The 144,179-nt window shown below is 41.2% G+C and overlaps 3 protein-coding genes, 1 non-coding gene and 1 pseudogene across 14 annotated transcripts; 1 reads left to right on the plus strand and 4 right to left on the minus strand.

The window, feature by feature from the left end:
• Window positions 1–32,777: 32,777 nt before the first annotated feature.
• On the minus strand, window positions 32,778–56,281 carry SNX5 (sorting nexin 5). Of its 6 annotated transcripts, XM_016146104.2 has the most exons (14): window positions 56,141–56,281; window positions 55,822–55,904; window positions 46,433–46,537; window positions 45,187–45,297; window positions 44,202–44,323; window positions 42,978–43,101; window positions 41,925–42,020; window positions 40,584–40,689; window positions 40,427–40,502; window positions 39,481–39,520; window positions 39,301–39,387; window positions 37,820–37,979; window positions 35,155–35,240; window positions 32,778–33,585 (listed from the first exon to the last, which is right to left on the minus strand). In XM_016146104.2, exons 2-14 carry the CDS (start codon window positions 55,870–55,872, stop codon window positions 33,535–33,537), a joined length of 1,215 nt encoding a protein of 404 aa, XP_016001590.1. In that variant the 5' UTR covers window positions 55,873–55,904; window positions 56,141–56,281; the 3' UTR covers window positions 32,778–33,534. The 6 variants fall into 6 exon arrangements, with proteins under 6 accessions (XP_016001590.1, XP_016001588.1, XP_016001594.1 ...); XM_016146102.2 differs by having other exon boundaries at window positions 40,427–40,689; XM_016146108.2 differs by lacking the exon at window positions 55,822–55,904 and having other exon boundaries at window positions 56,141–56,252.
• On the minus strand, window positions 50,712–50,948 carry LOC118610184. Its single transcript, XR_004953837.1, has one exon. It is a non-coding gene; the product is annotated as a small nucleolar RNA SNORD17 (small nucleolar RNA).
• Window positions 56,276–71,263, plus strand: MGME1 (mitochondrial genome maintenance exonuclease 1). Of its 6 annotated transcripts, none has more exons than XM_036229699.1 (5): window positions 56,276–56,399; window positions 57,181–57,216; window positions 60,068–60,284; window positions 69,586–69,718; window positions 70,093–71,263. In XM_036229699.1, exons 2-5 carry the CDS (start codon window positions 57,183–57,185, stop codon window positions 70,252–70,254), a joined length of 546 nt encoding a protein of 181 aa, XP_036085592.1. In that variant the 5' UTR covers window positions 56,276–56,399; window positions 57,181–57,182; the 3' UTR covers window positions 70,255–71,263. The 6 variants fall into 6 exon arrangements, with proteins under 6 accessions (XP_036085592.1, XP_016001599.1, XP_036085591.1 ...); XM_016146113.2 differs by having other exon boundaries at window positions 56,318–56,399; window positions 57,181–57,754; window positions 70,093–70,600; XM_036229698.1 differs by lacking the exon at window positions 56,276–56,399 and adding an exon at window positions 56,429–56,564.
• Window positions 71,264–86,198: 14,935 nt separating this feature from the next.
• On the minus strand, window positions 86,199–112,016 carry OVOL2 (ovo like zinc finger 2). The gene is made up of 4 exons (XM_016146117.2): window positions 111,869–112,016; window positions 110,994–111,214; window positions 100,120–100,309; window positions 86,199–88,382 (listed from the first exon to the last, which is right to left on the minus strand). Exons 1-4 carry the CDS (start codon window positions 111,966–111,968, stop codon window positions 88,069–88,071), a joined length of 825 nt encoding a protein of 274 aa, XP_016001603.1. The 5' UTR covers window positions 111,969–112,016; the 3' UTR covers window positions 86,199–88,068.
• Window positions 112,017–128,850: 16,834 nt separating this feature from the next.
• Window positions 128,851–128,969, minus strand: LOC118610342 (annotated as a pseudogene).
• Window positions 128,970–144,179: the final 15,210 nt, after the last annotated feature.

A 144,179-nucleotide genomic window follows, 5' to 3' on the forward strand; every position in this document is an offset into this window, starting at 1 on the left:
GACACAGCAGCCAGGCTTCTAGATGACTCCTGACTAATTTATTTGCTTGATGTTCTTGACCTGGGACAGTGCTCCTCACCCTGATTTAGCCCCTGTAGAGAGAGAGCTTTAGAAGGAGACCAGCTCAGAGCTGGGTGGTCTGTCACTGCAACAGCAGCATCACCTAGAGGGGCAGCAGGGCCATTTGTTGAGCACTTAGTGTGTGCTGGCACTGCCCTGAGGGCTGTATTTAACTCATTCCTCACCACAGTCTTGAGGTTGATGTCACTGTCCCTAATTTACAGATAAGGAAACTGAGGCTCAGAGAGATCAACTCACATGTCAAGGCCACAGCAGCTATTAAGTGGCAAGGCCAGAATGAACTCTCATATCTCTCTGCTCCACGGTCTTGTGCTAAACCAGCCTGAAGTGAAATTGTCATCAGAGACTTCGGTGAGGAGGGGACTTACTGGCTTCTGCTCTGTTCTTACATTGCTTCTCTTGCTTTTTCTTTGCTGAAATGATCAAAACAAGAATGATTCTAAAGCTGTGCCACCTGATACAGTGACCACTGGGCACTTGTAGCTATTTTAAGTTAACTAAAATTAAATAAAATTTAAAATTCCATTTCTCAGTCACAGTAGCCACATGTGAAGTACTCTGTAGTGACATGTAGCTTTTGCTAACACTGGACATCTCAGATGGTAGAACAGATTGCCAAAATTTCCTTTTTTAAAAATTTATTTTTATTATGGTGACATTGGTTAACAAAATCCAGTAAGTTTCAGGTATACAATTTAACAGTAAGACATATATATACATTGTGTGTTCACCACCCGTAGTTAGATTTCTTTCTGTCACCACATACTTGACCCCTTTTACCCCATCTACCTCCCCCCTCCCCGCAAAAGTTCTGTTGGATAGCACTATTCCAAAAATATTTACATATCCTTTACTACCCAAGGTCACTCTTCATTCATAGTTAATATTTTTTAAAAAGTAAAACTTCAAATCCACAAAATTTACTTTCACACTGTTCTCATTTGTCACATGGAAACCAAAATTTTCATCCATGGGAACCTCAGGTGTTAAAAGGGAGGCACCTACTGGCAGCGCATGAAATTACAACCTAGCACAATCAGACACTGGAAACTGGCCAGCCGCTGAGGTTCAAGAGCCAACAATGAGGGGTCAGGCAATCCACAAGTGCAGGAGAAATCTCACACCAGGAGAGGATCAGGGATGAAGAACCACGAGGAGAAACTGAGTCAGTAAATAGATCCACCACCAGACTGAAATCTCCAGTATCATATCCCTCGTGTTTAGCCCAATGCCTGGCACCAAGGAGTTACATAATAAATGTTAGTTACTTGATTGACTGATTAATGATTGATTGAGTCTGAAGATTGCAGAACTGCACCGCTGAGCATTTTATTCTTTTAACATTTCTTTTTACCAGTTGGACACATCTCTTATATTATGAAGTCAATATAGAAAAGGGGATTCCACATTTCAAACAATTTAGCAGACACAAAAGTGTTCAATAATCAAGGGATGTTAAGACTTTATGAAGTTACCAAGAACAATAAGACATCAAATTCTTTGAGTCTCTGGAAAAACATGAAAAGACATCTCTCTTTTCTCCTTTGGCTCTAGGTGGCAGGAATGAAAGATGGGTTGCCTGATCAGGAAATGAGTCAGACACTAAATCATTCGTTTCTTCATTTAGTTCACGAATATCGATTGGGCCTCTTGTATGCCACGTGGCAAAGAAGATGATCTGGAGGCTACTTATCTGAGTCCTACACACAAAAGAATGCAATGCCTCCCAAGTTAGTCCCCAATCTGGAAATTATCATGGCCAGAGCAAATGGTTAACAAAGGACTGAGAGGGCAGGCTGTGGTCTCCAAGGAATTCTTTTAGTGACCTAGGGATCCAGATCCTGGGAGACCTGAACTATTGAATGCAAATATTGACTTTGAATAAATCAGAGTAGAGAGAGATAGGGTTATGATCTCAGGGGTTTGTAGTGGACCCCAGTTACCAGGGATGGTTTTCATGAGATCCAAAGAGGCTGATCAACAAGCCTGAGTCAGGGCCATATTTGCCATCTGGTGGCCTAAGGCTGCTTATGGGCCACTAGTCCAGAAGTGGAAAGGATTCAGGGTCTGGCCTAGCCCACCCTCCCCACCAAAAAAAAAAAGAACAGTCCTCATAGCTGATGATTTACTAAGTTCCAGAACTTGTGCCTGGCCCTCTTCTAAGTGCTGAGGAGACCGAGATCAAAAAGCTTCAGGAGGCTGGGGAGCAGATTCATGAAGAAAGGCCCTCATCTCTCTCATCCTCCTCTTCACAAGCCCACTTGAGCCCCTCTCAATTCCTGACATAAGTAAAGCACTACTTCACAACACTTTTACCTTAATTAAAAAGTCTCAGATACTCAACAGAATAAACATGGGCAAAGGACTTAGGCAGGCACTTAACACAAAGGGATGTTCAAATGGCCCGGAAACATGAAAAGCTGCTCATCATCAACGAGTAAGGGAAATGCACATCAAAACAACAATGTGCTGTGACGACATACTCTCTAGAATGGCTAAAATCAAACCTCTGAAAATATCAATGGTGGGCGAGGCTGTGGAGTAACCAGAACTTTCGTATACAAATTGATACAAGCACTTCAGAGAACTGTTTGGCCATTTCTTCTAAAAGCAAGCATAAACATATGACTGAGCTTTTCCACTCCTACTATATACTCCAAAGAAATGAGTGTTTATAGACAACAAAGGACATGTACAAAAATGTATATTGCAGTTGAACTATTACTAGTCAAGATCTAAATACAACCCAAATGTCCATCAGTAGAAGAATAGGTAAATATATTGTGTACAGCATAGAAGGAAAATGAATGAATTGCTTTGATACACAATAATATGGATAATCTCAAAAACAATGTTCAGAAAAAGAAACCAGACACAAAAGAACACTTTCCATGTGACTAAATTTATATGAAGTTCAAAAACAGGCAAAATCCATCTGTGGCAACAGAGGTCAACGGTTGTAGCAGTGCGAGGTGAAGATTGACTAGAAAAGAGCTCAAGGGAACTTTCTGGAATGATGAAAATGTTCTCTATGCTGATCTGGGTGGTGGTGACATGGGTGTATACATAGATAAAAATGCACTGAACTGTCTACTTAAGGTTTGTGCAATATAGATTATTTGTACATTGTAGATTATTTGTACTGCATGTGTATTATGCCTCGATAAAAGTTAAAACATTTGAAAGTCTTAGGTGACCACATTTAATAGAAACATGACTGAATATCAAAGGCTTGCATTAATGCAATGAACACAGTGACCTAGAAAGTTAATAGAACAGCTTCCAATACAATCACAGTCCCAGGCCCTTTGCAACAGTTTCAGTCCTTACCTCTCTCCAGCACCAGAAGGAATGTGTCCTTTTCCAGCCAAAGAGGCTTGTGGCCCTCCCTGCTCAAAGCTCTCGAAGGACTCACTCCCGGAGTTGTCCTCTTACAGCTCCAACAGTACCTGGGGCCTAGCACTAATAGCTAGGCCCAGCACCAGCCCTGCTCAGAGACTCCTCCGAGGATTTGTAAATCCTTAGAGGAAACTGATGGAGCCCTGAGGGCACCGGAGGTGCAGACCTGACATGGAAGAAAAGACTAAACAAAGGAAAAACACTTTAGGAAGGTTTTGTATTTAAAATACCTTTTATTTCACTGAAATTGTACGGCCCCAGCCATGTTGTACCCCAACCCATGGACCAGGAGTTCTCAACTTCAGCTGCTGATAAGAATCATTTTGAAACGTGAATGCCCAGGCCCACCTGACCCCAGACCAAATGAATCAGAACCGCTACTACAGTGGTTCGCAAACGGTATTCCTGGAGTGGGAACTAGAAATGCAAATTCTCAGCCTCACTCCAGACCTGCTGGATTCTGGAGCCAGCCTCAGCAATCTCTGTTCTGTTCCAACAAATCTCCCAGAGATTTTGATGCACACTCAAGTGTGAGACCCACTGTTTTAGTTGGAAATTTGCATTTCTAAAAGGCACTCACGTGATGCAGATGCCCTTGTTCTGGGGACCACACCTTGAGAAGCGCCACTGTCTATTTAATGGGTAGAGTCCAACTCTGGCACAGGAGGAGAAGAGGAGAATTATAAAACTACTCAGGTGAGTGATCTGATGCAGGTAAAGGGTTAATACGTGCTTCCAAAGATTTTCTTTATCTTATCTGGCAGGAGGCCCCACACCTGGACAGGAATCCCACACAGGTGAGAATGTTCCAGAAGAAATACAATTTGTTCCTCAACATGACCTGTATGGGGCCCCTTTTCATTCAATAAAACTGACATTTCAGATTCCTTGTGTCAAAAGATTTACTTTCTAGTTACCTCTTCCTGAGATTTTTTTTTCTGGCACTGTTGGACCTGGGAAAGTTTCTGGTATAACGCTTTGCATAAAAGCTTCTATTTGGGAAAAGGTCTGATTTTACTCTCAAAGGTTAATCTTTGGTCCAACATAGATAGGAAACAAGGGCCAGGGAAATTAAAGAGGAGTAAAGGGAATGAAAAAAGTTATGTACGGGGAATGAAGAAATTATGTGCAGGAAATAGGAAAGGAAGAGCTCGTAGAGGGGCAGAAAGATGTCTTTGCAAAAAGGGTTGTCTGTCTGTCTGTCCATCTCTCTCGCTCTCTCTCTCTCTCTCTCTCTCTCTTTCTCTTTCAAAAAACCTGAGAAGGGTTTTATACAAAATTGGAGAGATGAGCAGGACAAACTGATCTGCAAAGCAGGGGGAAAAAAAGATTGAAGTGAGTCAAGGGAGACCCAAGAGGAGTGAGGGGCTGTGGAGGCCAGCACAGCACCAGAAAGAGATTTTGCCAGGATGAAAACCTCCTGCTTTGAAAAGGCAAACCACAGCCTGAGAGAAAGTATTCACAATACATATCTCTGAAAGAAGACTTGCACTCAGAACATATAAAGAACTTGAACAACTCACTAATAGGAAGGCAAACAACTCAATGAAAAAGAAATGAGCAAAAGACATAAATAGACACTTCACAATTCTAAACAAAGGGTCAACAGGTACATGAAAAGATGCTCTGCAGGGAAATGCAAAATAAAACCACAGCAAGATACTACGTAACACTTGCAATACCAAGTGTTGGCTAGGATGGAAAGAAATTAGAACTCTTATATCTTGTTGGCAGGAACTGAAAATAATACAACCACCTGGGGACCTACTGGAGTTTTTTGGTTTTGTTTTTTTTTTTAGTTTAAGAATGCACTGACCCCAGGGGTGCACTCACACAGGGAAAAGGCCATGTAAGAACACAGTGAGAAAGCAGCTGTCTGCAAGCCAAGGAGAGAGCTCTCAGGAGAAACCAACCTGCTGACACTCTGATCTTGGACTTCTATCCTCTTGAACTGTGAGAAAATAAATTTCTGCTATCACAAATAAAACTTAAAACAAAAATAAAAAATTTCAGAGTACACCTGCCACATTACCCAGCAATTCATTGCCTCGTGGTCTGTTACACCGTTTGATCAGAAACAACCCAAATGATCCTCAATAACAACATTAAATAAACATGAATATTTATTTAATTATTTATATTGACTTTATTATGCTTATATTTATTACTTAATATTTATTTTTAAAAGTGTGGCATGTACAAACAAAAGATACTATTCAGGTACAAAAAGTACAATGAGGATGCTCTCTATGTACATTGAAAGTCTTCCAAGTGAATAAAAGCAAAATGCATAACAGTTCTTTAATGAAAATCATTTGTGCTTAAATAAATAAACAGATAGATAAATAAAAGGTGTATGTATGAGTAGAATGTAGAATATATTTGTTTATATGTATTTTTAAAAGTCTTTGCCAGTGTCAAGGAGGAAAAACTTTCTTCTATCCTCTTAGGTTCTGAAGGTGGGAACTTACAGATTAAACTGATAAAAGACAGATTAGCAAGAGAAAAGACAGAGCTTATTTATGCATACATGTATGAGTGCTTAGTGATGAGTAACTTCTAGTGATTGTTGGAATTTGGGCCTTTTATACTTACATACCTAATGTAGTAGGGGAACAGCAAGTGGAGAAAAAGCCTTCTACAGGAAAAACAAAAAGATTTTTTTTAGGAAAGACAAATGAGTTTTTAGGAGAACAAAGAAAGATAAGAAAGTTTGTGATAATGTTTATTTATGCAGATGCTAGTATTCTTTCCATCTTCTTCATGGGATTTATGTTTATTCCTGATCTTTTTATGGGTAGTAGAAACTGCCTGAAAGATGGAATTTATAGCAGTCTTCATTTCTCAGAAGTTTCTGCTTTTAGTCAGGTAAGGGAAACACTAAAAAGGCTTCTTTCTGCATCTGTTGAATCTCAAACGTCTTCAGTTTAAAGTAATCTTTATACTAACTCTGGGATAGCGAGGGGATCCTCACACAAACACAAGGGCACATGAGAAACTGATGATAGTGGTTATGTGTTTGTATGGCAGGGGGTGGAGGTGGGTGATAGCTGGGAGGTTAGGGACAGGGGTGAGGGGAAAACATTTTGTGGTAGTTTTTAAAATGTTTTTTTTTAATTTTATAAAGTTATAAATATATTGCCTATTCAAAAAAAAATTAAGTTCTAAGTATGTTTCTAATTTATTTACGGACTGGTTTCATACCTCTATTTAGAAAAAGAAGGACGTTCGCCTCATTAGCAAAGGCCTAAAGGGATTCAGCCTGAGGGAGATATGATTTTATCATCACTGACTACAACTTCTACCCAGGAAAGGTTATAAAACAGAATCAGGTCACCTTTTCCACTTTGCCAGGAGGGTTGCTTACAGCAATGGGTCAGCTGTAAGTCCCAGGATTCTCTCTCATAGCTCTCCTCCAGTCTCCAGGAACACAATGGCAGATGCAGAGGGTAGGAGGTACACTGGGGGTAGAACCAAGCCCTAGTGGAGGATGGAAACCTTTCCCCTTCAAGCAGATGTCAGGATTACTGTTTGGGCTTTGCAGATGGTGGAAGGTAAAAGGACTGGTGAAACTCTGATAAATGCCTGCCTCTTGTCCTAATTCCAGCCCCTTGCCCATACAGAAATCAAAGTGCTTTCCAGCCCAGAGAGGGGGTAGGCAGTTCCTAATCTGGAGAAGATTCCAAAATAGGCATTCAGGGTCAAGTGAAAGTTTTTCAGATAGAGTTGATAAGCAGGTCTTAAGTGCCCTGGAATTTATAAATACAAATCAGAGAGAGAAAAGATCAAGGTTCTGAGTTCTGGGGATACATCTCAGGTCTGGAACACTCCAAACACATTCTCACCCAAGGGCATCTAAACCAGCTGCCCCCTCTACTAAATCTTCTCATGCTGGCCCCCACTTCTCATCCTGAGCTTCATTTCAGTGTACCCATCTCAGAGAGGCCTTCTCTGATCATCCAAAGGTATAGGTCCACCCAATGCACCCCCTCTTTTCATTTATTCTCTTCATAGCCCTTACTACCATCAAACTCCTTCTTATTTGCTTTCTCACCCAGCTGGAACGTCCTCTAATAGCACAGCCATAATTGGCTTGTTCTCTGCATCCCCAGTGTTTAGGACAGTTGCCTAGTCCATAGTGGGTACTCAATATTTGTTCAATTAATGAAGAAATAAGTAAAAGTTAAATTTGGCATGTCTGTGAAATATCCAAGGACAGATGCCAAGTAAGAGAATTTTCAAGTGGTCAAGTGTGGGAAACATTCTGGCTAGAGGTATACATTTGAACATCATTAGGAGAAATTAAGTTTTTAAATTTATAGGAATAGATGAACTCACCTGAGGAAGGATTTAAAGAAGGAAGAGTCTGAGCACTGAGGAACCCAATGTAGAAGTTACACGGAGAAAAGGGAATAAGCAAAGAAGAGTGAGAAGAAGAGACCACTGAGGTAGAAGAGAAACCAGGTGTCCCTGAGGCTGAGAGACAAGAGTGCCTGGGAACAGGGGAGCAGCCACCGGTGTGGAGTGCTGCCCTTAGAGCTGCCAGCATGCAGGCTGTCAAGACCTAGACAAAAGCAGTTTCAGTGCGGTGGTGGGGCAGAAGGCTGCCAGGAATGGACCAAACGATGAATGAGAAGTGAGGAACTGGAAGCATCAAATGTCAATGACTCTATCCAGAAGTTCAGCTGAGAAGGGTGACAGATAAACTGGGTATAGCTATAGGCAAATATAGATCAAGGTAAGATTCCTCTTCTTTTCTACTCAACTTTTTCTTTTGAAAATTTTCAAACCCGCTAAAAGCTGAAACATAAGTACGGTACACATTTCTTCACTGTTTACCTTAATTCATCATTTGTTAACACTGCCATATTTACTTTTCACACAAGCCTGTGTATATTCATCTGAGAGTAAATCATTGGAAATAAAGTTGCAGATTCTCTTAAATATTTCAGAATGATTTTACAAGGCCATTCTCTTATGTGACCTTAATGCCATATCCCACCTGAAGAAACAATATTGAATTAATAAAATTTTCTCATAAACAGACCATATTTGCATTTTCCCCAACAGTCTGAAAACGTCTTCTCTAGCTGCTTTCTTTTTTGCTGTTGCTGGATTCAGTCGAGATTTACACATTCCTTTGGTTGTCATGTCTTTGTACTCTCCTTAATCCGAAACAGTCCTCTGTCTTTTTTTTTCTTCCTTTCTTTCTTTCATGGTACTGACATGCTGAAAGAGTTCAAACCAGTTGTCACGTAGCATGTCCCACATCCTGGGTTTATCTGATTGTTTCCTCGTGATTGAATTCAAGTTAAACATTTTTAGCAAGAATACCACAGAGATGATGCAGACTTCTCAAGGGAGAGTTTTCTGAAGATAGAAAATACTCGGCCTACTTAAATGCCAACATAATGATATAGTAGATAAAGAATGGGTGATGGGAAAGGAAATTAGAAAAATGAATGAAGTGAAGAATCCTTGAATTTGTCCTGGGAGGAGGGGGCAGAGGGCAGGGAATGCTGGGGTGTGAAATCAGATGAAGGGATTAACCCTGACTGGCAGTGGCTATGTCTCCTTGGTTGTAACAAACTAGAAGGAAAATGGGAAGATGGTGAAAATGAAGGAATGTAGTCTGATGCAGGGAGGGCAAGTGTGTTTGGATCTGATGGCTTCTACTTTCTCCGTGAAATGAGGCAAAGTCAGCAGCTGACCCTAAAAGTTAAAGTGGAAGAGGGAAGGAGGGAGTTCTGAGAAAGAAAGATACAGTATAACAACATGGTCATTAGTGCAAGTGGCAAAGTAGGCTTGCCAGAGAAATATAAAAAGTTAGGCTGCCCTGTTGCTGAGAATGTTAGATTGTAGAAAATACTGAAAATACTATGAAAAACAGTTTAAATGTTCCTCAAAAAATTAAGGAGAATTACCATGTGATACAGCAATTCCACTTCTGAGTATATACCCCCAAAATGAAAGCAGTGTCTCGAAGAGTTATTTACACATCCATATTCATAACAGTATTATTCACAATAGACAAAAAGGTATAAATAACCCAAGTGTCCATCAAAGGATGAGTGGAAAAACAAAATGTGGTATATACATAAAATAAAATATTATCTAATCTTAAAAAGAAAGGGAATTCTGACATATGCTCCATCATGGATGAACCTCAAGGACATTATGCTAAGTGAAATAAGCCAATCACGAAAGGACAAATACTATAATATTCATTTATATAAATAGTCAGATTCATAGAAACAGAAAGTAGACTGGTATTTGCCAGAAGCTTGGGGAAGTGGGGAATGGGGAGTTATTGTTTAAAGGGAACAGAGTTTCAATTTTGCAAGGTGAAAAATTCTGGAGATTGGTTGCACAACATTTGAATATACTTAACACTACTGAACTGTATACTTAGAAAAGGTTAAGATGATAAATTTTACATTATACATTTTTTTACCACAATAAAATATTAAATACATAGGAAAATAGTTAAGCAGGGCATGGTAAGTGTCCAACTGAGGCTTGAAATAATGCATTTATAGAGAAATCAGTTGCTCGGTTGCACAATTTTCTTCCAACCAATGTTCTGCTGCTCAGGTATATGTAGAAAGAAGGCAAATGCTCGGATTGATCCTACAAAGGGAGAGGGGCCAGGGACTTGATTGAAGGAAGTGTTATAGATTGCATCAGTCAAGCAAATATTTTCATCCCAGGAAAAAGAAAAAAGTTCCCTTCCTATCGACTTTGGGCTCAACCATGTGACTTAGTCTGACCAATTGAAAGGCAGAAGTGACAGTGTGCCAGCATCAAGCCTAGGCTTTGAAAAATATTACATGTTTCCATTCCCTCTCTTAGGCTGCTGCGTCTGCCATGACAAGGGCATTCCCCAGACAGCCATTGCTCCTTTACCCGGTCTTAGCATAAGACACACTGGAGCCTAAAACCTAGCTGTGTCAAAGCAAATCAGCAGAATTATTGGTAAGTAGTAAACTTTGTTGTATAAGCCACTGATATTTGGGAGCTGTTTGTTACTGCAGCAAAGCTTGACTAATACAGGAATTATAATGATAGACCTATGGAAGGAAGGAAGAAAAGTAATGACAGATAGCAAAAAGCTGAGGGGTTATTAGAGGTTTTGATGAGGTAAAAATATTCTGATAATAGGAGAATTTTCAGCAAGTGAGCCAGAAGGATAAATAGTTGTCAGAGAGGGGAAAGGTTTGAAAACAAGATTTCAGCACTGATATGATTTCTAATAACACAATCCAGGGTGTGATCATAATAGTGGGTAGCTAGGGTAGACAAAAGAAAATATGACAGAGTTGGAAAGATTTATCTCTTTAGGGTAGAGTTTAAATTGAAACCAGCGAATCATCAGGAATGAGTTTGCTTTAATAGGTAGGGAGAAAACAGCAGCACTAACTTCCCTGTAAGAGCAGTAACATGTCCGAGGTTAAGACAGAGCAGCAAATGGTGTTTTTAGAGTCACTGAAAGCTATACCACCATCTAATAGCTGGAGATCCTTTGCTGAAAACTTCCTTATTTTCTAGGACCCAGGATGCAGTAACATAACTGAGAAACGGAAAAGTGAGAGAAGGAAGAAGACATCTCTCCCATAGTAGACAAGAGCCTTCATTTTAAATAGAGAATAACTCAGGTACTACCCAAAAGGACTATCTCAAAACAATTCCCACAGGCTACAGCTGCTTTTAAACATGACAGAAGAATTTGGAGGCTGATAGCAAAGAGATTCTTACTAACTATGTATTCCTGAACAAATTACTCAAGTATTCTAGGCTTCCTTGATTTTCACATCATAAAATTGGAATAATAATGTCTAGTTTACAGGATTGGAGATAAATTATAGAGCACCAGGTACATGGTAAAAGGTGGAAAGGAAACAATTATTATTATTGTTGTCATTGTATCCCTAAGTATGAAGGAATAAATGTCCCTTCAATGAAAGTACCTAGAACATTATCAATTATAGGAGTAGAAATGAAGTCAACTAGCTACATAGAGCGGAGGGCCTAAAAAAGATTAGTAAGCAACTACAAAAAGAGCAATTACCCCCCCAAAAAAAAATTACTTAAAGACACACACTCAAAAATACTATAAATAAGTCAAAATATAATTCTAATATATGTTCAAGTAACCCACAGAAAGGGAGGAAAAAGAAAACAGAAACGAAAAACAGAGACAGCAACAGAAAATAAAAAATAAAATGGCAGGTTTAAGCCCTAATATATTAATAATTATGTTAAATGTAAATGGTCTAAATACAACAATTAAAAGCCAGAAATTGGTAGAGTGGATTAAGAAACATGACACAACTATGTGCTGGGCATGGGAAACTCACTTCGAATAAAATGATATAGGCAGATTGTGAAAGCAAGGAAACAGATATATATCCTGCATACATCAATCAAAGAAAAGCAAGAGTGGCTATATTACTATCAGATAATGTAGACTCCAGGGAAAAGAATGTTACCAGAGACAGAGAGGGACTTTACATGATAGGAGAGTCAATTCACCAGGAAGACAGCAATTCTAAATGTGTGCACCCAACAATAGAGCTATCGAAAAAAAAAAAAAGTGAATCAAAACTGACAACTGAAAGGATAAATCTACAATTAAAACTGGAACATTCAACATCCTTCTCACAACGATTTATCATAGAACAACTAAATAGAAATTGCAAGGATATGAAATAACTCACCACTACCACCAAACAACAAAACCTAATCAACAGGTATAGAACATTTACCTGACAACACAGAATACACATTCTTCTCAAGTAACTACAGAACATATGCCAAGACAGACTATATGCTGAGCTATAAAACAAAACAACAAAGTAGCGGAATTGAACTTACTCAAAGTGTGTTCTCTGACCACAGTAGAGTCAAGAAGTCAAAAACAGAAAGATAACAGGAAAATCTTCAAACACTTAGAAACTAAACAACACACTTCTAAATAATCCATGAATTAAAGAGGAAGTCCCAAAGGAAATTTAAAATATATTAAATTGAATGAAAATAACAAATAATAAACAAAACAAAAAACTACAGGCCAATATCCTTCATGAATATAGATGCAACAACCTTTAACAAAATATTAGCAAGAAAATCCAGCAATTACTAAATACGGTTTATTTCAAATAAAAATTACTTCAATGCAAGGCTGGTTCAATGTCTTAAAAATCTATCAGTGTAAGCCAGCAGAGCAACAGTCTTAAGAAGAAAATCACATGGTCATATCAATAAATGCAGAAAAGGCATTTAACAAAAGTCAACATCCATGATTTAAAAAAGGAAAACTTCTTCAACTTGATAAATTATATGGTATCTACCAAAAATTTGCCATTAATGTAACACTTAATGGCAAAAGGCTGAATCCTTCCCCCATAAGATCGGGAAAAAGGCAAGTCAAGGCTCTCACAGCTCTTATTCAACACCATGCTAGTTCTAGCCAGCGGAGGAGGAGGAGGAGGAGGAGGAGGAGGAGGAGGAGGAAGAAGAAAAGGAAGAAGAAGAAGAAGAGGAATAAGGAGAAGAAGAAGAAGGAGGAGGAGGAGGAGGAGGAAGAGGAGGAGGAGAAGAAGAAGGAGAGGAGGGAGCGGAGAGGAAAGAAGAGTCTTTCATTCTTGAGAGAGGGAAGCCTAGTCTCCCCGAGGAGGGAGAAGGAGAAGGAGAAGGAGAAGGTTAAGCAGGTTTAAAAGGCATCTGAGTGGAAAGGAATGAATAAAACTCTCCTTATTCACAGATGACATAATTGTCTATATATAAAATTCCAAGGAATCTGGGAAAAAAATCCAAAAACTGATAAGTGAATTTGACAAGGTCTCAGAATACAAGTTAAACATATAAAAATCAACTGTATTTCTACATACTAGTGATTAACAGTGTAAACCAAAATTAAAAATCAATATTTATAATTGTACACAAAAAATAAAATAGGGAAGTGTATAGCTAACAAAACTATACAAGATCTGTATGCTGAAACTACTAAACGCCTGTGAAAGAAATCAAAGCAGAGCTAAACAAATGGAGAGATAGAGTATATTCATGGACTAGAAGATCCAACATAGTAAAGATGTCAATTCTTCACAAATTGGTATACAGGTTTAAAGCAATTTCTATCAAAATCCCAGCAAGATATTTTTTAGATTTACTTATAATAAGAAATTATTTTAAAATTTATATTGTAAGGCACAGGAACTAGAATAGCTAAAGCAATTTTGAGGAAGATAAATAAAGAGGAAAGAATCAGCCTATCAAATTTCAAGACATATTAAATGCTACAGTAATCAAGGCTGGATGGCATCAGTGGAGGGATATACACATTGGTCTATGGAACAGAATAGAGAAATCAAAAATAGATGCACACCAACATGCCCAACTGATTTTTGACAAAGGTGCCAAAGCAAGTCAATGAAGGAAAGAAAGCCTCTTCAACTAGTGGTCTTGGAATTAAAAAAAAAAATAAGAACCTCAACCTAAACTTCATGCCTAGTACAAAAGTTAACTCTAAATGGATCATGAGCTTAAACATAAAATGTAAAACTATAAAACTTTTAGAAATAAGCATAGGAGAAAATCTCTGATGTCTAGGGTTTACCAAATGCTTTTTGATACTAAAAACATCATCCATTAAAAAAAAAAGTCAGTAAATTGTACTTCATAAAAATTAAAAACTTTTGCTTTATGGACAAAACTTTTGCTCTAAGGGAATGAAAAGACAAGGTATAGACCAGGAGAAAATATTTGCAAACCACTTATCCAACAAAGGAGTAGTATCTAGAACTCTCAGAACTCAACAGTAAGAAAACAAATAATCTAATTGAAAAATGGGCAAAAGACATAAAGAGGCATTTCTGAAGAAAACATACCGATAACAGATAAGCATATGAAAAGATGCTCAACATTATCAGCCATCAGGGAAATGCAAATTGATACCACTATTGGATATTTATTGGAATGACTAAAATACAAAACAGTGACAACTCCAAATGCTGGGAAGAATATGGAGAAAATGAATCCATCATACATTGCTAGTGGGCCTGTAAAATAGAATAACCACCCTGGAGAACAGTTTGCAAGGGTCTTAAAAGATCTAAATATGTAACTCCCATATGACCCAGCAATTGTACTCCTGGGCAATTATCTCAAAGAAAATGAGGACTTATGTTCAGACATAAACTTGTACATGAATGTTTATAGCAGTCTTATTCTTAATAGCCCCAAACTGGAAACAAATCAAATTCCTTTAAGGGGTAAATAAAGAAATGGCAGTACATCAATAACATAAAATATTACTCAGTAATAAATAGGAACAAGTGATTGATACAAGCAATAACTTGGATAAATCTGCGAAGAATTATGCCGAGTGTAAGAAAGCTAATTGCAGAAGGTTCTGTGCTGTATGACTTCATTGTTAAAATGACAAAATTACAGAAAAGAGTTAAAGAAGGCAAGGCCAAAGGAAGCAAGTGGGTGAGGTTATAGTAAAACAATATGAAAGATCCTTGTGCTGACAGAAGTGTTCTGTATCTTAACAGCATCAATGTCAATATCCTGATTGTGATATTGTTCTAGTTTTGCAAGATACTACCAATACGGGAGGAGTAAAGGATACACAGTTTCTCTCTGTATTATTTCTTACAACTACATATTCATCTACAATTTTTTTTTAAGTTTAATTGAAAAAAAATCAATTAGAAGTATTCAGAAGGTAAAGTCAATAACATTTTCCAAAAGCAGAACAGAAATGCAAAATGATAACATGGAAACTAGGGTAGAAAAAGTAAGAAATACAGTATAAATCCAGGTGGTCTGACATCCAGCTAGGAATAGTTCCAGAAAAAGAACAGAGAAAATAGTAGGAGAGCAGATTATCGAGGCAATTATACAATAAAACTACCAAAATGAATGGAAATGATTTTCTATACTGAAAGAGTCATATAAAGGTAAATCAATATGAATGTGAGAAATCTACAGTCTATGAACCCAGAGAGGAGAAAATAAAAGGGCCTTTTAGGGTTCTGGGGTGTAAGTCATGTAACTTCCCACTGCCCCACTGCCCGCTGAGGATTCCGCTGTCCTGCTTCTGCTAAGTCCATTAACAACTCCGCCATCTGCCTTCCAGCCCTATTCCCATCTCTGTAGGGTTGCCTTCCTTTACTGTCTTTGAGCCAGGATTCGGGAGGGAGCCAAGACTAAAAACCTGTGCTCAATCTACCTTCAACTCAAAACTCAGGTGCTGGAATTTGACTCTACATTTGAATCTAAAATCTATATTCTTCCTTTTGCCTCTGGCCACCTTGCAGGGGGCTTGTATGCTCATCCGACCAGACAGTCCTCCTCCCAACCTCTCAGGCTGCAGCTGAGGCCAGGGCATCTTCTCTTTCCTATGAGTTTGCCCTTAATACTGATTGTTCATTTAATCTATATTTTACCTGCATAGCAGTGTATGGTATGTCCCTCTGTTGGGAGGCAGGGAGAAGTATAGAAAGTTCATTTTTCATTGTAACATGGAGGGTAGGAAGAGGCATTTGCCTGCTTTAAGTCAACCTTGCTTAGATGTTAGATTTTTTAAATTTATACAAGTAATATTTAAATGTCTTCTTTTCATAGAAATGAAACCATTACAAAAGATTCCCCTTTTACTTCCCAGTAGCACTTCCAGTACCTTTTCTATATATTTTTATACGTATTTATACACCCATAGGAAATTCAAAGTGTTGTTTTATTGTGGATTTTTTCACCTTTAACACATGAGAAAACTATTATTTTGCAGCTTGTTTCGTTTTTGTTTTTTGTTTTCTTCTCAGTAATGTGTCTTGGCCACCCTTCTATATCAGGACTTATAAATCTCCCATCCTGATTCTTGACTAGACAAAGTTTACAGTATGGGCATGATACGTTTATGTACTCATTCTTCTACTGATAAATATTTAGGTTCCTTCCAGTTTTTTGTTTTGTTTTGCTTTTCTTCGTTGTTTTTGTTTTTGTTTTGTTTTTGCAAACAACACAGTAGTTACTTAAAGTGTGAGCCATAAGCTGTTTGTTAGCAGTCGGTGAGATAAGAATAGAGACTAACAGGGGCTAAGCGCTGGGGTAACTTTACAGCAATTTGGCAGAGTAATGTTATGTCGAATCTCACAATAATAATCAGAAGGCTGAAAAAAATTCAAGGGGCTGTATTTCATGAGTCTTCAGTTTTTAAATTTTTATTTCTCTAGTAATTCGTTTTTACTATAAAAGTAAAAATAGACAAGTTTGCAACAGATCGGAAATAAAGACTGGAGCTTGCCCATGAAGCTTTGAGAAGTACTGCTTTTATGAATGACTTGACGCATACCTCAGTCCTTATGCATCTGTGCAAGGGACTTTCTGCTGCAGATTGAAAGTAGTGATTCTCTGGGTTATAGGATATGGACTTTTTTATTGTGATACAGGGTCTGTTTGCACTACCCCCACATCATTAGTGTCTTGTTTTAATTTACATGTTCCTGAATACCACTGAGGTGGAGCTTCTTTTTATATGCTTACGGTCCATTTTGATGTTTCTCAAAGCCTAGGAAGTCAGCCAGGCCCTGGGATGTGATAATCCTTTTGTAACTTGATCTGCTTTGAAGTACTGGGGCATTCTAGGAAGTGGACTAGGCAAGGGTAATTTCCTCTTTAAACATTCCATTCTTCCTGTGGGAAATTGAGGCAGGGGCTGCATCCCACACACCCATTTGTTGGCAGAGCCCAGATCTCTTGGCTCAGAATTCTCTCTCTAGATTCCTAAGGCTAGCCCAGGTTCAAAAGTTCACTAGGAAAACAGGCTGGGAATGTATGAGGGGCAGAGGGGAAGGCATAGTCAGTAAAAGAACCAAGAACTAGACCTGGGAATTCAGGAGGGGACAGGGGAAGAGTGAGAAACTGGAACACACCGCAATGCAGCTAGCTCAGTGTGGGGAAGTTCTATCTTCCAAAGGTGTCAGAGGGACCTGGGACCAGAGAGATAAACAGTCTATCAGCGTTGACAGTCTAAGCAAACAAGAAGCCAGGAGTTTCTTCCATCTGTTTGTCTAATTTTTAACACTACTTATTGGTGGGGTTGACATAACCCAAACCTCCTGAAATAGTATAGGGGCGTGTCCCCATCCAATTCAAACAATGAACTTGCAACTACCAAGACATTAGGCTATGCCATCACTCATTTTGCAGGGATGTGCCCTTGTGCAAATATGTACCCTGCCAAGCAGAGGAGGCCATTTCCAGGCCAGCAAGAAGGCAGCAGAGGGAGAATCTGCCATAAGATGCAGAGGCAAAGGGAGATTACAGAGTTGGGTGAAGGCTTAAAATCATCTAACACAAAACTTACCCAAATTCCTAGCTTCACGTACCAGCTCTCAGTAATATGTTCAGACCCCCAGTGAGTAACTTCGCTTCTCTGCACCTCAGTTCCTTCATCTGTAAAATGGGGATATCCCTGTAATGGGTGCTGTTGGTGCTCCATCTATATCCTATCCAGGGGTACCCAACCCCCAGGCTGTGGACCAGAACCAGTCTGTGGCCTGTTAGGAACTGGGCTGCACAGCAGGAGGTGAGCAGTAGGGGAGCAAGCAATGCTTCATCTGTATTTGCAGCCCCTCCCCAGTGCTCCCCATCACTAGCATCTCCACCTTGGCTTCACCTCAGATCATCAGGCATTAGATTCTCATAGGAGCATCAGTCTCTGGTGCCAAAAAGGTTGGGTTGCTAGACTTTCACCATTTCTGAGCACAACCTAGCCTGAAAACGTTTTCTAGCAGCAAGAGCCCACTCTGTGCTTTGAAGTCCCAGAGAATTAACAGGCTCAGAAGCGACAGTCAAACAAAAACTAATAGGAGTTGATATATTAATAACCCAGCACCTGAGGGATGGGAGAACTCTCAAGTACACATTCTAGACCGTTTCCCAGGATTCTGCAGCAGGACTGAGCTCCAACTGTACATAGTGATGATGTGCTTGATAATTCAATAATATAATAAGGGCTGTCCTCCATTCCCTGTTTCACTTCTCCACTCCCCACTGAGATCACCTTCTACAGAAAGTACTAACACTTCAGTCCTTATAACAAGGTCAGCTTCTGGGGGGACCCAAACTAAGAAACTTCCCAACTGTCTCAGTTGATGGTAAGATCGAGGAAGTTCAGACAAAGGTCAAGTTTCTCAGCATGAAATCTCAGCACCTTTCTGTATGCCAGGCAAAGGGAGCTACAGGTCTTTGTGAGCTGGGTATTCTGGGCCTTTTGAACTCTTAAGTACTCACTGTGGAGACTTTCAGATAGAAGGAATATAAGCTGTAAAAGACAGTAGAATTGGAGCCTCCTTGGGTCCTGCCTAGTTTCCCCAGCTCCCAGCACAAAAATCACAACTTCCAACCTCCAAAGAGTGGCAATTTCTTCCAAAGAACCAGCTCTGCCAACACACCAATCAACTAAGGAAGATGTTTTGAGCATAATCTGGCCCACAATTAATGTCAAACAGAAGATGTGATTGGTAGCCTTAGTAGCTCGCAATCTATACAGAAATCAGAGGATATCTAACAATTAGCTGAGCGAGACCAGCAGCAAATCCTGACACTTTGTGTGAAACCAGAAAAATACAGGGGGGTTGTTGAAAGAACACAGGAGCCCTGAAGGAGCTCCCATGGCCAGGGTTGAAATAATTTGAACAATATTGATACCAATAATAGCTGATTAAGTAAATCAATGAAGCTGAAGTGACAGCTCTTTCTTGCAGTGGAAACCCAATCAATAAATGTGGAAGGAGGAAGGAAGGGAAAATAGCAGTAGGCAAATAGCACAGAGGTGACTGCTCCAAACGAGATTTGCTGACAGAGATGAGATTCCATGGAAGGTATGAAGAGAAAAGGGATTTGCATAACCTCAAGGTATCTCTCTTGAGGTGTTTATTGACTAGGCAGGGAGTGTGGAAGGTGGATATAACCTTATACAAGAAAAGCCACTCAGAGATCACTTGACCAGAAATACAGGCCATCATTGCAAAATAAGACATATCAACACCATGGCCCCGTGGCATGATGCACTGAGCTCCACATTTGTGGTATCCTTGTCAGGGATACACAACTTCACCCAATCCCAGGGAGACCCAGACAGGCCTGAACTGAGGGATTTCATCAAAGTAATTGATCAACACTCCTCTGGGTATCCAGGTTCTGAAGGGCAAGGAATGACCCAGGAACTATTGCGGACAGCAGGATACCAGACTGAATAAAACAACTAAATGTAAATGTGAGATCCTGAGTGTGTTCCTTGAGTAAAAGAAGGATGTTGGTGAAAAAGCAGGTGAGGTTCTCCCAGGGTCTTTAGTTGGGTTAATGGTGTTGTCTCAAGGTTAATGTCCCATCTTTGATCATTGTGCAATGGTTTTGTAATGTTGGGGAGGTCAAGGGAGGGAGATAAGGAAAATCTGTTTTTTGCAACTTTCCTACTATGCTTACTACTTCTTTTTACTACTTTGTAGTTCAAAATAAAAAATTAAAGAAACAGCAGCAAATATTCATTTTATTAGCAGTGTTTTTATTAAAAAGGAAGCAATCACCACACTTGTGTTGATTTGTGCAATGTTCAAAACTGAGGCAATAGATCTCAAAATATTTTGAAATGTGGGAGTGTGGAAGCATTCTTTGTCTGAAACAAGACCCTGAGGTTTGAAGGAGGCAAATATTGCAAGACCCCCTGAACAGATTTGGCAGAAAAGCTGTTCAGTGACCTGAGGCTGGCCACACATTTATCAATAGCATTAACAGCTCTGTGTTCCCAGTTCGGGTCTCCTAGGCTCATGCTGTGGCATCAGCCAACACCAGGATCTGATTTCATAGAAGGTAATGTACACATCTGTTTCAAACTACATGACCTTTCATCACAACCTCTTTGTGGCTTATTCGAATTTTGACCAGGAGCCTGTTGCAGCCAAGAGTGTTTCTGGGACATCTAGAATGTTCTGAGTACCTTAGTTCTAGGCCTCTAGGCCAGATATGAGGCATGTGGAGCCAGGGGTTAGGTTTAAGGTGTCTCTGAGAGGTAGTGGAGTCAAGAGCAACATGAAAAAGCTCTCATCAGGCCTTGGGCCATGTGCTGGAGCCAGGAGCACAGGCAGGGCTGCCTGGTGAGCCCACTTGCAGAGAACAACGCAGCCTGCACACAGACATGCCAGGAAGCAGAGCGCAAGGCAGGGAGGCAAGGTCTGCCACGTCTGTTCCTGCCCTTTAAGCAAATTCCAGGCTGTTTGAGGCCAGGGAAGAAATAAATATTGACAGAGGTGAGGAATAGCACAAGGCCAGATGGCAGAGGCCTAAGAGGGAGCATGGACTAGAAAGGGTACCGAGGAATCCCCAGGCCACTGATCCCTTTCTCAGGAGTCTTGGAGAGGCCTCTCTTACAGATGTCCTCAATGTCCCAGAACCCTGGAGGACTTTTGAGTCAAGCCACCAGGATAGTGAGCTGCATCAGTGGCTCAGTGGCCCATGTTTGGCAAAGGTGTGGCCCAGAGGGGCTACATGGAACCTAATGGCCAGTGCCATGTTGGTAGGTCCTGGGTAAACTGCTTCAACAGACACTTGGGTCCCCTGGTGCAAAGGGCCTGCTGGCAGTCTCAGAGAGAGCTTCTCAAAGTGTGGACACAGAGCTCTCATCAGAGGTCCCTGGAGTGCTGGGTTAAAACGCACATTCCTGAGCCCCACCCACCCCACATCCCACTAGAGACACTCAGGAATGAAACCCAGAAGTGTGTATTTTTGGCACCTTCCCTGGTGATTCTTATACATGTTCAGGGATGAGGCTCCTTCAATCCATTTAACAGAAGAGTTAGCCCAGAGATGGGGTACAGCTTTCCTTGGCTACATAGGGAGTGAGGACAGTGCTGGTGTCCTGGTTTCTGCTATACCTCTCCACAGCCTTGCAGAGTGGAACAGCCTGCTTCCGTCGCTTTGGCTGGGAACACTCATCCCTCCTTCCCACCCAAACTGTCCACATAACCCCTCTGCACCATGAGGTCTTAATCCCTTTCTACAGCAAGGCTTCCCTGACCCCAACCTCCAGTCCAGACCCTGGGTCTCGCTCTCTCCCCTCACAGGCCACATTGGAGTGTGACTAATAACCGACCTTGTGTGCCCTAAAGCAGCATGGTGACTGGTACAGACACAAGTCCTGGAGTGACACCATCAGCATCAGGGATCTCTCTGCAGCACCACACTTACTCCATTCCCACCTGGCAGCTCCAACAGACCTGGAGTGTGTCCCCAGACCAACGACCCAATCAAAGTCCCAGGGTGGCCCTTCATTGGCCTGAAGGGGCCATGTTCCTGACTGTGGGCCAATCGCTGAGGCCTGAGCAGGAGAAGGCTTTCTTGGGTCAGACCTCAGAGTTCCCGCCACACCTGCCAGCAGAGGGTGGGGTCAGCAACAGTAGAAGGGCAGGGCTGTGAATGGAGGAGAGGCACCCGTGGGGAAATCGGAGGTCTACCAAAAGGAGGGAGGGAAGCTGAGTAGACATGACCCAGCACATGTCCAACCGGCCCACCTCTGCCTCACAAGGGGTCTCATCCACTGTGAGGGCTGCCCTGGTAATCAAAGCTCTTGGGAATCGAATCCAATTCTGTTTTCCTGTCCCTCCTACTCATCATCCATGGTTCTGACTTCTGGAACCATCCAGAACAAATGCTCCTTTTGTTCATTTGATGGCCCTTAAAGAGTTTGCTGACACCATTCCCATCCCCCTACCCCACCCCCACACCAAACTCTACTCCCCTCACATCGGTGCACCCTTGGCCCAGCGTTCCTGCTTCCTTAGCCCACCCAGAATTCCAGACCCCTGTTAGGCAAAATGGTTTCTGGTGCTTGACATGACCAACGCCACCTTAAGAAGCAAGTTGCTCTCAGCAACCGCAGGTCCATCCTGGGAGGGGTGGGCCATAACCACCTGAAAGGAGTGCACTCACATAAAGAAGTAGGCCCTTTAAGTGGCTTACTGCTTTGGAATACACTGTTCTTAGCAAGCACAGGCTACATGGCCACAAGCTGCCCACGTTGCCAGAGGCTGCATATATCGAGCCTCATCCCCTTTCTGGTATGGAGATCCAGTCTTGCTTCTGTCAAGACTTTGCTTCCATCTATAAACTTCCTCAATAAAATCTTTGTCTAATTCAGGAATTGGCAGCCTCTTTCTTCAGTCTCTGCCCTTTGGAGGTCAGTTCCAGTACACTTTGGGAAATTTTCCCAACAACCCCTCCCATGCCAGCTGCCTGCTCAGCCGTGGACACTTGTTCAGCTCACATGGACCACTCCTCTGCTCAAGGCATCAGTGGTTCCCATTACCTGCCTTCAGAATCCTCACATCTAAATCTAGCTCCCAAAATATTACTAGTAGTTAGTCATTATTCCATAAGCCTGTTCTGATTATAATAAAAAGGGTAAATATCTCCAAATTCTCTGACCATTCTAGAGATTGGTCATACTATTGGCCACTCTTCTACTTTACTCTCACGTGGGCTAAAGAAGATACAAGCAACCTCTGTACCTTCCTCTTACATTTGCTATGAACCTAAAACTGCTCTTTAAAAAGTCTTTAAAAAAGGATACCACCTAAAAAAATATTCATGAGATAGAGAAAGAGAAACTTGGGGTGGGAGGTGGGGGTTCACACTTGTATGTGCAGGAAAAAAAGGCTGGAAGGATATTTTGGCATATTACCCCAAGGTCTTGTCCCTTTTTTTATTTTCTACCTTAACATGTAACTTTGGGGAAAATAAAAAATCAGTTTAAGAAACTTGGTGGACAAGAGGTGGTTTATATGAGAAAAGGCATCACCATGAAACTAAACTGGTGTGGGTTTTAATTTCAGAGGTCATGTGGCCTTGTGCCTTTATTTCTCTGAGCCCTGGTTTCTCACCTGCAACATGGAAGATTATAGTAAATTGCAAAAGTAGCCACAATCTTTGTAGCTCCTCCTGTCAAAAGATGGAGTTGGTTTTCCCTCTCCTGGAACTTGGGCTGGCATTGTTGGGTGTTTTGGCTAACAGAATGTGGCAGACGTGCAGTGTGCCAGGACCCAACCTAGACCTGCAAATTCTCTTGCTCTCTTGGAAGCTTTCCCAGCTTTCCCAGCTGTCATAAGCAAAATCCTGGACTAGCCTGCTGGGGGATGAGAGATCACATGGAGCAGAGATAAACCATCCCAGTTGAGGCCACTCAAAGCCACCAGCCCCAGTCTACCTGGCAGCTGACCTCAGACAATTGAGCCCAGCTACCAGAAGAACTGCCCAGCTGGGCCTAGCCATTAAAAATAAATAGCTCCTAATCCAAGTCAGTAGGTGTTATAGTAGATTGTTATGTAGCAATAGTGAACTGATATTCACACTGAAAATGTCCTTACCTCACGACCTTTGCCTTTGCTCTTTCCTCAGCCTAGAACCCTCATCTCTCAAATATCCACATGCTTTTCTCCCTCACTGCCCATGTCTCTGCTCAGCAAGGCTACCCCTGGCCTGTCTATATAAAATAACGCCTCCGCTCGCCATGTACTATAATGGTGAGATATATATTTCACCATAGCACTCATCACCTCACCTTTTTATGTATCTACTTATTTATTGCCCCTCTTGCCCCAGCACACAGAGCAGAATATAAACTCTATGATATTGACTATTTTGTCTACTGCTTTCCCTGGTGCCCAGCACCTAGAGGGACTCAGTTGTTTGTGTAGGGCATGAATGAGTTCACCTCACACCCTAGTGATTCCTTGCCGGCTGGTTGTGGACCACCACTTGGTAAATTCAATCCTGGCATCCCCCTAAAATGCCTGCCATGCTCTGGCCTCTCTTTCCTCTTGAGTTTTAGTGGTAATTAAGGGTCTTCCACATTTATTTGATCCCCCTTTCCCTAAACCTACCAGTGGAGATACTCCCATCCCCATTTTTCAGTTGAGCAGCTGGAGGCTGAGTGACTTGCACAGGGAATCTGGGTATTCTGAGGCACATCTTGCCCAGAGCTCTCTCAGACCACTGGACAGAGGTACCTAGTGCTACAGCCCAGGGCCTTACCAGACCCCCAGTCAAGAGACCCCACTCTGAGGCTTTTCCTTTCCTTCCAGCCTGTACTGGGGCCTGACCTGCCCCTAATATGGAGAGATGGAAAGCCCGCCACACAATAAGAAGCCTCTGAGAACCCCAGCACCTCATTAAACTGAGTTTAACACTGTTTAATGTGAAGCAAGCAAAAGGAAAGGAAACAGCAGGCACTATTAAGACCCTGCCTGGCCCCTCCCTTCTCAGAGCTGCAGAAATACGAGGAAAAGAAGCAAGGAGGAGGTTCCCCTGCGGCCTTCAGGCTGCTCCCATTTGCACTCCAACCTCCCTCCCTTCCAGGAACCTCTGAGAAAATTTGGGCAATTTGAGAAGCACAGAGCACAAGTCCCTGGAGTTCACTGGTGGCTGCCCAGTAATATTTGCCTTAGTTTAGGCTCCTCCAAGAGTGACCCAACCCAAGGATTTGGGCAAAATAACTTTAATTGGGAGGTGGCCCCAGGGAGCCTTGGCAGGGGTGGGATGGTGAGACAGGGTCGTCAAGTAGTGACTGTGTAGAACCCATGTCCATTCATCAAACCAGGGGTGAGGAGGCGAAGACCCAGGACCCACCAGCTCCTGCCCCTTGTTTGGTGTCTCTCTAGACACTAACTGCAGGCATTCCTGGGCTGGTGGAGCTCGCCCCTGCAGGCAGGCATGCCCTGGGCCAGAGAGGCAAGTCCTGAGATAGGCCAGCCTGTGTGTGCAGGAATGAGCTGCTGGTGGCCTCAATAGCCAGGGACAACTGATAACAGCATGTGTAACCCAGGGAACCCACAGTGTCCCAAGGGACAGATATCAAAGAATGACTCAGCAGAGGAGACCAAGGCCAGAAGTGAGAGGACTCACATTGCTGGCTCTCCACCTTCATACTGATAACTGAATTTCCCAAGCCCACCTGGCTAAGGGGCTTTGTGGCAAAGGCATGTGTGCAAACGTGGTCTTTGGGAAGAGAGCTCCAGGTTCCAAGGGAACACGGTCCAGCCCACTGCAGGGAACTGCCTGCCAGCCATAGAAAGCCACACCCTGCCACCTCTGATTACACTGTGGATGCCTATGAACTCTTTGACAGAGATGAGATTCCTAGAATTAGCCTCAAGTAAATGACTTAATACCATTGGTACAAACAGCAGAGTCCACAGTCCACAGTATACACAACCCACAGCCAGGAGATGGGCAGGGACCAATGATATGACACCCTCACAAGGAACTCTTACTATGTGGTGAGCACTGTGCTTCTGCAGGCTTTGCATAGACTACCTCCCTTGGTCCTCCCCGCCTCTCGAACCCATCCAAACTATTGTCATCTTAGATGGGACCCACAGTCTAAATGCCTCAGGTGTAGGCATTAGGCACCAAAAACTGCACCAACTAGACCCTCTTTTTGTACTCAGAATAAGCTCCCTCCCTGCTACTTTACAAATGTGGAAACGAGTGAGCTTTAGGAGTCTATCCAAGGTCACCAGTACCAGGGGATGAGGCAGAAACCAACCCATGCAAGGCCTGGATGATTCCAAAACATTGCTAAGTCCTTTCCCACAGGAGCCGCAGTCCAGTGGGGAAACAGGACCCAGAGGAACTTGAGCAGAGAAGTTAAACCTCAACACAAGGCAGCAACACAGGAGAGGCTACTTACTACCTAGAGCCAGACGTTTGGCCACCCAGATGTCCTGTGCTCCTACTCTTGTGGCCTGCCTTGCTCTACTGGCTCTGTGAAATTTCTAAAAGTGTCTGCAAAAGTACTTAAGAGTGGCACTTGCTGAACAGAATAGTTGTTGCCTCCTATTTTAAATCAGATTTTCCTACCCCCTGTAGATCTCTGCAAAGGAGCTGCTCCCCCACCCCTAGGAGAGTTGGCCAGCTGCAGGAAAGCCACCCCTATCATTAAGCCAGGGAGGGGCATCCCACTGGAAACAGAGCCCCCAGGTTTTGGAAAACTGATGAGGAAGCAATAAAATTAGAGAGAAGGGCTGTGGGTAAATTACAGACGGGGAGTAGGCGGCGCCAGAGCCTCTCATTAGTCTGATGAGCTATTGTAAGAAGCCCTGGAGGATGTGGTTACCTACCTTCTGGAGGTCTGAGGGCCCTCCAAAGCCCAAAGGTCTCTAGGCCCAGGCCTCTGTCTTTTGGTCAAACCTGTCCCCTCACTGTAGAACCTCAGGGAACTCTCAGATGCACCATTTCTCACTCTTTGGCCCTGGGCACCTGGCCAAGCCTCTGAGCCTCATTTTCCTCATCTGTAAGATGGGGCTGATGAGAACCCCTGACTCACAGGTAATGGCAAGTGGTTCTAATCCTGCCTGTAGATCAAAATCACCAGGTAAATTTTGTAAACTACCAACATTTGGGATGTACCTGTACTATTGAAATCAAAACATTTGGGGGTGGGCCCAGGCATCAGCATTGTAAAATTCCAGTGACAGCTAGTTGAGACTAGACCATGCCTATGACGTGACTACAACCCCTTGGCTCACAGTATCAACACCAAGTTAAATGGCTAGTTTGGGGGTTGCTCTCTCAGGTCCTCACACTCCTAGAATAGAGGCTACTTGAGGACAGGGCCCTCATCTGTCACAGTCGCTTCTATAACCCCAGGGCCTGGGCCAGTATCTAGCATAGATTGTTTATAGAATGAACGCTCTTAACAGAAAAAAACCTAACACAGGGAATCCAGGGGCAGTGGGCAGCAGCAGCCATACTTGATTAACATGTGGAAAAATGACACTAACCTCACCCACTTAATACTTATTCGCTTATTCCGCAATTATCTACTGAGCCCCCATTGTGTGATAGGAACTGTTCCAGGCATCTGGGGCATGTCTGAGAACATGAAAGGTAAAGAGCCCCATCTACCCTCCTTGAGCGTGCAGTTCAGCCAAGACATATGAAAAATAAGCTAGACATATAAAGATGGAGGTTTTTGAAAAAGCTTTTTAATACAGTAAGATAAAATGGATGAGGAATTAAACAGATTGGTCTGGGAAGGTCTCACTGAAAGGTGTGATCTGAGCAAAGATTGGAAGCAGGTGAAGGAATAAGCCAAAAGACTACAGGGGAAGAACATTCCAGAACAGGGAGCAGCAAGAGTAAAGGGCCTGAGGCAGAGCTGTGCCTGAGGTTTGCTGGAGTGGAATGAGGGAGGGTCCAAGAACAGAAGGTCAGAGAGGTCAAGAGAGTTCCAGCTACTATTCCTGAGTAATGAACTACCACAAATTTGGTCCGGGAAACTATAGGCTTAGAGATTCTGTGGGTCAAGAATTCAGACAGGGTTTAGTGGGAATAACTTTTCTCTTACACATGTCTGGGGCTTCAGCTGGGGAAATGCGACTGTCCTGGAGTAACAAGAATGACTAGATCTGGAATTTTCTTGAGTACACCGTCCAATATAGTAGCCACCAGATTTATGTGGCTAAATTTAATTATAATTAAACAAAATTTAAAAATCACATCCTCAGTTGCACTAGCCACATTCCAGATGCAAGACAAAGCAAATAAAAATGAAGAATGCCCAGTAAATTTGGATTTCAGATAAACAATGAATTGTTTTAGCATATCCCAAATATTGCATGGGACATACACTAAATAAGCACTGTTTATCTCAAGTTCAAACTTAGCAGGGTGTCCTATGCTCTAAACCTTAGCTAACATGGGACTAATGGTCACTGTGCTGGACAGCATAGATACAGAACATTTCCACTACACAGTTCTATTGGATACCACTGATTAAAGACTTGTCTGGTTCCCGGGCTGGGATATGTGGCCTCTCCTAAGTGTGGCTTGGCCTTCCCCCGACATGGCAGGTTAAACAGATATTGGAAGGAGCAAGAGAGCGAAGTTTCCTCCGGTCTATACTATGATGTTAGCACTTTATCATTTGTCCCATTCTATGGATTATAAACATGTCACTAAAGCCAGCCTAGATTCAAGGGGAGGGCAACAGAACCCATGAGATTGGAACCATATTGTGGACATCCTGGGAAACTATAAAGTCAGGGCGGGGACAGCAAATTAGTCAGGGCCTTGTAGCCGTTCTAAGAACTTGGGTTTTTATGTTTTACCAAATGGGAAGTCATGGAAGCGTTTTTTGTACAGAAGGGTCATGATCAGACTTAGGTTTTAAAATGAAATATAAGGAATGAAGGTAGAGAGCAGGCACTTTATCTAGTTGTGGCTAAGCTGGAATCAGTTACACCCAGTGATGTAGGAGCGCCATGACAACCACAGCCTCCAGTCTCCTCCCTCTAAGCTGGCCCAACAAGTACGCTACAATTGCCTCAGGCTGGCCTCCTCTCGTAAGTCACATCCAGTCAGTTTCTTGTCCTTTGCCCTTTCTAGTGACAAGCACTTTATATAAAATACAGTGCAGAAGGGGTCAAAAGAACTGCAGACACAAACCAGATTTTGGAAAACTCTTTGTTCCGGTCCTATAGAATTAGCAGGCATTTCCAACATTTTCCTCTCGACTGCCCAGACTCAGGATTTCCTATCTTCTGGGGTGTTCACTGAGCAGACCAGGTCAGTGCCACAGGGAGGAGTGGGGCTTCATGCAGCTCCTGTTGGCTCACTGGCTCCTTCTCCTCCTCCTGCCACTTTCTCTGTAACCAAATACACGTCTGGCCCTGCTGCCTGCCTCCCAACATGATCAAACTGTGGTCTCATAGTACCATCAACAACTCCAAGGAGCAGAGAGGCCCTGGGAACTGCAGGTGAACCCAACTAGTCTCGAAGGCTGACTAGCTTTAAGTTTGCACCACTCAGCTGCCTTGCAGACACCTCCCTTATTCTGGCAGGACAGAGCAACAGGGAGTTGGGACTTTAATCAATTATGCCCACAATTACCATATTAGGCCTGAATCAAGAGTAATTAGTACTAGTTTAATGCACCAGCAGCACTATTTTTTATTTGCTGTTTCAAAATCTTGCCTTGTCTTAGGTTTATCTTCAGGAAGTGAATAATACCCTCCTGTGGTTTCACACTGTGGAGGCATCATGGCAAGAGACTCATGATCTCCATTCCACCTCCAAATTACACCAAAATGACAAGGATCTGCGACATGGCAATTAAAAAATAAAGCCACCAATAACGTTCCTAAAACCTAAGCCCTGGCCAGTCTGCCAGTACATAATCTTTGTAGCAAAGCTCAGCGGGAATACCACGCCCTGATCCCCAAATCCCCAATTAGCTGAGGGTGTACCAGATGAATTAATGCTCATAGGGAAGAGCTGGAAGGCAACCATTAGAAATAAAAATGGCTGTGGGCTAGGATTATGGGCTCTTCTTTTCCTAAGTGTTTTGCATAATATTGTCCCCAGAGTTTAACAAGCTGTAAAGTTTTGTAAGATGACTCAATTAAAATCCTCCTAAAAGTGCTATGTAAATCATTCAGTCTAATGAAGTCTTTGCAGGACAGGGAGGTTTGCTGGAGGGAGGGCCAGGATACCCTCAGCCTCCTCCATTGTTTCCTCCTGCCCTCTTTCTAGTGGGGTGGGTGGCAAGACAAGATGCAAAACAGGTGTTCTAGTCTCTGGACCATGGAAACTATTCTAAAGGCAGAGATATTCAAGAACTAGAAACCAAAACCACCCAATTCTGGCATCCTGAATCATTTTCCGTGAAATATGCTGCATATATGGGTAGGAATTAAATCAAACATTTAATAACATTTTTTTTTGTGTGTATGAATATGGTAAAATAGAGGACTTTGGTTTTCTAGTTTACACATTTGGATTGCTTGAATTCCCTGTATTGCTTTTAGTCAGAAAGATTAAAAACAACAAAAAAATGCCTTTCAAGAGCAACAAACCAAACCTCGAATAAGTAATCTATGCCCAGTCAGGAAAGGGAAGGGTCCTCCCTGCTTTCCTTCCACAGGTCACAGGTCCCAGCTCTGAATCGCTGCCCCCCCTCCCCTCCCCGCCCCGCCCCTGACCCTATTAACTTGCAGCTGATTTAACCCCAGTCCCAAAAGCTGCCAGAACAGGAGCTGCCTCAGCAAGGGGTTGTCTTGCATCACCAGGAATCTGAGGCGCCTACATGAACCCTGGAGGACTGCCGGTATGGGAAGACCATCCAGAATAAGTTGAAATCTTAGATGCCATGACATTTCTCTTCCTATTACAAGGCTATCATTGGAACAATTCCGCAGGAACATCAGGCTTGCCCTCAGTTGCTCCCGTAAAGGCTCCACAAACCGAGTGCACATGGCTGTCCTGGGTCTCTCTGCCACCTGTAGGCAGAAGACTGATGGTGCAAGGCACTTCTTGTCTTCTGAAAATAGTTTCCAACTCAGAGCTAGGCATTATCTCAAACCTCACAAAGGTTTGGCAAGGCAATTGTCAAGGAAAGACCCAAAAAGATGGAAGTTGAAACAAGTGAACGTGCAGGAGGTAACTGGCCCACTGCTTGGACTGTCACCACTGATAGCAACAAAGGTATGAGATGACCTTGACTTTCTACCAAACTTTAGACCAAATGCAGTCTTCTCTTGCTTATCTGCATCCCCACATCTTCCTTTTGGGAAAATGCATTACCTATGAACTACAGTCATGTGTGCTACAACACAACTTTCCTAGGATCATTAGGTAGTCTCTTAAAGCAATCCTCAACTCAATAAAAGAGCACCCTCTCACAACAGCTTTAAAACACCTGACAAAAGCGCCCCCTACAATCATCACTCTGAAATGCCCCATACTACCCTAGTGGCTTTAAGAAAAACCTTTCAAAGTATTCTAAGCCCACCTGCACTCTTCTTGTTAGTTTCCTCAGCAGCTGTAATTTCCCACTTAGCAGTCCTCCTGAGTACCAGAGAGAAGCTGTCTTCCCTTTCACCTGCACCCTATCCCCACTAGCTCTGTGGCATACAGGACAACATCCTCCCACAAGCCCTGCCTTCAAGTTTCAGGATGTTGGTTACCTCTACCTCTGCTGGTTCCTTGGAAATGGCGAACAAACTAAATAAGGCAGTGATGGCTCTGTTGACCGACATGGATAAGAAAAGGGCCTGAAACATCCCTCACCCACTCACAACCACATGGGGTTTCACCAATGACCTTCAGACATAATCACTTTAATCCTTTTCCCCTTTGCCTTGAGAGTACTTGCTGGCGGCACTTGTTGCTGCGTTTACCACAGGATAATTCGCAGGTTAATCCTAACCTTACCCCCAAAGTTTGCTATGAAATATCTTGCCTTTATTATTTTTGCATCCCTCTAGTATACCAATAATCTTTGGAAACAAATAACATCATTCCATTTATAGCAGTTTTCAGCAGTTCGATCACTACAAGTGTCAAATCCTAGAAAATGCAGCATTCCTATATGTGGTGTTAAATAAACGCTGGCAGCAAGCTGCACTTTTTTCTAAACAGGAAAAGGGCTAAAAAATTATCCTTTAAGCCAATAGTACGTAAGGTAGGCACATCTAAAATCATATCAAAGAATAAGTCTACATTTGAGATCACTGGTACAAAATTCATTTGAGGGGCACCTAAAGAATTGCTGCCATTTACACAAGATCCATCTGGATCAAAGGGGGCACCCACACAGGCTACTCAGCATGTAGGGCCAGGACTCCGAACACAACATCCCTGACATCCCAACATATACCCAAATGCAGCAAGGCCCGAGTCAAGCCTTGAAACAAGCCAGTAGTCAGAACTCCTTGGATCAGGGGCAACCTGAGCACATTGAGTTGCCCACCCCAACCACACAACACCTACACCACTATAGTGTAGGAGTGACAGGTAAGCAAGACAGAAACATGGTTATAACAGAGGAATTACAACTGTGTTTAAGTTCACTCATTTCATGCACCATGCTGTAAGGGAAGGTGTAAAATTTCTCAGAGAGAAAACCTGTAACACTAAATGTTTAGTCATTGCCAAAGGTGGGACATATCATTTCTGAGGACACATCATCACTGATTTTAAAGCAGTTAAAAACGCAAAGCTGAATCAAATCAAAAGCAAACAAATCCAGATCCAGGAACCTTCTAAAAAACTGGCCTGTAGTCTTCAAAAACATTAAGACTAAAATGGAGGCCAGGACTGGGCAGAGACAAGCAAGCCCCTCACCACTGCCAAGGATTAGCTGCAACTACATAGTCTTAGGTGCAGTTAGCCTTGCTTTCCACAAAACAAACAAACAAACAAACAAACAAACAAACAGCACACACACTCCATATGGTATCATGGCTTGGTTTATCATTTTATTATACATTTTATATAAAAAGTCCAACACAACCACCACCCACCCCTTAGAGGGTGTTCACATCTTTTCTAATGTATATCTGACTGCCTTCTAAAAGTATGTCATATTGTTTGATTTTATATCCTTAAAATACTTCTCAAATATTTATATCTCAACTACAAAAATGGAGCTGCAAAAGGTATATAAAGATAAATGACATTTTCTTGTTCTTGTTATAGTATAAACACTTAAGATGACTAAAGACCTTTAAGAGAAGGGGGGGAAAGTTACCATATTAAGGAATGGAAAATCTATGTTACCTGTAACAAGTAGTTGAATTATTTATTGTAACTGGCACTTACCCTAAAATAACTGGTTTATAGGGACATGGGCACATCAAACAATGAAACTACATGTGCCAGGCAAATTGCTTATTCTTGTTTCCAGAAGGCACGTTTCCTGCACCCTTTTAATATCTAAAGACAAATTACAGGAGAACTGAATATTTAGATTCTGCCCACTTTGAGCTATTAAATGCAAAGGAAAAGATTAGTTATGTCCAAGTAGCATGTAATAGAAATATTTTTAAACCAACATGGTTAAGTGTTAAGATTTTTAGAAATCAAAATATTTATTAACACAATTTTAAACTAAAATCAAAGGTGATAAATCTTTTGTGGTAATGATTTAAGTGCAAGTAATGCTGGCTTTCTTTCACATTCGTGTCCTTCATTCAGAGAAAAGGCAAGTCAGTTGTTCTTGAATAAGTCAATGCAGCTCTGCAAGAGGGAGACATTGTTCTAGAAGAAAAATAAAAGTCAAGGTACACCAATGAATTGCTCTAGAGTCCAAGACTCCCTAATATATCTATAAGAATTAAACTTAAACCCATCCACCTAGCTTTCACAAGAGATTCTTCTTTAAATCGCAACTGAACCATAACCTACATCCCCTTCACCTCAATTTCATGTTGGTGAGTTCCTCTTAAAGAGCCTGGGAGTGCTGCATGGGAGAGGTTCACACCTAAAGAGCTGGCAGTTGCTGCTCCAGCACCTCCAATCCCGCATCCAACCCCAGATTTGCTCCCAAAGCAATCATGCCAAATTCGGCTTATTGTGAATTAATCTAACTATTATATAAACAAGTTGTTGTTTGAAGTTGAAGGCCTTGGAAAGACTGGATAAAAAGTTGCTAAAAACTAGCTGAGTGAGATCTTATTTTTATTTTTTCTTCATTATTTATTATTATTTATGCCTATAGCACCTGGTCTTCCTAGGTGGTCTTCCATCCAAGTTCTACCAGGCCTGACCCTGCTTAACTTCCGAAATCAGATGGAGTCGGGCTTGTTCAAGTTGGCATGGCTGTAAACCATGAACCGTGGCTCCACTGGGGCAGGAACCCAGGACCTTCTGCGTGTAAAGCAGACGTGCTAACTGCTACACTATGGAACCATGTCCAGCTGAGTGAGATTTTAAATGAGATTACATATAATAAATATTTAAATAGGACTTTGCACAAATTGCTTTAAAAAGTTCTCACTTTAAAGGAATTCAGAAAACTTAGCATTTATGGGTTATCATTTTTACATAAATGATACTTTAAAACTGCGATTTAAAGGAACTTGGACTTGAGGCAAATGAATAGACACATCTATGCTGTAGTCATAATAAAAGAATTCAAAATACACGCAAATATTCAGTCTTCCTGCTTTAACCCGTGCTGATGGCCAATAAAAGTTCCTTCCTCCAACAGCTCCCTGCTGACCCATGGGCTAATCCAGTTTTCCTGAACCACATAGCCCTCTCAAGAGGGCTCACTCTCACCTACACCCAAAAACCACCCTCACAATTTCTTAGTGAATGTAATCAGGCAGCGAAAGTCTTAATATGCACCCAGCATTAAGAACCATTTTTCTCCAAAAAAATTTTTTTTGCAACATTAAGCCAGACATTAAATATATCCGAGGAAGTTTTTTTCCCTTTTAAGCCAAAAAGGAATATCAGAAGACACTTAGCAAAACTAGATTTTTTTTAAAAAAATGTTTTCCATGAAACTCTAGATATTTAAGAGCATATAATGGTATGATGAATGTGTTCACAAATTATTAGAACAGGTTCTTTGAAGTGTGGCTGCAAGGACTTTAAGGAGATAGGGTAGTTGCAACAAGAATGCTTTTCTCAAAAGCAGTATATCGTCAAGAAGTTGAAAATTTTGGGTTTGCAATGGACTAAATACTCCAACAAGTGGCTCCCACCTACATTCCAGAGGATTAAAACCATAAAGCAAACCCATCTGTTTGATGACACTGAGACAGTGAATTGGGAAATAACTTGGAAAAATAAAGTTGTTGGCTTAATCTGAATACTTACCCTAGCATGCTTTATTTCCAGTTCAGACATTTCAATAAGATTCTTTCTAAATGCTGCCACTCTCTTTCGTTTGAAATTGCTTAATTCTACGAGAGAAAGTTTAACAAGTTGAACAATTTTCATCTTTAACTTCCAAATTTCATCCTTGCAAATAAATTAGCTCCAAAGCTTTGATGTACCAGTTTCTCACATTTTTGCCTTTAAATTAGGAGCACCACCCAAACATCAAACATCAAAATTCAGAGAATGGCTACTGACTTGGACAATCTCTGAGATGAGTGGCCTCCTCCCCCTTAACCTCTAGGTACCAATGTCTATGGAATGAAGGTTGGGAAAGTGGTGAGCTACACATACTTGAACCAATGGCTTTTTATTATGAATTATTTTTAAACTTTGAAAACCCTCCGTAGCTCAAGCTGGCACTCTAGGGTACACAGGAGCAAACTTGTCCTCTTGTATTATGTCGATATAGCACTGTCCAACAGAAATATAATACAAGCAACCACATTAGAACCTCACACAAAAAATTTTATAGTGATGTGTTAATGACAATACCTTGGGTATATGAGGCTAAATAGGTCCTTCCCAGCTGTCAAGATAAGCTCACCTCCTTCCTCTAAGGCCTATCACAGAACCAGGACTCAGCACTAAAGCATCACCCATGCTGCCCGCCCACAGTGTTGTTTCACTATGCTCATTCAACCGATTCTAATAAGTTCAGCCACAAATCTTAACTGGGAACAAAGGCAAACAGGTTAAGACCTGTTAATCTTTGTATTCTTCAGAATACCATACTTTTAAGTATCATATACTCAGGCTTATAATGTGAATAAAGAGAATCAAATCTAGCAACACAGGGACAAACCACAGGCAATAAGGACAGACCTAAATTGGCACTGTTTTAAAACTTTGTGGTTTTCTTTAATCCCCTCTAAAACTGTCAGAGCCACTAAACTCTGGTCTATATGAAACTCAGGATTTCAACTCAGTAGTTCTGAAGTGTGTTCTTTTCCTTATAAATTTAAATTAGTTGTTAAAGGCGGGGGGTGGGGGGGGAGGAAATTTAAGAATAGGGCAGTAGGGAGGTTCCTTTAAAAGAATCCAAAAGATAGCCATGTGAGCATGTCTGCATGCCATTTGCAAAGTTTTCATACAGAGCAGCTCTGTCTCTTAAGGCATTACAGTCCTGGATGGATATGAGCCAAGAGAAAGGAGAACTCTTATTGTTCACTGCTATTATGAGGACAGTTCCAGATATGCCTAGATTTTGAAAACACAGGGAGAAAAAGTTTTAGAAAAAGTCTTAAAATGAAATAGAGATTTCTCAAGGGAAGCTGAGTTTTAAGGGGGTGGGGAAGTATTTTGAGGATAAATTAAGTACATAATTCCGCTATCATTACATTCACTCTGAAAGACACATTCTTCACTTTTTGCATGTTCCATGGCCCCTGAGAACTACAGGGCAGTGAGATCTCTTAAGGAAAAGACTACATATTACACTCATGTAAATGGTGCACCATCCCCTGGAAAAAACGACAATTTCCAGGGCAGGAGAAAAAAATATAATATTACCAGAGAACATCTAACTGCTCAAAAGAATGGGAGGTTATTTCAGCTTAAAGACACTCTCTAGTGGATAAGTATGGACAATGTGAGAACCAAAAAAATTCAGTACAGTAATAAATTTTAAAACAACTTTCGAAGACAGAAATCCATGACTCTAAGAAAGATAATAAATAAGAAAGTAGGAGAGAAAGATTTGTGCTTAAAGAATAATGCTAAGTACTGATTTGGAAAGGGAATGCTAGAATTAGGGGAGGGGGAAAATCACCTTTCTACAACCACCAGAGTAAATAAAGGTTGGCTCAGGCAAAAATTATCATTATAGACTACATTTAGGAAAGAAGTCTGATGAATAGGATATATGCACACAGTCTTAAATTGTCTCCCCAACGATTGCTAACTAATGGCATGGGAAAAAAATATTAACTACACAGTAGAGAAATCGAATAATACCTGATTGGGCAAGCAAAATTAATATAAAACTTTGTCTATTCAGGAGAAGAGGAACAAAACATCCCCTCCAAGATCAGTCCCTAAGGACACATTATTTTACACAGTATCCTGTTGGAAATGCCTAACTGGAACCTGATTACCAACCAAAACTGAGGAACATTGTATTTGTAAAGAGATTATGGTCTTCAAAATGGCAAATGTCCTAAAAAGAGGCTCAGAAGAATGAGTCTCCAAATTAGAGACTTAAGAGCTATGAAATCTAAATGCAATCCTAGACTGGAGGACATCATTGAGAAATGACAAAATGAGAATACACATTGTAGATAGTATTATGTCATATCGAAGTTTACCAAAGTTGCTAATTGTACTGTATGGAGGTAAGAGAAATGCAAAACAAAGTTCTTAGCAATAAAAGGACCAGGTTATATAAAATTTGTGGTTAAAAAACAAAACGAAATTGTGTTTATAAAAAACACACATGTGGAATGGTAGCACGTGTGCCAAGTGACAAAGCAAAAGGGACAAAATGAACAGGTAGGTGACCCAAGTAAATGATGTATGGGTGTCTTGCTATTTATGCATCATCTCTCTGTAAGTTTGAAATTACTTCCAAATTAAAAAGTAAAAGTAAAGAATGGCCCTGCTCAACCTTCTTTTGCAGATTCAGAAAGATGTTCAAATTTCTGGCAGCATTCCTGCTGGTGTGCCTCAGCCAACTTGACATCTTTGCTTTTTAACCGGGCCTTATCCAACGCTTTGTTTGAATTCTCATAGTCAATGAGGGCTTTTGTGCGTCTGTATAAGAGATCCTGAGAAGAAAATTAACAGATATGACACCCTGAAAAATCTCTAGAGAGCAAAACAGGAAGACTAAATATCTATATAAACTACACTGAAACATTCTTATAACCCTATTCCTTCAAACCCTGCTTTAGGGATCTGTTCTGAGGATCTAATCTGAAATAGTCCCTGCAAACTTAGAGCAAAGTAGAAGTTTCCTCAGTAACTAAAATGAGAAGTTATGATGTATGTATGGCAGATCCATGACATCCAATTATGTCCTTTTGTGTATACTCAAAAAACTTTAGTGTTTACCACCAGTATGTAAATCCATTATAAAGGTAGTCTATAAAGTATGTAAAAAAAAATTTTTTTTAACATATAAGACTAAGGAAACATGCCAAAAGACAAAATAAAACAGTAAACTATGGGGAAAATAGTAACTTTCTACTTCCTGATGACATTTTCCTGTTACATATTTTCCCTAATTATATGTTGCCTAATTTGGTATATTTTATATAAAAATAATTTAAACATTTTGTTCAGGGCAGTGTAGATAGTGAAGAATGCATGTTTCATTCTAAAAGGTCATTCTGTTTGCCATATAGTCTTGCTTTTGTTAAGTAATGTTTTATGACTCAAAAGCTGCAGTGACAACAGCAATTCAACAAAAACCTGCAAATCCCAAAACCTTTTCTGCCTTAGAAATAAAACAGCCCTTTTGGCATGTCTTCAGTTATGTCCCACATCCAAATAATTCAAAATCTCCCAAACTATTATCTACTCAGCACCACCTCTACTGCTCCCAAGCAATAAAAACTAAGGACACGAGGCCACACGAAGCTTGTCACTGTAAAACGATTTCAATCTAAAATGGAACTGGAAGACATGAAATGAAGAACCTCATGCATGTGCCCCCTCAGAAGACTGAAACTTAAGAACTAGAAGGCTGATTTCCTGTAAATTCCTAACTTACAGAAGACCCAGAAGAATCTCCGTATCAATGTACATCTGCCAATAAATTCACTGCCTGGGACAAGTACCCTGGAGCCAATGAACTTTCACTTCTTGAACTCTGGCTGGACCTTCCTACTCTTTATACTCCCTTGCCCATAAATATAGCTCACCCCAAACCCTCAGTGGACTCACCTGTCAATTCACTGAAGCATGTGTTTTCCAAATCACAATTCCTTTACTATTCCTCAAACTCAATTAAGGTCAACATCACTTACATAAATAATCCTGGCAAATTCCTAACTTCCTTATTTTTATCAAAAATACATCTCTAATCATATCAGACCTCTTCTGGGTCATGGCAAGGAGGTCTTGCACTCTTCTGAGAACTCTTACCTTAGCGGCTTCTATATTAAGCATGTAGTATCGAAGGAGCTCTGTCAGCTTTAAATCTTCATCTGAGGAGACTCGACCTTCAACTTTCTATTAAAAAAATATATAAATGTCACCATCATCTAAGCATAAATCTACAGATTATATCAAATATTTAACAAAGACCAACATAAAAATGCTTACCCTAAGTTTTTCAAATAGTTCAGCAACCTTCAACAGGTACCTGAAAACATATAAATGATTTTGGTTTAAGGTCTGGAGTCATGTATGACATATGGTCTTATCAACACCCTAAGATATGAATAGGTAAATTCAGGAGCCCTAGCTTTTGGTGCTCTAGAATTAACGTATCAAAGTAGTGTTCTCATTACAGATAACTCAATCTAGTAAAGATGGTTGTAATACTGAGCACATTTATAGTGCCACAGTCATAGGCATCAACCTCCCTTGGTGCCCTTCCAGCCGAGACAGTTCTTATCCAACGCCAAAGCTATGTTAACCAAAGTTAGGCTCTAATGAACCACACCACCATGGGTGTTCCAAAGGCATAAACATATACTATTTCATCTTGGTTCTGCCATTAGCCTGATTTCTATTTTTCAAATCAGAAATAGGACGACCTGTTACAGCAAGCCTAGGTGTTAAATAGAATACTATCTCACATCACAAATTACCGTCATAGAAAAACTGAAAAATTCACATAAAAAAAAGCTCAAGATCAGACTGGGGTCATTACATTATCCTTATGACCACTAATCAAATCTCTAAGTCAATTCAGGTAAAGTGAAAAGCACCATGTACAAGAGAACACAACATGGCAACTTCAAAGACAACTCCAAAATTAAAATAATCAACAAGAAACAAAGACATGTTAATACTTGACAAAAATAAAGGCTTTGACAAAAGCCACCAAGTTTGGTACAGAAGTACCCTCTTACTACCCCCCTACCAAATGTCTATGTTCAGGGGGTGTGTAAGATGTGAGTTGCGGGAGACTATCATCTATCCCTGATGAGCTTGTACACAAGCAGAACTGAAACTATGTAGTCATTACTCATTATAACTCTAATTACACCACCTAACTTTCGATTAGGGGATTAGGGGAAATGCTTTCCCAAGAAAAACTTACTTTTTGATGACTGTGGGCTCTTCTAAAGCCAGGCTATGCAGGGAGGCTGCAGTGTGGATATAGTCATCTGCAACATCTGCAGAAACAAGAACAGCCCTTTTTATATGAACAGCTGGCATATAAAAAGTTAAGTGGCTAGTGGGTGAATGGTATTTACTTTTATGAGATCTGGTCATTTTGTCAGCTTTTGCACACGAATCCTTGATCCTATTATAATAGTTAATGAGGAAATTCTTCTCTTGCTCAAAGAAGTCATCTACCTCCTAAAAGGGGAGGAAGAAAGACATTTAAGAAGCAAAATTTTTAAGAATATAAGTACATATTTATTTTGTATTAGAAGAAATTAAGGAAATTAAATTCAGATGTAAATTTAACCTCTACGGACCAGGGAAATACAAACCGACAAGACACCATTTCATACCCAAAACTAGCAAAATTCATGTGCTGGCAGGAAATGTTAATAGAACAATTTTGAAGAGTCATTTAGCAATGCCCAGTAAAGCTCTGGTATCTAAAGATCTAGCAATGGTTCTGCCTAGTGGATCGCTACCTAGTCTTGGATACCGACGTCCATATGTGTGTGAAGACGGATGAGTTTGGTTGGTTCCAGACTGAGAAGCAATACTGACATCTGGTGGGCACCAGCCAGGGACACCAAATATCCTGCAATGCGTGAGTACAGGATAGCCCCAAATACCTTAAACAGCACCAATGAGACAGTTCAAGAGTTTCAAAATTTCTGAGAAGGGCCTCTCTATTCAGGGTCCTTACTCAAGCCCTATGTGACAAAGTTAGATTCTAAATAGTAGCTGTTAAGGTAACTCACTTAAAAAGGGGGTGGGAGGGCTAAGGAATAAATAAATTATACCTGTGAGAGTGAAAGACATAAACATTAATTTGATTTTCTACAATAGCACACTGTCCATCGACATGTAAGTGCTATTTAAAATTTTTCTAACAGCCACATTATTTTAAAAAAATGGGTAAAATTACTTGTAATATTTTACTTAACTCAATATATCCAAAACAAAAACATCAGTAAGTTTTACTGTCTTTTTTTCATACAACGTCCTTGAAATCCAGCACATAAATAAAATTAAAAACTTGGTTCCTTAGCTGTACCAGCTAACTACATGGCAAGTGCTCAACCGTCACATGCATCCGGGGCTACCAAAATGGACCGCCTAGCTCCAAAGAATGGCATGGTACTAATCTTGTAGCTTATTTTCTTTCTAAAAATTATTTAAGCTCTCTCTCCTTACAGAAAGAGAGAAACTAAAGACTTAAAAGTGAGAAGGCTCTTATTTCCTCTCCATGGAGAGAACAGGGTGTTTTGGGAAAATAAGTGAAAATGAGTAGATGAAAATAACCAAAATTTGAAGAAATTACTGTATTTCTGAGAATACCATTTATTTCACAAATATCTTCTCTGAATAAAAAGTCACCTATCCACATGACATCAAATATTTTCTAAACCAGCTAAAAAAAAGTCACTTACCTTAACTCCAGAAAAAAGGACTTCATCAGCACTTTTCACCACACTTTTAAAAAAGCCACCAAACATCTCCTTGGTATTTTTCCGCCTAACACTTAGCTGAAGAAAAAGAATTCCAAAAGAATAGTTTATGGTACATTTATTTTTAAGGTTCTTATAAAGAAGTCTTAAATACATTCCAACTAATAGTGTTCACTTGTATAGGCATACACACGTAAGATATATACCTTAATTCCATCTTAATTACCAGATGAAAAGTGTGCAATAAACGACTAAACCTAAACACAGTGTGATTTAAGAGATATTTTGAAAAACTACCTAGACACCAAGTCTTAATGGCTTTTAAATTCTTGGTAAAATTATTGTTCTGTTCTATGTTGTTTATTAAAACTTTACCAGTTAGAAGACACTGAGGAAATTTCCAAGCTAGGGCTTGTCTCATACATATAGTAACAGAACATAACATGCTTTTTAAAAAAAAGCATATGAGCTTTCTTTCAACTAAAGGTAGCCAGGAAGAAAACAAATGTGAATTAACCAAAGTTCCTTCTAACAATTCCAAACTTAGGTGGAGAAAACTGGTTTCTCAAAGGGAAAAAAAGTCAAAATCTTTAAGTAGTCTTTTAAAAAATGTCACATATTGGATCTACGGGAGAGAAACAACATCTAAAAATGGTTTTCACTGAACAGGCCCAATCCCATCTGATCTCGGAAGCTAAGGAGGGTCAGACCTGGTTAGTACCACCTACGTACCAACAACGGCCAGGTGCTGTAGGCGTAAAAAAAAATAATAATAAAAAATTAAAAAAATAAGGGATCGTAAACTGACAAGGTCCTTGTAAGCTAACAAGGTCCTTGTACTCTGTGAGGTCAAGGGTTGCCTTGCCTAAAAATAAATAAATAGACAAATAATAATAAAAAAGGTTTTCAGTGTGTTGGTTAAGAAATTCAAAATTTTAAGTCAAATTTTCAGAAAATATATCAGGTATATTTTTTAAAGTACAGTCTTATACATTTTAACTGGATCTTGGAAATGGAATTAAAAAAATGCCTTACATCCTGATCATATTCCAGGAAAACATGAAAGTTGCGATCTTTACTGAGAACAGGGTGAGAAGAGAGCCGCTGAAGAAAGACTTCATGGGATGATACAGTCTTCTTAAAGACAGCGAGATATTCACTGAAAGAGAAGCACACAAGACATTTAGTTGGCAACACTCAACTACTGCTCCTGGTTTTCATCACTGTTCTACTCATATCACTAAGCAAAATATCTAAACTAGACCAAAACATTCTGGTATAACTTTGTATTTAATTAGGTTATAAAGTAGTTGCCATTTGTAATCTGTGAAATGAGTAAACAAAGAGGGAAAGTGATATTTAACTGGGGTTGATGAAACAAGTCTGCAAATCCCAAAACTTACATGTAAATACTGCTGGTGTTTAGTAGTCACAGAACACCGGTTTCTTTAAAACAATGAAAACCCTTTAATTCTGCAGCCACGTACACAGCATTGAGTCTTATAAGGCTCCGATTTACCAGAAATTATAAAGTTATCTCAACCTATACATTATAGATCACTCTAAACTTCCCAGTGGTAGAAATTTAAGTCTGTTGTGTTCAGTGCTTTATGCTGCTCAGAGCTGGTCATAACAGGCACTCGAGTGTGTGAATGATTCAGGACCTAGAGATACTTGAGCATTGGCCTAGATAATATGGGGTTGGGACGGAGCACTAAAGAGAACTGCTGAAATGAACAAGTGAATTCCAAAGTAGTAGAAGGACGGATTCATAGGAAACTTAATGCAAGCCTCTATGATACAGAATAAAGAACTCATTTTTGTTTGAATTAAATTACAATCAAATTAAAATTTACTTCCCACGGACCTGGCCTTCTCAAACCATCAATGTAGTATTCTGAATGCATAGCAGCATTCACAGCAATTTAGGTTCAACTATATTCGTAGTAACCAAACTTCAGGGGAGAAGGCTTTGAACATTATCAGCGGTCTAAAGAATTAGTTACATGTAGACACATAAAAGTTTACTTCACTATGCCAGAGCAGCATTCCATAACTATGGTCTACTACATAGAAAACAACTAGTCTATCCAGTTAATGGCCCCCAGGAAGTCTAGGTCTAGAGTTCACAAAGACTATGCTCTATACTCTGCAAAATGTAGTTTTAGGAGGCAGCCATTAGTTGTCAGGTTCTGATTTCTGTACACATTGCCACTTTTCTTCTCAAAAGATAGAGCCCCATCAAGAAGATCCACTTACGCTTCCAGTTCTTGCTTCATCTTGGCGAATTCTTCTTTGGTCATAGACCCTTCACCCTCTCCCAGTTTCTGCATCTTCTCTCGAGGGCCATCGAAGTCGGGCTTTGTCGGAGCAGGTGGAATCTGCAGCAGAGGCAGGTAACTTCAGAGCATTCTTTTGGTTGGGGCCTGTGGTTAACCTGTTTTTCTCTTAACATTCTGGCCTCTTAAAACAAGTATCATCCTCACAATTGGGCAGAGCGCAATCATTTATTCAGTTTACCCATGCCAGACAACTGGCAGAGTACAATAGTGTTTATCCTGCTTTAATATCAGTTTATATATTATAATCATGGCTAAAATGAAGCTGATGATGAATGATCAAGATTATAGTCTCTCAACTCAAAAAGGAATTTTTAATTCCAGAGGATAATCGAAAGATTCTAAGTGAAGAGAACATTCTTAAACACAAGGTTCATAGCTAATTTTAACTATTCGAACAGATTCTTCGGTTTGCCTGGCAGAACAAGCCACACTTAATTCTCCTATAAAATCAGCTCAGTCTCTTCCTGCAGCTATGCATTAACTCTCAGGAGCTGAGCAGGACAAGTGCCTCTTCCTTACTCTGTGAGCAGACTACATTTTTTTTGAGATATCTACTGCATACCATCACCAATATTAAGGTTTTCCTAAAAATCAATTCTAATTGATGTCTAAAGAAAATGTCAAAGAAACACCAAACCTAGAGGTAGATAAGACAAATCATGAAACTGTTTATCTCTTATATTGTACAGAATGTAAGATTGTATGCTTCATTTCATTCATAGCTGCCAATACTATATAAAGTCACATATTTAGACTATAACAGTAACAAGTAGCAAACACTCAGGTGGCAGATGAAATCAAGACTGTTTTCATAGTCCATCATTGTAGAGTGGGTAAAAGTTTCTTTAAACAAAATGAATAGCAAGATAGAAAAAATTGATTATTTTCCAAAATGCACTTACAATAAGCCCAGCGTAGTCTGCAGTTTCAGTAAGAGTGTCATGTAGCCATACAAAATCTTCATGTTGCCTTGTAACAGAAAACTCTGGGCTCTGAAAAGTGGGCAGTGTGGTCTGTAAAGAAAGAAGTTAAGTGATAACTATCACTTTTAGATAAAGTGGTTTCAGTTTCCTAGGCTGCATTATGAGAAAATCCTGCATAATGAACATCGCAATGAGATCCAGTAAAGAATGAAAAGCAGCAATACATGATCTCCCCACCACTATAAAAAGTCATAACTAAGATTCAACATGTTCTTTAAGGAATTCTTTTCACAAAACCACACCTTTCAGGTCAACTCAGGCAGATATAATTATGTAGTCTTCACACTGCCTCCTGAGTAACTGGGTATGCTCATCAAACCACCAAGGTATTAAGAGGACCATGTGGGAGAGGACCTTATAGATGACATTTGCTGTATTTAAACCTGTGCCTCAGTTTCCTCACCTGTAAACCAGTGATAATAAAACACCATCATAGGTTGTTATAAAAAAGAAAATTAAATCCATGTAAATCCTATATGACAGTACCTGGCATTAAGACAAACATTCAATACATTTTAAATAGAAGAAAAAACAAAGCTGAAAATGTTCCTGAAAGGACTGATTCTAAGAAACTAAACTTTCCACATTTTCCTAATTGGCATATTGCTTTTGTCAAATTAAAAATTTAGAGAAGAGTTCCCTCACTCTCTGCCTCTGAGAGGAGACCAAGCTCTGTCTGTGGAGCGATACCCCCTTTCTCATAAACTTTCCTTTAAAAAAAAAAATTTGGAGAAGGAAAGAAGTCTTTTGAATCATAAGAAATAAGTGAGGCAAAGGCCAAGAACTTAGTTAACATGGGAAAAGCAAGCATTTCCCACGAATGCAAATGAAAAACACCGATGGAAGAGTTCAGCTGTGCAGGTAGGTGGCCCCACCTACATCATTTTGCTTGATCGCTTCCTCATGGAGCAGAGTACAAGCCACACTTAATTAACACAGCAAACCCACAGTCCTAAAGGGCCACACCAGAGTGGAAAACACTGCAGCCAAGAGCACTTATCTCAGGCTCCCTACAAGCAAGAAAAAGGAAGTGCTCACTTAGTAGTGGTGCTATACTGCAAATACATGGCAACCATTTTATTTCAGGAAGTCTCTTCTCGCAGCCACCATGAGTAACAAGGCTGCAACCTAGAGCTGTTATTACTGGAGTCTTTCTGTCACTTACCTTGGTGTGTACTGTAAACTTGACCTTATCTCTCTCACTGAGTGCATCAGGTATGTCAATCTGAAGCGAGGGATCAACATTCAGGTCCACAGATACAGATCGCAGCTGAAATACATTTTTTTTGGCTATTAAGTCTCAAAATCATTTAGTCCTAAAAAGTGTATTTCCAAAAATGGGAGCTAGTAATTAAAAAGCAGTCTATACAAGATTATTTAGAACAAAGTCAGCTGAGATAAATCTAAGTTTATGTGAAACTGTGGAGAAATCTGCTCATAAACACATAGATGGGTCCCAAGTATTCCTGTGATCCGAATGAAGCAAATATGATTCTAATATCATGTGCATTACTTATGTCTACATGAAAAACACTTTACTTATGCTAAGGCAGCTTGAACGAGACAGGATTAAATTTGAACTTCTTACAGAAATGCCAGAACTACAAGGAACATTCAAGAGGCGTTAACCAGACATACACATCATACATATATCTGAAAGGAGTTAGAGAATAGGAAAAGAGAGGTGCAGAGAATAGTCATGTGGTACAGGTTCCTGGGTGGAAAGAGAAAAATTGGACTCAAGATTCTATGTACATTTAGGGACTGTTTCAGAGAGTAGAAATCTAGACAGGAGATTAACAGTTATAAAGGCCTTAATTAACAGAATCCCACTGTAGTTACACATAAGAGACAAGTGTGAGCTCCGCCTTGAACGCAAAAGTTAACATTTTGAGAGTTAGGAATTCAGAAAAAATAACTAACTCCATTTTTGCCCGTTAAAAAAGAATTTTTGAAGGAACCTATTAGGAAAAAACTGGTTAAAATGGTTTTTGTATTAATTTAAAAATGATAAATTCCCTGATTCTTAAAAGACATGGTGATGGTCAATCTGAAGGCCTCATACAAGACGTGAAACTGTTATCTCATGCCTTCCCTTTTAAACCATAAGCTAATACTAAAGTAAAGCTGTCTCTAATTATTGAATACAGGGAGAATCCCAAGTGAAGATTGGAGTCAAGAGGATAAATGAACAGGGAATATTTAAGTTATTTCTCCTTAAATTTCGCTTTGTATTCTTCAAAATAAAAAGTTCAAGACCAAGGACTGATGATCTTTTGAAACGAGAAAAACTGGTTCAATAAGGTACAAAATGATTAAACATTCACTAAAAATGCATGAATTACTTTTCTGTATCTCAGGAGCTGTCAGTACCTCCCTTTTTCCTTTATGACTGCAAAAAAATTTAAATTGCAAAAACCAGAGTTAGCCTTGTAACAATCGCTTTCCTCTATGAAACAAGTTTCCAGCTGTCACCAGATCTTGATTTTAATATCAGGTAGTAGTCAGATCACAACATACATAACAGTTCCTGACAGCTGAACCTAAATACTTCTCCCAAATGAATTCTTGATGACTCCTATAAAAAACTTGCTTATTTGGCTCAAATTTCCTGCGTCCATTTATGAGATCTCTAGAAACAAAGATAAAGCTTCAAGGCCAGGAATACTTCATTTTATCATAACCGTAACTCTTGACATATTTCTGATAAAAAAGCTTCCTTCCTTCTGATAATTGACCACTGAGCAAATACAGAGTTCAAAAGGACCTCAAAAAAAACCCCCTAAATTTGGCTGTAGAGAATACTGAATACTCCACCTATCACCGTATGTTTGTAGCTGCCAGAGTCAGTACACGAATAAAGTGGGCAGGTGTAAAAGAAGAAACAGACACTGGCAGAAAGATGGGACAGCCCACAGGACAAGTCTAAAGTACATTTCTCTGAGCTCAGCAACAATTGCCGTATTTCCTGAGATTCCATTTCCTAAAGAAGTCACGAATTCTGGTTTCTAACCATTTCTCAATTTCTGAATATGCTGACAATTCCATTTTAGCTCACTACAAGCCAAAAAAAATGAGTATGCACTCTGCACATGGACTAGCTTTAGAATTAGAGGCTGGAGAACCCAAGGGGTTTGTAATCTAGTAAATGAGGTTCATTTAAGCACCATAGTCAAGCTATAATGAACTTTACCAGCTGCTTTTCGTCCCACTGAACAATTATCTTCTGGTTTCACCTCTTTTCCTATACAGAGGTAATAGCCCAGACTATTTACTGTTCACTATCTTCCTTTCTTGTCAGCACAAAAATACTTTTTGGTATATTGTTTCTTGGTATAAGAATGTGATAAGAAACACATATAACCCATATTGTAGCATATAATCCTCCAGACAATGAAGCACACAAATTATCAAAAAGTTAAAAGTTGTGAAATGTTTAAAACTAAGTCAGCGCTGTATCCTCATTCCGGAATCATTAAGTGTAATTAACAGCTCAGCATTCCTTCTGTTTAGTCAACAAAACAACACCATACAGCCCCATGCCACAGTACTTGCTAGATAAATCACCAGGATGAAGGTAAGGAGAGAACTGTATCTCTCCATATACTTTTCCCATTTACCCAACCTCTATCCCCTACCCTGAATAACTACTCAGAGTACTGCCTAACACTGCAGAGTCTCTGACTCAAGCCACAGATGTCAAAATGCCTAGAACAGCTGTTTAAATCAGTGGGGCAAGGCAGGCTTCATAACAGTAAGGTTCATTTTTCCATTTCCCTCCCAGTTTCCCTTAGGTAACTTGTGAGAATCAAATTTAAAACATCTAGTCTCAAAACAATGGAATGTAGGCTTTAAAATTGACTTTCTTCTGTAGATTGCTATAGAAACCATTGTATCACATGCCCAAAGTTTTAGGTGGAATTTCAACCCCCCAATTTACTTCCCTACCAGATTAATCCTTACAGTAAGGATTACAACGATCTTTGTGACAAGAAAAAAGGTGAGATAAACAAGCACTGCTTCATTCAGAAAGCAAATTTAACTATTTTAAGAACTCTAAATGCTTGGTAAGAGAACCTGAAAAGAAGAACAACTGATACAGAATCCCTGTACATTTTCTCACATGCTCATCAGTATCTCAGCTAGGGCACGTGACACTGGCCACAGGACAACTTTGCAGAGCTCTGAGCTGCTAAGGTCCACTTTTGGTCCAAATCTCCCTTAATACTCACTTTAGTACAAGACAACGCCAACTGCAAAGCTCCCTCTTTAAAAGGTTTAATTTAATGCCTTACAGATGGCAAAGGGCACCCATGTAACTGGACAACACAGTAGACTAGATTCTAAAATTCAGAACCTACAAGGCAGAACAGAGCAGACACACACAGAAGATGTAAGTGTTGTTATGATGACAACAGACTTCAGTTTACACTGATGACATACAGTCAAAAAGCAAGACATAGTGGGGAAAAAAATCTCCAAAGTAACTGTGATCTGCTAGTTGAATAGTAATGTAAACCTAAGCAGTTTTATACACAACGTAAGTCGAATATGCCAGCCCCTATCGTAATGTGAATGTTGCAAAGAAACTACTACGACAGAAAAAGACTACTTGTATATATATTTAAGTGATTTTCTGGTTTCTACTCCTATCAAAGCAGAAGCAGCAATGTACTTATTAGCCAGCACATGTTACATCAAGTGTGCCTTCCCTTTAAACTGTTTCTTCTAAGGATTTTGCTTCGCTATCCTTCATCCACTGCCTAAGGAACTAAGACCCCTACCATGGACAAAGCCAATATGACAAGTCATCTATGAACGGTCTGTTAGCAGCGCAGAGGCAAAAATAGAGGCAAGAAGTCCACCTCCTGGATTGTATTTTCACTGTGATCACAGGAAGCAAGAAACGGCATATTTTAGCAAAAATATATGCATACTGTGCCTAGCCCATTACTCATTAGCAAGGAAATAAACCCCAAAATGTTTTGCTACACACTAGATTTGCATTAATTTCTGAAAACAACTCATGTGAGACATGCTTATAAAACATTTATGACTGTTACTACTTCAACTTACAGGAAAGAAGTGCTCTAAGAGAAATTCTAATACCATATCCTCCAAATCCCTCTTTATGGTTCAAGTAGTAGTACTCAAATTATTTTTTCCCATCCTGGAGAAACTAAACCTATTTATCCATTCTGCCCCAGTTTTTCTTTGTGGCACTTATACATGAAAACTGAACTGACTATAAGCAATATATAAGCTCTGCTTTTACGAGTATTTGTTTCTCATCTCTCACCTCCCTTCACCCTCAACTGATTCTTCCCGTCCCATAATTTGGTCCTCCCAATACCATATCTGTCTTCAAGGACAAGAACCAAAACAAAAACTAACATAGATAATAGTTATATAAGCTTCCAAAACTAGATAAAGGGCTACAGCAAGTGATCAGATTTCCACCACTCATCTTGGTGAGATGGGACCCAGAGGGACCCATCCCTGCTGACACTAACCATTCTTACCCGTAGTCTACCAACACACAAGCTGTCCATGGTAGAACACCACAGACTGCAGGGCATTTGGAAGCTACATAGCCCCAAGTTCCTAGAACAGAAACCGAGGCTTGGAAGAAGATCAGTGCAGCATACTCAGCGAATGGATAAACTGAATCATCATTTCACAAGGCTGCAAAGCCCATGAACTCCCAACATGGAACCAGAAAGATCAAGTTGAATTATTTGCTTAAATAACATTCATTTCAAGAAACCCATCTAATTACTAGATACCTGGATTACTTTCAAATGAATTCACAAAGTGAAAGGGCTGAATTATCTAAAGATATCCTAGCAAAGAAATTCTACTGGGAATTAACAGCACTACTACAGAAGAAACAGCTGGAACAATTATAACAACAATAACTTCTGAAGCTAAAGCCCTTCACCTACTATCCAGTCCCACCAAGGCTCCTTCCCCAAAGCTCCCTGGTCTATCAAAAGTCCACAGCCCTCTGCTACAAACTTGACACGTTGAAGAGGATGTTTAATAACATTCACTGCCTGACCTTTATGGTCAAACCAAAATTAAATAGAAATAGGTTTGAGAATTAAAAAATTTACCTTCATCAACAACAAAAATGATTCATCATGGAGAACTGAGCTTGTGTCATCTAAGTTTGATAAAACAACTGCAGCATGAAAAGAAAGCTGTCTGCTTCATGGTGAGATTTTCTTCTGCTTTGAGTCATAGGCACCACACATTTCCCAGGTCGTTCAGATGTAAATATTCCAATACCTCATTTTATCACTAACAGCTATGTACTGCTCTTCAAAAAAGATCCAGTCAAAGATGAAGTTGGCTTCTGCATTTGTACTATTTACACTGACTAGAATGAAGGTTAGGGGTCTGCCTCTCAAAAACAAGCAAATCATAAACTCTCCAGGTAGAACATGCATACCATAGGTTAATATAAGCAGCGATTCTGGGAACATTACTTTTCTCTCCAGACCACACAGCAGAGCCTGAAAAAGTTACACCAAATTTGTGTAAAAAAAGGGGGGGGGGGGCGGGAGGGAGACGAGATAAGCCAAGGACCCAATATCTGAACTAAATAATAAGTTCAGTCCTTCCTCAACTGCAACTTACAAACTCCTGTGTATTTATAGCTTGCCTCTGGGGTATGAAACAGTTGACAAATTCCACATACCTCTCTTAGAAAGGCTAGCTAGCTCTTAAGAATAACTCAATGGCCAATCAGAAAATAAAGGTGTTGGAAGTGAAAAAACTTTTTGGAAGGCTAGATCATAAACTTCTTGTAAAAACAAGTTCGACACATTCATGTAAGACAAGATGTCTTCCTGCAGCCATTTTCCTTCAGGACTTCAAAAAGAAAAGGTAGAATGCTTTGAAATACTTTCCTCAAAAATGGGTTCATTAAAAGGTTGTTGTTTCCCTAAATACTACTTAACTTCACTGCATGTATCTTTCACTTACAAAACTATTCTTGCCTAATTTCTTCCAGCAAGGAGGCCTTGACAACAGAGCAAAATATTCAAAAAGGAGTTTAAACCAAGTACTACCCACAGTGTTTCTCAGTGAGCTTCACTTCAATTCTAGCCCAGTTTTGAATGCTGTAGCAACAGAACCTTAGGTTTCTACTATCCGAAGTGAGCACTTAACTCCAATACAGTAAATACACAGTTGCTTCTTTCAAATCCTAAATTGCCCAGAACCCACGGAAGAAAATCACCTTTTGACAAAGGTTCCTCAACATGAGAGGCAGGGGACAGGGGAGCTAACTTCACCAAAGACAGTCAATGATATTTATGTTTTATGTCACATTTCTTTAATCATAGATATGAAGACCTGAAACAAAAAGGCACACTAAAGATCGGCCTCTGTAAAATAACCAGATCTACCCACATCAAACCATTTTTAAAGGTAAGTTTAATAAACCAGTGCTTCTCAACCAAGGAACACTTGACAATGTCTGCACGCATTTTTGACTGTCACTACTGGGAGCTACAGTCACCCAGTAGAGGCCAGTTATACTGCTAAACACCCTATAATGCTAAGACAATTTCCCACAACAGAAATCAAGGCCAAAATGTCAACAGCGCTCAGGCTGAGAAACCCTGGTTTAAACTAAAGCTCTTCATTAGATATTAGTCACTTACTAGGTCTCACACCAAATGAGACTTTAGATGTCAGTACCTAGAAAATTCTATAATAAACAGCTTCTCTTGGCCATTTCTTCCTATAGACACACACACACACACACACACACACACACACACACACCTGCTTGAAGTAGGATTCACAAATTGTACTATTTACACTGACTAGAATGAAGATTAGGGGTCTGCCTCTCAAAAACAAGCAAACCATAAACTCTCCAGGTAGAACATGCATACCATAGCTACTGCACAAGCTACTGATGCAGAGCTAAGGCTTGGACAGCTATGATTAAGCCCTAATTCCAGACATTTTGATTTTGCTGAAGGTGTTCAGATTTGTCTCCTTTCCCAAAAAGCAGTTTAGGGGGGTTTTGCTAGTCCTCCACTGATAGGAAAAATATTTTGATCTTTACCTTTAGAAAAGTAGTTTTACCAAATCTAGCTCCTGAAAAAGTTAAAGTATTAAAAACAATGGGCCCCATCTTGATAACTGCCACCCCTGCCCTGCCCTTTTCTCGGGTGTCTGGAGTTTTTAGTGGGTAGGGGGAAAATGGAGATTATGCAGAAACTTGTTCCCATAAAAATAAGTTATCCTGGCCTCCGATCATTTTGCACCTTCTAGTTTCTCCAGGCATTATTTGTTAGTTATTTAAATAGTTGTGCATCATGTTTAGGTTCCCACTCACAGATTTAATGTATTTTTTCCTATAATGATGACTCTCATTTCCATAAGTCTAGCAAACCTAAGGCAAATTGAGTGTGGGTTCTCCCAGGCTTTTTTTTTTTTTTTAATGATTCTTAAATTGCTAATAGACTTAAGAAGTTGAGCACATAGGGAAAGCTCTGCAAGGGCTAGGTGATAGCCCTTCCCAGCCTTAACTTCAGTAATTGGTTGGGTACGTGGTCTTTCCTCCGAGCCAGTCATTGTTTATTCTGCTGCTCTGGTTTAGTTTTTTGTTGTCTGGTGTAGCAGTTGTCTCTAGGGATATCTGATTCTCCACCAGCTTGGGTGGAAGAGTGTCCTACAATTTGTGTCAAATTACCAGATACAGACCAATATTTCTTTCAGTCCTCAAGAATCACTTACATTCTTTATTTTACTGGTGGGTTTAAATCTCATAAGCCCCTATTTTCACAGGGATTCCAAAGCCAAACGTAAAGTTTAAAATTAAAACATTTTCAGTAAAATGTGTTAACAAAGCTGTATTATAGCAGGAGTCCCCGAACCCCCAGGGTCAGTCTGCAAGCGAGCCAAGCTTCCTATTTGCAGCCGGTTCCCCAGCACTAGATCACCGCCTCAACACCGCATCAGATCAGGCATTAAATTTTCATAGAAGCACGGGTCTCAGGTGCCAAAAATGTTGGAGACTGCTGTTTTGCCCAAGATTTGGCCTCTTATTTCACACTTGTCCCACACTCCCATTAGGTGAACAGTAAAAACTATTTCTACAATCCACAGCGCAGGACCAGTATTAGATCAGGAAGCAAAATGAATACATGTGTTAGGGTAATATTTTATTAAGTTTTTAAATTTATTCTTGTAATTAAAAAATCAGAAATTTTATATAATCTTTTCCTGTAGCCACTAGAACGAGGCAGGAAATAGCCTTCATAACCCTTCAATTTTGCTGGATCAGAATGAAGTTATTTTAAATAGCAGCTACCATATACTACTGTACTAATAGGAATGCCTGTCGAAGCAGTAAAGTCCTTTTAAATAGCTGTCTAAAACAGATTCTGCATCAAAAAAATAAATAAATAAAGGTGTGTGGAGGGGAATCAAATTGCTATCAAAATTCCTATTCAGCACCTAAACTTCTAGAGAGGTACATTCTAGAAAGAATCATAGTCTCAAGTTTCCACCTCCAGTGTTAGGAAAAAAATTTACTATTTCAACTTTCGGATAAAAATATGCAAACCAAGACCTGACCATCACGCACAAAGTAGCATTCTAGTAACTAAGACACCAAAGATACCTTTGTTGTAACAATCCAGTCGCGCTGTGAGCTGTCGTTTTTACTAGATGAAAAATACTCGATATAACTTTTAAGATGCCTTCCAGGTTACTTAAATTTACGAGCACTTGTATTTTTATGTTTAGATTTTCCTTCGCTTTGTCAGAAAAAATTTTGGTGATTCTGCACAAAACGTGGAGAATTGTAGAATTAACCCAAATGCAAAAGAGCAATAAGAGTGGAAACATGTCTCTAAAACTTTGACTATGGTAACCTGAATTTACTGCACCTTCTAGTCCTCATGATTTAAGTGGCACGGGGGTAATTCACATAAATACCCAGGCTTTAAAAGTAACCAAGTTCAGTTCAAGAAGTATCTGAGCACCTACTAAGTTATAGAACTCCCTCAATGGCGCATTAAAAGTTGTAAGGAACATACCTCAGATTTCTGACTTGACGGAATTTCCCAGTATTTGTGGCAGTTTTAAGGGAGGTGGGAGTTTGGAGGCAACAAAACCCAACTGTCGTTTGTTGCACGTTAAGTGGATTTCACGTTCCCCATCCACTCCCCCACGAAGCCAAAAAAAGTTTTAAGAGCTTCCTACGTAAGAACACATTCCGGGTCTCCAGAAACTCGCCACGAGCCCGCTCGGAACAGGACACCGAGCCGCGCGCTAACAGGAACGGTCACGAATCTCTGGTTCTCCCCTCCCGGGGTCCGCAGAGAGAGCCCTCGCCAGCCTTTAGGGAGAACAGGCCACAGAGCGCTCGGGGTCTGGTGGTGCTTCCGCGTGGGGGAGCCCCTCGACGCGAGACACGGGTGCACAAGCAGCCCCAGAGCCCCGGGAGACGCGAGAAGAAATGTGGGGCTTCGGGAGGTCGGCAAGGCCTCCCTTCCTGTAGCCTGAGGGCCGGGAGGGTCTCACCTTGCTGCGGTCCTCCTCCTGCTGTTGCAGCAACTCGGGAACTGCGGCCATGGCTACGCGGGCCTTGAGCTGGGGCCGCCTGGCTGAGCGAGGAAAGAAGAAGCTGGGCTGCTGCCGCCTGGGTAGCTCTCAGGAGCTGCCGCGGCCCCGCCTCCGCTGGCCTCCCTGCCGGACGGCGGCAGAAGACCTCGGGACTCCGCCACCATCCCAGAAGCCCTGGGAAAAGCGAGTGGAGCGCCACGTGCTCCCCCAGAACTGCCTCCCCCGTACCCGCTGCCGTCCATCTTGGAGCCGGGCAAGGAAGCTACGCAGAGCCTACCCTTGGTCTGGGCCACGCGGAAACCGCTGACCGCAGGGGTGACACAGGACCGTGGAGACAGAGACACTCTGCTAACGCGGCGCGTCCCAAGAAAGACCGCGCTCGACTGCGGGGAAACTTATTACTCAGCCAGGGTCCAAGATGGCGACGAGCTGTGACGTAAACAAGATCTCGTGAGAGAGAAAGGGCGCGATTTGGAGGCGCCGCGCTTCTGCCTGAGGGGAGGGACTCTCCACGAATGGCGTGAGCGTCTGTGGAGGTGAACAAGGGGCTAGGGGCGGGGCGTGAGTGCCGCAGTGCATGCTGAGACCGCCGTGCCTTGGGCGAGGCCTAACTCGAGACCAAAGCGCGGGACGGATGAAAATACTCGTGGGCAGAGGTTGTTCGCGCTCTGGGAGTTAAGCTACAGGTGGTGGCCTCTGAGGTACCTACCCCTGCCCTGGGTTAGGCTTCTTTTTAAGCCATCTCTTCCCTAATCCTGACTTCACCCGAGGCGCCACAGCCAATCTTGTCCCCACCAGGGCTCCACACCTACAGCAGAGTGGAAGGCTGCCTTTTGGGGGATCACGATGGTGTGCCCTGCTGAGCGCCGCTTACCAGCTCGGACTTTACATGACCCTTCAGAATCTCGAGTTCCATGTCTGTAAAATGGGTCGCAATAGGACCCACCTTACTGGGTGCGAAGGCTAAAGAAATCACATAGACTACTTAGCAAAGAAGCTGGTATTTTAAGGATCCGTGGTGAATTGTTATAGGATACGGGTTCTAGGGTTTTTCTGTTTCATCTTCCTAGGCGTCATATTTCTTCAGATTGAACATTGAGGATGTCTTGCTCCAAGGTGTCTGCTATTTAGCATTTTAATAAGTGCTGGTCCTTCTAGTTTTGATGAGAGTCTGTCTTTGGAAATAGTTGTCCAAATATGTTGCAAAAGCTTATTGAATACGCTTTTAATGTGCAATATTATACTAATGAAATTTACACTTAGGTAGTTCAAATATTTAACACATTTGGTACCTAACACCACTTTTCTCTTTAATAGGAATGCAAAAATTTAAAAGGCCCTCGGCTTTGCAAGGTGAAGTGAAACGAAAAATCTAAGATGAAGGCATTTCAGACCATTTGCAGACAGCTTAGAAGTTCAAGGGGGTTCTCTGTAGAACCAGCCCTCCGTGTCGGTTTCTTCACTTCCTCTTATTCATATGGCCGGAAGAAAAAAGTGAACCCTTATGAAGAAGTGAACCAAGAAAAGTATTCTAATTTAGTACAGTCTGTCTTGTCGTTCAGAGGCCATGCTCAGACTCCAGAGTCATTATTTGAGGAAGATAATTTACTCTATGGACCTGTGAGTAAGTGTAAACCCCCAAAGCAAGATGAGGAAGTAGGGGTTCCAGGAAACTGGTTTCCTCTCTTCAATCCAGAGAGAGGCTTAAAACCAAATGCAACAAGTGATGCTGCAATTCCTTTAAAAATCCCTTTGCAAAAGAATAAGATACCAAGTGTGACCCGGGTGCTTCAGCAGACCATGACATCAGAACAGCTTTTCTATTTGGAGAGATGGAAACAGCGGATGATTCTGGAACTTGGAGAGGATGGCTTTGCAGAATATACTTCAAGTAATTTTCTCAGTCCTAGTTTTGTATTGTTACTAAACATAGAGCACTGTGTCATTCTTTTGAGTTTTTTCGAACCTTAACTAGTGAACTACTTTCAAATAATAATTAGCTTTAAATATCACTTTGTGTTTTAACTCAATCCTCGTGACAACCCTATAAGCCATAGGGACTATTGTTCCCATTTCACAAATGAAACTGAAGCACAGATATACGTATTTTGACTAAACGAAGTGTAAAATTTATTTATTTTACAAGCTAAAAACTTAAGTATTAGCATTGCCTGTTTTCTTTGATTATGGGGTTAATTACCTAATGATGGAATTCTAGTTGTTTGCTAGGCATTCTGTTCAGAATCCATTAAATACCCCCTTTTCTACTTACCAGTATAGACTGACTCATAAACAATAAGCCAGAACACATGATTTGTATTTAGATCTGAGTAAATTGAGATAATCAGATGCCCTTGATTAGGAACTGAGAATAAACTTTAGCCTTCAACTCCTAACTTACTAAATTCTTAGACAAGTGAGAAAAATAGTTTCCTGAAAACAGATTCCATTGAGAAGCAAGATAAAAAGAACAATGGCACAGGTGAATTATCTGGTCCCCATCAGGATCATGTAATTGTCTTTTGTTAAAGATGAGATTTACATTGAGCATTCCTTAGTCCATTCTTCCCAGAGAGCAGTAAGTGGTACCCAAGGACTTTTATTTTTAAGAGTAATGGACTTATTTTGAGGCCAGAAGAAACTGTACTCGCAACATTAAAAAAAATGGTCACAGGTGTTTTAAAGAAAAATATTAAGTATATAAGCGGCAGTTGGATAAGGTAAAAGGGTCAAGGCCATAGCCCCTTATAATATTTCTCAACTGTTCAGGGCAAGGAATACATGCAGAGGCTAACTGCCTTCTTAAGAAAGCTAATTACTAACAACCACTAAACTACAGATACACCTGTTTTGTTGCAGTTTGCTTTCTTGTGCTTCACAGGTGTTGCATTTTTTACAAATTGAAAGAAAAAGATTATAGCTCACTTTATTTTCAATACTTACTTTTTTATGGTGCTCTGGAACTGAAGCCACAATATCTCCAAGGTCTGCCTCTATTCTCTGCTTTCTAAACAAGTAACATAAAAATTCTTTTAATGTCATCTTAAGTTTTTTATGTGTCAGTTTCCCAAGCATGGTTTTACTTTTTGAAGATTGCCCAGGGTAAGAAAGTCTGACTTACTCTATATGTAAGTGTCTATCAGTGGAAATGACCGAGGTTTATTTTTTTCAGTTTTTTGCTACACTGATTTTTTAATCCTAAAATATTTACCATTCTGCCAGTTCTATCAGAATATTGGAGATTCGCGAATTTTTTAAATGTCCTTTATATACTGGGACTTGAAAACATTTCATTTTCATTCAAATTAATGAGTGAATATTCTAACTTGATGCTATCTGTAGTAAATCTTGAATCTTATAAAATTTGTTTTGACAAATTGAGTCGTTTTTGATGTTCTGAGACTTACGGTCTAAGGGATCCTGTAATCTAGATTCCTGTGTTTATGCCTCCTGTATATGAAGAACCTAGCCAGAGAGGTCAAGTATATAGTTGATAAAGCAGTTTTTCCTGTTTTTAACATGTTTGTGTTCTACTTCATAAGCTAATCTGTACATGAATACTACACTTCTTTTCCCTAGGTTTCAATTCCATCAGTCGTAAATTTTTTATGGGCCTTTCATGTGCTGCCATTAAGTCCATTTGAGCCAAGTAAATTTGGAATAGAATAACTTAACTCAGTTGAATGTAATTTAACTCCCCAAGTAATTTCCTGGAAGCTATCCATTTTTTGCCAGTGGTAGAACTGACCTTTCGAAATCTTTGCAAAAAATACCTGACAAATGTAATACGGTTTGATATTACCTCATTAGATAAGATTTTTTGGTTGTAAAAAGAAGTGTAAACAAAAGCACAATTTCCTAAATTTCTAATGATTAGCACTTATAAACTGAATACTTAAATTCACAGTACCATGAACTAAATCTGGTCCAGTAGCCTCCAGATCGTCAATTCTAATTTGGCCTAATTCAATTAGAAATACTTTATTTTAATCCATTTTATTGTTTAGGCTATTCTAGTCCCTTTGGTTTTCAAAGTGTATTTTTAGGTTTCATAAGAGGCTAAAATGTAGTATCTCAAGGGTTGTCACTTAAAGGTAAATCTTGTGTTATTTGTATTTCATTACCCAGCTTTTTAAGAGTATTTGTTTTTAAGGACCAGTTTGGTATTTTTTTTGTTTTCCCTTTCCCCTAATTTTCTTTTCAGACTTATTTTTACAAGGGAAACGGTTCCATGAAGACTTAGAAAGTATACTTTCACCCCAGGAGAACTTAAAAGAGAGAGATGAAAATCTCGAATCTGGCTACATCAGAAGTGTCCAGCATATTCTGAAAGATGTCAATGGAGTTCGAGCTCTTGAGAGCGCTGTTCAACATGAAACCTTAAAGTATGTAGGTCTACTGGACTGTGTGGCTGAGTATCAGTAAGTATTAAATGGTTTCCATCAAAATGCGGTGGTGATAAATGCAGAGTGGGACAGATGGTGCCTGTCAGACACTATTTCCTCTTAACCTCCTGCTTCAAGGTGCAGCCTCTGTAAGGTCAAAACCTATGTGATTGGTAAAAGAATTGGGTACGGGACAGGAGATAGGGTGGACACAGAGGGAAGAGCCATGCTATCCAGGTAAATCTGTGTTCCAAAATCAAAGTGTTTGGTGGAGAAAATATATAACTTTTCAATATCCCTAGGATGGTCTTTTTTCCAACGGCAAGGTACCAACCATAAGATCCAATTTGACTCCTACATTTTCTGCCGTAAAAATAGCATCTTGATTTGTTAGTCCTGAAAATCAACTCTTTTTCTTGGCTTTCAGGTAGTATTTGACATGGATAGGAGCTTCCTGTGGTTTTTAAATTGCTCCTCTTGCTATTTTCCCATTTACTCCAGATTCCAAAGGTAGATATAACCTGCAGGTACCCTTGTTCCAAAAAAAGTGTGTGAGTAATACAACAGGATAGGAGAAAAAAATCAGTGTAGCCCTTTGAACTCAAGTTAAGATTTTTAAAAAATTGACATTTCTTACTCTGGAAACTGTTTAGGCCACAAAATAGTTTTGTGCCATGGTTGCCTCATATCTGAGAAGAGTCTTGTGTGCCTAGAAATTTATAATAGACTATTTTTGGCTGCCCTTTCTATTAACCAGCAGAACCATACAATCAAAGGCCTATAAGAAATTTCTGACACCAAGCACTTCTGATGGGGATTATAAAGTATGTCCACAGTACTGGTGTTTGTTCTTTGCTCTTGATGTAAAGAGCATCATTGTTTAAAATATGAACATTGAACATTTTTTAAACTGAGGTTTTATAAATTTTAAAAGAATTCTTTTTTAAGTGAGGCAACCTTTGGTTGACCTTACAGATTACAAGGACCTTGTCAGCTTACAATCCCTTATTTTTTATTTTTATTTTTTGTACTTACAACACCTGGTCTTTCTAGATGGTCTCCCATCCAAGTACTAACCAGGCCTGACCCTGCTTAGCTTCCAAGATCAGATTGAGTCAGGCTTGTTCGAGGCAGCATGTCCATAGACTAAAAAGAAATTTTGATAGGTAATTTATGCACCTGAAACTAATGTAATACTGAATGTCAACTATAAATGAAGAATTAAAAAATAGTCTCCAACCCTGCACTTTTTTTTCATGCTTTTAAATGTGGTAAAATACACATAAAATTGACCATTTTTAAGTGTACAGTTAGTTAAGTGGTATTAAATACATTCATAATGTTGTGCAATCATCACCACCATTTATCTCTAGGACACTTTTCATCTGATAAAACTAAAATTACATATCTATTAAATAATAACATCCCGCCTATTTTCAGCCCCTGGCAACCACCATTCTACTTTCTGTCTGTGAATTTGGTTATTCTTAAGTACCTTATATAAGTGAAATTGTATAGTATTTGTCTTTTTCTGACTAGCTATTTCATTCAGCATAATGTCCTCAGGGTTCATCTGGGTTGCAGCATCTGTCAGAATTTCCTTTTTCAGGCTGATTAATATTCCATTGTATGTATGTACCATATTTCGTTTATCTATTCATCAGTGGACACTTGGGTTGCTTTCAGGTTTTAGCTATTATGAATAATACTCTTATAAACATGAGTATACACATCTCTTTAAGACCATGCTTTTAAATTTCCTTGATATATGCCAGAAGTGGAATTGCTGAATGATATGGTAATTCTATCTTTAATATTTTGAGGAACTGCCATACTGTGTTCTACATGGGCTATACCATTTTTTATTCCCAACAGTGCACAAGAGTTCAATTTTTCCACATTCTCTCTAAGACTTGTTATTTTGTTTTTGTTTTTGTTTTTGATAGTAGCCATCTTAGCGAGTATGAGGTGGTATCTCACTGTAGATTTGATTTGCATTTCCCAATGATTGAGCATTATTTCCTGTGTAGATTGGCCATTTGTATATCTTCTTGACAGGAATGTCTGTATGATTCTTTTGCCCAGTTTTTAAGTTTGTTGGGTTTTTGTTGTTGAGGTTTAACAGTTCTTTATATATTTTGGATATTAATCCTTTATCAGATACATGACTTGAAATAATTTCTCCCATTCTGTCGATTGCTTTTTTATTCTATCAAGAGTATTTTTTGGTGCACAATTTTTAAAAATTTTTGTCTAATCCACTTTTTCTATGATTTATTTTGTGGCCTGTATCCTTGTTGTCCTATCTAATAAATCATTGCCAAATTCAATGTCATTAAGCTTTGACCCCATTTTAATTCTTCCATTTAGATCATGGATCCATTTTGAGTTTTTTGCATGTGATGTTAGGTAGTTCAGCTTCACTCTTGGCATGTAGATAATCAGTTTTCCCAATACCCTTTGTTGAAAAGACTGTAATTGAATGTGTTCGGCACCCTTGTCAGAAATCATGTGACCATATAGATAAGGGTTTATTTCTGAGCTCTGTGTTGTATTCCATTGATCTATATGTCTGTCCTTTTGCCAGTACCACACTAATTATCACAATTAGCTTTGTAATAAGTTTCGAAATTGAGTGTGAATCTTCCAGCTTTGTTCCTTTTCAAGATTCTTTTGACTATTTGGAGTCCCTTGAGATTTCATATGTGTTTTACTATTTTTGCAAAAACTGTCACTAGGATTTTTATAGACATTGCATTAAATTTATAAATTGCTTTCTGTATTATGAACACCTTAACAATATTATGTTAAACTTTCCAATCTATGAACATGGACTATGTTTCCATTTCCATTTATGTTTTCTTTAATTTCTTTGAGCAATGATTTGTAGTTTTCATTATATGTCTTTCACTTCATTGGTTAAGTTAATGACCAAGTGTTTTATTCATTATGATGCTATTATAAATAAAATTGTTTTGTAATTTCCTTTTCAGATTATTTGTTGTATATAGAAATGCAATTGATTTTTGTGTGTTGACTTTGTATCTGGCTACTTTGCTGAATATATTCTGCCAGTTTGTGTGTGTGTGTGTGTGTGTGTGTGTGTGTGTGTGTGTGGATTCTTTTAGGTTTTGACCCAAAAGATTATATCCTCTGTGCACAGAGATAATTTTACTTTTTCCTTTCCAATTTGCATGCTTTTTATTTTTGTGTCTCTTGGTCATTCTGGCTAGAACATCCAGTACTTTGTTGAATAGAGTGGTGAAAACAGATAGTCTTGCCTTGTTCCTTATCTTAGAGGAAAACCTTTCATTCTTTCATTATCGAGTATGATGTTTGCTGTGGGTTTTTCATATGTGGCTTTTATTATGTTGACGTAACTTCTTTCTACTCCTAGTTTGTTAGGTGTTTTTATCATAAAGGATATTTAATTTTCAAATGCTTTTTTCATATCAATTGAGATAATTTTGTGGTTTTCTTCATTCTGTTAGTGAGGTATATTACATTGATTGATTTTTGTATGTTGAACCATCGTTGCATTCTAGGAATAAATCTTGTTTGGTCATGGTGTATAATCTTTTTATTATGCTACCGAATTTGGTTTATTAGTATTTTGAGGATTTCAATATCAGCGTTCATTGATCTGTAGTTCTCTTATAGTGTCTTTGGCTTTAGTATCATGGTAATGCTGGATTCTTGAATGAGTTACAAAGAGTTTATTACTTTTCAATTTTTTAAAAAAGTTTTAGAAGGATTGGTATTAGTTTTTCTTTAAACATTTGGTAGAATTTACCAGTAAAGATATCAGGTCCAAGGCTTTTATTTGCCAGAAAATTTTTGATTACTCATTCAATCTTCTTACTAATTACAAATCTACTCACATATTTTATTTACTCATGATTTAGTCCTAGTAGGTTTTTGTTTCTAGGAATTTGTCTGTTTCATCTAGGTTATCCAACTTTTTGGCATACAGTTTTTCATAATAATTTCTTATGCTTTTCATTTCTGTATTAATGTCCCCAATTTTATTTCTCATTTTTGTAATTTGAGTCTTTTCTTTTTTTCCTAAGTCCATCTAGGTAAAAGGTTTTTCAATTTTGTTGATCTGTTCAAAGAACCAACTTTTGGTTTCATCGATTTTTTTTTCTCTATCCTTTTCCTGTTCCCTGTTTTGTTTATCTCTCGTCTCATACCTTTTTTATTTCCTTCTTTCTGAAAACTTTAGGTTTGCTTCTTAATTTTTTAGTTCCTTAAGTTATAAGGTTAGCTTGTTGATTTGATTCTTTATTGCTTTTTAATGTAAGCATTTTTTTTTAATATAAGCATTTATAGCTATAATTTTCCTCTTCACACTTCTCACTATGTCCCATAAGTTTTGGTTTCATTTTCATTTGTATTTAATTATTTTCTAATTTCCCTTGTGATTTCTTCTTTGGGTAAGAATGTGTTGTTTAATTTCTATAATTTGGTGGTTTTCCAGTTTACTTCTGTTATTGATTTCTAACTTTATCCCATTGCGGTCAGAGACGATACTTTGTATGATATCTATCTTTTTAAATAAATCGAGACTTATTTGTGGCCTAACTTATAGTTTGACCTGGAAAATGTCCCATGTACACTTGAGAAGATTTGTATTCTGTTGTTGGGTAGAGTGTTCTGTATGTCCATTAGATATAGTTGGTTTATTGTGTTATTTTAAGTCTTCTATTTCCTTATCTTCTGTCTGGTTGAGAATAGGGTATCGAAGTCTCCAGCTATTATTGTACAACTGTATTTCTCTCTTCAATGTTGTCATATATTTTGCCGATCTGTTATAAGGTACATATATGCTTATAATTGTTATACCTTCTTTATTAACATATATTGTCTTTCTTTGTCTCTTGTTACCTTTTTAATTTAAAGTTTTGTCTGCTTTTGCTCTCTTTTGGTTACTATTTGCATGGAATATCTTTTTCTATCCTTTCACTTTCAGTGTATTTGCATCTTTGGATATATAGTGAGTCTCTTGTAGACAGCATATAATTGGATCATTGTTTTTCTCCATTCTGTCAATCTCTGTCTTGATTTGAATGTTTAATTTATTTATATTTAAAATGATTGCTGATAAGGAGGGACTTAGGTCATTTTGCTGTTTGTTTTTTGTGTCTTGTTTCTTATTTCCTGCATTGACTGTCTTTTGTTCACCTTTTTGTGGTGAAATGTTTCAATTCCTTCCTCATTTCCTTTTGTGTATATTCTGTAGTTGTTCTTTCGATTACCATGAGGATTACATTTAACATCCTAGTTAAAATACCCTAATTTGAATTTTATACCATCTTAACGTCAATAACATACTAAAACTGCTTCTTTAACAGCTTTGTCCCCATCCCTTTCAGTCACTGCTACACAAAATTAGGCCTTTATACATCGTGTGTCCCAAAATATAAGGTAATATTTTTTAGATGCATTAATCTTTTAAATTGTGTAAAAAAAAAAAATGTGGAGTCACAAACAACAGTTAAAATAATACTAACTTTTAGATTAACAATTTTTTAGAAAAATATTATTCCTGTAAGTCATGTAGAAAACAAAAAACGGAGTTACAAACTATTATTACAATACTAGCTTTCATAATTGCCCACGTATTTACCTTTATTGAGATCTTTAAGCATCTTTAAGACTCAAAAAAAAAAGTCTTTGGTAGATCTACCATCACATCTTTTTCAAAGATAGTTTCTGTTGATTTATTTTACTTTCGAATGGGCAATATTTTGCTGTTTTCTTTGTATGCCTTGTGATTTGTTGTTAAAAACTACTTTGAATTTAATATTGTGGTAACTGGAAATCAAATTTTCCCCCTCCCCCAGGGTTTTCTGGGTTTTGTTTATTCGGGGGTTTATTATTGTTGTATGTTACCTCTATGTCAACCATCAACCTGACGTGTAAACTTAAGGTCTTCTCAGGTCTTTTATGAGCCTGTGCCTTTCCCTGGACATGCACAATCACTTTCTAGTTTCCCCCCATATATGCAGTTGTATTCGAATGTCATAGTCTAGCTCTGACTTCCAGAAGGGAAAAAAGAGAAAATGAAGGGGCAGGGGGAGTGCCAGCCCTTTAAATCCCTGGAAATCACTTCATCTGGAGGAAGAGGGGCTTGCAACAGTAGGGGGAGATACAACAACAATGGCTACCCTCTTCTTTGTCTGTACCTATATGGTTAGAAACATCAATCAGCGATGAGAGCACAGATCCCTGATATTTGGAGGACATGGCCCTTTTTGTCCACTCTGACTCATACAAGCTGTATATAGGCTGTTCCAGGAACATATGCACAGCTGTCTGCCACATGAACGAAGAGTAGGGGATGGTGGCTTCTATTGTGCTAAGAGCTGAAATTGACAAAAATTAACCACGGTTTACCATGCAAGTCTTCAACAGACTATACTTCATAATAGTTATATCATTCTGCCATTGCAGTTGTTTAAGTAGGTGGACAGAGCTCTTGGTGCCATCTTCCTAGAATCCTCCACCCCATTCTGTTTTCAACCTCTGTTTAAAAAGTTATTGTAATTCTGAGCTATTTTATGATAACATGTACAATCATTTGTCCCCACCCCCACTTACTAACAAAAAATGCTAAACCCTGCTTTTTTTCACTTGAAAATGTTTGAGATCTTTCTTTATTAGCTTATATAGATCTGCAGCATTCTTTTCTGTTTCAATAATTTTCCACCACTCATAACAGCTTATTAATGCTTCGTCACATTTGCTTTTAATTTTTTTAAAAGAAATATGGCGTTACAAATTAAGCTCATATCATCTTTAACTACCTCTTCTCTCACAATCCCCTGGCCAAGGACAGTCACTGTTATAAGTTTGGTGCTGTGCTCTTCTGGTCTGCTTTTTATGCTACTTAACACACACACAGCACACTTCCAGTCTACTTTCTGCACTCATACATGTGTGCACATACACTCATACGCTATGTATAATCCACAAATACAACACTGTGTCTTATAACTGTGACAGTCACAATATATAGAAATCTCTAGATCACAAATCTCTGGTATCACAGAGCTTGTAAGATATTGGGTTCTGGAGACTGCCTGGCTTTTCATCTTAACCTTAGGCTAGCTAGTTGCTTAGCCTCTCTGTACCTCAGTTTGTTCATCTGTTAAATAAGGCAAATAATAGCACCAACCTCATAGGGTTGTTATAAAAATTAAATGAAATGTTCCCTGTACAGTACTTAAAATGCACACTATCTACTCAGTAAATATTAGCATTATTGTTTTGATCCTGTTCTCTCCTTTTACTGCTGTTTGGTATTCCATTGTATGAATGAACCATATCCATTTCCCTAGTGGGAACATTCAAGTTATTTCTGGTTTTTCAGATTACAAAGCAAGTGAATGTGTCTCCTTGTATTCTGTTACAAGAATTTCTCTAGGCAGATGCACAAGTTCATTTGGTTGGTTGGTTTGGTGGGTGATGCATACAGTTTGGGTAAATTCAGTTAATCTGAAGTAGGCCTGGACATGAGTATTTCTTAAGTTTACCAAGCACTGTAACTCATACCCAGAATATCAAACCATTACTCTCCTCCAGTCTATAACTAAAGAGGAATTGCTGTGTGAAAGGGTTTGTGCATTTTATCATATATATGAATGTGCTTATTTGTGCACACCTTAAACAACACAATGTTAGAAATTTTGATAACACCGTTTCTTATCATTTCAATCTGCATTTCACTTAAAATAGGCCAAGCATCTTTTTATTTTAAGAGCTATTTATAGATTGTCGTATTGCAATTTTAATTTGGGTTTACACTACTAAATTTTTTTCACATTATTTAAAGTTCTACAAATAGAGGCCAGAGATTGGGTTAGCTATTGCCCTTGGTTATGGGGTCATTGTTGTTACCGAGACCACAGCATTCATGATGAACTTAATTCAGATTGTACATAACCATGGGTACATGTACTTGTCCCTATGGGATTTGTCTTTGGATATTATATAGATGGAAAGAATGATGAAAAGCTAACTTCTCTCTGAGACAAGAGTTTGTTATTTAAAAGGGAATTGCGACCCCCATGAAGAAGTCACCAAGAAGTAAAAGCTGTGGTTGAATTACAGAATGTTCACATTTTTAAAATTATGAGAGAAATAAAAACATTTAATTTGGAAAAAAAATAGTTCTACAAATAGAAATAGTGATCCATGGCAGAAATCTTTATTTTTAGGGTATTTTGATTTATTCAAGAAAGAAAACTGGAAATGGCAGCTAGATTTCAATGTCTTAATATGAAAAAAAAAAAAAATGTAAAATATCCCACTAATAACTTTTTAATTATATGTTGAAATGATAATATGTTGGGTCCAATAAAATATTACAATTTCACCTGTTTTTTCATTTTTTATATGTAACTAAAGAACATTTAAGATGATGTGTCACTCATATTTTATTTCTAATTTTAGACAGCACTACTGTAGACTGATTTTATAAATATCTTGGATAAGTTATAACTTTAGAGCTATAATGACAGGTAACATACACAATACATTGTACAAAATCTCCCTGAATACTGCCAGTCTTGAAATTGAAATTATGAAAGGCAGATTGAACAGATAGAGCCCTTTGAGAGTCACCAGTTATTAATCCGCTCATCCATTCTATGTTCCTTTTGACTTAAAAAAAAAAAATGGCAGGAATTTTTTTCCTCCAATATCCTTAATAGTAAGGCATCCCACCATGTGTGTGACCTTTTAGGGCAAGGACTAGGTCTTCTTATTTGTATTTCTGTATATAGTTGGTGCCTATTAAGTGTTGATGGATTTGAACCCCCAGCTTTGGTTTTTGCACAAGAGAATTTCTGAGGCACCATGACGTTTAGTTTTTTATGATAGAGACTTTACTACTGGTTTATTATGGTTCATTCTGTTAGGTATTTGAAGCAAAATCAAGTAAGATAATAATAGATGTCATTTCAATTTCTCTGTCAACTGTTAAAGGAAAGGAGGCTGTGGAGGTCCAAAGGAATTTCAAGAGAGAGTAGAAACTTGAACTGTGGAAAAGTTGTTTCCCAGCACTCCCACATAGGCCTGCACCTGTAGATCTTGTCAGTTCAATTTGGGAAGCAGTTCCCATCAGATCTTTCTAACCCTAAGCAATAAAGCTCAGAGGAGCTGTGTGGGTTTTTTTGTTTGTTTGTTTGTTTGTTTGTTTGTTTTTGGAAAGTGGAGAATAGACGCAATAGTCATTGGGTAACAATAGTAAACTATATATAAGAGAATTAACCTTATAGAGAGTTCGTTAGTTTGAACCATTAATACAAAGACTTTTTTGGTTTCTCTTTAGGGGCAAGCTGTGTGTGATTGATTGGAAGACCTCAGAGAAACCAAAACCTTTTATCCGAAATACATTTGACAACCCATTGCAGGTTGTGGCATACATGGGTGCCATAAACCAAGATGCCAACTATAGCTTTCAGGTCAGGACACTGAGCCTCTACTTCAAGTTTTGCTCAATGCTTATTTACAGCTACTTAACTCCTTATGGTTCTTACTCTGTCTGTATCCCACTGCTTACTCTGTTCCTTGTCCATCTACCACTTTAAAAAGCACTTTCCCCCACACACTTCCTGAGCTTTTTGTTGTTGGTGTTAATAGTTCTTTAATGATAACAGTCCATTCTTCAGTGTCTGATCTATCATCTTTGTGTTCTTGTGTATGCTGATGCAGTCTTTCATCAACCCCTCTTAGAAACTGAGTTAGGAGATAATCATTATAGATTATTTTGTCCTGAGTTTTCCCTGGAGTAAGGAGGAAATGAACCTAAACTCTGGTCCTCCTGTTTTCTTCCTAGGTTCAGTATGGCTTAATTGTGGTGGCTTACAAAGATGGATCCCCTGCCCACTCCCATTTCATGGACACAGAGCTCTGTTCCCAGTACTGGACAAAGTGGCTTCTTCGACTAGAAGAATATACAAAGAAGGAAAAGAACCAGAATATTCGGAAATCAGATTAGTGGCAGGATGCTATATGGGTACATTCAGCATGTTCTCACAGTTTGGGAAGAGATACCTCTGTTAACTATGACCTAAAATGGAGGTGCCACAGTATCTGAGAGCTGTATTAACATAAGCAGAAGTATTAATTTGTTGAAATTTATTGCAACGAATAAGACTGAAAAGCCACAAAAGCTTAAAGAATTGGACTTATGAACATAAAAGACCAACTATGCTACCTCTGGCTTTGATTTACCTGAAAAAAGAGCAAGCAGGGTTGGCAGAGTATTGGTGTCTCTTGGACCCCACCCCCGCGGACCTTTCTGAGTCCCAGGCAGGACGCCCAGTCTTTGAACTGAATTGGAGGGCAGTGAGGCTTGGTGTGCCAAGCTTTTCCTCGGGTACATCAGGACGGCAAGGGCCATGCCCCGCCAGTGTGTGTATGGAAGGAGAATTTGCATCAGCCAACTACTGCCAAAGCAGTTTTCTAGAACTTGTGTCATAGATTGGGTTTCTCTATATATTTCTTTGGGGGAAAACTTTCATTTAACATTTTTGAAAAACAAATATGCTATTCCTTAACTACGAGTAAATATTGCTCTCTGGAAAGATGGGGCATATTCACCATATCATTAGCAATAATACCTCTTGGCATATTACCAGATAACCCCTATAAGTAGCCAGACCGCAGTCTGAGATTCTTAATTGTAGGTATTTTAATAGTTGTGTTCTGGTTTGAGTCAATGAATCGTGTCCATAGAGAAAATGTCATTTGTGGAATTTTTCACCTGTGGGGAACAATGATCTATTGATTTTTAAAATGTGTTTGATAAGTAATAAAAATTATTAGTTGTCTCTGGGTTTGGGAAACTTAAATAAATCCGCTGTGGCCCTGGGGAAGGTTGCCTGTTTCATGAAGCAGGTCAGCATTTAAGTTACAATTACTGTCTTAAATCATAGGGTGCTACAAGTACTTTTTTTCTTTCATTAGCTATAATTATAAGAAATAAAATACAAGATGCAAATTAAGCTATGAGGCTTTTGGTTTCTTTTTATTTAAATTTATGTGTGTGTAGGTTAGTTTCACAAAGGTGGAACTTGTTTAGGTTTCATTTTTAAATTCAGAATTTTACCACTGGCCCAGTAGCTTCAGTATGTATTTTATGTAAAGGCATACTAGGAGGTGTCCTGAACCACAGTCACCTGGCAAGGAAAGTAAGGATCAGGTAGAAGAAAGGCTTAAAGACGATCTCTTATTGACTATATATACCTGCATTTTTTTCAAGCAGCATATATTCCTGTAGCCCGTAATTTCCAAAGTCAGAAATCAAGTGAGAAAATTAAAAATTGTACCACCAGATTATGCCACACTGCTCTAATAAGCCTCACCCTAGAATTTAGGAGCCTAGACCCAACCAGACTTTAATGCAGTTCTTTTGGGTTAATATAAATGCACCTTGGACCTGTCTCTTTGGACCAAGAGTTCCATGAAGAACCTCAGAGTCTGACCTAGATGATATGGTTGGTAGGAGAACAGAAGGCAAGATCCCAGGTAGGTTTCCCTGAACAACACAAGGGCACACCAATTTCTCCAATCCTGATAATCTTTGACTCTCGCCAATTAAGTCTTAAATCCCCTGAGAAGGAAATGTTGGTGAAAAAAAGTTATTTTCACTACTGAGGCATAAGAGGAGAAAACCAAATGTGGGTTTCTAAATGAGTCACGATTTTTCAAGAATTAACACGTATGTTAATAATTCTTGGATACTAGTGGTTCCCCTAAGAAATACATAGCATATTAAAATTACAGTGAAATGAAACAGGATTTGTGATGAGAGATTCTGCAGTGGAAGTAAAATATTTTTAAAAGGAGGTACAAATTGCTCTTCTGAGGGTTTCTTCACAGAAGTACAAAATGGAGCCTTACAATCTTGATTTTTAAGACAATCCATTAGATTCAAAGCTGTCTGCATTCTCTTCTGCAATTCTCCATATTAATGTATTTAATAAGAATGTGTTTAAAAAGCTGACAAGGGCTCCATGCTGACACTAAAAGTCAATTTCTTCCCCCAAAATGCCTCCTTTCCCCTCAAACTTGTCCTCTTGCTCAGAGCAATTAGCACCTGTTAATCTTAGAACATTAACCTCTATAAACCTATTATAGTTCTAAGAAAATGTGTCAACACACAACCTATGGTTTCATACTTGTTGACTTTGATAAATACAGGAAGAGGGTTAGTCATAAGTCAATGTATTTCTAGGCAATCAATTTGCCTACCAGCTTTAAAAGAAGCTGGAAAAGTAATTTGTTTTATCACTCACTGTATCTTTCCATCTGAGCATTAAACATTTGATTATAACCTATCCTACCCTCCCTTCTCCACCAAAAAAAAAAAAAAAAAAGGTGAAGCAAGGAAATATTTGGAACTTTTATTTTTAAATAAATACTTTGGTTGTTTGGAGCTGATTCCCTAAAGAGAAACTCTGTCTTAAATGAATCAATCACTAAGTAAAAAGCAGAACCGAATCTCCCTGCTTCCCTGCCACCCTCTTCCCTCCCCTACCTCCCTTTCCTTCCTCCAGCCCCTGAGGCCTACTGGTCAAGCAAAGAGATGTTGCTGGAAGTCTAACCTACTGAACCTCTTAAGTTACTTACAGAAGAGAGCTTGAGAGAAGCTCCGAGAAAGATGCCCCTGATGGAGGAAAAGTCTTTATGTTTCCTTTATGTTACTAATTGTTAGGTTTGAGTAATACATTTGTGGAGATCCAATCGTAAAATGATGTTTTGGGTTAGGGTTTGAGTTTTTTCCTTTTTCCTCAAGAGGGAGGGGAGAGAGAAAAAAATAATAGAACATCAGAGATAAACTTAGAAGTCCTTATCTTTGTTTCCCTAATCCCATTTCTCTCTCCTCTGAGACAAACACCATTATAAATTTGAGGAAATCTTTTCAGTGTATCCTTTCATAGTTTTACCACCTGTGCTGGTCTCCATGAATAATATACAGTTGAGCTTTCTGTGTTTTTGGTTGCTTTGTCTCAACATTTATTTTTAAGATGTCTCCAGTTGACTACTTCCAGATCTAGCGTATGATAGCTTTTATCTGCTCTGCAGTATTCCGTCATGCTTTATTGTCTGACCAATGGGCTGACAGGCTAACAATATTTTGCTATAATGAACAGTTGCTACAATGAACAACACCCTCATGTGTACCTGTTTTCTAGCACACAGGAGGCACATGCAATGTGGGGAAGCAGGGTGTGGATCCTGTCACCGCCACTTAAACCAGTTCTGTGAAGTTAAGGCAAGTTACCTGACCTTTCTGTGCTTGATTTCCTCTTTAGTAAATTGATGGAGAAATAATAGTATCTACTATTATAGTAGTAATAGTACAGTGATGCAAGCACTTAGGACAGTGCCTGGCACATCATGGGAACAAAATAATTGTTAGTCATCATCATCATCAAATGATCATAGCTGGATGAGTCTTTGCTGGCCCCAAGATGTGCACAGCTTAAACATCACTGCCAAATTCCTCCCCAAAATCAACTTACATTCCCACCAGTGGTGTCTGGAATTTTATGCTTTCCCATGTATTCATTAACACAAGAATGTTAAGACTTTTTTTTGGCAAAATGATGAAGTAAAAACAGTTCGGTTTACTTTTATCTTGAACAGCATTACTGTTTGAATAAAATCTGCTTTAAGACTGGATTGCCACCTAGTGGTGGGAGCAGTAGACTGCAGTTATGGAGCAGAAGCCAGATATGGGTAGGCCTGCCTACATGTACCTAGGGTGGATTGGGGCATTTTAATCACTAACACAGGTCTGGTTTGAATTAAAGTAATTGCATGAGAGTTTTTCTATTATCTTCGCCCATTTTTAGGTAGCTTATGATTTTCTCCTGACTTTTTCCAATACAGCAACACGGAGATCTGTCTGCACAGCCCTGTGCAGCTTCCAACAGCTGAATGAATCTGGGTCACTGGCTCAGAAAAGAGAAGTGAGATAAATTAGGAACAAGGCTATTCACAAACTGGCAAGAGACTGTGTGGCTCCAAGCAGGGCAGGCTTTTCTGAACGGTCCTAACTCACCAGTGCAGAGATGGTCAAGTGCACGCATCAGGGCTGCTCTCTCAAACTGCCGCAGGGGGCTGAGCTGAGACACAGTTAACTTCTTTCCAAATAAGGGGCTTAGTCTGTCTGCTGCAAAGACTTCTAAAATTATAGTCTAAAAAGACTTTTCCGGGTGCATGAAAATGTTAGATATTAATCATCAGACATAGATACATTTTTAAAAATCTATACAAAAATGTTGCATGAAATATAATGATTTTTTAAAAAGCAATGTTAATGAACTGTTATGTAATATATCTTTAAATAAGTGCAGTCACTAAATTAATGAGATATTAAAAGTTAAGAAAAGAAAACAGCCTAAACAACAAGCAAGGGGCAGCTATGATTAGAAACATCCATGCAGGCCAATCTTGACTATCCTACAGCACTAGGCTCACGCTCATTTCCTAGCTGTTCTTTGTGATGACACTAGCCTAAAATAACTTTCCTTCATCTCTTTGTTCAGCCAAATCTTAATTTTCTAAGTGCTTGGACCTGAACCCCAGTCCTACCAAATGTCCCATGCAAGTCTCCTCAACTCTGCTGAAAGGGAGGTGGTGTACTGAGAAATCTCTTGATTTAGAATTAAACATGCTGGAGTTCAAATCCCAGCACCGCAATATTAGGTGAGTTATTTCCCTTCCCCATACCTGTTTCCTTATCAGTAATTTGCGGATAGTACTGACCCCAGTATTACTGGAAAAATTAACATGGGGAAGCATGTGAGAATGCTGGAAACAAAGTAGGCACTGAGCAAATATTTGTTCCTTCCCCCCTGGAACTGACTCCAATTAACATGTGATGATTCCACCCTTCACTGAACTCCTGAGGGGCCATTATTTTTATCACTCACCTTGATTCTTGTTTGTATTCTACCTTTTTCTGTCACTTAACCATTTCAGATGTGTATATCATCTTTCTAGTCATTGGGACACATGAACAGTGCTGGACAAATGTGAAGCATTCAATACATATACACTGCTTGTTAAGCAAACTGTCTTACATGTGAATGCTTCCTTTTCCATGACATAGAAGGAGTAGGTTGTTTTTTAATTTTTAAATCAAGACTTGGGTAATAACTATAGAACATGATACAAGGCACAGGTTATCACAAGTTGAGAGAACTGGGTGCATCTTGAATTCAAAGTCAAGAAAGTGAATAAAGTAGATAAAACCCACACAGACAGTTTTAAGAGAGATAAATGAAAAGACAAACAATAAAAGGGAAACTGCCCTGCCCCAGAACAGCAGAAAAAGAGCTGGGAATCAGACTGGACCACCAGTCTGAGATGTTGTGGTTAGTTCCGGGCAGCCCTTTGCTAAGAGGCTGTACATTCAACTGTGAGCTCAGTGATTTGAAAAGTAAATGCAGAACTAGGAGAGCAAGACAGTGAACCTAGACTTGTAAAATGAGACTTGTGCAGCAGTACAGAGAAGGACGGGGTACAAAAAGCACAAGGTTGTGAGTTAGAGGTTAATTCATCTCATCACCACACAAATTGAGTGTCTGTTTTGTGTCAGCTTGTACAAGACACTGAGATCAAGCTAGGCATGGAGTTTACAGTCTAGAGGAGGGGCAGGCAATTAGCAGGTGAAAAAAGCAGTAAGAAAATTACAGATCGAGAGGCACCATGAAGAACCAGAATCATTGAGCCAACAAGGTAAATGAAATTTTGGATTGGGTGGTCAGAGAGGGCTCCTCTGAGAGGTGACATGTAAGATGAAAACTGAAAGGTGAAATGTGGCCAATGTAAAGAGCCCCAGGAAGAGTATTCCCAAAGCCTAGAGGTAGGAAAGAGAATTTACAGTCTAGAGGAGGGACAACAGTAAGAAGACAGGGTGGTCAGGAAGCAGTGGGGAAAGGAAAGGAATTACAGGCTAGTGGGTGGGGAGTCACGTGTTGCTAAACTCAATAGGTCATGAAATGACTTTGGATTTAGTCTAAGGAAGATGGAAAGATGGGATAAGCAGGGAAATAAAGTCATCCTATCCCTTTTCAAGAAAATCAGTCTTGTTTGGAGCAGAAAGCAGGGGCAAGAGTTGAGACAGAGACCAGTTGGATAGCTATTGCAATAGTCTTGCTCAGGGGTCAGCAAACTATGGCCTGCGGAGTAAATCCAGCCTGCTGCCTGTTTTTGTACAGTCTGTGTGCTGAGGATTGTTTTCACATGTCACATGGAACTGACCCAGAGGCCTCCACCCACTTCCGGTGTAGGTTTTTTTCCAAATACCCGGGGGACATTATCATGGTTAGGAATTCCAACTGCCCAGCATTGCAGATGGCAGCCACTACATGAGTGCAGGAACTCCGTGAACTGTTAAGGACATATACGTGATCTAAAGACCCAGCTCATGTTCTCTGCTCTGTGAAGTTTCCTAGTCCCTTCAGAGGTGATCTGCCTCCTGCAGCATTTCACACAGCCTCTTCTGGTATTCACCACATCTGCTTGTACATCTATTTTCCCCGCTAGATGATGAGCAAGGATCAGTTTTACATTTCCTCTGCACTCAGTGCTAATACAGGGCCTGACTTGTGGTAGACACACAGGCCACGCTGGTCCACAAAACAACACTGTCTTGCCCTGTCCCCATCCCCTCAGCATCCGCTATTCCAAATGTTGGTGCAATGGACTCAATGTTTATGTCCCCCCAAATTAATATGTTGAAGCCCTAATCCCAATGTGATGGTATTTGGAGGTGGGGCCTTTGGGAGATGATTTGGTCATGAGGGTGGAGACCTCAGGAATAGAATTAGTGCCCTTACAAGATGAAACCAGAGAGCTAGCTTGCTCTCTTTCCCCCATGTGAAGACAAGCAGAAATTGGTGGCAGTCCGCAATCCGGACCAGGGCTTTCACTAGAACCTGGCCATGCTGGCTGGCTCCCTGATCTCAGACTTCCAGCCTCCAGAACTGTGAGATGAGAAATTTCTATTGTTTACAAGCTACCTAGTCAATGATACTTTGTTACAACTGCCCAAGCTGACTAAAATGGATGGTTTCTTTTAAGAACCTGACAGCTGCCCTAAGGTTTTGTCTGCTGCAGGACAGGCCAAGTTTCCACAGAGCTAACTCCCCTGGGGTCAACCCTTGGCCAATGAAACAGGAGTTGTGGGTGAATAGCCCAGCTTCCTCGCGCTTCAGGATGGGCAACTCTGGGGCATGTTTTTATAGCTGCCCAGAGCTCCCCAGCTCCTCTGAGGCTCAGTAGTAACCTGCTCACCAGCACACCCTGTACTGGCTTTCTTCTTTTCCCTGTTTCACTTCCCCATGATCATATCACACTCCCTGGGGACAGTAATAAACCATTGTCTCAGGGTCTACTTCTGAGACGGTTGGTGAAGTTGTTGATTACATTGGATGTATGGATGAGGATGCTTAACAGCAAAGAAAGAAATGGAAGCCAGCTTGTACACCGTCCCCTAGCACATGCTGCTGCTTCCACAGTACATCTAGACTACCTTAGAGCACGTGCACAGCCAACAGTTCTGGCACAGGAAAAAGCACTTCTCGGCTGTCCTCACCATCATGCTATTTGTCATCCCATCCATCTGCTGTCTTCACGAAATACTCGCCCACGTCAGCTAAAATGGTGCACTGGGCTTAGAATTGGTTGAGAAAACGTCAGGGCACTGGAACAGAGAGAACCGAAATAGCAACTGTGTGGACCAAGGTGGTGGCCACTCCACTCTGCCCCTTGCATAGAAGGCAGGACTCCCAGAGCCCAGGAGGCCTCTCTAGGGGAATTGTTAGGTTGCACACGCAGGCCCTGGGAGTCATGAGTAGCTGGGTCAGTATGCTCCATGCACATCCCCCTGGTACCTGGTACTTTTCAGCCCTTCCTCCAGCTGACTTTGCATCAATGCTGCTTCTTGACCCCTTTGGAAACACAAGGGATTCCCAAAACATAGAAATGGATTTGTTTAAGGTTGCTATTTATTTTTAAATGTTTACCTGTTTTCCAATCAATCTTCCATGTAACAGGAGTTCAATAAAAATGTGTAGATTTTTATGCCTAAGGTCAGTTGCAGAATGTTCCTCACAGAACACTGTGTTCCCTTACAAGCCGGGGATTAGATGTTCTTTTCTCAGAGGAAAGGATCATTCTAAAATGCAGGTTATTTTGATTTAGAAGCAAGGATACTTACATATTCATTCACTGGACAAGTACTTATTGAATGTGTATTAGGACATAGGCACTGTCCTAGGTCCTGTGAGCAGAGCAAACAAAATTCCTCACCTCATGGAGATTATAGTCCAGTGGGAGAAACGAACAGTGAACACTTTCATATCAAATATCAGGAAAGCTTAAGTGCTGTGAAGAAAAACAAAGCAGAGGAAAGGAAACAGAGACAGAAGCTACAATTTGAGTTGGGATGGTCAAGGAAAATGTTCCAATTTACTATGGCTGCATGACTAAGTGCCTCAAAACTAGGTGACTAAAACAATTGTTTTGTTATCTTCCCATTCTGGACTCAGCTAGGTGATTCTCCTGCTCCCCACAGATTTTCTCTGGGGCTTTAGGCATCTGCAAGTTGGCTGGGCAGTAACATCTGAGATAACTCATCCGCTTGTCTTGTGTCTTGGCAGAGATGGCAAGAAGGCTGGGCTCCTCTGGGATGTCAGGACAGCTGGGCTCCTCTCTCCATGTAGTCTCAGGGCCTTTCCTTCTCCTGATAACCTGTCCATGTTGCCTCTCACATGGCCTTTCCAGCAGGGTGGACGGACTTCTTACGTGGCAGCTTAGGACTCTCCATATTCAAAAGCAGAAGCTGCCAGGCCATTTTAGGGCTTAGGCCTAGAGTTGGCCCAGCATCACTTCTGACACATTTTGTTAATTAAAGTGAGTCACAGGGCCAACACAGATTCAGTGTAGGAGGGGACTGCATAGGAGGCGAGCACTGGGAGGCAGGGTTTGCTAGGGGCTAGCTACTTACAAGGCCTCATCGATTATGTGACATGTAAGCAGAGACCAGAATAAAGTGAAAGAGTGAGAGAGACATGCAGCAATAAGAGGGGATATAAAAGCCCTGAGACCTGAATGTGCTCGGGGTGTGTGAGGAAAGCAGAGTCCACTGTGGCTGGAGCTGAGCAGTGAGTGATGAGGTCAAGAGGCAGCCAAGGACCAGACCCTCTCAGTGCGGCAGGCTGTGGAAAGGGATTTGGGACTAATTCTTAATGTGAGGGGGAGCCCTGGACGTGCCGTGATCCACAACAGCCACCTGATCTTGACGCTGCTGGATATTAAGCTTGCAGGTTGAGACTCCCCCTCAGGCTTCCTAGAGTCTCTCTATTTAAACTACAACCTCCTTGCCCTTGTACTCTCCATGTACCTTTCTTCTCTGCTTGATTTTCCCACAGCTCTTAGCACCACTTACATTCTCATATTTTACTAATTTATCTTATCTATTGTCCACCTTCTTCCTCTAGAATGGAAACTCAAAACAGGCAGGGATTTTTGTCTGTAGGCTAACAACTAAAATGTTTTATGAATGAACTAATCAGTTACTCTCTGTAGCCCCCACTGAGTCTAACACAATGTTTGGGATACATGGGGGTGGATGTGCCTAGTAAATATTGAAATACTGATTAATTTGGCAACAAAATAACTTTTATAGTGCCTCTTGTCTTATTATCCAAAAGTTACCATTTACTAAGCAATTATCCAGAAAAAATGCAGAGGAAACGAAAGGAGCCTTCAAAGCAGCCTAAATAGTGACTAAAGGTCACAGGACAGCCTCTCACTTCACCCACAATTCTAGTGTGCTCAATACCCTGGTTATCAAACAATTGTAGCCTGGAAAGTCCTGGATTAAAGGAGGAGGGGCTGTGATAAGATAAGAAGGAAAGTGACAGCTGCCAGCAAGTGGAGGACAGAAAACTCAAAATGTTAACAGGAGGTGCAGCACAGTCTGGGTGGCAGGGCCCAGGGATGAGCCGGCCTGTGGGCCTCAGAGGCTTCGAGGAGCCATGCCTACACATGGGAAGACCACAGGCTATATTTATAATGATGAGTAAGTCACTTCTAACAGCAGATTGTGTTCATTGTTCTCTGTTTAAAATGAAGAAATACACATATCTTCGATTTTTATTCAAAGCAGAGTAGGCACCCAGCTGGTGACAGAAAACACCTCTCCAAGGATGCTAGCCCCCACAGCCTCCCACTCCATCCCCTCCTTTCCTATGGTGGCTCTTTCCTGTTCTTCATGTTGGTTCTTCTTCCCTCCCCAGCGGCTACACCAGTTTGTCCAGGGCTCTTCTCATTGCTGCAGTATGATCACTTCCAGCCTACGGCTTCATGCTTTCTCTGGTCCAGCGATGCTCAACTCCCTATCTCCACCTCAGACTCTGTTCTGGAACTCCCTCCTCCTACTCAATTTGTCCTTGTGTTTACCAGACACGGGGAGATCTCATAAGCGACTTTAAAAGATCCAAATTAGATTCCTGATTCCCCCCGCTACCCCGACTCCACTCCTCAGGCACCGCAATTCTTCCAGTTGCTCAGGCAAAAGCTTTGGAGCCATTCTTGATTCCTCTCTTTTTCTCATCACCAGGGTGACCATATCATTCATTATATAAACTGGAACTATCCCAGACAAATAAGGACGTATGGTCTGTCCATTAACCCGCATCCGATTCATCGACAAATCCAGTTAGCTCTATTTTTAAAAACATATCCAGCATCTGGCCATTCTCACCATCTCCTGCACTATCACCCTAGCATAAACATTTATTGTGTCCTGCCTTTATTTTTCCAATGGCCTCCTTGCTGGTCTCTTCACTTCTACCTGTGCCTCTCATCTCCAAATCTGTTCTCATAGCAGCCACAGCAAGCCCATTAAAACATAGCGAGATCATGTTACTCCTCTGCTCAAAACTTGCAGTCTTTGCCTAATTCATTCAGAAGAAGTCTTACAATAGCCTGCTCTCCCTGACCTTTGACCTTATCCATACCCTCTCCATCTCTTCTCACGCCACTGTAACTGCGCTGGTCCTCCTGCTCCTCAGGCAAGTCAAGTACACCCCTGTTCCCTGGCCTTTGCTTTTGCTGTTCCCTCTGCCTGGGACACTTCCCCAGATAACTGCAGGGCTTACTGCCTCACTTCTTTCAGACTGCACGTCCCTGTTCCCCTATATAAATGTCAACAGTCTTCTACCCGTCCTCATCCCAAGTGTCCTTGCCTTACGTGGCATAGCAATTTGCATGGTCCCACAAGCTCTTCTAGAAGCACTCCTCCCATCAAAGGGGAGTCTTATTCCCCTCCCCCTTCAATGTGGACTAGCCTTGGGAACTCACTTCCAACAGATAAAATGTGGCAGAAGTGACACTGCAGGACTCCTGGAGCAGGCTCTTCACAGGTGATACAGCCTCTGCCTGGCTCCCCTCAGACATTCTCCCTTGGAACCCACCATAAAAGAGGAAGCCTAAACTAGCTCGCACAGAGAGACTGTAGGGGGGCCATGTGGAGGTCCCAGCCAACAGCCAGCTTTAGTCACCAGACTCATGAGCGAACAAGCCTTCAGGTGGTTTGCAGTACCTAGCTTCGAGCCCTCCCCGAGGCCCCCAACATCATGGAGCAGAGTAAAGCCATCCCCTGTGTCTCTGTGCTGACCCCTTTCCAAACTTTTGACCGACAGAACCACTGAGTTTGGATAATTTGTTACACAGCCATAGTAACTGGAACACCAATGTGATTTTTCTCCATTGTAGCTAACGCAGTATATGTGTACTTGCTTATTTCTTGTCTGTCTCTCTCATGAGAATGGGATCCCCTGGAGGGCTCCCATTGTGTCTACTTTTACCTAACCTCGGTATCTAGAAAAATACCTGGCACATTGTGAGCACTTGGTAAATATTCATTGAACAAATGAATCTTTGCTAATTAAAGAAAACTGCTCCTTACTATAATTTGTAATACCTTCTGCTGAGGCACATGACCTTTTCCTGAAGAAAGCGTTCTCTGGTGTGTTTTGGACCAGCTCCCTGTTAAAAAATATCTCTTGTCAGCCATCTGGAAAATGATAAAGTTGGATCCATACCTCCCACTACACACCAGGAAATAGTCCAAATGGATCAAGATTTATACATGATAAAATGAAACCATTAAGGTCCTAGAAAAAAGGCATGACAGAATTCTGACATAACATTGAAGTGCAAGGCCTTTCTAGCTGCAACTCAATCTCCAGAAACTTTAAAAGAAAAAGATGGATCAATTCAAACTTCATAAAAATCACAAAACTTCTACTGGGCCAAGGAAAACCAGTCTGAGCAAAATTGAAAGATAAATGACAATCTGAGAGGAAACCCAGTAACTTCCATTACAAAGAGCTAAACTTCCTGATACACTTAAACAAACAAACAAACACACTCCTAGAAGTTGGGCAGAAAGAAGGCCGACAACCCAGTAGACACATGGGCATTCAGGCAGTTCAGTTCACAGAACAGGGATCTACAAATAGCCTTTGAATATATGAGAAGACATGCAACCTCTTTCACACATAATAAGAGAAATGTGAGAAATAAAACTACTCTGAGAAACAATTTCTCCCCTATCAGACTGGCCAAAATCCCAAACTATGGCAGTACAATGCTGGCAGGGTGGTGAGGCGAGGGGACTCTCACACGCTGCCGCTGGGACTGCAAAGTGGTCCATCTCTGCGCCGGGCTATCGGGCCAAACCTATCAACGTTACGGGGGGCATACCCTTAGCCCTCACAATTGCATTTCTGGGAATTTATCCCATAGATATGTTTGCACATATGTGAAATGACATATGATAGAGTTACCCACTGTAGCATCCTTTACAGTAGCAACACATTTGAAACAACATAAATGTCTATCAGAAGACCGATAATCTAAATTATGGTACATCCATACAACACAATCCTAGATAACTGTAAAGAAAAATGAGAACACTTTTTTGTACTGTTATGGAAAGAACTACTAGATGCATTATTAAAAGAAAAAATACAAGTCTCCAAACAATATGCATAATGCTATCTGCTGATTGAAATAAAACAGTGGCAAACAGGAATACATATATTCATACTTACTTATATATGAATAAAGAAACTCAAGAAAGTTCACCAAGAAGCTAAGAGTGCTTAACCATGACGAAGAGGAGAGGCATGTCAGGTGAGGAACATATTTGAAGGGAAGACTTTTCTCTGTGTATGTTTTAATATTTTCTTTTGCCCCCAAACACTACTTAATTTGCAACAAATTATTCACTCCTTTAGCTTCAAAAGCGGTCCTCTATGAAAATGTAAATATTCTATGGAGAAGTAGCCTATGGACCTCAATCTTTTTCACCTCTAAAATCTATTCCTGTAATTTCTTGCCCTTGCCTTGGAAACCTCCAAGTGAACCAATCCCTAGCTGCTTAGACTGTTCACTGCCAAACAGCTTGGTGGTCATGCCTTTCCCCTTCTCCACCCCAAGGGGACCTGCAGAGAATGTCTAGTCCTTGGCCTCAAGGTAGGACAGTGTCTGTGGGGCCATTCATACTCCAGTGCTCCCCCTAGATCTGGCTGAGGCTAGATTCCAGTTGAACCTACATCTTCCCCTGTTGTACCTTGATCCCCTTACCAACTTACTGATTTCTTCTTAAAGCCTCCCCCAATGAATCACTTACTCCAGAATCTCTGTCTCAGCTCTGCTTCTAGCAACCCAACCTAACACACCAACCAAATAAACCACATTGATTGATAACAAATGTCTCTCTCTAAAATGAACCACCAGTAAGTAGGCACTTCTGACAAGCATGAACACCAGTTTCCACGCTGTACTGACCTAACACAAGCCAAAAGCAAAGATATTGACGCATGGACTTTGTACAGGTTAATAAATCATTTCTAATGAGGGATATAAAATGTTGACAATAACTCATCTGTATACATCCCACCACCTAAGTTTCCAGGGCTGCCAACCTGAGAACCAGTACTCTAAGTCATGACCCTGTATGCTCTAGGTGGATTTTCTGTCAACTGACTGAGAGTAGGACAGGTAAACAGGTTGGGAGGAAGAGGGAGTTAAAATTAGGATGTCATCGGTTTGGCCTGCTGTGGCAGAGACTGTGAGCTGTCCACCATAATCCATTCCCCCATTTCGGCATACAAGAGCATTATGGCAAAATCCTTGCCCTGGAAAATGAGTGGAAGGGCCATGTACCACACCCAAACCAGCAGCTTCAGAATGAGTGTGACCTTTCCACACTTGTACCAAACCTGGTGCTACCCTACCCAGGTTTCCTCATCTCTTAGCTCTATGTGCTGAAGATGGCTTATGGCCAACCCGTCATTCTGCCTGGGGTCTTTTCCTGGCACAAAGAGCATGCTTGGCCAGTGCACAGAGAAAGCTGGAAGGTTCCCAAAATGAATGTCCCCAATGCTAGCACCTCAGCTAAATCCCCAGGGATGAGAGGTAGTAAATGACTGGTTTCCTAGGCCCCTCAGTGGAGCAACTCTGAGGCACATCTGTACTGTCTCCTGGAGATCCCTGCGGGGATTAAGCTCCAGTTGTCCACAGTAGTAACTTCCTTGATTATAATCCCTTTCTTACCCGTATTCCCTTTCCTGTCACATTTCCTCATTCCCATACAGATGATTTCTTGGATCACCCACAAAAGAAGCTGACTTGAACTTGAACCTTGGCCTCAGAATCAACTTCTGGAGGAACTTAAACCAAGACAACTCTCCTAGCAGCTGAAACCCACAGAGACCCAGCTTCAACCATGCCCATGTTGACAATGTCCCAGAGCATGGCAGAGCAACAAAAGAACAAGTCTGAGTCCCTGAGTAACAGCATAGAGAAGAGATACCCACCAACTCAAAACTGCTAGGTGAGAAAGAAAGAATCTCTCTTCTTTAAGCCACAGCATTTTCTGGGAATCTTTGTTCAGTAGCTGCACCTTATCTTAGCTAGTAGATCTGCCCAATATCCATTTCCTGACTGGTCAGAGCACTCTGCTTTTCTGCTGGGGGACCACTTTCCCACCACTCCCAGGCCAGAGGTATAATTGATCTTGTCTCTCCACCCCTGCTTCAGGGGTGGGCAGAATCATGCGACTCAGGCCTAGGCCAAGAGACCCTTGTGTCCCAGAGCACAGTGATTGGATGAGGGGCAGGCCCAAGAGCCAATTTGGGCCAACCAAGACAAAAAGCACCAACCCAAGATCTTTGGCTAAAAAACAAACCCTCCTTCTACAGGGCTGCTGCATGGTGGGATAGAAGTCCACAGGTGAGTGGCCATTCAGTTTCTACTTTGTCCTGCCTGAGAAAGAAGCCACCTGGGAGAAATTGGATAAGAGAGAAAGATGAGGGATAATGACATGACTTAAATACCTATATCCGGCCACACCTGAAATGAGAACAACCCTAGACTTATTAGCTTTCCCTTTTCTATTAAAGTCATTTTAAACTGAGTTTCTGTCACCTGCAACCAAGAGTTCTGTTTAATAAAAACCTGATCCTAAAGAGAATGTCACATCAGCTAGTTTTACAGTTTCCTGGACAAAACAGGCCACAAGCCAGTCGATCCAGCCATAGCCATCTCGATATTCCCATATAAGAATGTTCATTTTTATTGTCTAAATGACTCAGAAAGCTAAAGAAAGCTGATCAGCCACCTTCTAGCCTCTCTCTTCTCTGTATCAAGAGACACAATGCGAGGTCAGCAATTTGCCTGCTGGAGCCGGGGTTGAGCCCTCAGCCCTGGCTCTGCCCCAGGAGGCTACACTTCATACCATTGTGCTGCCGTGGGTCCCAAGGGGAACCCTTGCCACTGCTGATGCTCAAATGTGACCATTTAGACCATGTGGCACCGCAGCTTTAGCCCAAGCACCCAGAGCTTCAGATGAGTCTGAGCAGGACCCACATCGGCCCTTTGGGCTGGCCCCACGGAACTGAGCCTTGCCATTAAGAGAAGCCAGGGGTGAGGGTCCCTTAAAGCCTGCCCTAGTCTCAGGTTTCTCTCTTGTGTAGGTCCAAGTCAAACCTGAGGCCTTTTCTTTCCTTTTTGAAGGGAGAGTAAAGAAAGAAGAAAAAGGGATTTTGAGCAGATTTAGAATTCCTGGCCTCTTTGGTCGTCAGCTGCTGGCCTCTGCTGTCACGTCATCTGCTCAGGGGCACAGGGAGCTGACCGCCTCCATCCCCCGCCCCCCGCCACAGAAGTGCTCCAAGGACGTGTGCAGCACCCCACAAATTGTAGCTGTCCTGCAAGAGGGTTGACTTCCTTCTTTCTAAAAGAAAAGTGCTGATTTGGAAGAGAAGCGTTATCTCAAGTTATAGGATATGCTATTTACACTGTCCAGATCTTGACGTAATGCCTGGCCCACAGTGTGGGAGAGGAGAGGGGGAGAAAAGTAGGGAGAGAAAATGGAAGGAAAGGAGGGAGAGGAAAGGAAGGGAACTGAGGAGGAAGGGGGACAATGGAAGAAGGAAATAAGAAAATGGGCTCATCATCCAATGTTTCCTAGACTAAGGAACAGCCTGGTCCCAAAGCAAGATTTTCTTGATCTTCTAGGGTAGAAATGGATCTGAGGCACTGAGCCCAGGCAGTGCCCAGGGGACAAGGGGCAGGACAACGTGGCTAATCACTCACTCAATTCAGGAGACTGGGATAATACCTCTCCTGGCCACCGTGGTTTCCTGAGGGTATTGGGCCCTTTCTGCTGCCCATCCATGCTTGGAAGGACCCTGAAACCACCTCACCAGGCCCTCTCCCCATGGCCTGCTGCCTCCCCTTTGCCCTATCATGGTCTCAAGTCAGCTTTATTGTTAATCTCCCAGGCCTCCCAGGTGAAGAGATGTAGGTGGCCAAAGGTTAATAAGCTCAGCAGTCACGTGCCTTGGAGGCTGCTGATGCTGCTTGCTGCCCCTTCCACAAGTGTGCTGTGTGCCAGTGGGCACTCCTCACGCTTTAGCATTTGCCACACAATGTTCCCAGTGCCAGACTCCAAGAAGGGAGAAGTGCCTTCTACCAGCAAGTCCCCAACCCAGAAACCCGGAAGCAGTAGCTCCAAGGCCACAAAAAGTAACCAGAGCATTTGTGAGCTACCTACTGAGTTGATCCCAGGTGTCTGCAAATCAGTGCGCATGTCAGCTGTCAGTGCTTTCTTTTCATCAGCAGTCTGGGCTCCTGCCCCACGCTCAAGATTTGCCTCTTTAAATCCACCCACTGATACAAAATAATCAACTGCCAAACAACCTAAAGTAGAATGTCATGCAATAAGCCCTAAACAAGGAGCTATATAGTTCAACGCTCCCCCGTTTATTATTATAAGGAAGTTTCATGAGAACATTTCATTTATTAAAATAATTCTTGTAAACTCTCTCAAGATAAAATTCATTTTTCTTGCTTGAGTAGCATTTCAAGTGGAAGTACTTTTATTTCAAGGCACCATAAAATGATGGTCTCTCTAAGAACATCTCTGCCCCCATGCGTGACAATCCTAAAAAAAAAAAACACATAGTTCTGCATGGTGATTAGTCATCCATAAACTTTCCTAATGTCACTGTGTTCAATAGGACACGATTTACAGGGGGCCAGATGCCACAATTATAATTGGCAGCCTTAGAACAGATCCCCCTGCGGAGGCCCCAAAAGAACAGAGAAATGAACTGAACACTTGTAATTAGAAAAAGCTGGTGGGGCAGGAGACCCTGAAAACCAAAAATCCATGTAAACGTGGCAACATTGGCGTCTCTTCCCTTCTTTTCCCTCACTTCTCCTCCTCCTCGCTCAGGTTGGCATCCCCCTGAAGTGTGGATGTCAGCTTGTTTTGCAAAATAGCTGCTAGTTTTTTTGATGTCTTTTTGAGGAACGCACTGCCTGGGTGAACGCTGTTCACGTGCAGGTACAGGTCCTCCTGGGTGGGGCCTGTGTAGCCACAATCCTCACAGACATAGAGCTTGTCCCGGCGCTGCTTGTAGGCATACTGCTGCTGTACTCCGTGAATCTTCTTCAGGTGAGACTCCAAGGAGCAGCGCTGGGTGAAGGCTTTGTTGCAGATGTCACATTTGTAGGGGCGAATGCCTACAGGGGCGAGGGGCAGACAAATCACCAGTTGGTCATGGCCAAGCCAGAGCCTCCCACCTAGGAAGGCATCAAAAATCATCACGGACAGCCCAACAGCAAAAAAACAAACTACCCAATTCAAAAGTGAACAGAGGAACTGAATAGACATTTTCCCAAAGAGGACATACAGATGTCCAATATGTACATGAAAAGGTGCTCAACATCACTAATAATCAGCTACATGGAAATCATGACCACAGTATCATCTCACACCTTTCAGAATGGTTATTACCAAAAAGGCAAGGGATAACACATGTGTTGACAAGGATGTGGAGAAAAGGGAACCCTTATGCACTGTTGGTGGGAATGTTAACTGGTGCAGCAGCGATGGAAAAAAGTATGGAGGCTCCCCCAAAAATTAAAAATAGGACTACCATAAGAGCCAGCAATCATATTCTAGGATATATATCCAAAGGAAATGAAAACAGGATCTCAGAGATATCTCCACTCCCGTGTGCATAGCAGCATTGTTCACAATAGCAAAGAAATGGAAACAACCTAAGTGTCCATCAACAAATGAATGGATAAAAAAAATGTGGTATATTGATACAATGGAATATTATTGAGCCACAAGAAAGAAGGAAATCTTGCTATTGCGACAACATGGATAGAACTTGAGGGTATTACGCTAAGTGAAAAGCCAGACAGAGAAAGACAAATACTGCACTGGTATTGTTTATATTCAGAGAAGTCAAACTCATAGAAACAAAGTAGGAAAATGGTTGCTAGGGGCTGAGGGTGGGGGAAATGGGGAGTAAAGAAAATCATCATGACCAAAGATTCAACAGGAGGAAAACAAGGCAGGAAACAAAACTGTCCACAAAGATTCACAGCATACTCCCCAGCAAACAAAAAAAAATGGATACAGTTTTATTCTTCCCACTTGTATGCCCTAATGTTTTGATTTTAGAGTGGGTAAAGTAAACCTTGTTTTTATTTTAGTTTGGGTTTTCCAGGAAACAAACCTTGCAACGAAGGTTCCAATACAAGGAGTTACTTGGGAGGGGATGCCAGAAAGCTCCATAAGGGGGTGAAGAAGTGAGACAGGGACATGGAAAGGAGCCCCTACCAGGTAGAGTCATCAAGCCAGTATCTGCTACAGGCAACAGGAGTCCAATCAGTTGGGAAGTCAGGAAACAGTGTAGAACACCTCAGAGTCGTGCACCCGCTGGGAGCTGGGTTTTTACCTACTTGCTCCAGCAGCCCTGTGGAGTGTTGCCCCTGGGTGACACAGATTTTCCCTCCCTGGCACTTCTAGTCTGCCTCACGTAGGTAGAGTGAGCTCTAGCAACAACTCAAGAGCAGGGCTGCACATGCGGGCAGTTGCTGCATGGATGGGTGTGCCTAGAAATGGCAGGGACTGGGGTCAGGAGTAGGACACTGATGACATCTGCTAAGTTATGAAAGCATTTCCAAACTAGATCTCGTGCTGGCTTTAGAACTGGGCTAATGTTAGTGGGGCTTGCCTTCTAGATGGAGAGTTCCTACGTGCCATATACACCAGGGAGCTCAGCCTTATCAAAGCACAGTTGTTCCTATTTCCACAGTAGGTACTCACCCTGACTGCGGGAGGTCAGAATGTCAGATACAAAGACTTAAGTAAGATCTCTGTAAAGGAAACACAGTGTCATATAAGCGTGGAAGCCTGGGGGTGCTGGGGGTATGTGGAGCAGAGAGGGTGCAGCCATCAGTTAGACCATCTCAGAGCCCAGAGCCCCGGAGGGCCACTGCCTAGAGGAATCCCCAAAATCTGAGGCATAAAATTTAAGAGTACATACTAATCCATCAAGATAAATAATATTTAAAATTCAAAATACACTACGAAATCCATGATGAACAAAATTTTAAATAAGTACAGGACAAAATAAACAAGGACAAAATTTTAAATAAGGACAGGATCTGACAGTGCCGTGTGGAGTGATACTGGAGCTTGAGGTGAAAGGACAAATGTATGCCCTTATGTAGATGTTTTATATATTTTTTAATTTGGGGGGGGGGGCGTAACACTGGTTAATAACATTGCATAATTTTCAAGTGCTCAGCATTCTACACTTGTGCGCTCTGCCGTGTGCTCCCCACCGGAGGTCTGCTTTCCTTCCAGGCCACATACTTGACCCCTTCCTCTTACCACTTCATCCCTGCCCCTCCACCTTTCCCCTTTGGTAACCACCATTTTATTGTACCTATCAGTTTATTTTTGTTTCGTTTGTACTTTTCATTTTATATTCCACAGGAGTAAAATCACATGACTTCATATATTTTTTAATAGCTATTCTTTACAGAATGTTCGAGTTGTTGAAAAAAATATTGAAAAGTAGGTTTATTAAAATTTACATTTAAAATGTTTAAATATTGTATTTATACAATAATGGAAATTATCATGATTTTATATGCTGGCTTTAATGGAAGCAAATTCATCAAAAGATAATTTCAAAATTTACTTTTTTTCACTTAATACTACTGTTGGAGATTTTTTCAAGTTGGTGCTTACAGCTTGATTTCATTCTTCTTTAAGAGCACCATGGCATTTTGTTGTACTGCTCTACCCAGATCCCATCTTTTAAAAACTATAGAGATGGAGGAAGCAGTGCCCCAGCCCACACCCTCGCCTCATGTCACACTGCCTTGTACAACCTGGTACAGTCGGACAAATGGTGGAATTGTGTCACCTGCAAGCTTGTTGGAAATGCAGTCTCAGGCCCCGCCCCAAACCTACTGAACTGAACGCTAAAGCTGCGGATCTCTAACCCAAGAGGCTTGTCAAAACACAGGTGCCTGGTCCCACCCCTTATTCTGGGGTGAGGCTGAGACTATTTCTAACATTTTCCCAGGTGATGCTGAGGAAGCTTATACCAGGACTTGGAGAGTCATAGGTCTAAAGTGATGCCAAATTATACATAGGTACAGCATTCTGGTATTTGAAGTCAGCCACACACCCCATTTCTTCTCTTCAAGGTTAAATGTCCTCAGTTCCTTAATGGTAGCTTGTGAAAGGGGGATAAGGGAGCCACTTCTGTTCATAAAGATTTTTTAAAGTATACAGAGGATAAAATAAAGGAAGTCAAAATGGAAAAAAAATATCCTCCCTACCCCCATCCAAACACCTGAACAATTCAAATCACTCATTTTTCTTCCACATCCAGAAGGACACATCATTTCCTGAACACTCTTGTGGAAAAAAAAAAAATTGTGTTGGATCAATGTTATGGTGAGATATTACTCTAGCCTATTCAAATGAAATGCAGGCCTATGATATATTTCACATATTCTAGAAAAACTGCCAAAAGTTAAACTTTATAATTCTCAGCATTTGGCACATAATAGGTGCTCAGTAAATAATTTTTAAATGAATGAGTGAATGAGAGGTTACATCTTTGGAGCTAGCTTTCTACAAATTTAAGGGCTATGAAACCTCTGCAGAGGAATATACGCACATGGCAGCTGGCTCCCCTCACTTTTGGCAGATCAAGCAACAAACCTGATTTCAAGCCCACAGCTCATCGAAACAGAAATCTACCTAGAGACCAGCTGCTCCTTTCAATAGTTAATGGAAATAACTGTTTTAAAACATCTAAACAGGTGGGGAAACCAGAACACTTAACCAGGCTTTCACCTGGATGCAACAAATTCTGGATTCCTGGAAAAAGATGCTCCCAACCCTACCCATGGGGGTCTGTTTCTACCTCCAATGCTGAAAAGGTAGCTTCGCTGCTTTGCTTGATCCCTGTCCCTTGGAGATGCCAGCATGCCAGGACTGAATCTAGCATGCACAGGGTCACATCTCCTTCCTCTCCCCACTCAGCTGATCAGCTGAGCATCTTCTATGGGTTAGCTGTGCACCCCACAAGGCCTATTCAGAGCCCTGCCTCATCCGGACAGTGGACAGAATGGGGGTGGCTGCAGCATGTTGTTGTTGTTGTTTTCCGGGGAGAGTTGGGAATGAGCCTGGCTTGGAGGATGGGTGATCCACAGACACTGAGATGAAAAGGAGACAGTAGGCCCTAAAAACTCCAGTTATGACCAATTTTGGTGTTCATGAGCCTGTTTCCCCTCCTCTGTCAATACCACATTCATACCTCACTCATTGGTGCAGGCAAACATTGTCATGCAGCTGCCCCTTGGTGACTCTTTCTGGGGTTGGAAACAAGTTTCTCCTTCTTGGAGCTTCCTATCCCCCATGAAATCAGAGGTAGGAGATAAAAGTGGCCAGAGAGGAGCCCCAGACAAGAGGGACTGATGCCAAAGCCTCCCTGACACGGGGTCTCAACAACCTTAGTGCTCTCGAGCAAAGGCCAACTTTGTCCACGTCTGAAGTGGGACAGCAGAAATCACCATCCCTGCACCAGATGCCAATAACACTGACACCGAGACAGTAAGAGTCCAAAGCCACTGAAAACCCAGGCATCACAGATCTGCTGCTGGTGTACTGAGTCCACGGTCAAATTGCTGAACTCGCCCAGGCTTCAGTTTTCTTATCTGTAAAATGGGAATAATATTCAGGCCCACCTTATAAGGCTGCTCTGGGGATTAACTGAGACTTTACACGCAAAGGGCCAGCACATACTAAGTACTCAATGGGACCCAACTGCAAGATCTTACAATCCGGCTCAACATGACACAGATCTGCTCCATTCACAAGCTGGCTCTTTGGGACTTGAGTATTTAGTATTTTTCTTTAAATTATGCCTATATGTATCTTTTTGTATTTGTATGCACTTTTGGTTGCATCATCTCACAGTAAAAAAAAAAAAAAAGGATAATTTTTAAAAATACAGTCATTAGGTAGCTGGTGGAGAGAAGGGAAGAGGCTTCTTTCACTGTCTACCCTTTTGAATGTTGTGTTCTGAGCCTGTATTACCTAGTGCAAAAAATATTGTGCATTGGGTTATCAAAAAGGGTGTCTTCTTTTCAAATTTGCTATTTTTACTACCAAAATCAAGCTTCATATCACCAAAGAAAATTCTTCTTTACTGGCGTTTTCTGCTTGCTCTCCTTAACGTAGCTAAGTGCTCCTTTACTGAACTTTATCCAAACATGCGCTTCAGCGAGAAGCCTTCTGCAGGCCTCCTTGTGGGAGTGGATATTTAGGGCGACAAATATCCATAAAAAAATGCCCATAAAAATCGTAATGTGTTTACCTGCTGGTCCACTTTAGGAAAATTATCTACAGAAAGACTCACACAGGCAGGCAAAGGATATACAAAAATATTCATGGGAGTACTGTCTGAAATTTAAAGAAAGAAATAAAAGAAAAAAACCTAAAATTGGAAATAAGTGTTATCAGTTTAGGGCAAAGAAAAATTATGGTGCCTTCATATTTGAAATTTTGTCATAATCTCATATTTAAGAAATGCCCTGACTATAATTGAAAGAGTGAGGTTGTCTACCCGTGCAGATATAAAACAATCTTCAAGATACATATACTACATGAAAAAAGCAAAGTATATTAAAACTGGGAAAAAAACATTTTTAAGTTAAATGGTGGTTTGCTTTGAGAAGTGGAATGGGGGCATGAGGAGGGAGGTTTACTTTTGTGTGTCATTTTTTTCCCCTTTCACATTACTTTTTAGCTAAAAATTAAGTCGAAATAATGTAGAGGAGAGAAAGTTTGATGAGTGAAGGAGGTAATCCCATAAGACAGCATTCAACTTACTAGAAGTGGAGGGCAGTTTATTCTTTTTCTTCCATCTGCCCGGCTCCAAACCTCTCTATTTGCATTTTCCCTGATCCCTTCCATCCTTCCCTTTAGGTTCCTGACAAAGACACCATTGTTTCTTCTTCTTCAATCAAGATGGGATTTGTTTGCCTTCTTTCTGTCTCTCTCAAATGTGGCCGACATAGGGAAGATAAGGTGAGAAGGCATCCCAGGGGGCGGGACAAATGCTGGGCTTTGACCAACACAGTGCCCCCTCCCCACTTCCCTGACCTCAACTCCGAATTCCTCGGCTTCCCTCTAGGGAACTCAGAAGCTTCTATAGGAATGGCAGGCACCTTGAACAGATTTTTTTATTTCAGAGTTGTAAAGTTAAAACCAACAAGGGTTGTGTCCCCTGGCACCGTGCTCCCCAGAGACTGAGCTGGGGACCCTACAGATGTGCGCGCCCTTTCCAACCGTCAGTAGTGACTTACACATTCTCCTCTACGACTTTTATAGTGGCTGTAGTCTTATAGGATAAGTAGTCATTTTACAAACAAGAAAAAGAAAATACTTTCAATAAAAGTGATACTTGTCTGATGAGCCTGGCATATCTGGCCACACCAGTAAACAATGCCCAGGCTACATCTGACACACAGCCCTCAATAAATGTGATTCGGGGTTTCCGACAGGCTCCCAGGTGCTGCCAGTTATGCTGGGGCATGGGCTGCACTTTGAGTATGGAGGGTGCAGACACTGAGAGGAGAGTTTGGCACATGCAAGAGTTAGTTATTATTCTTTACTCTGAAACACAGATCTCCCTCCGCCAAAAAGAAATCATTCGCTCAACGGACGGCCATTCTTAGGATGCATCTCAGCTGGTTCAACACTTACACAAATCTAAAAGAATATTCTCTAAAAACAGACACATGATGTTTTTCAGGAGCACGGTTTCTTTAAAGCTCATCCCCATTCCCCACCATTTTGACGTGAGGTGGATCAACAGCTATAATTTCCCACGTTGGCCTCTGCGATCCTATCAATTTGAATTAAATAGAGCAAGTTTTTCTGCTATGCATATAGTGGATGCTGTTGGTCCCTGATCTAGACCGTCTTCTGAGTCAGTGCATCATTCCCTGCTATTGTGTGTGTCAGCAGCTAACAGCTTCTGGCTATCCCCTTCTCAGAGGAATGGGCACTGAGTAATTGACCTCTCTGCCCGGGGGTGAGGCAGACCTCAACCACTGTCTGACTGACGTGGTGCAGAAATGTCTCCGGCTTGTCTGCAGACAAGACAAGGCTGTGGTGCCATCCCAACTCCAGAGCCCCATGAGATCAGACCAGGGCTGGACTCCAGCTGAGGTCACACCCTGCTCAGCTCCCTCCTCTATCCTGTCCTGCTCCCCACTCCCTTACAGGTTTCTCCTGAGAGCCCTCTCTCAACAAGTCGTATTATAATAACCACCATTTCAGAATCTGCATCTAGGGAACTTGACCTAAGACAATTTGGACTGAAAATAGGCACTCATTTGCTGAAATAGTTCTGCAAAATATTACAGTTCTTTCTGTACTAGCTTCTGTCTTCCAATCTTGAATCAGATGTCATGTGGCTAACATCCCCTATCCCCATCTCACATATACTCCTCTGATTTACTCTTTTCTTGGTGAAGTCATATCCAAAAAAGACATCTTAATCTTTTCTTTCATCGGTGTGGATATTAAGGCAAGACATTTTCAGGCTCTGGTTTCCCTGGATCTTTTCTAAGATGTTTCCTTGTGTTTTGAGTCTTTCCTTGGATACCTTGTCCTCTCAGTAATTGCAGGGGATAGGAGGAAATATGGAGTATAGGAGTATTAATCCTGATTCTCTATCCCACTCTCCGCCCACCTTATCAATATCATAGCTACAATCTCAGAAGAAGGGTCTCAGAGCAGTTTTAAATCAGTCATGGTCTGGCCTAATCGAACTATGAGCAAACATACCCTTCACGCAACTGTCTAAATGTATTTGTGAACAGTGCCCATATCTTTGCTTCTAGTTTAAAAACAACATTTACTTACTAGTCAATAGCTTTATACTGATTATCCCTTTTGCACAGAGCTCAAGAGATAGCAGGTCACTTCTCTCACACAAAGAAACCAGGCCCCCGACCAGCACAGCAGCATGCCCAGGGCTGGCCCTGCTTTTTCAGTTTGCTACCAGCTACTCTGTCAGTAAGCTCCTGGCTCCTCTTTCTGGTCCATTATTACCTGAAGACAAATCTCCAGTAGAAAATAAACCAGCACAGGGAAAACAGTTCAAGACATTTCCATAATTTTATTTGTTGATCACTTTAAGGGTCAAAATTATGATTAAAAATTTTCAATGGTCATTTGTAGATACAATGATCTCAGTACTTTCCAATGGAAATTAAAATGCAACCCACTTTGTAATTTAACGGTGTCTCATAGTTACTTTAAAATAAGTTAAAAGAAACAGATGAAATTAATTTTAATGATAGTTTGTCTAACCCAATATATTCAAAATATTACCATTTCAACATGAAATCGACATTAAAAACTAAGATACTTTATATTCTTATTTTGCATTAAGTCTTCAAAAAGCTAATGCCTGTTTTATATTTATAGAATGCCTCAATCAGACCAGCCACATTCCAGCGGCTGCTGTACTGGCCGGTGCTGCTGCAGGTCTTCTCATTCTTAGATACCTGCTCAGTATTAGCCTCTCCCCTTATGGGATAAACCATGTGAAGCCCTTTGGGAAAGCATCAGGTGGAAGGCATTTTTATTCACTATCTTCAATGATTTCAGCTCCTTCTATAAGAATCTCTAGAAGCATCACCTTTGAGGAGCTGGAGGTAGAGGAACCCAGGAGTCTGGGGAATGTTTCTTGCTCACTGTGGGCAGAGGACATCTAGATGCCACTGAACACATGCTAAGGCTCCTCTGCAACCTGCTAAACCCTAGGCTGAAATGCGCAGTTTGTGCCAGGTTTCCCTTTATCTCACCTTCTTGCCGAGCAAGCAGGCTTCTAGAAACTGAAATAGGGCAGGCTGGATGAGGCCCCAGCCTCTAGGAGAATGCTGAATAAGAAAGGCACGGGGAGGCAAAGGGGGCCAAAGAGACTCTATAGAAGACAGAAGACCATGAACTTCAGGACCAGCCATTCTGATTCCCAGCTCTACCACATATGGATGTTTACCTCCCTGAGCCTGGTCTCCTCATCTGTGAAGTGGGGGTAAGGACACTACCAACTCCTTGGAGTTGTTTGGGATAAGATGATAAATGTTGAGGGCCTAGCATGAAGGAAAGTGACCATTCGTAGCTTGCTGCCATCTGAAGAAGCTACATAACCCTCTGCAGGGTCTCCATTCTCTGCCAAGCCACACCACCCACTTGCTAATCCTTCTACTCCCTGGGCACACTGTCAACCTTCCACCCAAATCCCCTCAGCCTACCACCAGGTCATCTCAGGTAGCTCTTGTAAGGCCAGTGGCTTCCTGCATCTCAGGTCTGAGGATGTTCACCAGGAAATATGAGAGGCCCGCAAGGGAAATGGGGGTGGAGGACTGTCCGGAAGGGTCCCAGGATGGACTCTCAAGTCCTAGCTTCCTCACCCCTGGAGAAATTCTGAGGTGTATTTTATATATTTCTTCAAAAGGACCCCAGTGGGATTGAGCCCCAATTGCCCAAGGTGGTAACCTGCTCATTAACTCACTCTTTTTGGCGATCTTCTCCTCTATCTCTTCTCTCCACCCCTCACTGTGCCTCCTCAGATCATCTCCCAAATAAACTGCTAACTCAGATTCAGAGTTCTTTTAATTCCATTGACTCAACTTGCAAACTCTTCCCTGAGAAGCAGTCATTCTCTAATATTTCCTTGTTAATTCTCCATCAACAGAGAATTAACTCAGGCCCTGATGAGGCCACTCTATCAGCTCAGTGTTTATTACAGCAATGTCCCCTGAGCCCCTTCACTTTGTTTTAAAGGCCAGGATGGAGGACCTGACCATAGAGCCTACCAGGCAAGGAGTAGAAAAAATAAGCCATGCCCTCAAGAAATCCTATGATAGAGATGAAAAGCTCGGAAACGCTCCCGGGCAAACAATGACGAATGACTGCATGAGTGGTCCCCAATTTATGCCAGCCTTTGGGGTCAGTTGTCTATCGGCTAGGTTCGCAGTCACTTGATGGGTCCATTGACAGCCTTGGGCTCCTCCACCACTACAGAGGACTCTCTAACACCCATAGGACCCACCACCAACTATAGAACCCTCCCCCACCTACAGGAACCTCTACCCACCCCACGGGACCCACCCCCAACCTGACATACCCGAAGCATTCTCCCTACTCCAATCTAAGGTACCAGCCTGGCCACACAGAGTTCAAACTTTTACTGATTCATTGGTGCTAGGGTCTAAAAAAGAAGTCTTAAAGCCAGACCCAAAAGAATACACACTGTAGAATTCTAGTTCTATTACATTAAAAAACAGGCAACGGTAATTCATACTGTTAGAAGTTGCAATAAATAGCGGTGTTTCTTTTAAGGAAAGAGATGGTGATTTGGAGGGGGCACAAGAGAGTGGGCAGTGACTTCTGGGGTCTGGAAATATTCCATTCCTTGGTCTGGTGGCTAGTTCTATATGTGTGTTCACTTTGTAAAAATTCCTAAATTTGTTGAATTACGCGTGTATGATTTGTGTACTTCTCTGGATGTCTGTTATATCTGAATGAAGAATATCCTCCAGAAAAAAAGTATTTGAAAAGGAAAAAATAAAAAAGAAATGTTTAGTATGCCAGCCCACCCTCTAAGGTGGAGGACACTCTCCCCAGGCCAAGAAGGCAGCTATGGCCAGTACTCTAAGAACAAAGAAGCAGAAGGGCTATAAAAGAAATCTGAATTAGACGGTCTGAGAAGGGTCCTGTAGGGAGTTGAGGGACTGGAAACCCTATCTGGAGGGAGGAATAGACATTTCCCCATTCCTACCAAAAATGCCAGGGGAAATCCTAAATTCTGAAAAGGCTTCAGAGTTCAAGGGTACTATATACAGTAACTTCTATGAGGCTGTGGAAAGAGTGAGTAGCAAGCAACCAGGATGGGGTTGAACAGGTTAAGATGGGATAGGTTAAAATGAAATGAAATAAGATGGAATGAGATTGAGATGGGCTAGGATAGGATGGGGATTTGAAGATGGAACCCAGATGTGAGGGGCTTTTATATGAAGCCCATCAAAATGAGGAGATTGGATTTCCCCCTGCCCAGAGTTGGAGACTTTTTTTAGCAGGCAAGTGGCATCCTTAGAATTTTCCTCAAGGAATCACTCTGCAAAGATGGAGACTGTGGACCTCAAGGAGAAGCCTGGAGGCCAAATATTTATAAGATAAAACTAATAAGGCTGTCACCAATCAGAAGGGCTGAGAGAGAGGCCCATGAGCACTACCAGGATTCTCTGTGACATGAGTTGGAGAGGAGCCAGATTCACACTTCATGAGGAGGGAAACTGAGGGAGGCCCAAAAGGAGGAAGACGCTTGCCTGCCAGCCTCAAGTAGGAGGCTCAGTCAACTCTAAGTGAACTGACCATTTTCTTCTCTTTTTGAGTTCTCAGGAAGAACATGATGTTATTCAGACACGGGCTTACTCCACAAGAAAGAAGCATAAAATACCACCCGTGGGACCACAGGGACCACATCCCGGCAGTCGGCCCCAACTGAGGGGTTGAACTACGCTATCCCGCAGCATTGTATCCAGCCTCACAATTCTCAGAACACCTCCAGCCAGTATTTGTCTCATGCTGTGCCAGAATTTGTATCATTAGTCCCGTCTCACAGGGCAAAACAGGCTGAGAGAGGGAGCTTGCCTGGCCCAAGGTAACACAGCTGGCAGGCGGCACAGCCAGGAGGTGAACCCAGATGGTTTGGCACCAAGTGCCCCATACTGTGATCTTTCCAGAAACATGACACTACTCCATGCTCCTAGCTCTGTTCTTTAGTGAGAAAGAAACTGGAACTCTTGGCCATCAAAATAAAACCAGAAGCTAAGCACCTGCCACCTTCCTCACCTGTGTGTGTGCGGACATGCCTCTTCAGGTCAAAGGTGTCGTTGAAGCCTTTGCCGCAGAAGGTGCACAGGTGCCTCTTCACCTGGTTGTGGCACTTGAGGTGCCGGTTGAGCATACGCTGTAGGCGGAAGCCCTTGCCACACAGGTCACAGCTGTGAACCGCCGAGTCACTGCATGTGCCTGTGGTGAACTAGGACAGAGAGAGGCTATAAGGACCCCAAAGTAGGCAGACACATCCTGGGTGCTCACCCCAGGAGCCCACATCCCTGTGTCTCTAGGCTTGGCCTGGCTGGGGCTTCTGCCTCCTAAAAATTCCAGACAGATTTTGGCTCTGGGGAAGATGGAACAACTGGCAGCTCCTCTCAACATTCATTCTCCCCTTCTTCCTTAGAACAGACCTCTAATTTTTAGCAGGATACTCTGCTCCCAGATCCGCATTTCCCAGACTTACAGCAAGCAAGTCATGGCTCTAGGACTACCAGCCGATGGAATATACTCTAAGGGGGAGGGATGGTGCCCTCTCCCTCCTTTACTCCTTCCTGCTGGCTAGTGATCTAACAGCCACCTTGGACCACAACGGGAAAGCCAGTGCTGAGGATGGGAGAGCAGAAAAAAAGGAGTCTAGGTCCTGACAACATCATGGAGCCTGTAGCAGATAGTCCTCAAAGTCAGCCACAGTTAATTCCTTCCTCCCATGAATGCATGCTGCTGCATCCATCAAGAGATGAAGACTATTTCCTCTCCTTTTGGATCAGTGGGATGCAGAGATAATGTATCAGTTCCAGGTCTTAAAAGACCTTGCAGCTTCTACATTTTCCCTCTTAGAAGCCAGCTTCCATGTTAGAAATCCAAGATCACCATGCTGCGAGGAAGCCCAAGCAGCCATGTGGACAGTTAGAGGCCAGGCCACAGAGAAGAACACTGAGGTGCTGGGTATAAATACAGCCTCACTAGACCTTCCAGCCTAGCCTGTAACTGCCACCAGCTGAATGAGTGACCTCAGCTAATACTGCCCAGAGTAGAATTGCCTAGCTGAGCTGTGCCCCTGACACAAAAAATTATAAACAAATAAAATGATCATTTTGGAAGTGACTTGGTCAGGATCTCACAGCTTCATTATCAGCAAAGCCACAATTGCATCACAGGCTCTGGACGCCTTCAGTGTTCTCTCAATGTATTGGCCGCCCCTGAGAAAGAAAACTGAATCTATAATTATGTGGTGAAAAACACTAGATCTAATATACTCATCAAAGGTTTCCTAGTTACCAAATCAGATCCTTTAGAAGAATGATTCAATTGCTCGGCCAAAATTCTACTCATAAAAGGATCTAAAAGCTTTATTTTCAGAAAAACATCATTAGCAAGAGTTGGTCCTTTCCTGGCTCAGTACCTTCCTAGCCTCAAATACAACTCTCCCTTCATCCACTGGGTGTTGCCATCCACTGAGACCCAGTGCAACTGTTTCCTCCCTGATGTAGCTTGTCCAACTATAACAGTCCCTAGCTGCATTATTCTCCCACCCATAAGACCAGTGCCTCTCAAGCCTCAGGTGCACATGAATCCCCTGGTGGGGGAGGAGAGACTGTTAAAATGCGGGGTTTTTTTCAGGATGTCTGGAGGGGCCTGCCTACACGCTGCATTTCTAACCAGCTCCTACAAAGAAATGTTTCCTCAGAGTTCATCTGGTTTCCTCAAGTAAGCATGCTGCATCAGTAAATGTCTGTGCACATTCTTGTCCCCCATGCCCCAAGCCCAGACACGGGCCAGTGCACAGTCAGAAAGTGCTGATAGGCAGTGGCTCACAGGTGGCAAATACAAAGAGATACAAAAGACCTGAGGGAGGCCTAAGACCACAGAATACGGTTTTCCTGTCAGCCTCGTCTGAACCAGTTTTCTCATCTGCTTGCAGCTTAATGAGTCTCAGCTGACCAAATAGTGCCTGATCTGCAACAGGCCCTGAGCTCAGAGCTGGAGGGAATACAGTCACCAGGGTGGCTCTTCCCCAAGAAGCTGCAGTCGGGGAGCAGATCAGTCAACAGGCTACTCATACCTGGGAAAACAGGGTGTAATACACACCTCAGAGGGACGCCTACCCCTGACGTGGAGCAAGAGAGAAGGTGCATCCAGAGCAAGTGAGATCTTCAGCCATGAGGAGGAAGAGAAGGCGAGTAGCAAAGAGTATTCCAGGAGAGGGTGTTGGGAAACAGGGGACTGTGTGGTTCCCCGTGGCTAGCCTGAGCCCCAGGAAAGCAGTCAATGAAGAGAGCTCTGGTAGCAGAGAAGGGCAGGGTCCCCCTTAGGGCTCTACTTTGGAGACCCTAACAAGCAAGACAGTTCAGAGTGGGTGGGAGATGGGGACACCAGAATGAGGACAGCTGCAGGGGTTGAGTTTGATGACTCAGACAGGTGGCCATTCCAGGCCCTCAACTGCCTCGCACCCTGCCTCTGCTCCCCAGAGGGTGGGGCCTGGCACTCTGCCTGAGGTAGACCCATCTGTGCCCAAGGCTTCTCTAGGACAGGTCATGGTCTCCTTGTCCAGCAGTCTTCATTCTGGTCTTGCATCCCTTGAAGAGATGTGAAAAGCCTAAATATGACCCAAGTCTTGGCAAACTGAGTACTTAGAGCTTCTCAAGGCCAATTCTACACAGCAAGGGGCTAATAAAATAGAACATAGACAATTAACCCTGGTAATTATGTATAAAAGCATATAGAAAGCTAGAACTATCTTTTGGAAGTCCTGCAGAATGTGCCTGAGGACTCACCAACTGTAGTTCAAATCCGAACTCTTGTTTACTTTAATCCTTTCGGTAAATTCCTATTTTTAAAATGCTCAGCTTATAATATGGATACCTTCTAATACGGTCCAGGATGAAAAATCTCAAATCACTGGCATTATTTTGTTTGAAAAGAATAAAATCTTGAAGGGAAGAGGGAAGGGATATTGGTGACAATTTAAGGGGCTACAGGGCCAATGGATCATCCGAACAAGATACGGAAAGCTAGGGAGAAAATAAGAATGAAGGAGGGGATGCAGACTGAGGTAACCCTGTTTCCTCAGGGGGAGCTTTCCTCTGGTTGTCTTGGAGCAGAAATGAAAATTCTCCAAGTATGCCTCAGCAAAGGAAATTTTTCCATTTCTCCACCTTCATATTCATCCCCATTTCATAGCATGGAAAACCCCTAGAAAACTCCAGCCCCAGCTGTCATCAGACTACAATAGCAAGAGAAGAGCCGCACAGGGAAGACCCACCCAGCTTAGCCCAGTCATTTCACAGAACTAGAAAACAATTACTTTAAGGGACTAAATTTGGGGTCATTTGTGAAGCAGCAATAGATTAAAACTGGAATAGTAACAGACGTATCACATCCTCTACAGCATACCACATCTGCCACATTTCTGAATGTTCTCTCACAAGAGGGCTGCATAAGGCAGAAGACATGCCTGATTCTTGGAATGACATCCAAGGAGCCAGAGGACCAGCAATCCCTCCTTGGTCACATGTCTGCTCACCAAGCCATCTTTACTATGTTTACACAAGTTCATCGCTAACACTACCTCCTAAAGGTTCAAACAGGGTTAACCTATTTTACCTTGTTATTCTACTCTGCAAGTAGTAGACCAAAACTAGTTACATAATAGTTATCTTAGTTACAAAATGAGTGGAATGGGGAGACAGAAAGGCTGAGGATCAAATAAAAACTTAGACCTGCCTAGGTTGTATGATGTCATGTAATATCCCTGGGCCACAGTTTCCCACATGTAAAAATAATAAAATGGTATTAGATGAGCTCTTCAGCAGAATAAGCTAAGAGCGAAGTCTGTTTCCCAATTTCCTAAGTTTAAATCCTGCTCCACCACTTTCAGACTCTGGGACGTAGACAAGTTACTCAACCTCTCTAAGCCTTAATTTCATCACTTGCAAAATGTAGATCATAACGATATTTGCCTTCTGGGATTTTTAAGAAATTAAATCAAGAAAAACTACTAAAAAAAAAAAAATCTGGTGCTCGATAAGTCCTAACTCTTAAATAAAAGTTAATTGGTCAAAACCCCTTGTCTACTCATTTGGCTTTTGAATTTTTCTCTCTATGCTGAAAGAATAGGGGCACTAACCCTCAGTGTGAGCCACAAGTTTCTAGACTTTCATCCCCAACTCTGTAATCCAAAAAGCTTTGAAAACCAACATTCTCTCCCATATAAAACCTGATCCAAGTGGACATGGAGTGATGCATAGACTTTTTCCCATTTGGTGTCAATATTCATGTGTTTTGCTATGAAAATATTAATGTGTTTAATATTACCGCTCCAGACCTGCCAGGGGTGGTATTTACACCATGCTTGCTACCTTCTGAAAAAAACTTAATAGTTTCACCCTTAATCCAAAATTAACACTTTGCAAGATGGTGGGAGATGACGTCAGTCTGCAGATTAATTCAGGGCGAGAAAAATGAAGAGAGAGTGAGCAACTCTCGAGCCCCACGGATTGGAGCTATCTTGCTTGCTGTCTTGTTTTCCGCAGGATCTCTGCTTTCATTTTAAAAAACACACAAAGTTCCCCTCTAGTCTAAAAAACAAGCCTCTGTAGCAGAAACAAACCAATCATTGTATCAGTGCTGCTGAAAACTTCGGGAGCGTCTGGGGAGGTAGGGACTTCAGGTTAGCCCTCGACCAACTTCAAAGCTAGCTAAGGTCACTTACCTGTCAATCTAAAATAAAAATTAAAAAGTAAAAATTAAAAAACCTTTTATTTTCTGTTGATGCTTCCACCTTTCCTATGGGAGGGTATTATGAGCCCAAGGTACCTTCTGATAGCCATTTGGACATGTCCACTGACGCATTTGCTATGCTTGAGTGCTCATAACATACTAAGACTATTTCTCCAATTTAGGGGGGATAAAATTTCTGCTCCTGGTCCCACTTACCATTTCCTTAGCATCACAACTCTGCTATATGGCAGAACGAGAACCTTCTCGAATGCAGAGATGATAAAGGGACTATATGTTTAGAATCCAGAAAAAACTGAGGCTCAAAAAGCTGTAAACTGCCCATGGCCACGTGACTTGTAGGTGCCCACACTGGAAATGAATGTGGCTTGCAAAACTTGTGCCTACAGTTCCACTTGACAGACCCATGGGTCTGGGCATGATGTGGGGAAAGGGAAAGAAGAACCTTGTTGTTTGTCTCATATCATGGTGAGAAATATCTTCAGATTCCTTTATGGCAGACTGTCAATGCTAACAGCTACAGCACAGAAGATATCTCCCCCATTATGCAATACAACAACATTAAAAGAATAAGGCTCCTTTGGTTGGACTTCAGCATTAACAACTGTGAGGAATTCAACAAAACCTCTCTGAGCTTTACTTTTCTCCCCTTGAAAATGAGATTGGACGAGATAAGCTGTAGTAGATCCTATGGATAGACATTGAGCCTCTATTCCTGCTCCTTCTGGACTGCAGAGACCAGGAAGTTAGAAATGACATTTCCGAGGCTCCCTTGCAGCTATTGTTTTTAAATATAGCCCAGTAGGGACTTGTGTTCCGCCAATTACATGCATTATCAGAAGATGTGAATTTGGACGCTGAATAAATGAACAGAGGCAGGCACATGGCAATTGGTTTACACTCTGCATTAGCAGAAGCATCATGATACAGGAGCAGGCAGCCATACAGGCAGTAGTTGCAGCTCCCTAGGTGGCCCAGTTCTGCAGTGTAGCTCAGCCTGGTCTTTCTTTAATCTATTTAGTACCCTATAATTAACCATTCCCTGCTTAAGCTAGCTACAGTGGGTTTGTTGTCTGCAACTAAACCTATACGGTCCCTTCCAACAATAAAAACCCACTTCACTATATTCAAATTAAAAACTGGTGCAGTTAACATTTATATTATTCTCCTATGCCTCCTTTTCCCCCTTTAAATTAATTCAAACTTTTCTGAGCATCCATTCTAAGCATTTTCTAAGATCTCCCTTTTCTTCTTGTTTTACTTCAAATGTTGGCACTTAATCCTAGGGACTGTTGACTCCTTCCCTGCCTGTATTTCTGTTTTGTACTGATTTATATTCCCCTGGGTCAGGCATTACTTCACTTGGTATAGGAGATACAAGCCCAGTAGGGGCTTGTTCTCTGCCTTTGCAGACTGAGAATCAAGAAAAGGAGTCTGATTAGCCAAATGTGTAGTCAGGGAGATGAGTAGCAAGTTACAATGGGGGCTGGGAAAGGGACATCCAATTCTCTTTTGGGAGACAGAATAGGAAAGGAGTCAGGGACAGAGTTTATGTTCTCTTCAAAATATCAAATGCATGGGTTTTTGTAAACTACTTAAATCCATGATTCACAATAATACTTAAACACAAACTACTTGGCCATCACTAGAGAATTCTGGTGAACCAACTGATTATCTTGAAAACTAGTTAATAAAAGGAATCATTTTCCTAAATGAACTGTCTCACTGGGAAACCAAATGGCAGATGAGGGGAGGTGTCTCCCTATAGGAGAATTTCAGCTAATAAATATGGGACAGAATTAGAATATTACTGTTCTGCAACCCCTAATAACCTAAAATAGTTAGACCTTGAGCCTCGATGACTGCTAATATCACAAAGAGATAACCAAATATTATGTGCCACTTGATGGAAAGATGCCCACCACTGTGACATACTTTAGCTAAAATAAAATAAACCCAATCAAGCATCTAAAGCAGTGCTGTCCAATGGAACTTTCTTCAATAATAGAAATGTCCTCATCTGTACTATCCAATAGAGTAACCACTAGTCAAGTGGCTACTAAGTGCTTGAAATATGGGCTGTGAGACCGAGGGATATAATTTTTAGTTTTAATTAATTTAAATTTAAATAGTCACAAATGCCTGTGGATACCATTTTGGACAGTGCAGCTGCAGACCCAACTACCATTCAGAGAAAATGTAGGTGACAAGAAACATTAAACACCACGGTCATGCATTCTATAAAGTCCAGATTGCTGGAAACGCTACACACAAATTAACCATCTCCTCAACAGCTAACTGAAAAAGAGAGGGAGGGGAAATATGTAAAAAGACACTTCAATGACACATAAATCAATTATAATGCATGGACATTATGTAGACCTAATTCAGCAAACTGAAAAAAAAAAGGTATGAATTTATGAAACAAATAGCAATGTGAACACCATTGCAATATGAGTGTAATCATATATTTTGGTCTTTATCTATTAGAGACACATTCCAAAATATTTATAATGTCTGAGATTTGCCTTAAAATCGGGTCAGGGAATGGATGGGTGGGACTCGCCACCAGCTCATCTTCGTTGGGGCCAGGTGACAGGTACTCTGCCTTTGAAAATCTTCATTAAAATAAAAATTATGGAAAAAGAAAAAGACTACTCCACATTCACACACCTGTCACTACTGGAAGACTCCGGACTACAGAGCCAGGTGAAAGGCCAAGAATACTTTTGAAATAATTCTAATCTCAACTCCTTTGAAGAATCCTTGGGAGAGGCCAAAAGAAGAGAGAAAAAGAATGGGATCTGGTAAGAAGACAAATTCACTTGCTAGTCTAAACTTGCACCTGGGTCCCACCAGCCACACTCTGAGTAAGGAATGAATAATATTAGTCAACTAACTGATTTAACCTCAGAGTTAACTTTCTTTCTAATAAACCCTGGAAGGACAATGGTGATGGGGAAGGGGTCTCTACAAATGGCTCCAGCACAAAAGGGACTTAAAGTGACCTGGACCTCTGGCATGAACACTTTCCCAGAGGAACATCATCTCCCCACCCTGATCTGTTTTGTAAATTACAGAATCCTCTGTAGTAAAGAGACAATTTCGTAACTTGCCCTAAGGCGCACAGTCGAAAGACAGCTAGGCTGAGAAAGAACTTTTCCTAACCAGCACCTACCACTCCTCTCCCGATCCACTGGTTGTAGTCAGGTTGGTAAATCCCTTGTCTCTACTACAGGTAAAATAATATTGGATGTTAACAAAACTTACTGTAAGTCATTGTCAGCTAAATTCCTATTGGGCAATTTATAATATACAAAAGTGCTCAATATTTTACATTAACCTACACAACACTTCTGAGAGGCTGATTCTATTATTTCTCTATTTTACACATCAGAGAACTGAATATCAGAAGAGGTCATATGTCCCCCACCACAGCTGGTAAGATGGACTCAACTAAAGTTTTCCTTCTCAAAAACCTTCCTGAGCCCCTTTCCCTCCCTCAAGGGAACATCCACACTTGGTCCCTTCACCATCTCACCTTGTCCTAGCTACATTTCTAGCTCCTCACTTTCAACTTTCCCTGACCCCCAACAGTTTTGCATACCGCAGCCACCATAGTTCTGAGTCCTTTCTTTACACAAGTTTCGGCCTGAGCCCATACTACCCTAAAGCCTGTTTCTCCTCTTTTCCATAGGCCTCAAATCTACACCAAGAAAACTTCCCCTGCTCAGAATCTACCACATCTTTGACTGTGCTTCTGGTTTAGAATTTACTTTCCTGTACTAGAGTTACTAAAAATTGAGTCTCCCCACCAACCCAAATAATTCTAGCTAGAGTTATTGGGCACCTACCATGTTCCAATCTTAACTCATTTATCTGCACAAGTAAGTATCATTATCCCCATTTTAAGGATAAGGAAATTGAGGCCCAGAGGGATTAACAATTTGCCCAAGTTCACACGGCTAAGAAGTGACAAAACTAGAGCCTAGAGGTTTTAACCACTACTGTCAGAGGATCATGGAACACTAGAGTAGGAGCATTTTTATCTCCTGGCTGATTGCCTGGTACACAGCAGGCGCTCCATACTGTTAGATGGGATGTTGCCTCTCTCTGCAGGTCAAGAACTCACACTCACCCTTCCTCTGGTCTTAAGAGCCATCTGCTAAGTGTCTTAAAAGCATTAAAACTAAGTTGTTAAAACAATGCATCATGTATGAGCCTCATTCTTTAGTGGCTTTCCGCTCTGGTTAGGAAACTAATTTTTGAGAGTTCTGTGCTTTGCATAGAACTCTATTGTTACACAACATGCTAAATCACTGGCAATTTGGCCAGTCATTTGAAAATGGCCACCATCACAACTGATAACTCTGGAGGCTTGGAGCATCTTAACACCAAGATGTCTCCTTATCTGTGGGTGGAAGCTGCCTGCCTTCCTCAGTAAACAAACAACACTCCTCCGGAAACTATGTTAATGGTTGAAGAGCAAAAGCAATACCCCACCCCACCACCCACATCCCTGGGGAAGCATGTAGGTTTATTCATTCCCTTTAAGCCAGGGCTCCCAGCGCACTGTTTGCCTGGGGCAGGGAAGAAAGATCTCCTAAAACATTGGTTAAAGGGCTGGATATTTTTCCTCAGCCACTTTCTCTTGAGAGTAATCTGGGCAATTGAGGGGCAAACTATCTACAATCCAATCCAAAACAATGTTTCAATTGTCTTCCCAGCATGAAGATAAATATGCAAGTGGGACACTTTGTAGAATTTCCTGAAGGGCAGAGCTACCAGCCTCAGGCAAACTGAGCCCTCCCACCTAACCCCATCTGGCCCAGAAAAGCCTCAGGCTAGCTGCCTTTGAACCTCAGCAGAACCCTTAACACGAAGTAGTATGCCCTCTTAAGAGCATCCTTTAAAGATGTCTTCCCAAAGGATTCCAGCTCAGGTCTCTAGCCTCAATCCATAACCAAATGCACCCCGGCCCACCCCCAGCCAAGCCCTGGAGCCAGGAATAAGGAATACGCGTAGGGGAGGGGTTGTCTCTCCCAGGAAAAGTAACGGAGACCTACCCAGTCTTCCCCGCCCCCAACTCCCGGCCAAGCCTCAGGAGCCAAGAGTATGCATAGGGGAGAGATCGCCTCTCCCAGGAAAAGTAACGGAAGCTTTCCCAATACACAGCAAAAACACTTGGGTCCTCTTCTCTATCCTCCCCACCCCCTCCTGGGCAGCGGGACCGCCCAAGAATTATCACCTACATCGAGGGCCAGGAGCCCGCAAAGGGTCACATTGTGGCCCATCCGGCTAGAAACGGGGCTCATGTTTCTAAAATACCACTCTCTGGCTCTAGCTGACTGAGTCTGTGGAATGGGATTCTTTAATCTTGGGGATAGCGGATTTCTTTGCGCTGGCAATCATGGAAGTGCAGATGTCTCCTACAATTCTAGAAGACTGGAGTGGGGGAGGGGAGCTGAAGCGCAAAGATAGAGGGGAACGAACACTCCAAGCCCCTGGGTGCGGGCGCTGAGGCAATTTTCAGTTTAACTCATTTATCCTTCATTTTAATTCAAGAAAATTTGTGAGACAGGAAAATGTAAAGCGCGCCGCACAGGCTTCGTGTCTAACGGACAGCCCATAATTGGGATTGGGAATAGCTGTGAAAGGCCCACTGTGTGCCAAGCTGCCGCCACAGTCTCCAAAACCCAAGTAAGGATGTGAAATTCAGAATTCACACAGCGCTAAGAACTGCTCCCCAGAGGGTAGGGTTCCGGAGCCTGGGTCCCTCTTTTCCAACCACGGGAACCCCGACGGCCCGGTTATTCTTTGGGTCTTACACACGGAATTGGCTGATGGAGGGAGAAAGCTGCTCCTGAGCCTTTCAGGCAGTTCCCGAGGCTGCCCGGCGGACTGTGCCCGCTCGGGGAGCCAGCCTCCGGGACGCAGCGGCGCAGGCGGCTGGCTTACCAGCCCGCGGGAGAACGCGCGGAGGCGCCCTGGCCCGGGCCCAGGGGCAGGTGCAGGAGCGGTGCGGCCGGCGAGCTGGGTTCCCCGGTGCCCGGGTACGCGGGCGGGTGCGGCAGGGAGGGGCGCGGGCCCCCGGATCCCGACGCCAGGGTGTGGTGCTGGTGGCGGCGGGGGCAGAGTCGGCACCATACCTTGATTTTCGACCTGGCGACGGGGCGCTGCTTCGCCGCCAGGTGTCCACCGGGGCCCTCAGCGTCTCCAGGCTCGCGGGTTTGGCGCTCGGGGGCGCGCGGGGACGAGTTGCTCTCCGCGCCTCCAGGCTCCCCCGCGCTGCTGCTGCCGCCGCCGCTGCTGCTACCGCCGTCGCTGCGGCAGTCTTCGGGGGGGTAATGGAGTAGACATCCCAGGCCCACTGCGGGGGAAGGGTCCGCGCAGGGACACACAGACACGCAGCTTCAGGCGCCGGCGCCCGCGGCGGTTTGACCTGCGGGCGGTGCAGCCGCCGCCCCGCCCCGCCCCGGACCTAGTTAAAGCCAAGGGGGTGCGCAAGAGAGCCCCCGGCTCGGCCTCCCGAGCGACCTCGGGGTTCTGCGGCGGGGTGGGGGGGCGGGTGCTAGGTCCCGGTCCCCGCGCCCACGAGGAACTCAGGGGCCCCGCGCGCAAGTTCCCTCTTCCTGGGATGGGAGTGAAAGGATCTGACCTCTACCCACCCAGCCGCCGCGGGCTAGACGGATCCCTGTGCAACCTCATGGGGACGTGGGACTGGGAGTAGCCCCTACTGGCCTTTAACCTCCCCTTCTAGGCCACCTCGACCCGCTCTGCAGCCAACGGTTCCGCTGCTGGGCAATTAGAGGCGCCCATTGGGCGGAAGGGGCAACAAGATGTCTCGGGTTTCCAACCCTCTCACTCTTAATCCTCTCGTTCACAGAGACTTCTTCCTCCCCCCTGGAAGAGGGGCCATGGGGTGGGGAGTCCAGCCTCAGCCGATGAGCAGAGGGGACCTGCTCATCCCTGCCCCCACCCCGGGAGCTCAGTGCCCAGGCCCGGACCCCGCGCCCGCGCTCACCTGGGATGTAGGTGTCTGCCCTTTTCTCGTCCGGGAGCTCATCCCAGCTGCGGGCCGAGACCCCCAGGCTCCTTCTCTTTACTAGGAAGACTTTGGGCATGGTGGGGCCCCCTACCCGGACTGCGTCCCCCTCTTCCCGGCTGCTCCCCGCTAGAGGCGGCGGCAATGGCTGGGTCCCCGGCTCCTGGCGGCCAGAGCCCACCTTTCCGCCTAGTCAGCCCTCTCCCTCCGTCCCCCCGCCGCAGCGCGGCCTTGGCCTCTCCCCCGATCTCCCGGCGACTCCTAGCCTTCTGGCTCAGCGACACCTATGCCTTAAATCGCGAGTGAGACCACGCCGAGGAAAAAGTTTCATAAGGTGGAATAGAAAAGGCACCAGGAAACTTGGGAGTGAGCATGCGCCCTGCAACATAACGGTGTCAACAAGCTCGCTACCTGTCCGACCGGTTCCGGCGGCCGGGCTGCCTGTTCCAGCCCTTCCTTAGGCATGAATGTTTGCAAAAGAATTTAACGTCTGATTCTCCCCACCTCCCCTTTTTAAAAGGAAGAACGTTTTTTAATGAATCCCCAACCCCATTTCCCATCACAGGTACCTCGGGGCGATCTCTGAGGTAAACCCCAGGTCCGCTTCCCAGGGCATCCCTCCAGAGATATGGAGCCTCCTAAGAGTTGCCCCCCCGGCCCCCGAGAGTGTTTGTCTCCGACAAGCAAGCCAAAAATGTCTCAGTTCCTCTGGACCTTGTGGATTGTTCCCGGGGCTTGTTGAAATCTTGGCGGCCGGAAGGGGGAGGCTGTGGGGAGACCCCCAGGGATCTGATCTGGTAAAGGGGAGGGGAGCTTGGGCGTTTAAGCTCCCATCATCAACAACAGTTCCCCCAAATAAAAACAGTAATAATAAATTTTAAAATTCAACATCTTTAGAACACATTGTTATTTTGTGCCATGCAACGTAAGAAAAACAAGTCGGCTTGTTCCGCCAAGGCAGCTTCCACTCCAAGACCTTTCACCCCAGGAGCATCCCCATCCCAAATTAACACACAATGGAAACAAAAGCCAAGGGCACATTATGAAAAGGCAGATTCTAAACGAATTTCTTATATTCGCCCACTCCCATTATTGCCTCCCCTAACCGCCCGCTCTCTAAATTCTGAGGCTGGTAAATACCTTTCCAGGAAGCTAGTAACGCGAAGATGGGCTACATCCCCTTACTGCCCCTACTGGGGAGGTGACTGGAGAGCTTTGCATTTATCTTTGGTTTTGGTTTTTCCTATCTACCTTTATACCTTGAGGGGGTTGGGAGAGAAGGAAGAGGAGTTGGTGAGAGAAAGATACCAAGTTTCTAAGAGCGTCTGTGCCGGCCTTGGGGAGAGCGCTGCGCTCCCATGGCCCCTGCCCCGGTGCGCCCAGGGACGCACAGTACTGCCTCCACGGCTGCAGTGGGTGCACCCCTCCAGGGGGTGATCAGACCTGTGCCAGGGGTTCCCTGACTCCTGCAGTTCAGCCATCCACTAGACTCACCTGTCTGTAACCTGAGACGCTGCTCGCCCAGCCCACAGGCCTAGGAAATCAACACAGCGGTTTTCCCGGTCCTCTTCAGCCCTGGAATGGCCCTTGGGGACACAGCAGCCTAGTAACGGATTTCTTAGAGTGGCCGGCGTGCTCCCTGCGCTTGGAGATGGGGCGCAGGTCTCCTGGGATTGCAGAGAGAACAGACGCGAGATGCCTCTGAGTCTGCCCTCAAGGGGTCGCTCTCTTAGGGCTCAACCCTGTCCGGACTCCACAGATTTTCTCAGCCAACTAAGAATGAAAATAATTTTGATCTGGGTAGCCAGTCGTGGGGTAGGGGTGAGAGATTGGGGTGGGGGTTGAGGGCGCTTGGAGGAGTGAAGGAAGGCATTTGTACAGCGGCACAGGGATACAAGGCTTCCTTCTAGTCTGTGAGGCTGATGGCACGGCTTCTGGGAAACTCTGCAAATGTATTTTTATCCGCCAAGAAACGAGATTTTCTAGAAAGAGCGTGGTTGAATGAAAGTAAAAATAAATCGAAACTATAAAATCAGAATTATGCCTCATCTCATAAAAATCTTTAAAACTTTGTTCAAAATGCCTTATTTTACAAAAGGTAGTCAACTCCCATTAACAGAGCTCTTTCTTTTTGACTGGATTTCAAAGCGATGAATACCTAGATCACTTTATCCGTTATTTGAGATTATAGAATAATGGGATATAAAACTAGAAACCTCAAATAATGCAACATTTAGAAGGCTGGGAATTAAAAATAACACGGATAACAACACTTTTGTTCAACAATTGTTGGATACACACCTACTATGTTTGCTAGGTTTTCTTTGGAAGAAAGAAGTTCTAATGTGTTATCTTTCTCTCTTTTTTGATCAGACTTGAGTGGGGTTTATCGATACTATTAACAATTTCAAAGAACCAGTTTTGCCTTTGTTGACTCTTCTCTATCATAAAATCGGTTTTCTAAATATTATGAGAGGAGTTCACAGAGCACCCCCTAAAAGTAGGATTAGAAATGAACCCAATCCAGGTCAAAGCTTAGACCTGGAAGAAACTAAAGACATGATATGGTCCGCGCCCCCACCCACTGCTGGGGGGAAGGGCGTGTCCTGCATAATATCCTTGGATGTACCGGGTCCTGTTTGAATACTCCAGTGCTAGGGAGCTCACCTTTTAAAAAAGCAGCCTATTCCTTGCTAAAACAAAAATAATGTTAGAAAGCTTTTCCTTCTGCTTTATTGAAACCTGTTTCCATGCTTGTCCATCTCCCCTCTCCATTCTGCCCTCAGGCACTGCTGAGACTGTGCCTGGGCCCCACTCTCCCTGATAGTTCTTCAAATACATGAAAGCAGCCATCAGTGTTCTCACTTAAGACTTGTTTTCTGCAGTAATGTATAGTCAGGTTGAAAATAAGACAGGTACGAACCTGCTCAGTGGCATCCTTAGAGTATACAGTTATAAGGAGAGGTTAGGATATTGGGAAAATATTCTTAAACATTTTCTAAAAACTTTTTATTGAAGTATAACATAGTGTTAGAAAAAAATGCACAGGACATGGTTCTATAGTGTAGCAGTTAGCACATTCTGCTTTACACGCAGAAGGTTCTGAGTTCACACCCCAGTAGAGCTGCGGACCATGGTCTATGGCGATGCCGCACTGAACAAGCTGGATATCTGATCTCGGAAGCTAAGCAGAGTCCAACCTGGTTAGTACTTGGATGGGAGATCACCTAAGAAGACCAGGTGCCATAGGCATAAATTCTAATAAAAAAGAGGGTCTAGGAAAAAGAACTGGGAGACAGGACCCCTAGACCCTGTCCCCCCCCCCCCCAAAAAAAAGAAGAAAAAAATGCACAAATAGTAATTACATAGCTGAAGTTTCACAAACTGAATTCACCTGTGGAGGTAGCGCCCAGAACAAGACAAGCTGCCTGCTCGCACCGCTTCCTTCAACATTAGACTGGCTTCCTTGCAGGTATAATAAGACAAAAAAGAAGACATAAAGACATTAGGATTATAAAGAAAAATACAAGACTCTCATTATTTGCAGTCAGCACAATTGTCTATGTGAAAAAATCAAAAGAATCTACAGATAAGTTATTAGAATTAATAAGAGTTTAGTAAGTATGTTGTATGGAAAATCTGCGTAAGTGGGGAGGTATGTCAATTACATGTTTACATGTCAGTAACAGTAATAAATATTTAAGGTCTAACGAAAAAAATGACCTATGACTGTAGCCAAAATACAAGTGCCTTGAAATAAATTTTTAAAATATCGTGCAAACTCTGTGGATTAAATTAGAAAACTTCATTGGAGAACATTAAAAAAGACACTAATCAAAGAAAAATTTACCAAATTAATGGAATAGAAGACTCTGAATAAACAAGAAGTCAAAAATCCCCAAATTCATTTGTGGATTTAATAAATCTTTTAAAAATACTTGAAAAGAGGTATTTTTGTGGGGCTTGACAAACTTGTTCTAACGTTTACATGAAAGAATAACCAAACATTCTTGAAGAAGAACAGGTGTAGAGACTCACTCTATAAGATATCAATTGTCATTAAAATAATGTGCCTTCGGTGCACAGCTATATTGCCAGTACAGAACAATGAGCCCAGAAACAGACTCCCGCATGTGTGACTATTTGATTTATGAGAGAGGGCACTGCAGAGCAGTAGGGGAAAGATGTGCTAGTCCACAAGTGGAATTCGAATGCTTGGTTATCCATTTGGGGGAAAAAATGAATAATGTACATACATATAATTTTCTGGTGGATTAAAATTAAAATGTGTGTGTAGATAGATAGACAGGCAATATAGAAGAATATTTTTATGACTATAGGATAGAGAATAATTTCTTAAGTCACAAAAATAATGCCATAAAAATATTTGATAAATATGACTACAGAAAAATTAAGAATGACTATTTATCAAAAGACATGCTAAAGAGAATGATAAGCTAAAGAACAGATTGGGAGAACTTTTTGAAACACATTCATCTTACAAATGATCAGAATCCAGAATTTGTAAAGAACTCTTATGAATGGAAAGGAAAAAGACAAACAACAGAAAAATGGCAAAAGATGTGAATAGGCATTTCCCAGGAGAGAAGAAAACATGAACAGTCCATCAACGTGTAAAAAGATGCTCAATCTCATTAGTAAACAGGAAAATGGAAAATAAAACAACAATAAAATAGTATTTCATGTTTACCTAAATGGCAAAATTTGACAAGCATTGATGAGGATTTGGAGCAATGAGATTGTTCACACATTGCTAATGGGCATGTAGATTGACTTAAACATTTTGGAAAAGAATTTGACTTATATAGCAAAATTGGACGTACACATATGAAATGAGCCAGAAATTCCATTCCAAATTTTGTAATCTAGAAAAAGTCTTGCACTTTTGCACCAAGAGTCACAGACAGGAATATTCATAGTAGCATTATTCATAATACTAAAAAAATAAAAAATAAAACCTGAACACAATCCAAATACCCATCAATAATTGATTGGATTAATACGGTGATAAATCCATACTGTGAAGATGAATGGCCACATACACACACATTAGCAAAGGTTATTTCAAAAACATATTGTTGAATGAAAAAAAACAAGCTATAGAAGAAGCGTTCTTTAAGATTCAAGTTATTTTAAAAAACAGATAAAAGTAAACAATATCTTGTTTAGGCATAGAAATCCATATATTAAAACCATTAGGTAACAAGCAACAACTTGAAAAAATGTCTAGAGAGCTATGTTGAGTAAAAAAAAAAAGCAATCCCAAAGGTTATATATTGTAGGATTCCATTTAAATAACATTCTTGAAAGGAGAACATCATAAAAATACAGAAAAGATTACTGGCTATCAGGAATTAAGAATTATAAAAGGAAAACATGAAGGAGCCTTGTAGTGATGGTAGTTGATATACAAACCTACACATGTGATACAATTGTATAGAACTAAATACACACACACACACACACACTTCAAATGAGTACAAGTAAAACTGGGCAAATCTGAATAAGGCCTGTGGGTTGTCTCAATGTCAATATCCTGTTGGTGATACTGTACTCTCAGTTCTGTAAAATTTACTGTTGAATGAAGAGAACACAACTGCATGTGAATGTGCACAATCTCAAAATAAAAGTTTACTTTAAAAAAATTGAAAGTTGCTGAGAGTTAGTACTAAAAAGTGAAAAGTCTCATCACAAGAAAAAAATCATAACTATATGTGGTGATAGATGTTAATTAAACTTATGGTAATCATTTCATAACAAACACACATAAACTCATTCTGTTATATACCTAAAACTAATACAAAATTATGTGTCAACTGTATCTCAATTTGAAAAAACATAAGGCAAAACAAGAAAGGTATTGATACAAAAGTTAGGATAGTTGTGGTCACTTGGGGAGAAGAACAGGTATAAAATCAGAAGGGACAAATGGGGGTTCAAAGTAAGTAGTCCTCTCCTTATACGAGGTTTCACCTTCAACGGTTTCAGTTACCTGTGGTCAACCACAGTCTGAAAATATTAATGGAATATTCCAGAAATAAACAACTCATAAGTTTTAAGTTGCACACCATTCTGAGTAGAGTGATGAAATCTCACGCTTCCTTGCTCCATCCTGCCCAGGACCTGAATTATCCCTTTGTCCAGTGTTTCCACGCTGTACAGGCTCTCTCTGCCCAGTAATCACTTGGTAGCCTTCTGGGTTATCAATTCTACTGTCTGGGTATCACAGTTCTTGTGTTCAGGTAATCCTTATTTTACGTAATAATGGTCCCAAAGCACAAGAATAGTGATGCTGGCAATTCAGATATGTCAAGGAGAAGCTGTAAAGTCCTTCTTTTAAGTGAAAAGGTATGTGAACTCCTTGGAAAAACATAGTACATACAGGTTTCAGTACCATCCTTGGTTTCAGGCATCCACTGGGGATGAAGGGGGGAGGTTGAAAAGTATCCCTGTAGGATTATTGTGCTAGTAATGCTGAATTTCTTAACCTGGAGGCTAAGAATAATTATTTTACCATACATACATATTATATTTACTCTTCTCTATGTTATATATTTCACAATAATATTTAAATGAGAAAACCAACTTATTTGATGTAGTGGATATGGGCCACGCTCGAGGAAACTCAATACCTTTTCCGCACCTTTATTTTTGGCCAATTTCCCCTTATGAGTTTCACCTCCTCACAAGGGATCCTGAAAATTGCTTTCTCAGACTTCCTTACTGCTGGATGCAGGTGTATGACCCAGGTTCTGCTACTGGGATATACCCAAAGACTTCCATCCCTTAGGAAGGCTGTGGTAGTCAGGGTCCTGAGCTCAGCAAGGTGGAAGGATCTGGGGCCCCGCCCACAGGCAGGAGATGGCAGCGACAGAGCCTCTACTGGAGAAGACTGGAACTGCAATTTGAGCATCATTTCAGGCTGACCCCTTTAGAGGCTGATTCTTAAATCTCCCAGAGATTCCTTGAGCTACCTAACATCCTTTAATAAATTCCTTTTCTGATTGAACTAGCTGGAGTAGGTTCTGTTGCCACATCTTGGGTCATTTACTCTGCAATTGGCATCGTCCCCAGGACCTCATTACGATCTTCAGTTCTCTCCTAATCAAGCACAAGATTTGGTGTTTCACCATACCCACACCACTATAATTCAAAATTAAAGCAATAACTAAACCACAAATATGTATCTTTATTTTAAATCTCTTCTTTCTAGACTAATTTACAAAGTTCTGGTTAAACTCATTGAAGCAAAATCTGTTTCTTCCTCAGGCCCTCTCCGTTACGCTCCTACTTTGCACATGTCCTAAATTTATACCTAATCTTCCCCTAGTCCTGCACTATCCAAAACAAGAACCACCAGTTGATCCTTTGTGGCTACTGAGCACCTGAAAGGTGGCTGGTCTGAGATGTGCTACACGTGTAAATAAAATACACACTGGATTGTGAAGACTTACTACTAATAGATTGCAAAATATTTTTTAAAGAATTTTGTATGTTGATTTACATGTTGAAATGATAATATATTAAGTTAAATAAAATGTTATTAAAATATATTTCAAGATTTATAAAAACTTTTTTATGTGGCTAGTAGAAATTTTAACATTATATCTGTGGTTCACATTGTCATTCTACTAGATAGTGCCGGTCTAGACAAGTAATGACTGGCATGAAGAGCCTGTGTTGTTCTGGAGGGCTGTCCTTAGGCATCCCCATGTTTTCCTTCTCAGCATTGTGATTTGGGGGTAATGACTTGGCTTTGAAACTTAGCACTGCCACTGACAAGCTCTAGGGACATGGCCAAATCTTTAAAATTCTCCGAGCCTCAGTGTCTTTATTCCTACATGAGACAATAAGGTATTTATTACCTATCTCTCAGGGTTACTATGAAAATCAAGTGGAATCATATTTGTGAATGTGCTTGTAGAAAGCATTTTTCTATTCAACTAAAATGATCAATGTTAATCAAATGCCTTCTATGAGATAGACAAATTGCTTCACTAAGCAACTTTTAGTGGGAGAGAAATATTCTTTTATATTAAGGTCACAAGTGAGTAAACAAAGGCTTAGAAAAGTCAAGAATCCATGTTTTAAGGCCCTCATTAGGGAAGTACCAGGATGCCAAGAATGTGTATCGTGAGCTAAGCAGAAACCAGCAGTATGTCCATTAGGGCCCCCAGTCAGCCTAGGATGTGTCATGTGGAGGATCCCCTCACCTGAGGGTTACTTAGTCTGTTAACACACTCAGAATTTTCCAAGAACAAGATCTTAGTGTCTTCACACCAATGAGTTCTCCTTGCTCCTATGTGCACCTGTGTTTGGGGACGTGAAGAGTCTACCTGTGGAAGACATCTGGTGTTTTTATCTGCCCTCCGGTATCCATTTCCCTTATCCTCCAATATCTGAAAGCGCAGTTCTGGACAGGCCAACTCCACCCCTCTTAGGATAGGTGGGCATTTAACTCTGCTAATTAGAGCTTTCAACTTGGCCACGGTAATTGCTTCAAGGGCAGACATGAAATCCAAACTAAACTAGCCCTGGAGAGGAGCTTTTGCTGAGACTCCCCTTTCCCCTGAGGCTGAAAAAGGATGTTAGACAAGCTTAGGGCAGGCAGCCACCTTTGCCACCAGCAGCTGTCTGAGAATGATGCCAACGCAGAGGAAAGCAAAGCCAGGAGTCGGAGAGAGCAAGACTGAGTTCTCATGATAGTACTAGATCTAGCCCTGCCTGAAGCAATTTTATGCCGGGAGTGGTTAAATAAAAATATTCTCTCTCTCTCCCCCCACCACCACAACCACCATACACACATGCACTTGTATGTGCGCTTAAACCAGTTGGAGTTGTGCTTTCTTACTTGATACCAACGCTTTCAACTATTTAAATACCTATTAAAATGGCACTTGCTCACTTCTCTGCTCTCCTGTGACTAATGGAAAAGGCATTGTGTTCTTTCCCAATGAATTAAAGGCTGGTTCTCCGAAGACCACCAGGACATAATTATTTTTTAGCTAACTCCTATGAAACAGAGGTATGATTCTATAAATTAAGGACATACACGTGGAACAATAAATCTCCATCATTTTGGGTATCATAAAAATATCAATGTAAATAGACAGATGTAAATAGATAAATATCAATGTAAAACAAAATCAATGTAAATTGAGAGTGAGTTGATTACCATTCTGAGTTACTGCTCTAATCTTCCCGAGATGCTTCTACTAAATGATAACATTGATCATTTAGATGTAGGTGCATATGAATCTAGATCCACAAACTCAGGTGTGTGGACATCACATAATTTTATCTTCCTTAAACTGCCTCTAAGGTCCCATTCCAATGTGGTAAGTTTGACATGCAGCCACTTTTTTCCCCTTTCTTCCCCAGCGAGGATCATGAGGGTCTTCACTGCTCTCTGGATCCTGAGCCGCTGTCCCTCTCCCCAGCTTGAGTAACCTCCCTGCTTCTTTCCGTGCTCCTGTTTTCATGTCTCTCCCTTCCTCGTTTATGAGTTTAGGCTTCCTTTAAAAACTTCAAGAAGGTGCCTTCAAAAGACTTTGTTTTCAACACAGAGCTCTCCAAAGACAAGAAAACCTGAAGGAATATCTACCTGATTGGTACTGACGGAGGGAAAATTACTGCTAGAACAAAACACAAACTAAAATCTCAATAATTTCCCAACCACAAGACTTCTCAACAATGAACCCATAACTGTTCCTGTCAATCATGTGCAAGGCTCTGTGATTCTCTGAGGTGTATTTACTGATCGAAGGTAAATGTTCAAGTGCAAGCCCCATGTGAGAAAGTTATCCTCTTTTTAATTCTCTTTTGGTCCTTCTAATTAGGTACAAGAGAAAGTCCCAGCTTTGTGCTGATGGGTCTTTAACACCTTTTCAGCCCTCATTGAACTCCCTTTAATGAGCAAGAAATCAACCGCAGATTTTCATCCTCTAGCAGTTGAGCAATAGCTACCTGCTGAAATTTAGTAACATCATTTTGTTAGTCTATGTCTCTATTAATTTTCATCTTTCCCTCTGTTTATGGCAAGTGATATTGGCTTTCTATTTCTAGTAGTGGTGTAAAATTTCCTTTTAAAATACATTTATTTAATGATGACTTATGTAAAGATGTATATTAAGTAGGTATGTGTAAGTCTAGATTATCTAAGAAGCAAATACCAGAAAGGGACTAAATATGCAGGACATTTATTAGGGGATATACCTGAGAGAAAATGGAGAGGGAACTGGGAGGCATTTGGAGACCCGTCAGACCTGGATAGATATCTGACCCCAGTGAAGGAGAGCAGGAAGAAAGGGAGAAGGTTCGGTGGAAGTTTCTTAGACTACAAGGCAGTTCTAAGGAAGGTTCAGCAAGGCCTTGAGGGAGTCCTCAGCCTAAGTAACCTGTCAGAGGAGTCCCACGTCTCCTGGAGGTGCACCTATCTCAGTATCCCTGCTGTGCTCATTCACTGGTTGAAGCATCTCATGGGAAGCATGAACTCCTTCCTAACTCAGTGGTGGATTTCAAAATGCAGTGGCTGAGGCCCAGGGTCAGTCACACTCTATGTAGTCAGAAATATGAGAGTTACATTCCTGTGGCCTCCATATGATAGAATGGGAGGTGCCTACATAGAGCTAAAATCTTTCAGGTGATTTCAGAAAGAGTGATTCTGGGGCAATACTGTTCTAAGGGAAGGTGATGTTTCAAGTGGGAGAGGCTGATGTGTTGATGTCCTCTCCTATTCTCATTCCTCTCTCTCACTGGGGCAGCCTGAAGATATTCATGCTCCAATCCTTGGGAACTGAGAACGTGATATTATTTGGAAAAAGGGTCTTTGAAGATGTGATTAAATCGAGGAGATTATCCTAGATTATTGGGGGGGGGGGGCTGCTATATGCCATGACAAGCATCATTATAAGGGAGGGACAGAGGGAGATCATCTGGACAGAAGACAAGACCATGTGACCGTGAAGGTAGAGACTAGAGCAATGTGGCTACATGGTAAGGAATGCCTTCAGCCACCAGATCCTGCAATGGGCAGGAACAGATTCTCCTCTGGAATCTCCAGAGGGAGCATGACTCTGCTGACACCATGATTCTAGCCCAAAAATACTGATTTCAGACTCTGGCCTACAGAATTGTGGGAGAATAAATTTGTTGTTTAAGCCACTAAATTTGTGGTAATTTGTTATAGCAGCCACAGGAAACTAACATATCCACCTTCCCTTTCTTCTTTTCTCTCTCCTTTCTTTTCTCCCTTCTTTTTGCTCTCCTTCTTCTTTGTTTTGAATCTCTTTCACCACCTTCTGTATCTTTTTTTACTCTCCTTTTTACTGAATCAGCAAAAGTAACCTTACTTGCTAATAAATATCCTTTATATTGCTATTTTTTCAAGAGAATTTTGTGACTGACCCTGAAATTCTGACTTAGATGATGTTGGAGGTGGAGAAGGAGAGAGGAAGAGTGAGAGAGAGAGAGAGAGAGAGTGTGTGTGTGTGTGTTTTCTCTCTTTCTGACTCCTCTTACTTTCCCTAAGTAGATCTTCTACTACCAAAACTTTCCCCAAACCCATAATTCAATGTCACATTTATTTCTCCAGCATGTTAGGTAATGGGGACTAAAAGGTGAATAAATCTGGTTTCCTGACCTCAAAGGGTCACAATTGAGAAGGAGAGAGAAATGCAAACTTAGGAACCCTACTGTTTTTCAAGTACTTTGATAAAAGTCTGCCCTGGGTATTGTTGGGTAGAGGATATAGTTGTTCATTCTATCACGGGGTGAGGGGTAAGGAATCTCCTTCAGAGGAGGTAAACTGGAGTCCTGACTTCCTAATCTGTGATGGCCACCATCCACAAACATTGTCATATATCTACCAAGTACTGCAAATGAGCTGTAGACATAGTGTGGCTGACATAATGTAGCACACATCTTTTTGCCTACTAAATATCCATTTCCCACATTTTCCTTGATAACAGACCTACAATATTATGGGCAATAGTAATGTACCAAGCTCCATTCTCTCTTCCCAGCATCCCTTTCAGCTAGTTATAGTCATGTGACATAGTTACATCCAATGAGTCCTAAACAAACTGTTCTACTGGAGGTCTAGAGGTGTGGCAGCCATCTTGGGACCATGAGGGTGCCAGCATCCTGATGAAAGCCCAGATGCCAGAATTGGCAGAGCAGAAAGCAAGAGCATGGGACTTTGATGGCATCCTTGAGCAGTTGAAACAGTGCCTGCAACTGTCCATTTTCATATTCTTTATAATGAGCAAAAAGTGCCTTCTATTGTTTAAGCCTTCTATTGTTCCTTATAGACAAATGAGCACCCAACACATTAATATTTTGAGAAATTCTGACTTAGATGATGTTGGAGGTGGAGAAGGAGAGAGGAAGAGAGAGAGAGAGAGAGAGAGAGAGAGAGAGAGAGAGAGAGAGAGAGAGTGTGTGTGTGTGAGAGAGAGAGAGAGAGAGAGAGAGAGAGAGAGAGAGAGATGCCTGACTAGCCCCAGCTGCTCCCAAAACCCCAGTCTAAGACTCAGCATGTACATGAAGGTAACCCAAGCCTTGGGAACCATCTAACTGCAACCGCTCAAAGGACCACAAGGGACAGCCACCCAGCTGAGACCATCAATTCCTCAGAATCATAGGAAATAATAAATAGTGTTTCGAGCTCCACAATTTTGGAGTGGGTCTTTACACAGCAGTAAATACCCAGGACAGGTTCGACACTGTTATTATTGTCATTTTATAGATGCGGAGATGGGGAATGAGAGCAGCTTTCCAGTGACATCAATAGCCCAGATGTAAGCCTTCATTGCCTGATTCCAGTTGTCCTGGTTTGAAGAGGGTTTGAAAGGTGAATGTGGCCAATAGTTTCAAGGGAGTTGAGAGTGGAGAAGTGTTTCCTGACTGTGGAGGTCCTAGGAAACTTAGCCTGAGCAGCTCTGGGGAAGGAACCCAAGCAGATGCAGGACTGTGTGGTTAGAGGCATGAACAGAAGGCAAGGATGTGAAGTAACAACAGAGATAATTCCTCTAGAATGTGAAGTATAATTCTCCACTCCTTAAGTGTGGCTTGCACCGTGACTTCCTTCCAAAGAGAACAGTATGGAAAGGGAAAACATGAGAGTGATATCAGTTGAAAAACCTGACAAACACTATCTCAGCCAGGTGATCAAGACCAACATCAACAGGGACAAGTTATGACTAATATACACCGTTGATGAGATATGATGAGAATGGCACTTTACCTCTGTGGTCTTCCTCCCCAAAACCCATGACCCCAGTCTAATCAAGAGAAGAATTTCAGATAAATTCCAAATGGGGGACATTCTACAAAATACCTGCCTGTACTGCTCAAAAATGACAATATCATAAAAAATAAGTGAAGTCTGAAAAACTGTCACAGTCAAGAGGAGCTGAAAGGAGACATGAATCCTAAATGTAATGTGTTATCTGGCCCCTTACAGAAAAAGCTTGCTGATCACACACCGCTGTCTTCCCCACTACCACCCCCATAAGCCAGTGTTTAGGCTTAGGGGGAGGGCAAACATGAGCGTGCATTAGAATCCCTGGAGGGCTAGTGAACACACACATTGCTGAGCCTCATCCACAGAGTCTCTGATTTTTCCATCCAAGATGGAACTCAAGATTTTGCATTTTTTAAAAATTATAGCTGACATACAACATTATATTAGTTTCAGGTGTACAACATAGTGATTAGACACCTATATAATTCACAAAGTGATCACTCAATAAATCTAGTGCCCCTCTGACACTATATATAGTTATTACAATATTATTGACTATATCCCTTATGCCACACTTTATATCTCCATGACTATTTTATAACTACTCATTTATACTTCTTAATTCCTTCCCCCTTTTTCACCAACCTCCCCACCCCCTCCCATCTGGCAACCTCAAAATATTCTCTGTATCTATAAGTTTGTTTCTGTTTTTTGTTTGTTTGTTTTGTTCTTTAGATTACAAATGTATGTGAAATCATATTGCATTTGTCTTTCTCTATCTGACTTACTCCACTCAGCACAATATACCCTCTAGGTCCATCATGAAATATTTTTTTCATTCCTTTGCCTTCCATCTGTGTGTGCCTTTCAATCTGAAGTGAGTCCCTTGTAAGGGAGCATATATAAGGGTCTTGTTTTCTTATCCATTCAGCGATCCTATCTTTTGATCGGAGTATTTAATTCTTTTTCATTTGAAGTACTTGTTGATAGATACATAGTTATTGTCATTCTTTATTTATATTTTTAATTCATATTTTTTCTCATTCTTAAAGAAGTCCCTTCAACATTTCCTGTAACATGGGCTTGTTGGTGATGAACTCCTTTAGCTTTTTCTTGTCTGGGAAGCTCTTTACTTGTCCATTGATTCCAAATGATAGCTTTTCTGGGTAGAGTAATCTTGGTTGTAGATCATAGGTTTTCATCACTTTGAATATTTTGTGCCAAGCCCTTATGACTTGCAAAGTTCCTGTTGAAAAATTGGCTTACAGTCTTACAGAAGATCCCTTGTAGGTAACTAATTGCTTTTCTCTGTTGCTTTTAAGATTCCCTCTTTCTATTTAACTTTTGGCATTTTAATTATAATAGGTCTTGGTGTGGGCCTCTTTAAGTTCATGTTATTTGAGAGTCTTTTTGAACTTCCTGGGATTGTACGTCTACTTCCTTCACTAGGTTAGGAAAGTTTTCCATCATTATTTCTTCAAATAGGTTTTCAATTTCCTGCTCTCTCTCTCTTCTCCTTCTGGTACCCCTATGATGTGAACATTGTTATGCTTGATGTTGTTCCAGAGGCTCCATAAACTCTTAATTTTTTTGGATTATTTTTTCTTGTTGCTGTTCTGACTAGATGTCCTCTGTTACCTCGTCTTCAGTATTGGTGATTCTAGCCTCCGCTTCATCCACTCTGTTGATTCCCTCTACTGTCCTCTTCATCTCTTTATGAAAGTTCTTACTGAGTTCATCTCTTCTTTCCCTAAGTTCCTGAGCATCCTTATAACAAATGTTTTGAACTCTGCACCTGGTAGATTGCTTGTCTCCATTTTGTTTAGATCTTTTTCTGGAGCTATGTTCTGTTCTTTCATGTGGCACATGCTTCTTTGTCTCCCCATTTTGGCTGTCTCCCTGTATCCATTTCTAGATATTAGGTAGGGCTCCTAAGTTTCCCGGTCTTAGTATCCTGGCTTTATGTAGTAGGTCTTGTGGGGCCCAGCGGAATAGTCCTGGGAGGGGTCCAGCTGCAAGCTAAGTTCAGCTGAAGCCTGTGTACCTCCAGGGTCACCTGATATGAGTCACCAAGCAATCCACAGATGACTGCCACTCATGCTGGGCTTATAGGTGCCTCGAGAGGCCAAGCTAGAAACCAAGACTGACTGCCACTAGTGTAGGGCTTGATGCTGCTAGCACAAGGTACAGGGCATGCTAAAGCCAGATGCTGCTTCTTTGGATTTTGTGAGGCTTTGAGAGATTTTAGAAAAGTCCGCAGCATAATCCAAGACAGGCATTTGTACGAAATAAACTAGTGGAGGTGGCTTGGGTGGATCCACAAGTTGGGAGAGGCAGCGTCTCAGGGAATCAGCTGGGTGGAATAACCGGTGTTATCCAGGTTGATGGCAACTCAGCTATGGTGGCACCTTTGTCTGTATGCTGTGAGCGGGGAGGGCTCAGCAAAGGAACATGGATACTGCCAGCACTTGTGTCTGGGTAAAGCCACTCCTCCAGCCTTCGCCCTGAAGCCAGACAACTCAGTGTCTCCCTGTATCTCCCTGGTACTCCTCGAGCCACTGCCCCAGTGCTGGAGCTCTGAACAAGTGAGTGAGCGAGTCTGTCATCGAGTAAGGCCAGGTGTGAGCCCTTTAAAAGGTATGCCTTTGACTCCCGCAGCCCTCCATCTCATTCAGCCACAACCTCCACTCATTTTCACAACCAGAGGTTGTAGGGACGTCTCTTCCTGGCACTGGAACCCTGTGCTGGGGAGTCCAGCATGGGGCCAGGACCCGTTGCTCCTCAGGTAGAGAGGGGGCTATACAACCAAGATAGCCCTCCCAACTCTTGACAGCCACATGTTGTTGTGGGACCCGGCCATTTCATGTCTCCATCCTTCCTACTTATCTGAGGTGATCTCTTATTTTTGTCCCTAGTTGTAGGGCTTCTGTTCAGCCCAGACCTCAAGTGACTTCGCATGCTGGTTGCTCTGTAGTTTGTTTACAATTTTGGTGTCATTACAAAAGGAGACGTGCACAGTCTCTACCTTCTTTACCATCTTGACATGTCTCCCAAGAATTTGCATTTCTAACAAGCTCCCAATGCTGCTGCTGCTGCTGCTGCTGCTGTTCTGGGGGCCACACATTAAGAATTGCTGCTTCAACTTCACTATATTTCAATCTGACAGCTATGGCTGTGAAGGTCCCAGATTACATGTTAATTCTGACTGACTTCAGCCCATTAGGTAATTCCACAGCTGCAGCCTATGAGCCCCAAGTCCCTGCTGCTTGTGGTTGTATGATGTCAGCTGCACTATGAAACATCTGGGAAAGAGCAGAGGCTTAATTGTTGTAATAAAGAAGCTCTAAAAAATGGCATCCAAAATAAGAGATTTTTTTTCTCTCATGTCAACATTCTAGCTCTTTTAGGATGACAGGGTAATTCTGAGTCACATAGTTACCCAGAGACAGGTTTTCTTTCTATTTTGTGGCTCTGCCATCCCCTAAGATGTTATTCTTGTCTGCATGGTCAAAGATGAGTCCTTCCCATCTCCACATTCAAGCATAAGAGAAAGGGCAAAAGCAAAAGTCTGCAGCAAGTGGCTCATCCTATGTGGGAGATACCAGAAAATTGCTAACCTCCTTCAATACTGCCTACTTCCCACTGGCCCAATATGAGAGGCTGGGAAATGCAGCCCTTTTTTTTTTTTTTTAAATGCCTACGGCACCTGGTATTCCAAGGTGGTCTCCCATCCAAGTACTAACCAGGCCCGACCCTGCTTGGCTTCCAAGATCAGATGAGATCAGGCACATTCAGGGTGACACAGATGTAGACCGAAATGCAGCTTCTTGTAAGGCAGCCCTATATCCAGGAAAATTAAGATGAGATTTGAGAGGACAACTTGCAGGCTGCCCCAGAGCACTACACAATCTTCTAATGATTTAGAAAAACAAAGGCTTCATTTTTCTCTCATGCTACATGTCCATACCAGGTAGCTAGAGGCTTGCTCCAGGTTGGTGTTGTCCTCATCTTTTGACCCAGGTTGAAGGAGAAGTGTTATATATTTCAAATTTTGCTGTTAAAAAGTTGTATTAACATAGAACATGCATGCAGAAAAGGGCGCAAAGTGAAGTATACAGCTCAGTGACTTTTTTCACAAAGTGAATACACCTATGTAACCAGCTCACAGAAGAGAAACAGAGCATGACCAGTGCACCGGAAGTCCCCTTGAACTGCATCGAGTTACTATCCTCCTGTCAAGGGTAGCCACTATTATGCCAAAACCATTGATGTTTAAATTGCTGTGTAATACTCCCTGATGGATACATTGTTTATCCATTTTACTGTTGATTAACACTATTTGCTTCCAGCGTTTGACTATTACTAATAATGCTTCTATGCACATTTTAGTACAGAGGTCTCCAACCCCTGGGCTATGGACCAGTACCGATCTGTGGCCTGTTAGAAACCAGGCCACACAGAAGGAGGTGAAGGGTGGGCCAGTGAGCGAAGCTTCATCTGTATTTGCAGCTGTTCCCCAGCACTAACAACATCACCTCAGCTCCACCTCAGATCATCAGGCATTAGATTCTCATAGGAGCACCTATCCCTGGTACCAAAAAGGTTGAGGACCACTGTTCTAGTACATGTCTCCTGGTGAATATATATTGCATTTTTCTTGGGTATTCACCTTGGAGTGACACTTCTGGGACAGAGGGATAAGGTAGGTGTATGCTCAGTCTTACACCAAACAATTCTCCAAAATGGTCGTACCAGTTCACATTCCCACTAGCAGTATATGATGGCTTTGATTGCTCCACATCTCCACCAGCACTTAGAATGTCAAGCACTGAGTCTATTCTGGTTGGACTTTGCTGGAAAACATATAGATAGGCCAACTTCCATTATCAAAAGCCACAGGATGTCTGGAGAGACATACATGCAATGTACATTGAGCATGATACCTCAGCCAGTGCTCTCATTCAGTAGACCAGGATGTTCATATTGGCAGCTCCACAAATTTTTTTGGCCCAGATATAAAATCTAGAGATTTTATGTAAAAATATGGCTATTTTGCTTCTGGGAAAAAGATGAATGATTCAGCAACACAGGGTCCTTGTTCCCTTATAACTATAATTTGCTAGAACTGAGTGAATACTAGTGGCTCTCAATCCATCATTCTCACCATTCCCTACGCCTGCCATAATTAACCCACTTTATTCATTTATCTTAGCTCCCTGGCCATAGTAGATAATTGAGTTTCAATACATGGGGTGGGCTCCCTAGCTTCCCTTCTACCCTGATCAAAGCATCCAACATAACTAATCAACATATGCCTTATCCGTATTAGAATATAAAGAATGTGTCAGAAATATTTTTTCACCCCATGTATCTTCATTATAACAACTTTTACTTTATATTAAGAATTGCTCTCTTCCCACAGACATATCTTAAATAGAATAAAAACTATTGGAAATGACGTTTTGAAGGCAAATACCTCTAGTTTCATGTATCTTTTGCTATGTAATAAATGCATTCCCAAGCTTAATGGCTTAACACAACACTTTATTTGAACATGATTTTGTGGGTCAGTAACTTGATCAGAGCATAGTGGGAATAGCTCATCTCTGTTCTGTGATGTCTGGGGTCTCAGCTGTAATGGCTCAAATAGCTGAGGTCCAGTTGGAATAACTGGGGTCATATCTGAGCTTCAGTCCTTGCTGTCGGCTGGGTTCCTCAGTTCTTCTCTGCATGGTCTCTCCACGGGGTTCTCATGGGCTTCCCCATAGCATGGTAGTCTTAGGGTAGTTGGACTTCTTATGAGGGGCTGGCTTCCCCTAGAGAGCAAAAGCAGAAGCTTCTAGACCTTTTAAAGCATAGGCCTGGAACGGCATTACATCTGCTGCATTCTACTGGTTAAGGCAAGTCATAAGGTCGTTGCAGGTGCAAGGGGTGTGGAAATAGACTCGATCTCTCAGTGAGGAAAGCACAAAGAATTGGCGGCCTATTTAATTTATTCCACCTTCTTTCCTTCCTGCTTGTCTTTCTTTATCTTCCCTCATCCCCCTCTGCCACTCTGTTTTCCACAAACATATGTGCGATGTTCCAGTCACTCTGCTATTTATAGGAGCACAGAGATAAAACATATTCCTGACTTCAAGAAGCTTACAATCTAAACGAACAATATAGACCAGTTAACTGACAATTACAATAGAGAAAAAGTGCAATCATATGTGTTCACGCAAGGTCTTTAAAAGAGAGGTAATGTATTATTCATATTTGTAATCCCCACACCTAATTTAGATCCTGGGTCAGGCCCTCAATAAGCACTGATTAAACCAAAGAATTAATGACTGTCATTAAGACCTGAGCACAGATGAGTTTATATAATCACTTTCTAGAAAGAGAAATAACTAGAAGGATGTCTTTAAAAATTTAATGAAATTTACTGCCTAGTTATTAATTTGACTAATGATAAAAACCTCAGGAATTAAAATTTTCTATTGTTTGGCATAAAATATCAATTTATGTGTGCAGAATCTTTGAAGCACCCCAAGAACCTCAAAATTTTAAGTTTTATATTGAAAATGATTGGAGCGAGCATTCCAAGGTCACTGGGACACATGGGCGGGGGGCGGGGGGAAGCAAGTAGAGGGAGGGATCAACACAGGTGATCCAGACTTCTTGCAGAGCCAGTGGGATGGATTGTCAAGGGTAATTTCATTTATCTCATAGTTCCGTCTGGAAACCTGCCACTTACCTGGCACTTGTCACATTAAGGCAAAGTTGCTTGGAGGAAACACACAAACACTTGTTTAAGCAACTGCTTATCAGGTTTTCTGTGAGTTACAGTCAAATGTCTAGTTTTTCTAACAGTACACACAAAATAAGGGGTCTTTTGGGATGGAGGATGGAGAAATAGATGCTGCAAAGTTGTCTGGGGTCAGGTTCCTTAGAAACGGAGCCGAAAATGGGGTTTCTTGTCCAATTTCTTTATCGGGAGGGTGCTCACAGAAAAACCCCAGGGAGTGAGGGGAGCAGGATGGGGCAGGAGGAATAGCCAAATACGAATGTGGCTTCAGGTGAAGTCACTGTGCCTGATCCCATGGGGAGCTCATAAGTGTAAATTGTAACATTGTGAGTCCGTTTGCCTTGAGGCAAGGGAACTTGGCTCTTGCACCCCATAACAGTCAGTGATTGCCTGTGACCACCCTAGTGTGTTGGGGGTGGAAACTGTGTGGCAGCTCTTATGGCCCAAGGGCCCGAGCTGGATAAAGTTGCAGGTGTAAGCTGTTAGCCACAGCACCTGCAGCAGCTGTGGGACAGTAAAAGGGATCCCAGGGGATCCGGGTAGGGCACCAACAGCATCTGCTACAGAAGATGACTAATTCTTTCCATGATTTATGACAAACTTTAAAGTCTGATTTACATTCACACCTATAAGAATGACTGAAATGTACAATCATACTCACCAGAATATTTCCCAAATGCAGGCGAAGACAGGAAGCTATTGGAACACTCTTACATTGCTGGCTCAACTGCTTTGGAAAAATATTGGCTGTACCTGCTAAAGTTCAACATATGATGAAACTATGTCCAAGCAATTCCTCTCCTGAAAATATGCCCAATAGAAATTAGTGCTTGTTTCCAGCAGAATACTTGTAATAATGTTAGCAAGAAAAAGGACTATTGGTGGATATCAAAGGAAATATCTGAGTGGAAGAAGCCAGCCTCGAATGGTTACATACTATACAATTCCATCTACATGACATTCTCAAAAAGTCAAAGCTGTAGTGTTGGAGACTAGATTGGTGGTTGTCAGGGATTAGAGGTGAGGATTGGCAGGGAGTTCTTTGGGACTATGGAACTGTATCTTGATTGGTAGTTGTATAATTCTACACATACGTTAAAATTCATGAAATGGTACATCAAAAAAGTAAATAAATAAAATAAAATATTTTTTAAAAAAGATATGTATATGAATGTTCATAGCACTTTATTTATAACAACCTAAACTGGAAGCTTCCCAAGTATTCATTCAGGAGAATGGATATGTAAATTGTGCTATGTTCATACTAAGAAACGTTGCCTAGTGCTGAAAAAGAGCAAACTAGTGGTATGTGCAATGACATGGATGACTCTCACAGAACATTAAGTGAAGAGGCCAGACATAAAAGAGATGACAATGGATGATTACATTTACATAATGTTAAAAAACAGGTGAGATGCTGTCGAAGATGATACAGGCAAGATCGTGACTGGAAAGGGACGTAAGGTGTATTGTGAGTGCTAGAAATGTGCTCTATCTGGATCTGGGTGATGTTTTCATGAATGTATTCATTTGTAAAAGTTCATTAAGCCGTATACTTCAGATTCGTACTTTGACTTGTGTTAAGTATTACTACTCCAGGGTTTTAAAATGCTTTAAAAATCGAAGAAATTATTTTAATCTGCTTTCTGTATGCCTAGGTGGAGTTGTACAAAGTGCTAAACTTCACTGTCGACTGTTGGTTCCTTGAGAGCAGGTTTCTTATCTTCACTTGACAAACAGGGCACTGTGCTAGGCTCCAGGTACACACGGGAGAAAAGATGTGGCTCCTGCCCTTGATAAATATTTGCTGTCGGTAACAAAGGGAATGGTGATACTTGAAATACACCAAATTCTGGGTTATGTTTTGTCCTGCATGGTGAAAATGCAGTTGCTTTAGAACAAATGACCATTTTCCATAAGAGTAAAAGGTTTTTAAAAAGACGTGTTACCCCACCGTGGGATTGGGAGGGGATTAGACCTTAGTTACTAAAGACCACTTCTAAAGGAAAAACTCACCAGGGACTATGAAAAAGCATGGATCAGAATTCATAGCAGAATGAACAGAGGAGCAGAGGTTTTATGTGACATTTAGCTTCTAATAGAACTTTCTGTGAACATATTGTTTCTTTTTGTCCCCATATTAGTTTGATTTATGCTTGCTTTGTCTTATGCCTTCATGTTTTTCACAGAAAGTTTCCAAATAAAAATGTAAGTCCATTCCTTGTAAGAAAAATACTAAACCTTGACTCATTTATTTGAGGACCTCAAGTTATTTACATATGTTAGGTTTGAATGACATTCTGATATGATTTTTACACTTAATCTTCTTCCAAGCTCCCAAAGACTATCGGCTTATCCTTAAAATGAAAAAAAAAAAAAGTTTTAAACAAAAACAGACAATTAAGACAACTATATATTTTAAATAATTTTAAAAGCATAGTGTTTATAAATACTATGGATAGATGTTGAAAATATTTCACTAATATAATTCACTTATTCCACCAAGGTCTATTCATCGTCTTTTTCAATTTAGTTCCCTTTTACTGACCACGTGGGAAGCACTGTCAAAGATAAATAAGATACCACTTTCTCCTCCATTAATTTAAAATGTGACAAGAGTGGAAATCTATGAGTGTGGCAAATTAAAAAATAATACTAATGTAAAAATTAGATAAACTATACATGATTATACAAGAATTTTTTAAAAAATTCTACAAGGACATCAAGAACAGAAGTGATACCAATGAGATGATTAAAACTATTTCAGTGGGTATATTGCATTATCTTTTTGCTAAAAAGGAAGAAAAATATTTGTATTTATTTATATATTCTTAAATTCTGGAAAGATTCATGAAAAACTAAGACAGAGCTTATTCTGGGACACAAGGAGAACTTGGGCAAATTGGAAGAAGAGTATTCACTGAGTACCATCTTATATTTGGAAACCTTGTGAAATGTGCAAATTTGTTTTAAAATGTACCCAGAATTTGTTTTAATCAGGTATGGTAAGACACACAGCCATGAAAATGACTGTCACAAAGGAAAAAGTTTATATTCACATTTCCCTAGAAACAAGAAATACAACATACAGGGCCACTCAGGGAAGAACCAGCATTGGTCAGGAGGCAGAGGGAGAGAAAGCGGAAATGGGAGCAAGTGCCTTTGATGTGTTTCCAAGAGAAGGAATGGGTGAGATAGAGCAAGCAGGCTTAACATTGTCTAGTTTGATCATTTCAGTAGGTTCTGGGGCATAGAAGGTGTCCCTAGTTTTCTGGTCCCTGGTCTGAGTGTTAGAACCTGATAAAAGGAGGTGGCTGGGGTATGAACTCTGAACTGGTGGGTTACATATGAAAGGCACATTTGCAAGTGAGTCCTTTACTATCTCTAGCCCTGAGAGGGGAAGTATCTCAAAGTTCAAGAAGGCCCCAAGATGTCAAAGCTTCAGGAAATGCAGAAAATAAAAAAAAAAAATTACCAAAATTAAAAAAAATGATTAAATTTTTGCAAGAGTGTATTTCTCTCTCTCTCTTGGGATAGCTACCTGACTTACAGCTCCACCTTCTGTGGTACCCAAGATGGCCCCCATTGGCCAAGCCTTTGATATTAAATGATGGCTCCTGGACATAGCTGATTGGCCCAGGATAGGCCTAAGATGGAACAATGAGATTCTCTCTCCTGAAAATCTAACAAAACATAGAGAAACAGACAAAAAAATTTCTGGAGCTAAGTTCCTTCAAGAGCAATAACAATTATGATCCATACCTGACTGTTCAATTTGGTAGCTGGTCAAAACGTAAAATATCTTGTTAATACATTTTTATATTTATTTTAATATATTGGGGAAAATAAAATACATGAAAATTAATTTTGCCTGTTTATTTTTTCTTTTCTTTTTTCTTTTTCTTTTCTGATGTGGTACTAGAAAATGTAAAATGATATCTGTGGCTCATGTTCTGTCTTTTGGGCAGCACTACTCTAGACAAAGAGAGATCTGTGAACACCCAGTGGAGACTTTCTATCTTATTCCCTCCCCATGTCTTGGCCATTGAACTCTCCCTCCGACTGCTGGAAAATCTCATAATGCTTTGTATATGTGTGTATATAAACTAGCTAGAATTCATTTCTATTTTTTTGCCACAAAATTAAATCATAGGATGTTGTAAGGGTTCAGAAAAGAATCAAATAATCTTGGGTTCGAACTGATCAGAGACGGGAGACATGTAGATTGAATACATGTATTTATCCCCACTCACCCCTGACTCCACTAAAATATACACATAGGGATTGAAAAGACCGAAGAAAACCCGAATAGAATACAGAGAACAGGAGAAATGACAACATGCAGAGATGTCGCACAGTTTTGAAAGTGGAAAAGGAGACAGACAGTGAGAATGGACTTAATAGATCAGAGAAAGGTATAACGAAATGCTGCAGTGGGAAGCAGGTTTGTGGGGAAAAAGCAAGGGGATAAAAAAAAAAAGGAGGAAGCTGGGTTTTGCATCAGAACACTGAAAAGCCTTAAAAATTAGAGGTACAAGAGACTGATGAAGACAGGGATGTATTAGTTATCTCCTTCTGAGTAACAAATTACCCCCAAAACTTAGTGATTTAATACAAATGTAATTATTATTATTATTTTTTTATCATGGTTCCTGTGGGACTGTGATAAATTCACACAGGGCATTGTGAGGATGGCTAGTCTCTGCTCCACAATGTCTGGAGCTCAGCTAGAAGCCTCAAAAGTGAGGGCTGGAGGCACCTGAGGAGGTATCTCTGGTGGTTAATGCTGGGTGTTGGCTGGGACCTTAGCTGGGGCTGTTGGGCAGAACATTCCCATGTGCCCTGGGTTTCCTCACAACTGGGTTCTATGGTAAGTATCCCAAAAGAGAACAAAGAAGCAGAATGGAGTCATATCACCTTCTATGACCTAGCTCAGAAGTCACAGAGCATCACTTTTGCTGCATTCTGTTGGCCATAGCAGTTACAAAATTCTACCCAGAACCAAGAGGAAGAAACAGAGACCCTGCCATGCCCTCCCCGCCCCCCCTCCCCCCCCGCCTCAGTTGAGGTGTGTCAACATTAGTTTGTAAAAAGTGTTTGTGGGGTGGGCTATACATAGGTGTGGCCGTTTGGGAGAATATAATTTCCTGAAGGGGTAAGAGATGGTGTATATTACAGGGATATTCATATAAGGAAGGAGCGGCTAGAACCCTAAGGCCTCTCTCCTGTCCAGTGTTGTCCATCAACTCCTACTCAGCCCTAGGAATGAAGAATGTGAACCAGAGAAATTTTCTGCTCAGAGACACCAGGCATAGATGAGACCTTACTATAAAACAGGGGAATTGAACAAAAGTCAACCTACTAATGGGGGGATTCCTGGTGTCTTCCTGCTGGGCTCCTAGGATGTTGACAATCAGACCTATTATCTCAAAGGCAGGATGTTAGAGGGTTCTTTTAAAGAGAAATTGTCAACATATGAGAAAAGACCTATAGGTATAAACATTCAGGCTTCTCTAAGAACATTTGAAGAATGAGGTACTATAAGGGTTTTTCACAGATGAAAAAGGGAAATTTCAGTTCTAAAATAATGGAGTAGAGTCAATCTTTCTTTTTAATATGATATATTCAAAATAAGGAGATCGAGAAACAGAAATGCAGATTCATTATCAGGAAAGCTAAGATTGCTCTGAAACCTGAAACCAAAATATGGGGTTAGAACAGCCAGAGGTCAGTCCCAACTACAGAAAAAGCATGGGTGGAGGATACTTGCAACTGCAGAGATCAGAAAGTAATCAGCATAGAACACTTTCCCAAAATAAGTGTTGCATCCTGAGATACGAAAATCAATGGCTTCCTATGTGCAACAGCAAGAAAGGGTTATGTAGGTTGGTGGTATCTTCCCTGGACCCTCTTTGCTAGAAGTCTTGAGACACACTCCTTCTTAGGCCTTTTATCCCCATCATTGAGATCAAGAAGAGACCCAGCTTCCTCAGACCTCCTTACCTCCGTGGATGAGGGTCTGGAGAGATCCCCAGACCTCCCATTTCTATCTACAATGAACACTCAACCCTGCTTCCACTACCTGCCTTAAATCCAGGACTTCCATCATTATGCCCTTTACTCATGTTTAAGAAGCCATGGAGACCCAGCTCATCCCTTATCTCTTGCACTCAATCCGAGAAAAGCCCTGCACGTTCCTTGTTCTATCCTTTTCCCACCAATGCCTATACATAAAAACTTTCTTCTACCAGGCAACAACCAAGTTTCCCCATATCTTCAACTTCTTTATATGATCCTTCCTTCCTGCTCTAATGGAAATCTTTCTTCTGGGAACATTGTATCCCCTGTCAAGAGTGGCTTTTTTCCCCCCCTTCCACACTGGGCAGGAGGTGAGGCAAGTGTTGTCCTTATTCTGCACTGGTGTGTCCAGATTATTCTGCCTCTCTTCTCTCCAAACTTCAGCTTTAAATATCATCTATGAGCTTATATCATCCACTACCCCATCATTGCTGTCATCTGCTCCCCTTGGGCATACCTCATTTATTTCCTGACAATTTTAGCTCTTGGTTCAAAATCCCACTCTCTAACATTATTCCTATCTTAATGCTGGGTGATTTCAATAGACATGTAGGTGATCTTTTCAACCTCTGGTCTTTTACTTTCTTGCACTTTTCCAATAAATTTTGCCTTTATACCACCTCAGCCACTCATTTCTATGGTCACATCCGAGATCAGCCCTGCTTAATGTGGGCCATGGGCTAGTGCTAGCAAGCAACTTTTATTAGTGGTCCACATGAGATAAGAACAGAAATTCTAAAGTAAACATTTTAAAGATTTTATAGCAATTTGACAATGCTAGGACATTCAACAATGTCATCAGTGCTTTTTTGATCATTGTATTTTATGTCTTTTTAAACAAACTTTCCATTTGTTCTCATGATGTATGTGTGGAAGAGGGTGAGTAGTTTGCAACAGATTGGGTGAGAGGATAAAAGAAAAAGACCTGATCCATTACCAAAGCTGTCTTGAGGGGCCCTGCCTTGTCAGTACTGGAAACCGTTTCCATGACGTAATCTGTTTTCACCCATTTCACTTCTGACTACTATCCTTTATTGTCTCTCCAACATTCATTTGACCTACCAGAACCAACGCATTAATCTTGTCGCTTTTGTACTATCTTTCTTGCCCTTTGTTTCATCCTTATCCAGCTTACTTTCCATGACCAATAATTATCATCATATCCTCTCTTTCCTTATTTCTTTTACTATATCATACTCACTTGGCCATAACTCAAAACTGATTAAATCTACCTCTCTCCCTGTTCTGGGGTTATGCTCACAGAGCTGAAAAAGCTGAAGAAAAACACTTTCAATGCTTGTCAAGAGCTTCAATTGGATCCTAGATGCTATCCAGGATTTATATTCTACTTCCCTTGTCCATTCACTCCCTATTCTGCTAGACAGTTATTTCACACCTCCTTTCTCCTCAAATAGCTGATGCCTCCTCCACTCAACTGACAACCTTGCTTCCTACCTCAGGCATCTTAGAATCTTCATTTGTAGCTTTTACACACTCCCACAGCCACATCTAATGTGCCTTTACCATCTGCACTCACATACTCTGTTACCATAGATGCTGTAATTACTATTTACTTTTATCTAAAGGCAATGCCTCTCCTTGTATATCAGATACTATCTTCTCTCTCTCACTCAAAGAAATCACTCCAGTGTTTCCTTCTCTACTGGGTCATTCTCATCTGGTCACAAGTATGCTGTTGTTGCTCACAGCTTAAAAAACAAAACAAAACAACATTCTCTTAATTTCTACCACTCTATGTCTTTACTTTGCAGCCCAATTCCCCTGAAGGTTGTCTGTGTTACTTCAGTTTCTTTCTGATCATTGAAGAAGGAAGTTAAAGAAGATACAAACAAATGGAAGCATATATTGTGCTCATGGATAGGAAGAATTAACATAATTAACATAATTTAAATGTCCATACTACCCAAAGCAATCTATAGATTCAATGCAATCTTTATCAATGGCATTCGTCAGAGAATTTGAACAAATAATTCTAAAATTTATTTAGAGTCACGAAAAAACCCAAATAGTCACAACGATCTTGAGAAAGAAGACCAAAGTTGGAGGTATCACAATACCTGCTATCAAACTATACTATAAGGCTATAGTAATCAATACAGCATGGTACTGGCATAAAAACAGACACATAGGTCAATGGAACAGAATTGAGAGTCCAGAAGTAAATCCATACCTATATGGTCAATTAATCTATGACAAAGTAGGAAAGAATATACAATGGGGTGAAGACAGTTTATTCAATAAATGGTGTTGGGAAAATTGGACAGAAAAAAGCAAAAAAAAAAAAAAGTAAAAAAAAATGAAACTAGACTACCTTCTTATGCCATATATAAGAATAAACTCAAAATGGATTAAAGACTTAAATGTAAGACAAAAAAACCATAAAGCTCCTAGGAGAAAACATAGGCAGTAAACTCTCTAACACTGCTCTTAGCAATGTTACCTCAGGCAAGGAAAACAAAAAAATAAACAAATGGAACTACATCAAACTAAAAAGTATTTGCAAAGCAAAGGAAACCATTAACAAAACAAAAAGATGACCTACTGAATGGGAGAAGATGTTTGCCAAAGATGCATCTGATAGTGGATAAATATCCAAAATTTATAAAGAACTCATACAACTTAACACCAAAAATATTAACGATCCAATTAAAAAGTGGGCAGAGGACCTGAATAGACATTTCTCAAAGAGGAGATACAGATGGCCAATAGACATATGAAAAGATGCTCAATGTTTCTAATCATCAGAGAAATACAAATTAAAACCACAGTGAGATATCACCTCACTCCTGTCAGAATGGCTATCATCAATAAATCAAAAACAAGTGTTGGCAAAGATGTGGAGAAAAGGGAACCCTCATGAACCGCTGGTAGGATTGCAAATTGGCACAGCCACTATTGAGAACAATTTAGAGGTTCCCCAAAAAACTAAAAATAGAACTACCATATGAGCCAGCAATTGCACTTCTGGGTATTTATCTGAAGAAATCCAAAACACTAATTCGAAAAGTGTTTTGTGAAGGTATATGCATCCCTATGTTCATGTCAGCATTATTTACAATAGTCAAGACATGGAAACCACCTAAGTGCCCATTAATAGATGACTGGAATATTACTCAGCCATAAAAAGAATGAAATTTTACTATTTGTGACAACATGGATAGACCTGGTATCATAATAAATGAAATAAGTCAGACAGAGAGAAATACCATATGATCTCACTTACATGTAAAATCTAAAGAACGAAATAAAGAAACAAACAAAACAGAAACAGACCCAGAGATGCAGGGGACAAACTGATGGCTGCCTGACAGAATTGGGGTTGGCAGGGTGGGTGAAAAAGTGAAGTGATTAGGGAGAACAGATCGGTAGTTATGAAATAGTCACGTGGATGTAAAGCATAAGAAATATAGTCAGTAATATGGTAACAACTATATATAATGTCAGGTGGGTACTAGATTAGTCAGGGGGGTCGATTCATAAATTAAATAAATGTCTAACCACTATGCTATATACCTGAAAGTAATATAAAATAATATTGAATGTCAACTGAAAATGAAAAATCAAAACAGAGCGGGAGCTAAAGAGGAGTAAAAGGTTCAAAGTTCCAGGTATAAAACAAATAAGTCATGGGGATGTGGTGTACAGCATAGGGAATTCAGTCAATAATGTGATAGTGTTGTTCAGTGTCCAATGGTTGCTGGACTTATCATGGTGACCACTTTTTCAGGTATATAAATGTTGGATAATTGTAGTGTACACCTGAAACTAATAAATATTGTATGTTAGTTATATTTTAATAAAAATCTTTTAAAATAAAACATACCCAGACAAACTGTATTTCTGTACAAAGCCAACATAAGAATGTCTTTGAGTGTGCAAGAATTTAGGAACTACAGTTTTCATAACCCTTTTTAAAAGATGCTAATAGGGGATAAGTGGAGAACCAACTCTGAAAGGACCGTTAAGGACTGTGGAATCCATTTAAATGTGGGACTAACTTGAAAACAAGTGTGAGGATTATGGTTACAGAACAGAATGTAAGTATTATAAACTCTGGCAGTGAAGAAATAATATAACTAACAAAAGTTAAGAAAGAGAAAGAAGGTGGGAAGTAGGGTAAGTATACTGATTTCCTCAATATTTAGTGCTGGCAGTCAGAAGATATCATTTAGAGTTGATAAACCAAGCACAGAGGTCTAAATGTGTTTAAAGCTATAAAGGGTAAAGTATTATCACTATAATTGGGTGGTGGAGAGAGTAGATTTATACCAGTTACATCAAGTTTATAGAAGGGAGTAAAAAATACTCTCAGGAAGATCCCAGGAAAGAATGCAGGTTGTGACCAGAGGATCTAACATACTGTATTGGAAAGGTATGAAACAACCTCACTGACAGGAATGGAGGGAAAGGTGCTGACTTAGTCACTTTGGAAAATCATGGAATCTGTAAGACTAAAAACAAGGGAACTGCAAAAATGCATGGTACTGCAGTGATAAAGTGATTTCCCATGAGGATATGGGTTAACAATCCTGAGACTGCTCTATCTGTATGCTGAAATTGAACAACTAAATAAACTGGTAGTGGGTGATGGGAGCCAGGTTTTTCACCATTGGAGTTGGAATTCACAGATAAACAAGGGGAGGAGACTAGAATGATCCACCGAATAAGGATTACAGTTGGAGACATCATTTTTAATGTAATATAGATTCAGATAGTTACACAGAGAGTAATATTTATAGCTATATGTATATATGAAGGTTAGTACACGCACATATATTTATTTGTTTTATCATCTGTTGAGGCCTAAAAGAAACAACACTCCAGTAGCAACAGCACACATAGGGCTGAGGTCTTAGTTTCCAATACCACTCTTCAACAAAAGGAAGCAGGGTTCCTTGGAGAAATGGCTAATTCTAAACCTGAGACAAGAAATATGCAAGATAAACCTAGAGTATCTGGTAGGGCCAGAAAGTAAGAAAGTGTGAGAAAAGAAAAACCCACATTAATGGGGATGTATCAAAGGGCACAGGAGTCGACTGAAAGAGCTCCTAGTGGCCAAAGCTGGAGAAATTTGAGCAAGAAAATAAAGTAATATCGCATTATAACCCAAAATATAAAATAAGTGTATCATAAATTTAAACTGATATAAATAATGATTAAATAAATTAGCAGATGAAGAAAAGGAGAGACAAATCTTCTGTGCAGAATTCCAAATCATTGAATTCTCCTCCATTTAATTCACAGTGATCAATTCCTGTGCCAGGGGAAAAATTGTGTTAGACTTACTGAAAGACTGTTGTCTCAATATGTTACCTTTCTAAGGCATTTTCTAAGGGCAGTTTTGACTGTGATTTTTGCCTTACATGTTGATTGCTGGCTTTAGAACTTAAACCTGAAGAAGATGGTACCCCATTGTATTAACCCTTAGAGCCCACTAGGGCCATACCTGAGGCAGGGCTTCATGTTTGCTTTTTAAATAGTCATAATGGTGCTTTACAGAGTGCGATGCGCACTGGTTCTGCAATTACTGGGTGCTAAGACTGGAACATTTGCACAAAAGTTGGTCACTGGTGCCAATTCAGCTATAGGGTCTACCTTCTTCCTAAACAAACTGCCCTCTGCCTGTCTGCTCTGTCTTTTTCAGCCCTGCCCCTTTTAATGCATTGCCTTATGCCTCTGTCCTCACCTGTTAAGGTTGTGCCCACGATCTGTCTATTTAAAACCTATGCATTCCTATTAATACTTCCCACTAGAGCACTGATGATTAATGTTCTTTAAGACTTGGAAATCCATCTTCTATAATAGCTTTAAAGACCTGGCCCTGATTCAAGCCCATATAACACAAGCCAAATTACACCAACAGTGGTGAAGGCATTTTTTAAGTCCCACCCTTCTATGAGTTAAGGTGACATAAGCATTGTGTGACCATGTTGATCAAACACAGGGACCTGACTGTACTCCCCTCCACTAAATTTTCATTTCTTGCTTCTTCTCCAAGACTCTGATTTCCAAGTGTACTTCTTTTTGATATTTCCTTTTACTTAGAAAAGGCTGAAGAGGGAGGCAGAGAGTAGTATGTTAGTCTAAAGAGTTTGGGATTTTATCCTTTAGGAATGGGAAGCCACTTAGAGGTT

Source organism: Rousettus aegyptiacus, unplaced genomic scaffold (assembly GCF_014176215.1).
Source record: "Rousettus aegyptiacus isolate mRouAeg1 unplaced genomic scaffold, mRouAeg1.p scaffold_m13_p_12, whole genome shotgun sequence".
Classification (NCBI taxonomy): domain Eukaryota; kingdom Metazoa; phylum Chordata; class Mammalia; order Chiroptera; family Pteropodidae; genus Rousettus; species Rousettus aegyptiacus.

Excerpts from the sequence above, each read along its gene's own strand:
- OVOL2 (XM_016146117.2), bottom strand. The coding sequence starts at position 111,968 with ATGCCCAAAGTCTTCCTAGTAAAGAGAAGGAGCCTGGGGGTCTCGGCC. Across the intron at positions 111,215-111,868 it reads GGCAGACACCTACATCCCAG|TGGGCCTGGGATGTCTACTC; the intron begins GTGAGCGCGGGC and ends CTTCCCCCGCAG. Across the intron at positions 100,310-110,993 it reads TCGCCAGGTCGAAAATCAAG|TTCACCACAGGCACATGCAG; the intron begins GTATGGTGCCGA and ends TCTCTGTCCTAG.
- MGME1 (XM_016146113.2), top strand. The coding sequence starts at position 57,241 with ATGAAGGCATTTCAGACCATTTGCAGACAGCTTAGAAGTTCAAGGGGG. Across the intron at positions 57,755-60,067 it reads CTTTGCAGAATATACTTCAA|ACTTATTTTTACAAGGGAAA; the intron begins GTAATTTTCTCA and ends TTTTCTTTTCAG. Across the intron at positions 60,285-69,585 it reads GACTGTGTGGCTGAGTATCA|GGGCAAGCTGTGTGTGATTG; the intron begins GTAAGTATTAAA and ends GTTTCTCTTTAG.
- SNX5 (XM_016146102.2), bottom strand. The coding sequence starts at position 55,872 with ATGGCCGCAGTTCCCGAGTTGCTGCAACAGCAGGAGGAGGACCGCAGC. Across the intron at positions 42,021-42,977 it reads TCCTGGAATATGATCAGGAT|CTAAGTGTTAGGCGGAAAAA; the intron begins GTAAGGCATTTT and ends CTTTTTCTTCAG. Across the intron at positions 39,388-39,480 it reads AACTATTTGAAAAACTTAGG|AAAGTTGAAGGTCGAGTCTC; the intron begins GTAAGCATTTTT and ends TTTTTTTAATAG.